General features: G+C 41.5%; 1 protein-coding gene across 4 annotated transcripts; it reads right to left on the minus strand.

Annotated features, from left to right (window-relative positions):
- Positions 1-46,693: 46,693 nt before the first annotated feature.
- LOC140477191 (uncharacterized) lies at positions 46,694-98,223 on the minus strand. 4 transcript variants are annotated; one of them, XM_072570646.1, is made up of 9 exons: positions 97,691-97,976; positions 93,721-93,768; positions 81,659-81,773; positions 78,665-78,809; positions 70,307-70,411; positions 59,881-60,025; positions 57,273-57,378; positions 55,428-55,567; positions 46,694-49,251 (listed from the first exon to the last, which is right to left on the minus strand). In XM_072570646.1, the coding sequence occupies exons 2-8, from the start codon at positions 93,742-93,744 to the stop codon at positions 55,476-55,478; spliced, it is 732 nt and encodes a 243-aa protein (XP_072426747.1). In that variant the 5' UTR covers positions 93,745-93,768; positions 97,691-97,976; the 3' UTR covers positions 46,694-49,251; positions 55,428-55,475. The 4 variants fall into 4 exon arrangements, with proteins under 4 accessions (XP_072426747.1, XP_072426746.1, XP_072426744.1 ...); XM_072570643.1 differs by having other exon boundaries at positions 46,696-49,251; positions 57,230-57,378; positions 97,691-97,968; XM_072570645.1 differs by lacking the exons at positions 93,721-93,768; positions 97,691-97,976 and adding an exon at positions 98,143-98,223 and having other exon boundaries at positions 46,695-49,251; positions 57,230-57,378.
- Positions 98,224-144,179: the final 45,956 nt, after the last annotated feature.

Raw genomic sequence — 144,179 nt, forward strand, 5'->3', positions numbered from 1 at the left:
TCGCAAGTAGGCGGCCTGTCTCCCCAACATCGAGGAGGCCACATCGGGTGCAGCGGATGCAGTAAATGATGTGTGTGGAGGTGCAGGTGAATTTGTGGCAGATATGGAAGGATCCCTTGGGGTCTTGGAGGGAAGTGGTGTGGGGGGGGTGCAGGGAGAAAGGTGTGGGCGCAAGTTTTGCATTCCTGAAGAAGGGCTCATGCCCGAAACGTCAATTCTCCTGCTCCTTGGATGCTGCCTGACCTGTGCTTTTCCAGCAACACATTTTCAGCTCTGGTCTCCAGCATCTGCAGTCCTCACTTTCTCCTAAGCCACTATAATTAGTCTCCTTGTTTTTTTTAGTATTTTAATGATTTGCCTATAGACGGCTGGGTTTTATACAGTCTAAGGAGAAAGAGGCTATTTTATAGTAGTGGGGATTGGTCCATTTGGAACAGAATTCAATCAGAAGATTGGGTATTTTATTTTAAACAGTGGGCAATACAGACTTGAGCTGAATGTCCTACTGCTCCTATCTCTCTCATATTTTGCATGATCCAAAAGGGACTAAACGATGGAGAGATGCAACATGCAGCAGATGTTAATGACAAGTTTAAATCTTTGTCAGATCAAGATGATGGCCAAGAAGACTAATCCAGTAACTGGCAGGATAGGCAGACAGAAAAGGTGGAAAACAAGTGCAATACCTGTAGAGAGAATGAATTTGGAAGTGACTTTCATGTCATGAATGATCACTAACTACAAAAGAAACCTCGGATCATGCAACAATGAAATATCACAGCAATTTCTATGCAGTGGGGAAGCAGAAGCTATAGCTGGAATAGATTAGCAATGAAATGAGCACCACAGAGCAGTCAGATGATAGAACTAGAAGTAGAACAGTTTGTGATTGTAATGTTTTAGTAGATGTTGATTAAACTGACATGAGATGAAAGCAGTTTGACAGATAAAACACAAGGAATGAGGTAGTTAGACAGAACTTTTTCTGAAATACTAGAGAAAGGAACAACTTCCTTTTTGCATAGCTTGATTTGCATTCAAAGGGCAGTTACAAATGCAACTCCTAATCTCATTTTAGCCTTAACAGCTTTTTCAAGATAAACTGATGCAAATGTAGAGTCTTTAGAAAAGCCATTTTTTTTTACACTTAAGTACACTCTGGTTGGAGCGTAGATCACTTGGTATAAAAGCCATGTTGCTGTCGATAATACTTTTCAGCGATGGGTTTCTGAAACTGGCTAAAGAGGAGGCAAATAGTCAAGGAAAACTATGGAAGCTAAACAAACATATTATGTCCTGCTGCTTCCAGAGTGTGGGATTTTTTTGGTGCGGTCTGATCAATTGAAAAGTCTCTGTTCAACCAAAAGCAGCTGCTGCACTGTTTTCTGAATATCTGAAAGGAAACATTCAGATATTGTCATGATGCATGTTGATGATGTCTGCAAGGAATGCTGCTGCAGAATTTGAGAAACTATTTATGACTAAAGATTAGATAAAAATTGGATTCTGGCTTGTGGTAATTTTGAATGTATTGGGTTTGATTATAGGTCTGGAATTATAGAATTAAACTAATCTTATTTTGAGAGCATTACCTCCATTGGAACTAACTGTACTAGGTATCCACAAAAGTGGTCTCAGATAAAGAAGGGACAAAGACAAGCAAATGCAAAACTTGAATGGTTACTTGAGCTGGTCTGCACTAAGATGGACAGGTGCCAGTTTAAATAAATTTGAATAAAGTATGTTTTTAATTATATATTTATTCAAAAATTTTTATTCTTAATTTTTGCATTGTTTTTGTACTTTTACAAAAAGAAAGTAGAAACAATACACTATTGAATTACAGTAATGTTAACAATAAACTATCTACTACTCTTTGAGATATAATAGTCTCATGTACTTAACCCAAGTTAAAATAACCTCATGAAAATGAAAAATTAAATTATAATCCAATAAAATTAAATTGCATTACATTACATTACTCCACTTACCACACCTACACCGAAGCTCCCGTCCATGGGAGCAACAGTTTATTATATCCATATTTACTAGGTTCTCCTCTTCCTCTGCCCAAAAAAAAGGGATACCAGATCTGCCTTAACTTCAATACCCAGGATCTTCTCCAGCTCATTCACTATGGCACCCCAGTATCCACGAATCTTGTAGCAGGACTAAAAGCAATGTGTGAAGGTGCCTATGCTAATTTTACATTTGGGACATTTCAGAGAAATGTCCTTTCTTAAACTTTGCTAACCTCTCTGGTGCCATATGAGCCCTGTGGAGGATCTTGAATTGCAATCTTCTGCTTTATTGCATTTTTTTTTTCATTTCCCCCATATATCCTCCCACTTCCTTACGATGAAACTTCTTCCCCTAACTCCTGATTCCAGATCCCATGGAACCTCTCCATATCCCCCAAGGCACTTCCTCTCTGCAGGTGGTATACAGTACTAACTGAAAGAGTGGCCCTACATCAGAACACTCTTCTCTCTTTCTCTGACTTGTAGGACTGAGCCAAAATTGTGGTGGTCTTCTGTATATAATTCCTAACCTGCAAGTATCAGAAAAGGTCCCTATTAGGAACCCCATATTTCTGACTTAATTGGTTGAAAGACATCGAGACCTCTCTCTCGAATAAATCTCCCAAACAGGAGATTCCCTTGCCCTCCCATGCTCTAAAGCTGAAGTACATTGACCCCCGACCTAAATCCTGGGCCTCCCGCTCATCTGAAGCGGGAAATCTTAAGCAAATTGCCCTCACCCTGCCACATTATCCTTCATGCTTTCGCGATATTTAAGATAATTGGGCTTTCACAATGCTCAGCCACGGATCTCATCTTGTCCATAAACAGTAAGTTGATGAGGGGACCTCTCACCTGCGAGGCCTCGACATTAAGCCATATTGACCTCAAATCCTTACGCACCCAGTCACCCACAAATTACAGCAGGGCGCCTATTTGGCATCTCTTCAGTTCTTGGAGATCCACCCCCCCCCCCCCTCCCATATCCTGTGGAAGTTGCAGTTGGTAAATTTAATTAGGGGGCACCTACGGCAACAAATAAAGGATCCAAGCCAACCAGCAAATCACCTCAGCACCTGTCTGGGTAACAGCAATGGGAGCATCCTCATAGGATATAACCGAGGAAGAACATTCATTTTATTCAAGGCTATATGGCCTAACCATGATATTGGTAGCCCCTCCCACCACTGCAAGTCCTGCTTTATTCTCTCCAACAATTGTACAAAGTTAGCTCTGTACAGCTGATGGAAGGTAGGGGGTAATAAAAATTCCCAGGTAGAGAAAACCCTTCTGTGACTACTGAAAAGGAAACTGTGTTGCGTCTTCCATCTCCAGCACTTCTACCAATCCTCCCACGGCATGACTTCAGACTTTGCAAAATTTATCCCTTATCCCGAAGAACTGCTGAATAATTTAAGTTTTTGTATTAGTTGGGGTATGGACATTTCTGAGTTATCCAGAAACAGCAGGACATCATCTGCATGAAGAGTAACTTTGTGTTCCCCAATTCCCACCTTTGGTGCCACTATTTCAGGGTCCTTGCGGATGGCCTCCACCATGGCTCAATTGCCAAGGTAAATACAGCAGTGAGAGAGGACACTCCTGTAGGCTGCCTCTCCCCACATTAAAATTATTTGATTTGACACCATTCATGATAACCACCGCTTTGTGGTCTCTATATAACACTAACATCCACCTGTTGAAGGCCCCCCACTAGACCAAAGCAATCTCGAACATCAAAGAGATATGACCATTTTACACCCAATCAAAAGCGTTTTCTGCAGCCAGGGAGACCACCACGTACTTGCACTATGTTCAATACTCTTCTGATATTGGCTGCAGCCCTTGATAAGACCTGTTTGGTTCTCTTTTATAATAACGGGCAACACCTTTTCCAACCTCAGAGCCAGTACCTTTGATAAACGTTTGAAGTCTACATTCAACAACGAGATAGGTCTGTACGATACGCTATCCTTGGGGTCTTTCTCTTTCTTTAAAATAAGGGAGATATTGGCCTCCCTAAGGGAGGGCAGAAAGCATTCCTGGCCATACCTCCCAAAGTGGTTCAGCTAATATGTATATAAACCCCTTGTAAAACTCACTCGAGAACCTGCCTGGACCAGGTACCTTGCCAACTTGGAGCTGCCTTGCTGCCTCTTGTATCATCAGGGTGCATTTAAAAGGGAGGCCTGATCTGCGTTTATACCAGATAGGTCCAGGTTTTCAAAAAAGGATTCCATTCCCAGGACTCAATCCTCACAGTCCTCCGACTGGTATAACTCTGCATAGGATTCCTGAAATCTGGCATTAATCTTTTTCAACTCGCAAGTGGTGTTGCCAGTTCTCTCTCTAATAGACACAATGGACTGTGGAGCACTTTTCTTCCTAACCAAATAAGCTAGGTACCTACCTGGCTTATCCTCTTTTTGAACAGCCTTTGCTTTGCAAATAGACCCCTCCCTTCACCGCTTGTGTGAGCGCTGAGTCCAGGGCAGCCCGGAGAGCCGTGACCTGTTGCAATTTGACCACGGATGTTCTGTTATAAAATGCTGACGTGCTGCCTGCAGCCGGGCCTCAAGCATCTGCTGCTGCTCTCCTCTCTGCCTGTTTCTAGTTGTTGAATATGAAATAATCAGACCCCTTAAATATGCCTGGGTGGTCTCCCAAAGCACCGATGGATTACTAACCATACTCCAATTGATGTCCCAGAAGGCTCTGAACTCCCTTGTGATCTACTGTACAAAGTTGCCATCCTTCAGCAGAAATGGATCCATGTGCCAGTGCCATGTGTCTGTTCCACCACCCTTGGTCTTAACATTCAAGTACACTGCCGCATGGTCCGAAATAGTTATGTTCCCAATCCTGCAGGCCAACACTGAGTCCAAACAAATCAACAGAACAAAAAACATATCAATTCTTGTGTGGCACTTGTGCGGGTTGGAGTAAAAGTTAAAATCCCTCCCATTAAGGTGGAGATACCTCCACACATCCACTAGCCCCAACTCCCTACACAAGTCCACTCGCTGTCTAGATTGCAGGGATGTACCCTACAGATACCTTGGCATCTTGTCTACCCAGGGTCCATGAGGCGATTAAAGTCTCCTTCCATAAGACCTTTAAGCGGCAATTGGATAGGTACATGGGAGGGTGCTTAAACTAGGACAAATGTTCGGCACAATATCGTGGGCCTAAGGGCCTGTTCTGTGCTGTATTGTTCTATGTTCTATGTTCTATGTTCTATGTTCTAATCCTACGGCACACCTCAACAGCCATTAATTTAGAGACTGCATCAACTAAAAATTTGAGAGGATGCACTGGGGGACAATAAACGTTCAAGATGCCATACTCCTGTCCATATACCAAAGCCTTGAGAATGAAGAACTGTCCATACTCATCCCTGATTTGATCTATCACTTGAAATGGGTGGTTCCTTTGTACCAGTATGGCCACTCCTTTGCTTTTGGATTTGAAGGAGGGAAAGAACACCCTATCGTATTCCCCCTGCTGTAACTTCAGATGTTCGCTATTGGTTAACTGTGTTTCTTGCAATAGAGCGATGTCAACCCTTTCCTCCTTAAGATTTGAGAGCACCTTTTTCCTTTTAATGGGGGAATAGCTCCCTTTTATATTCCAAGTGCACCACCTGAACAGATCGCTATCCATGACCACCCACTTCAGCCCACGGTCCCCCGAGAGGAAGATGTGTGGCGAGTGGAAAAATCACAGGCTTTGTTAAATCTGAAAACTATTCCTACAAGCACTACTAAAACTACTAAAACTAAGAAACCACTACTCCTAACTTGAACAAATAAACACTAAATTTCCATAGATCTCCCCCCTCATCCGTAGGGGGCATTCACTCCCAACCGTATAGCCGTCCTGGCACCTTCCAGTTTAGGCCTCACCCCAAGTCCACACAATGGAAAAATACCATGTTATTTATACTCATGCAAGTTAACAATAGATGCCCTCCCCTCCCCTCCATATCTCAACCCCACACATTGTTACACCAAAGAAGTAACACCCCTCACCCAGAAAAACAGAATGGTAAAATAACAGATAACTACCAAACAGATACAGTATGAAACAAACCAGATTTTACACCAGAGCAAACCAAGCTTATTTAGAAAAAAATAAATCATTACTTGTAAATCAGTTGGGTTTACCCAGCAACAGCAACTTGCCAACCACATGTATCCCACAGACCTTGGGATCTGATACATACCAGCCCCACTGCATCATTTGCCCTATTTCTGATCCATTTACAATATTGTTCTGCAATTCAGTGCTGCATTTCGGAATACACCAGCATCCCTTATTGCAATGCAGCTCCAAAACAACTAGTGCACAGTACAGGCATCCATCTCATAGATTAGATCAGCAGAAAATCCTGGCCTTATTACAGGCTCTAAACATACCGTCCAAGTGAAGCAGAGCTTTACCTGCACTTCACTCAATCTAGTTTACTGTATTTGTGCTCACAATGTGGTCTCCTCTACATTGGAGAGATAAAGTGCAGATTGGGCATCTACTTTGCAGAATACCTACATTCTGTCCACAGAAATTACCCTGAACTTCTGGTTGCTTGCCATTTTAACACATCACCATGTTTCCGGGCCAAGGTCTCTGTTTTGGGCTTGCTGCGGTTCTCTAGTGAAGCTCAGCACACGCTGGAAGAATAGCACCTCATTTTCTGCTTGAAAAACCTGCAGCCTTCTGCACTTAATATCGAGTTCAACAATTTTAGGGCTTGAAGCACCTTCTCCCGTATCCTTACTCCAATCCCACATAGGGATTGTCAACCTTGTCAGCGAACAAGCTGTTAGAACAGACAACTCATTGTCAACCACAAATGGTGCCCCTTTAGCAGTTACTCTCTGTCCTAGGCTGACCTTTAATCCATTCCTTTGTCTGCCCAGCTGTTTTGCTCTGTCTCTAGGCTCCATCTCCACCTATTGTTTATTCCTTTCCCCTCCCCTCCACACCATCATTAGTGTATATGTTAATCTCTTCCCAGCTACAATCAGTTTCAAAGATGAGTCACCTGACCTGAAGTGCTAACTCTGCTTTCCCCCCACCGATGCTGTCAGACCTGCTGAGTTTTTCAAAAAATTCCAGTTTTTGTTCCTATTTTCCAATACTCACAATTCTCTCGTTTATCTTTTTTCACTGTTCTTTTGTCTTGCCTTGCCTTTTAGGGCATATACAAAGCCAACCACCTTGTCATGCTCGTCAGCATGATCAGACAGATGGTTGGACAGATTGCTAAACAGGATCTTGCTATGTTCATTTCACACCTGCACCATGTGCCAAACACACTGCACATGCAATGGTGAAATGGCCATGTCTTAAAATCTAAGGGGAGTAGTCCACAGTCAAAGGAGACATTCCTGATGCTGTATTCCTGATGAAAGGCTTTTGCCCAAAACGTTGATTTTACTGCTCCTCGGATGCTGCCTGAACTGCTGTGCTTTTCCAGCACCACTAATCCAGAACAAAGGAGACATTCTTCAGGCAGGGTCCCAGGCGCATTTAGTCAAAGGCAGCATCTGTCCTTGGATTTGAGCAGTCAGTTGGCTTTTTGGGTGGTCATGGCTAGGACCCTCTCTTCATGGGCACTGAGGAACTGAATGCCTAGCAACACCCTGTGCACCTGTCTTGGCTCTTTGTGTCCTATAATGGACGTTCTTTTCTTGGAATAAGACAAAGGAAGGAATCAAATGAGACGAAAGTAGCTTGCAGAGCTGTGGTGTTCTTATAGGTGGGGGAAAAGTGGTGAGGTATCTTGAGTGAGTGAGCATGTAAGAGACACAGAGGTCATGAAGGGTGATTAGTCAGGGAGGGGTTGGGTGAAAAGAGCTAATGATTGAAGATGTTGCAGGCAATAGTGAGACTGATAGAGCATGAATCTCAGTGGAGGGTGGATGCAGTAGTAAAGGATACAGTGAATGCCTGGTACAGACAAGATGGAGGCACACATACTGGTAGGGTAGAGAACGGCATTGAACCACTTTGTACATTGGTGGGTGTTCCTCCAGATTGGTGCTGCCACTCTGACCCTAGTGGCAACCTCAGACCTGGCTAGCAGGGTCTGGTGATGTGGCCTCCTCTGCTGGTCCTGAGCATGAGTCTTTAGTACAATTGCTGGAATGTTGCCATGGTCCGTAGTATTTGCAGTATCCAGTGTCTCCAACTGTTTCTTGATATCACATGGAGTGAATCAAAGTGACTGAAGACTGGTGTCTAAAATGCTGGGGGCCACAGGAGGATGCTCATGAGGCCTTGGTGAAGGCTAATTGAAAAGCCCTTGAAAAATGACTCAGCCAATTTCTGGAAAGATTCAGCTTACCAGAACAGACTGGAAAAATGTCATTGGTGATGTCCAATATGTGATGTATCTTTTTAAGTGTAAAACAAAATAGCGACAGTTTTATCTTATGTTGTCTTTGATTTATAATATTTCAACAATGCCATTAACATGGCAAGGCTTCCCAAAGGAGATTAATTTCCCATTGATCATAATTCAGCAATTTGAGGATAAAATGTAGGAGTAGAAATACAGGTCGTTCTATTATAACGTGTGTTTCGTTAGTGCAAATTCGCTATAACGCAGTTGCTAAATTGGGGACACTCTTTCTAAAATGTGAACTTTTAAAACGTTTGTGGGCTGTAATACAATTACATTGTCAACACTAAGCGCTGTTTCTAAAGCTTACTTTTTCTGTAATGTGGGGTTACACAAGAACATTATAGAAGAAGTACCTGTAGACCATTTGGTCAGTCCTACATGTGGTCAGCACTGGAGAGGTTTCTTTTTCCTTTGAACAATTTATTGAAGAGGAGTCATTTTTAAATTCAGTTAATCTGATAAGTGGTTGATTTTATTTAAGTTTTAGATGTTTGATATATATTTTTGTTTTTTTCCATTTTAATATAATTTTCTATCGGTAATGAAAGGTAGTTTATTTTATATATAAGGAGTTATTGAAACTTGTTTTTTAGGCTTAATGTTATTAAAGCCATATATAAGTTACAGGGTGAAAAGGCTAGTAGATTTAGAAAACGTATTATCCAACAGTATCAGTTAGATAGGTGGCTGACTGTCAGGAAAGGTAAGAAAGACATTCAAAAGGCTCTAATGGCTATTCCTCGATCAAATAGATATTCAGTTTTTGGAACTGTTGAAGGAGATAGTCTCTCCAAGGAAAATGGAAGGACCAGTTAGTTATTGGACACTTGGAATGATTCTTAGTCAGCATTTGACAATATTTAATAGAACTATTGTTATGGGGGACTCTCCTGTCAGGGGTATAGACAGGAGATTCTGTAGAAGTGAGCGTAAATTTAGGATGTTTCGTTGCTTTCCTGGTGTTAAGATTAAGGATGTCTCTAAATATTTCAAGCATATTGTTAATTAGAAGCCAGAAATTATTGTACACATTGGTAAAAATGCTAAAAGGATGTCTGAGAAGTAGAATTGAATTGAATTTATTGTCATGTGTACCAAGGCAAAGTGAAAAGCTTTGACTTGCGAGCAATACAGGCAGGGAAAAGATTAAAGCAGCACAGAGTGAATTTAAAACGTTAAGTACAGAGTAAAAAAATAAATCCTTAAAAGTGGTAATTTCTGGTTTACTCCCAATGAGGGAAAGAACAAAAGGTTAAAGGAGATAAATCAATGGCTGAAGAGCTGGTGTATTGTTCAGGTTTTTGGACAACTGGAATGTATTTTGGGATAGAAAAGCCCTGTTCAAAAAGGATGGGTCTAACCAAAACTGGGAAAGGAACCAATATTTTAGCAAGAAGATTTACTTTTTCTATTAAGGGAGACTTTATACTGATACAGGGGTGAAGGAATTCTAAGTAGCAGTGTAAATGGAAGGATTAATGGGGATGGTTCTGAATGTGAGGAGAGCACGTCAATTAGAAAAGAAAGACAAGAGACAGAGTATGAACCAATTCTGGTGAACTAAATTGCATTTATTTCAATTCAAGGGGTCTTACAGGTAAGATTGATGAACTCAGGGCATATTTAAGAATATGGGATTGGCATGTTATAGCTATTACCGAAATGTAGCTGAGAGGTGGACAAGACTGGCAGTAAAATGTTCCGGGTTTTAGATGATATAGGAACAATAGACAAGGAGGCAAGAAAGGAGGGGTGTGATGTTTTTGATTAAGGAATATATTACTGCTGTAGATAGCAAAGCTATTTCTGAAAAGTTGTCCAGTGAAGATATATGGGCAGAAACTACAAATAAGAAAGGATTGATGACTGACATGGGATCATACTCTAGGTTTCCAAATAGTAACAGAGAAATTGAGAAAAGAATATGTAGAGAGATCTCATATATATGTAAGCATAATAAAGCTGTAATAATGGGGGATTTTAATTTCCAAATATTGATTGGGGTTACCATAGTGTTAAAGGTTTGGATAGTGAAGAATGTGTCAAAAGTGTTCAAGAAAACTTTCTTTACCAATAGGTGGATGCTCCTACTAAAGAAGGAGCAAAACTAGACCATCTTTTGGGCTTTAAAGCAGGGCAGGTGAGTGAAGTAAAAGTGTGGGAACACTTTGGGTCTAGCGATCATAATTACATAAATTCCAAAATAGTTATGGAAAAGGATGAGCCTTCATTAAAAGGTAAAGTGGGGGTAAGGCAAAGTTTAATGGTATGAGACAAGAACGTTCAAAAATTGATTGGAATAGACTTTTAAGTAAAAGAATGTCTGAGAAGTGGAATTGAATTGAATTGAATTGAATTGAATTTATTGTCACGTGTACCGAGGCACAGTGAAAAGCTTTGTCTTGTGAGCAATACAGGCAGGTCACAGACTTAAGTAGCATAGATAAGTAAATAATAGGTAAACAGTAGCAAAAACAAAAATACAGGTACAGGCGAATGTCAAGGGTTTGTGAGTCCATTCAGTATTCTAACAATAGTAGGGTAGAAACTGTTATGAAACCAGCTGGGGTGTGTGTTCAGGCGTCTGTTCCTTCTTCCTGATGGTAGGGGTTGTAGAAAAACATTGCCAGGGTGTGATTGATCTTTGAGGATGCTGCCAGCCTTTCCTTGACAACGGGCCTGGTGGATGGATTCTATAGGTGGGAGGTTGGCCTTCGTGATTGTCCGGGCTGAGTTCATCACTCTGTAACTGTCTCCGATCTTGAATGGTACAGATGCCATACCAGGTAGTGATACATCCAGACTTGGGCCTTTGCAACCAGTGCATCCATATGAAGAGTCCAAGAAAGCTTGTTGTGGATAACCACTCCCAGAAGCTCGACACTCTCCACTCGTTCCACCTCTGTGCTGTTAATGTATAGGGGGGGCATGAGTAACTTCCTGCTGAAAATTAATAATGAGTTCCTTGGTTTTGCCGGCATTGAAAGCTAGGTTGTTCTCAGTGTACCATTTTTCCAGGTCTTCCACCTCCCGTCTGTAGTCTGTTTCGTTGCCATCTGAGATTCGACTGACTATGGTGGTGTCACCAGTGAACTTGTAAATGGCATTAGTCTGGTATTTGGCAAGCAGTCATGGATATAGAGTGAGTACAGTAAGGGGCTGAGTGTGCACCCCTGTGGCTCCAGTGTTGAGTGTTTGTGATGATGAAATATTGTCCCCAATCTTCACTGATTGTGGCCTGTGGGTCAGGAAACTGAGGATCCAGTTGTAGAGAGTGGGGCTTAGTCCGAGATCATTAAATTTAGTAATCAGTCTCAAGGGGATAATAGTGTTGAAGGCTGAACTGTAGTCAATGAGTAGGATTCTTACATAGCTGTTCTTGGTGTCAAGATGTTCTAGGGAGGAGTGAAGGGCAAGTGATATGGCATCTGACATGGGTCTGTTGGTCCGATAGGCAAATTGTAGTGAGTCAAGAGTAGTGGGGAGGCTGGACTTGATTAATGCCATGACCACCCTTTTAAAGCAGTTTGTGACCACCAAAGTTAGGGCCACTGAGTGATAGTCATTGAGACACACTGCATGAGCCTTCTTAGGCACAGGGATGATGCTGGCCGTCAGTGACGTTGCCCCTCTCACTTCTGCAATCTCATTGCGCCCTCTAAGATTTCGAGATATCATACTCATCTCGTTCTGATCGGTATGCTTTCAGCCTCTGGAATTCCTCTGCAATCTCTCCACCACTTTCCTACAAGGTCCTTCTTAAAACCTACCCCTTTGATCAAGAATTGTCTGCTCTATTGGCCTGGAATTTGTAATCAGAAGATGGAAGAGATACTAAATGAATATTTTGTATCAGCTTTTACTGTGGAGAAAGAAATGGAATCTAGAGAATGCAGAGAAATAAATTCTGATGTTTTAAAAACAGTTTACATTATACAAGAGGAAGGTTGGGAGGTCTTAGGAAACATAAAGGTGGATAAATTCCAAGACTTGATCCAATGCATCCCAGGGTATTTGGGATGTAAGGGAGGAAATTACAAAAACACTTGTAGAATTATCATCCTGATGACTGGAGGAGGCTGATGTTGTACCTTTGTTTAAGAAAGGCTGTCAGGAGCAACTGGGGGACTACAGAACTGTGAATCTGACCTTGGATAGAGGTAAATTGTTTGAGGTGATTAGAAAAGATAGGATTTATGGACATTTAGAAAGGCAAAAATTGATTAGAGATAGTCAGCATGGTTTTGTGCAAGGAAAATTATATTTCACAAGCTTGATTGAGTTTTTTGAGCAAGTTACCTAAATGATGGTAGAGCAATGGTAACAGAGTCAAAGAGATCTACAGCACGGAAACAGGTCCTTCAGTCCAACTCGTCCAATGCGACCAGATATCCTACCCTAATTTGGTCCCACTTGCCAGCACCCTTTTACATGTTGCAATTGTGCTAACCTCCACCACTTCCTTTGGCAGTTCATTCCATACACATACCACCCACTACATGAAAAAAATGCCCCTTAAGTCTCTTTTATATCTTTCCCCTCTAACCCTAAACCTAGCCCTCAAGTTATGGACGTCCCCACCCTGCCTATTTATCCTATCCATGCCCCTCATGATTTTGTAAACATCTATAAGGTCACCCCTCAGCCTCCGATGCTCCAGGGAAAACAGCCCCAGCTTATTCAACCTCTCCTTATAGTACAAATCCTCCAACCCTGGTAACATCCTCGTAAATCTTTTCTGAACTCTTTCAAGTTTCATAACACCTTTCCGATAGGAAGGAGACCAGAATTGCACACAATATTCCAACAGTAGCCTAACTAATTTCCTGTACAGCCACAACATGACCTCCCAACTCCTGTACTCAATACTCTGACCAATAAAGGAAAGCATACCAAATGCCTTCTTTACTATCCTATCCAGTGATGACTCTACTTTCAAGGAGCTATGAACCTGCAATTTGTTCAGCAACACTCCCTAGGATATTACCATTAAGTGTATAAGTCCTGCTAAGATTTGCTTTCCCAAAATGCAGCACCCCGTATTTATCCAAATTAACCTCCATTTACCACTCCTCAGCCCATTGGCCCATCTGGTCAAGATCCCATTGTAATCCAAGGTAATCTTCTTCACTGTCCACTACACCTCCAATTTTGGTGTCATCTGCAAACTTACTAACTATAGCTCTTTTGCTCACATCCAAATCATTTATATAAATGACGAAAAGTCTTGGATCCAGCACCTATCCTTGTGGCATTGCACTGGTCACAGGCCTCCAGTCTGAATAGCAATCCTCCACCATCACCCTCTGTCTTCTACTTTCGAGCCAGTTCTGTATCCAAATGGCTAATTCTCCCTGTATTCTATGAGACCAATGTTGCTAACCAGTCTCCCGGGGAACCTTGCCAAATACCTTACTGAAGTCCATATCGATGACATCTACCGCTCTGACCTCATCAATCCTCTTTGTTACTTCTTCAAAAAGCTCAGTCAGGAGATTATTTATTTGAATTTTAGTAATGCCTTTGACAAGGTTCCACATGGTAGACTAATTAGTAAAGTTAGGTCACATGGGATTCAGAGTGAGCTTGCCAATTGGATACATAATTGGCTTAATGGCAGGAGACAGAGAGTAATAGCGGATGGTTTCTTTTTGGACTGGATGCCTGAGACTAGCATAATTCCACAGGGAATTAGTTCTGGCTCCTCTTTTGTTTGCCATTTATATAAATGATTTGGATGAAAATGTAGAAGGCATGGTTAGTAAGTTTGAAGATTACACCAAAATTGGTGGCATAGTAGACAATGAAGAAAGTTTTCTAAGATTACAAAGGGATCTTGATCAAATTGGGGTGAAAAATGACAGATGGAGTTCTGTCTCGATAAATGTGAAGTATTGCATTTTAGTACAATAAACAAGGGTAAGGCTTATACAATTAATTGGAGGGCCTTGGGTAGTGTTGTAGAACAGAGGGACATAGGGGTGCAGGTACATAATTCTTTGATGTTTGTGTCACATATGGACATGGTGGTTAAAAGGCTTTTGACATGCTTGCCTTCATTGCTCAGTCCTTTAAGTAAAAGAATTGTGACATTATGTTGAGGTAGTACAGGACATTGGTGCGGCCACTTCTCGAATTCTGTGTCCATTTCTGGTCACCCACTTATATTAAGCTGGAGAGGGTTTAGAAGAGATTTACCAAGATGTTGCTGGGTGCAAAAAGGTTTGAGTTTTAAAGAAAGACTGTCATGATTTGGAGATGCTGGTGTCGGACTGGGGTGTACAAAGTTAAAAATCACACAACACCCGGTTATAGTCCAACAGGTTTAATTGGGTTAAGCTAGTGCTTCCAATTAAACCCATTGGACTATAACCTGATGTTGTGTGACCTTTAAAGAAAGACTGGATAGGCTGGGACTTTTTTCCACTGGAGTGTAGGAGGTTGGGAACTGACCTGATAGAAGTTTATAAAATAATGAGAGGTATAGATAAAGTTGATGATAGATGTCTTTTCCCTAAAATGGGGAATTTCAAGACTAGGGGGCATATTTTTAAGGTGAGATGAGAAAGATTTAAAAGAGGCAATGTTTTTACACAGAGAGTGGTTTCTGTGTGGAATGAACTTCCTGAAGAAGTGGTGAATGTGGGTATAATACAATGTTTGAAAGACATTTAGATGGATACATGAATAGGAAAGGTTTGGAGGGATATGGACCAGGAGCAAGTAGGTGGGACTAGTTCAGTTTGGGATTATGTTTGGCATGGACTAGTTGGACTGAAGAGTCTATTTCCGTGCTGCATGTCTTTAAGTCTGCTATGCCATTCAATGAAATTAGAGTTGATGTAATGGTCCTCAGTGCTACTTGCCTGCCTTTACCCTGCCTTCATTCCCTTACTGATTAAAAAACAGTCTCTCTCAGTCTTGAACATACTTAATGACCCAGTCTCAACAGCCCTCTGCATTAAAGAATCTCCACAGATTCACTACCCTCTGGGAGAAGAAATTCCTCTTCATCCAGTTCCTAACTGGGCAGGCCCTTATTCTGAGATTATTCCCTCTTGTCCTCGATTCTTCCACAGGAGAAACAGCCTTTCCACAATTTCCATGTCAAGTTACATATTTAAATAAGGTCACCTCTCATTTTTCTAAACTCCCATGTGTCCAAACCCAATCTGCTAAACCACTCCTCAGAATTATATTATTCCATAACTGGGATCAAGTTAGTGAAACTTCTCTGGGCTGTCTCAATTATTAATATATATTTCCTAAGATAAGGGGATGAAAACTGTTCACAGATCACAGAAAGTGGTCAATTTGCACTGGTTAAAAGCCTGTTCTTTTCTCCACACACACATATTATGTAGACAGGTTATATTTCAATGCTGTATTCCTGACAATTAGTAGTGGTAAAGACAACAATTTTTTGTTTAAAAAATGGAATTGAATACAACATGTATTTACAATAGCTTGCATGTGCCTTGAAAAGAGGGGAGAGTATCATTTTGTTTTGCTGTCCTTATCACTAAATGTATGAATTAATAAGCTGAATTGCAAATTCTATGCACGGATTGTACAAGAACAAAAAGTTCTCTGATCAGTGTGAATTGGCTGTTTATCCCACTGTTGTTGAAAAGACCTTGAGTTAGTGTGATCACAAAGATATTATTTAAGCATGTATGCTATATTTAAGAGGAATTTAGATGTATATTTGTGATGCCAAGTCTCTGGGTCAATTTGTAGAAAATGGGATTAGAACAGATAGGTGGTTGTTTTTGACTGACACAGAGGTGGTTGCCCGAAGGACCTTATTCTATGCTGTAAACCTCTACGACTCTATGCAAGGGGCCAAATCCATCCTGTCTCAGAGTCTTAATTAACTCTGCAAAATGTGCAGCACATATTTATAGTACTCAAGTTCCTATTCTGTCAGACAGCTTTGAAAATCCAAGACTCATTAGATACCTGGTATGTTGTTTGCGTACAGTACACATATACAACCTGACATTATCTTTGCCTCAAGTCCCTCCTTTGAGGCCTCTGATCAGACCAGCCTGATGCATACAGGACATTTCATGGGACCCCACACCCACATGACGTCCATAGATCCTGCTACAGATCTTTTGCAAAATTAGAGTTCATTTATGGCCTCTCCATGGTTCAATGACATAGGCAAAGTCTAGAAACCTTTCTCATCCAAATCTGAGAAGATTGTGTACATGGGCATGTTTCCCTGTTTCCTTCTCTGTGAATACAATACTTCAGACATCATCAGCCTCTGGTTTGTGATTGCCTCTATTCCCCATCATTAATTAGGTTAGTCATAGTGTGAGAGATTTAGAGGGAGTGGAATTCTTAAAATGTATCTAGGAGAAGTTTTTAAGTCAATATAAGGTCCTACAAGTGTGTGGTCCTGGAATTAATAAGGTAATGAAGCTGAGCAAATGGTTGAAATATCAGTCGGAGAACTTTTTGCAGGCAACAATCAAACTCCATTAGATTCAAGTTTGTTGTGGAAAAGGTCAAGAATGGGCCTAAACTCAAAGTTCTAAACTGGGGAAAGGCCGATTTTAATAAGATCGGATATGATTTTGCTACAGTGGAATGGGAGTCGATACTTTTAAGGAAATCTGTGTCAGAGCAGTGGGATGCATTTAAGAAGGAAATATGGAGAGTACAGGACCCAACATGCTCTAACAAAGGTAAAGGGTAGCACCAACAAATCCAGCAAACCCTGGATATTGAGAGATGTACAGGCTTAGATAAAAAGAAAAATGAAAGGCTTATGACAGATGCTGATGGCTCAAAATAACAGAAGTCCCAGAGTGGTGTAAAATGTGCAAGGGAATTTGAAAAGGAAATTAGGAGATCAGAATAGAGCATGAAAGGATAATGGAAGGTCACATAAAGAAAAATCCTGTGTTATTTTCCAAGTATTTAAGGGTAAAAAGATAACTGGGAAAAATAGGCTGATTAAGTATCACTGTGGTAATTTGTGCATGGAGGTGGAGGACATAGGGTTCTAAGTAAATACATTGTGTCACTGTTCACCAAAGGGATTGGTGATGAAAATATAGAAATCAGGGAGAAGAATCATATTATATTTAAAGAAATTAACATAGACAGGGCAGTTCTGAGTGGACTGACAGGTTTAAAAGTGAATAATTGTCTAGGGCCGAATTAAATGCATCCCAAGGTATAGTGTGAGGCAAGGGAATAAATAGCAGGAGTGCTGGCAATAATTGTCAATATCCCTCCAGCCAATGCGGTACCATTATTCAAGAAGACAGCAAGGGAGTAACCAAGAAACTACAGGCCATTCAATCCAACCTCAGTGATTGAAAAATTATTGGATATAATTCTGAGAGACAGAGCAAGAACATTTTCAAAAGCTGATTGGGGGCAGATGTTCACCAGTAAAGGGATGGCTGGAAAATGGGAAGCCTTCAGAAATGAGATAACGAGAGTCCAGGGACAGTATATTCCTGTTGGGGTGAAAGGGAAGGCTGGGAGGTGTAGGGAATGCTGGATAATTAAAGAAATTGAGGGTTTAGTTAAGAAAAAGAAGGAAGCATATGTCAGGTATAGACAGGATAGATCAAGTGAATACTTATAAGAGTATAAGGGCAGTAGGAGTATACTTAAGAGGGAAATCAGGAGGGCAAAAAGGGAACATGAGATAGCATTGGCGAAAAGAGTTAAGGAGAATCCAAAGGGTTTTTACGAATACATTAAGGATAAAAGGGTAACTATGGAGAGAATAAGGCCCCTCAAAGATCAGCACGGCGGCTGTGTGTGGAGCTGCATGAGATGGGGAAGATATTAAGTGAGTATTTTGCATCAGTATTTACTGTAGAAAAAGATGTAGAATTTAGGGAAATAGATGGTGACATCTTGAAAAATGTTCATATTACAGAGGAGGAAATGCTGGATCTCTTGAAATGCATAAAAGTGGATAAATCCCCAGGACTGATCAGCGATATCCCAGAACTCTTTGGGAAGCTAGGGAAGTAATTGCTGGGTCCCTTGCAGAGATATTTATATCATCGATAGTCACAGATGAGGTGGCAGAAAACTGGAGGTTGGCTAACATGGTGCCACTGTTTAAGAAAGATGGTAAGGACAAGCCAGGGAACTATAGACCAGTGAGCCTGATGTTGGTGGTGGGCAAGTTGTTGGAGGGAATTCTGAAGGACAGGATGTACATATATTTGGAAAGGCAAGGACTAATGAGGGATAGTCAACATGGCTTTGTGCATGGGAAATCATGTCTCACAAACTTGATTGAATTTTCTGAAGAAGTAACAAAGGGGATTGATGAGGGCAGAGTGGTAGACGTGATCTATATGGATTTCAGTAAGGCGTTTGACAAAGTTTCCCATGGGAGACCAATTAGCAAAGTTAGATCTCATGGAATACAGGGAGAACCAACCATTTGGATACAGAACTGGCTCAAAGTTGAAAACAGACATTGGTGGTGGAGTGTTGTTTTTCAGACTAGAGGCCTGTGACCAATGGAGTACCACAAGGATCGGTGATGGGTCCAAGACTTTTTGTCATTTACATAAATGATTTGGATGTGAGAATAAGAGGTATAGTTAGTAAGTTTGCAGATGACATGAAAATTGGAGGTGTAGTGACCAGCGAAAAAGGTTACCTTAGATTACAATGGGATGGGCCAATGGGCTGAGGAGTGGCAGATGGAGTTTAATTTTGATAACTGCGAGGTGCTGCATTTTGGGAAAGCAAATCAGAGCAGGACTTCTATACTTAATGGTAAGGTCCTAGGGAGTGTTGCTGAACAAAAAGACCTTGGAGTGCAGGTTCATTGCTCCTTGAAAGTAGAGTCGCAGGTAAATATGATAGTGTAGAAGGCGTTTGGTATGCTTTCCATTATTGGTCAGAGTATTGAGTACAGGAATTGGGAGGTCATGTTGCGGCTGTACAGGACATTGGTTAGACCACTTTTGGAATATTGCATACAATTCTAGTCTCCTTCCTATCGGAACGATGTTGCAAAACTTGAAAGGGTTCAGAAAAGATTTACAAGGATGTTGCCAGAGTTGGAGAATTTGAGCTATAGGGAGAGGTTGAATAGGCTTGGTCTGTTTTCCCTGGAGCATTGGAGGCTGAGGGGTGACCTTATAGAGGTTTATAAAATCATGAGGTACATGGATAGGATAAATAGACAAAGTCTTCTTTCTGTGGTGGAGGAGTCCAAAATTTGAGGGCATAAGTTTAGGGGAAGAGGGGAAAGATATGAGACCTAAGGAACAACTTTTTCCTGCAGAGGGTGGTACGTGTATGGAATGGGCTGCCAGAGGAAGTGGTGGAGGCTGGTCCAATTGCAACATTTAAAAGGCATTTGGATGGGTATTTGAATAGGAAGGGTTTGGAGGGATATGGGCCGGGTGCTGACAGGTGGGGCTAGATTGGGTTGAATATCTGGTCCGCTTGGACGAGTTGGACCTAAGGGTCTGCTTCTGTTCTGTACATCTTTATGACTCTTATTAATCTGCATTAGTAGAGGCAGGGATAATGAAGATCAGTCAGCAAGGTTTTCTTAAGGGGATGTCATGTCTGATCAATTTGATTGACTTTTTTTGAAGAGGTGACCAGGTACATAGATGAAGCAATGCAGTTGAAGTAATCCACTTGGACTTCAGCAAAGCTTTTATAAGGTCCTGTACGGGAGGCTGATAGTGAAAGTAAGACCCTATGGGATTTAAGGAAATATTGCTAATTGGATCCAGAACTAGTTGAGTGGCTGGAAACAGGGGGTAATGGATGAGAGTGCTTTTGTGACTGCAAGCTTCTATCTATTGGGGTTCTGTGAAGATCAGTGTTGGGGTCCTTCCTATTTGTGGTATGCACATAAATGATTTAAACTTCTTTGTCGGAGGATTGAGTAGTTTGCAGATGATACAAAATTGGTGGGGTAGTAGATAATGAGGAGAATAGTCTTACATTACTGGAGGATACAGGTGGGCTGGTCAAATGGGCTGTTCAATGCCAAATATTATTCAGTCTGGATAAATGTGAGGAGGTGCACTTGGCCAGAAAAAACATGGCAAGGTAGTACATTATGAAGAATTGGTCTTGGGAAGCACTGAGGACGAGAGGGACCTTTTGCATGCATGTCCACCAGTCTATGAAGGTAACAGGACAAGTGAGTAAAAAGGTTAAGATGGCATAGGGATTACTTGGAGAAAGTGAGGACTGCAGGTGCTGGAGATCAGAGCTGAAAATGTGTTGCTGGAAAAGCGCAGCAGGTCAGGCAGCATCCAAGGAGCAAGAGAATCGATGTTTCAGACATGAGCCCTTCTTCAGGAAAGGGATTACTTGCCCTTATTAGCCGAAAATAGGTTTAAGCGCAGAGAGGTCATACTGGGGTTGTATAAAATATTAGGCCACAGAGTAATGTGTGTAGTTCTGGAATCTATATAAGAGGGATGTAATTGTACTGGAGTGGTTACTGGGGAGATTTACCAGGATGTTACCTGGACTAGAGAGTTTTAATTACGAAGAGATTGGATAGATTGGGCTTGTTTTCCCTAAAGCAGAGAAAACTGAAAGGGAACATTGAATTGTTTAAAATTATGAAGGGCATAAATAGGGTAAACGGGAGGAACATTCCCCTTTGGTGAGGGATCAATGACCTTTGGCACAGTTTGAAGGTGAGCAGCAGAAGGTTTCAAGGATAGGAGAATGAAAATGTTTTGACCCAAATGGAAATCTGGAACTCACTGCCTGCGAAGGCATCCTAGGCGACAGGCCAAGTGCTGGGATTATAATAATTATGTGCTTGTTTTTGACTGGCACAGACTCAATGTGTTGAAGGATCTTTTTCTGTACTCAGGGACTTTATAGTGTACTCAATGTACTCATTCTGTACTTGATAACTTTTGATCTCAACGACTTTATAACATAGACATAGGATTATAACTCTCCCTTCTTTGCCTCCTATCTTCTTCTCCCACAATTCTCTATGTCTATCCAGGGAACAAGGAGGAACCCAGGCATCCTTTATCATTTCTCCCAAAGCCATCATGTTCTTGTTGAAAAATGTAATGACTGACCCTTTAAGTTTCCATACTGGCTCTTGGTACATCATGGTTTAATATTCTATCCTGCCCACTCTTAGGCATCTGTTGGAAATGTTTTAGTTTACAGTCATTATTTAATTTGCCTGTTTCACCCTGGGAACAATGTTACTCCTTGTTTACTCAAGGATTCCTGTTCCATGCTCTGCTCCAACTTTAACTTTGCTCACAGACCGAATCTTTCATTTGGATCCCTGAATTAGTCCATTGGTGTCCTCTAAATGTTATGCACCCTAACCAATGATGGTGAAGTAAACATACTCACCTGTTGATCATAATTTTTAATCCAGTACAGATTATCAAATCAGGAGATCCTGTGGATTTATAGCAATTGTTACAGTGAGAAGGCCACTCAAATTGAGAGTTCAAAGCAAAGCTCTTATTTAAGCATATATGCAAATGAGAAGGTATTTCCTGTCTGAAGGCTTTACTCAACTCCACAAAATAAAGAGCTGACATTAATGATGTGCAAATTCCTATTCCCCAAGACATTGTTTTGCTATTTTAAGACTCATTAAACACTCAGTATCCTCTTCCTGCAGCATTCTTTTCTGCAAACATGTGCAATCTAATAACACCCTCCCCTGGTGACCCCTATGTTCGCAACACAAATTAGGATCCAAAGGAAAATAATATTTACTTTCTTAAAATTCTCATCTAGAATTAAAAAACATTTTTTTACTAATTTTGAAACTATAGAATATTAGTAACTACCATCACTATTAACACTAACATAATAACATTGCTGTATTATTCCCTTGACATGTATTTTTGAATTTTTAAACAGTGGATGTCAGCCATGTTTAAAAAAAAAAGCTTGACTCTTGGCTGGGAGAAATACAAACACATTCCAGTGCTGCTTTTAAGTTTATGTGTCTTCATGCAATGATTATTGTTGTATAACTTGTTGGACTCTGAAAGCATTAATGCTGAGGACTGCATTAGTGTACATCCAATATGATCTCAGTGGTTAGCACTGCTGCCACAGTACCAGGGACCCGGGTTTGATTCCAGCCTTGGGGAACTGTCTGTGTGGAGTTTGTACTTTCTCCCTGGGTCTACATGGGTTTCCTCCAGGTGCTTTGGTTTCCAGCCACAGTCCAAAGATGTGTAGGTTAGGTGGATTGCTGTGCTATATGGCCCATTGTATCCAAGGAAGCCATTCAGTTCATTGAGTCCACACCAATATTCCAAAAAGCATCCTGCCCAGACCAAGTCTCTTAGTATTTTGTAATCCCATATTTACCATGGCTAACCCACCTAGCCTACACATCCCTGAAGACTATGGACAATTTCATCATGGACAATTCACCTGACCTGTGCATCTTTGGACTGTGGGTGGAAACCAGAGCACCTGAGGAAACCCACACAGATCCAGGAAGAAAGTGCAAGCTCCACATAGACAGTTCCCCATGGCTGAAATCAAACCTGGGTCCCTGGTGCTGTGAGGCAGCAGTGCTAACCACTGAGATCATATTGGTTGCACCCTCATGCAGTCCTCAGCATTAATGCTTTCAGAGTCTAACAAGTTATACAACAGTAATCATTGCATGAAGACACATAAACTTAAAAGCCACACTGGAATGTGTTTGTATTTCTCCCAGCCAATAGTCAAGCTCTTTTTTTTAAACATGGCTGACATCTACTGTTAAAAATTCAAAAATACATGGCAAGGGAATAATACAACAACGTTATTCTGTTAGTGCTCATAGTGATGAAGTTACTAATATTCTACAGTTTCAAAATTAGTAAAAATAAGTTTTTTAATTCTAGATGAGAATTTTAAGAAACTATATATTATTTTCCTTTGGATCCTAATTTGTGTTGCGAACATAGGGGTCACCAGGGGAGGGTGTTATTAGACATTCTAAAGTTTATATCATATGGCCTTGGGTGGAAGGTACATCTCAAAGGAAACATACCTATTGTCTAGATATCCCTAACAATCTCTGTGACAATGTCTATCACGCCAACGTAACTTGTACCTGATTGCTATCATGGAATCAGCTACAGCTTTAGATAAGTAACTCTTCTCATGAGATTACCAATAAGTTTTTCTTTATGATGCTAAGTAAAAGGCAATTCCTGTAGGTCCCTGTCTAAAAGGACAATGATGTTGAGGTATTGGTTTTGTACTGGGGTGTACAGAAGTCACATGACATGAGGTTACATTCGAACGGGCTATTTGACTTCACAAGTTTTTGAAGCACTGCTCCTTCATCAGGTGGACGATGGCAGCAAATCTACCTTGTGATGACACATGGCAAAGAGCTCATACAACATGGTGAGTAGTGCAGAGAATTCACTCTGCAATAATTAACCTATTTGCTTGACATACACAATGTTCACAAATGGCCAATGCACTTGTGTGAGTTGAATAATAGCAGATGCTTAAGCAAATTGTTTATGGCTCAAACATATATCTGAGTGAGAAAGAAGGATTCTAGGAAACGAATAAACCAGTCATGTTTAACCAGGGAGGCTAAGAATAGCATCAAATTAAAAGAAAAAAAACCCTAAAATGTGGCAAAGAATAGTGATAAGCTGAAGGATTGAGATAGTTTTAGAAAGCAACAAAAGGTGACAAGAAAGGGACAAGATTAAAATTTGAGGGTAAATTTGCAAGTAATATGAAGATGGATAGCAAGAGCTTCCTTATATATAAAGCAAAAGAAGAGAGAAGCCAAAGTGAATACAGGTTTCTTAAAGAACGAGGCAGGAGAAGTAATATTGAGGAACAGGGAAATGGCAGAGAAATTGAATAAATATTTTGCATCAATTTTCAGTATAGAAGACACTAATAACATTCAAAAAATACGACATAATCAATGGTAACAAGGAGGAGAGGAAATAAATGCAATAACCATCACCTGAGAAAGAAATACCGCAGAAAATAATGGGACTAATGACTAATAAATCCCCTGCACCTGATGCTATGCCTCTTAGGATATTAAAAGAAGTAGCTACAGATTTAATGAATGTGCTGGTAGAAACTGTCCAAAACACCAGTCAGGATAGATAAAGGGGAAGCAGGTGATGTAATATATTTGGATTTTCAGAAGGCATTTGATAATGTAACATATGTAAAATTACCAAAATGAGCCTGCAGTGTCAGAGATGGTATATCAGTAGGGATGAGAATCAATTAACCAATAGAAAAAAAGAGAGTTGGGATAAGGGGAAGCATTTTCAAGATGGCAACCTATGGCATTCCACAGGAATCATTGTTGGTGTGACAATTATTTCCAAGAGATGTTAATTACTTGGATGAATGTACTATCCTGAAGAAGGGTTCATGCCCGAAATGTCGATTCTCCTGCTCCTTGGATGCTGCCTGACCTGTTCACTTTTCCAGAAACACATTTTCAGCTCTGATCTCCAGCATCTGCAGTCCTTACTTTCTCCCTGAATGTTCTATAGCCAGGTTGTGTTGACTCAAAATAGGTAGGAAGGCATGCAGTAAGGATGAGAAAACAGTCTGCAGAAGGATATAGACAGTTTAAGTGAGTGGGCAAAACAGTGACAGATGGACCATAATCTAGGAAAATTTTAGGTTATGTATTAGGAGTCAGTCAGGGCTGCCCTCTCTCTCCTGCCTTGTTTGTGTGCTGCATAGAGCCATTTGCCAAGTCCATCAGGAAGGACGCGAGCCTGGGAGGGGTGACTATTCCTGGCAGCGGGGGCCTGCTGCTTAAGGCTCTCAGTACCTGGATGATGTCGCCGTTTTCTGCTCGGATCCACTGTCCGTGCACAGACGCATGTGCATATGTGACCAGTTCGAATGGGCCTCGGGGGCCAAGGTAAACTGAGGCAAGAGCGAGGCCATACTCTTCGGGAACTGGGCCGACCAATCCTCCATCCACTTCACTGTCAGGACGGACCACCTGAAGGTGCTGGGTATTTGGTTCGGGGGGGCTGGGGCGTGCGCCAAGTCTTGGGAGGAGCGTATCAGCAAAGTGAGGCAGAAACTGGGCAGATAGAAGCTACGGTCGCTCTCCATCACGGGAAAAAAATCTGGTCATCAGGTGTGAGGCACTGTCATTGCTGTTATACATGGCACAGGTCTGGCCTATTCCCAGAACCTGTGCCGCTGCAGTCACCCGGGCCATCTTCCAATTTATATGGAGGTCAAAGATGGGCCTGGTCTGAAGGGACTCACTGTACAAAGATCTGGGCAATGGGGAAAAAAGATACACCCAATGCCACCCTCACCCTGATGGCCACCTTTGTGTGTGGCTGCATCAAGCTGTGCGTGGATCCCCGGTACGCAAACACCAAGTGTCACTACGTACTAAGGTTCTACCTGTCCCCGGTGTTGCGAAGGATGGGCCTGGCCTCGCTGCCGCGGAACGCTCCGAGTAGTTGGACCACCTGTCCTTCGTGGAGACGTTTATGGAGAAAAATACCTTTGACCACAAGTCCATCGAGAAGTGGCCAGCATGTAGTGTCCTTGAGACCGTTCGGGAAAAGGAGAGGGCGGATCCTATCGAGCGGTTCCCTGAGCAGACTGTCAAAGCTATTTGGCAGAATGCCTCATCGCCAGAACTTTCCAACAAGCACCAAGACATGGCTTGGCTGGTGGTGAGAAGGGCTCTGCCTGTGAGATCCTTTATGCACGCCCGGACTCTCAGCCGCACCACATGCTGCCCTCGAAGCGGCTGCGGGGGGGACAAGACTATAACACACCTCCTTCTGGAATGTGCCTACGCAGAAGAAGTCTGGAGAGGAATGCAGTGGTGTTTGTCGAGTTTCGTCCCGAGCAGCACCGTGACGTGGGGCTCCGTGCTCTACGGCCTGTTCCCCGGGATGCACACCGAGACGAACATCAACTGCGCCTGGAGGATCATCAACTCAGTGAAGGACGCTCTCTGGGCGGTCCGAAACCTGTTGATCTTCCAGCTGAAGGAGTTGACCCCGACTAAGATTGCAGACTGGCACATTCCAAGGTCCAGGATTACGTGTTGAGGGGTGAGCTGAAGTTTGGGGCAGCTGCCACCAAGGCACGGTGGGGAAAGACCACCGTGTAACATCTGCCTGTCTGAGAAGAACAGGGGGCCCATGCAGTCATTTGGGCTTTGCAGACGCCTCAGCTAAATATATGGACATTGATTGACAAACTTACAGACCTGTATATAAAAATGATAAATTCTGATCTCTGTATGTAAATGTTTATGTATGTATGGCATGACCAACTGTACAGACCATCAAATTATTTTATGAATAATGTTTATTTTTGAAATTAAAAAAATGTATTTTGGTGGGAAGAATACAAGCTTTGAATATTATTTAAACTGAGAAAGACTGCAGAACAAAGGAATTTTTAAAATTCATCCACAGGATGTGGGCATTACTGGCTAAGGCCAGCACTTATTACCCAGAGAGTAGTTAAGAGTCAACCACACATAGGCCAGACCAGACAATAGCAATAGTCTTCTTTAAGGCACATTAGTGAACAAGACGGGCTTTTCCTTGACAATTGCTTCATTGTTATCAGTAGACTCTTGCAGATTTAAAAAGAAATGAATTCAAATTCCATCTGAGATTTAAACCTGTGTTTCTAGAACATTACGTGCATCCCTGGATTAATAGTATTGCTATTCTTGATAACCACTAGGTTATCACGTCCCATTACTTCTGTATCTGCAAGTCCTGAGCAAAAGTCACAAAAAAGCCAGCATCTAAGTTCAGTGGGTAATAGGGAAGGCAAATGGAATGCTGGCCTTTATCTCAAATAGTGTTTAGAAATAGGGAAGTATTGCTAAACCTTTACTAGTCCTAGCAAGTCCACAGCTGGAAGACTGAATGGTTAGGCTGTCTTCTCTAAGGGACAATATAGTGGCATTGGAGTCAGTTCAGAGAAGATTCACCAGGGTAGAGAGGGATCTTCTTATGAGGAGAAGTTGAGTAAACTGGTCTTGTATTCATTGGAGTACTCTAGGATGCAGACTATAGACCCTGGGGATTTGGCAGCCATCATGCCCATTAATTTCTTAAAGACCTTCTTTTCACAAATACTGATATTCTTCAATTCTTCCCCCCTCTCACCAGATTCTTGCTTCCTTAACATATCTGGAAAATTATTTTGTTGAAAACAGGACCAAAGTATGTGTTTGATTCTTCTGCCATTTTTGTTTTTGTTATATTTTCTCCATTTCTGACAATAAGCAATTTACATTTGTCTTCACTAATTTTTTCCTCTTCATATATTTATGTTTTTACAGACTGAGTCGTGATTCATGCATACATTCTTTAAATATTAGCCATTGCACGGTGGCACAGTGGTTAGCACTGCTGCCTCACAGCGCCAGAGACCTGGGTTCAATTCCTGCCTCAGGCGACTGACTGTGTGGAGTTTGCACATTCTCCCCGTGTCTGCGTGGGTTTCCTCCGGGTGCTCCGGTTTTCTCCCACAGTCCAAAGATGTGCAGGTTAGGTGAATTGGCCATGCTAAATTGCCCGTAGTGTTAGGTAAGGGGTAGATGTAGGGGTATGGGTGGGTTGCGCTTCGGCGGGGCGGTGTGGACTTGTTGGGCCGAAGGGCCTGTTTCCACACTGTAAGTAATCTAATCTAATCTAATCTAATCTATCCATTGCCAAGTTTGAGAGACAAAATTTTACTTAGTAAGGAAATCAAGGCTTATAGGGAAAAGGCAGAAACATGGAGTTGAGGATTATCAGATAGAAAGGGCTGAATGAGCCATTTCTGTTCCTATTTCTTATGGTCTTATGGTTGTAACCTAATATATATTTCTATATGTTTTAAACTCCCTACCGTGGTCTTAAAGTGAATCTTGGTATTAGCATTTATAGTTATCACTGTTATTTATACTCAATTGTAGTTGGCAATTGACAGTCCTGTATCACCAGATAGATAGAAAGGTAGGTACAGAAAAGGAGGGAGCAATGAATGAAGACTTTGACTGGAAAGGGTTAAAAATAAATGAGATTTTCAGCCGAAGGACAAGGTCATCCATCTGCACGTTGCAATCAAGGAACTCAATGTTTCAGCTTGACAGGATAAAAGCTGAGATCAGAGTCAAGATTAGAGTGGTGCTGGAAAAGCACAGCAGGTCAGGCAGCAGCCGAGGAGCAAGAAAATTGATGTTACGGGCAAAAGCCCAGAGCGCTTGATGGAACCTCCCTGGGACACCTGCACCAATCAACCCCACTGTCCCGTGGCTGAACATTTCAACTCTCCCTCCCACTCTGCCAAAGACATGCAGGTCCTGGGGCCTCCTCCACCACTACTCCCTCACTACCCGATGCCTGGAGGAAGAATGCCTCACCTTCTGCCTCGGAACACTTCAACCCCAGAGCATCAATGTGGACTTCACTAGTTTCCTCATTTCCCCTCCCTCCACCTTACCCCAGTTCCAACCTTCCAGCTCAGCACCATCCTCATGACCTGTCCTACCTGCCAATCTTCCTTCCCACCTATCTACTCCACTCTCCTCTCAGACCGATCACCTTCATCCCCACCTCGATCCACCTATTGCACTCATTGCTACCTTCTCCGTAGCCCCACCCCCTCCCATTTATTTCTCCAACCCGGAGGCTCCTTGCCTCATTTCTGATGAAACGTTTTGTCCGAAACGTCGATTGTCCTGCTCTGCGGATACAGCCTGACCTGCTGTGCTTTTCCAGCACCACTCTAATCTTGACTCTGATCTCCAGCATCTGCAATTCTCACTTTTGCCTAGAATAAAAGCTGACACTGTTTAGTTTAAGAAAGTTTTGGGGGATAAAAACTTGCGTTGTTCTTCCCACTTGAAGGTTGAAGTTTTGAAAGTCTTGCAAAAGCAGATTAGAGGTGACAGAATTACTTGGCAATAATCCAGTTGAGACGGTCATGGACAAGTAAATGTATGGTCATTGCTTGTCATCCTGAACAAGATATACCAAACACCATAAGTATCAGGAGCTTGAGAGGATCAGGTTGATTGGTTGTCAGGAAAGAGTGGTCTGGTTAACCACTGACGTTGCAAAGAGATCATGTTTTGTTTTTATTCACTCATGAGATGTGGGGGTCACTGGCTGTTCCAGCATTTATTGCCCATCCCTAGTTACCCCTTGGGAAGCTGTTAGTGACCTGCCTTCTTGAACTGCTGTAATCCATGTGTTGCAGATAGATCCATATTGCTATTAGGGAGGCAGTTCCAGAATACAGACCCAGCCACACTGAAGGAACGGTGGCATATTTCCGGTGAGGATAGTGAGTGGCTTGGTTAGGAACTTGAAAGTGATGGTGCTCCTCGTGATCTTTATCACTTAGAAGGAAAAGGGCTGCAGATACAGAAACATTTCTATCCAAATCATTCACCATCCTGAGGTGGAACTATATTGCTGTTCTTTTATTGTTGCTGGGCAAGAATTCTGGAACACCTTTCCTAACAACACTGTAATGTCCTAACAGCTCAATAACCATAGAAATTCATAAAGGCAGCTCACTGCTATCTTCTCAAGGGCACTTAGGGAAGGGCAAGAATGCTGGCCTCATCAGTGATACACCAAGAACAAATTAAAATAAAGTTACCCAGCCTTCAGGGCTGCTAAACACTCCCCTAGGCAACTGTAGCTGGCACCTATCCCCCCTTTTCTACCTCTGCCTTAGCTATCTTGTGTTGAGTGGTTAGGGGGTTGAATGGGGCTCAAACAGGTTAATGGTTGTTTTTGTGGATCTGCTACTGGACCTGGCCAAGGTGACCATTAATAGAACAGGCAGTGGGCCATTCAAGGTGTCATTAGATCAGATCATTTATCTTTTTCCCATACTTAAATCTGCAGCTGAGTCCAGACCTTCCCCAAACAGTGGTCTCCCTTAAGACACAGGAACAAATGTAGGCCATTCGGCCCATCAAGGTTACTCTGCCTTTCAATGTGGCCATGGATGATACAATAATCTTCAACTCCACTTTCTTGTCTTTCCCTTGTGACCCTTGATCCCCTTCCTGATTAAAATTCTTCCTCTCAGCCTTACATATACTTAATGACTAACTTTCAACACCCCTCTGTGGCAAAAGCTTCCACTGATTCAAAACTCTCAGAAAGGAAAGTTCTCATTATCTCTGTCTTAAAAGTGTAACCCCTTTTTCTGAGATTATGCCTTCTCGACCGAGACTTTCCCATAATTAGAAACACTTTTCTGCATTTACACTGTCAAGTCTTCCTTAAGTCCCACTGGGAACTATATATCATCTTTATAAGTAAATTTAATAATCTTCCTTTGAAAGTTTTTTTTTGTTGCAGTTTTGGGCTGGGCATTATTTAATTAACTTATTTATTCTTGTGTTTGCAAGAGAGTACATCACCCAGTCTTTCTGTTCCAGCGCTCTATTTATAGGTGTACCCTCTAGTTTATATTCTTTCTCTCTTCTCCAGACCAAAGTGTATTTTTCTGCATTAAAGTCTTTCTGCCATGGTCTTTTGTACTTGCTGTCCTTGATATTGTGAAAGTATTGCTGGTGGCATGTTTAATACTCTGAGTGAGCCTTAATGTCATAGATCCTATCAGCAGTCAAGGCCCTTGATGTCTCCATAAAACAGAGCCCAATTTGACAGTTTCAAATTATTTCTGATCTTCATTGGATCAGAAACATACTGATTTCTCTGCTCGTTGGATGCTGCCTGAACTGCTGTGCTCTTCCAGCACCACTAATCCAGAATTTGGTTTCCAGTATCTGCAGTTATTGTTTTTACCTCAGAAACATACTGACACTATTCATGACAAAGCAACCATCTTGACTGGCACCCAATCCACCATCTTCTGAGGTCAGTTTGCTTTCTATTTAACCTGGCATTGCTTATGTTATCACTCATAACTTAAGAAATGGGGATGTGGGTAAGGTGGTATTGAAAGATCTGAAAGGCATTCATTTTCATTCACCAATATAAATTTCACAAACGCTTCAGTGTCTGGGCTAACATTAAACTATTTAGTTATAAAGAGTAGCATGACTTCATCCAGTGTATCATGCTTCAAGTGCCCTGAATCGAGACAGAGTCTGTGGCCTTTGAACCCTCAGGTCAGGTCACATGTTATGATATAGTGTAGATACATGAACATGTTTCTTAAAGGTACACTGACATACTGACTATGAAATAATAAGACAACACCTTCAATGTTTACTTCCATGCCTGGTGGGTCTAACCTCCATAGTTATGAAGTGCTTCGAGAGGCTAGACATAGCTCCAAAATAATTCTAACCTCCTAGTCTCAACCATTTGCAATTTGCCTACCAGTCAACAGGTCCACAACAGAACACAACCGGTCCATATCACTAGCCCTTTACTCATCCCTGGAACATTTGGATAAGAAGGATACCTATATCTGTAGCAGGCTTTTAATTATCGACCATAGCTCCGCCTTCAAAACTATAATCCCAAGCAAACTAATCTCCAACGTTTGAGACTGAGGTCTCGGCTCTGCCCTTGCAACTGTATCTTCAGTTTACTGGCCCATAGGCTGCAATCAGGTGAAGATAGACACGGCACCTCCTCCACGATAATCCTCAACACCAAATCCCAGCACAGCTGCATACACAGCCCCCTACTGTACACTCGTGACTGTGTAGCCAAATTTTGTCCAAATGCCATCTACAAATTTGCTGATGACACCACTGTTGTAGGCTGGATATTAAACATTGAAGAGACTGAATACAGGAAGGAGACAGAATGCTTGATGTCATGGTGCAAAGATAACAATCTCCCTCAATGTATGCAAAACTAAAGAACTGACCATCGATTGCAGGAAGAAAGGAGGATGACATGCCTCTATCTACATTAATGGAACAGAGGTGGAGAAGGTTGAGAGCTTCAAGTTCCTGAGAGTGATGATAACCAATAATCTGTCCTGGACCACTCACATATATGGGATAGTCAAGAAGGGACAGCCCGCCTCTTCTTCCTCAGTAGGCTATGTAAATTCAGCATGTGCATAAGGACCCTCACCAAATTTTACAGTTGCACCAGAGAAAGCATTCTATCCAGATGCATCATAGCTTGGTATAGCAACTGCTCTGCCCAGAAACTGTAGAAATTTGTGAGCAAAGAACAGATCATCACACAAGCCAACTTCCTATCCATTGACTCCACCTACACTTCTCTCTGCTGCAGAAAAGCAGGCAACATCATAAAAGACCCCTCTCCCCTCGGTTATAATCTCTTCTTAACTCTTTCGCAAGCAGGTGATAGAAAAGCTTAAATACACACACCAACAGGTTCAAGGGCAGTTTCTTTGCTGCTGTTATCAGATTTCTGAATAGACCTCTCAAATTTCATATCTAATGTTCATCTTGCTTTTGTTCACCTCCCATCCAGTCGTAACTCTGTACGCCTTGCTTTATTCAATCACTCTATGATCCATGTCTTTTTCCCTTATGATCTGCATGTACTGCACACAAAACAAAACTTTTCACCGTACGTAGGTACATGTGACAACAATAAATCAAATCAAATCACCAACACTTAGTAGCTGCAATGTGTACCATCCACAAAATGCATTGCTGAAATTTACAAAGGTTTCATTGACAGCACCTTTCAAAACCACAACCAGCAGATACATGGGAACACTACCAGCTGCTGGTTCCTCTCCTAATACACATAATTTTGAGTTGGAAACATATTGTTTTTTCCTTTGTGTCACTAGGTTGAAGTCCTGGAATTCCCTCCCTAGCAACATTGTGTGTCAGCACACAGACTGCAATGGACCAAGAAGGCAGCTCACCTCAAGCTACTGAAGGGCTACAAGGAATGGGGAATAAATGCTGGCCAGCTGGCAACACCCGTATCCCATGAACAATTAGAAACGAAATGGGGTGGTCAGGGCTGAATTCCATTTTCTGACTGTTCTGTCCTGTTTACATCCAGTTGTTGTCATCAATGAGCTGAACTTTGAGAAAAAGTCAAGTACCATTGATATAGGAACATCCCCACAGAGGATGGTAAGAAATGAACTACAGCAAACTTTGTTTTAACCAGCACCTCATCAATCAGCATTTCTGATGAACTGGCAAAAATTAAATACCTCAAATACCACAATGTCCGAGTAGTTATGCTGTAAAGGAAGTATAACAGTGATGTGTATATTTCCTGCATTGCATTTCCATTACTTACTATGTGATATTAAATTGATTTTAGGAGGTGTATTGATGGTTTTAAACAGATTTTTGAGGGATGTTGATGTCTCGGATGTTGGTCAAGGTTAACTGGGGTTATAGGTACCTCTTGATAATCCAGAATATTTGATCAAGTGGCACATTCTTGGTCCTATAGGTTGTGACTAATAAAAACTTTGTTGCATAATCTTTCTGAAAAATCTTTCTGAAAAGAAATCTCTGCTTAGGAGGGAAAACCTTGAAATGGCAAAGCCGCTTGTGAATGTTTTTGATTTCTTGGTTATATTTGTAAAATGTTTCAAACATTTCAATCAGTAAGTCCAACAAAATTTTAAATCGGAGATCAAAAAGCCAAATTTCCACTTACAGTCAAATGAACGGGTCCATTCAAGCAGTCTATAGACCTTTATGTTAAAGGAAAAGACACAAAATAACACGGAATGCATATTTTCATTGGTTTTCCATCTCCAGATTAACAACATATTATTCATTGATTAATAATCAAAGCTTACATTGCAATGCCAGCTGGTTGAAGTACTGATGGAAAAATAAATGAAGGAAGAACACGTTTTCATTTGTTCACTTGAACTTTAAAGAGCTGGGTAGATAGCAGAATTCAGCAAATGTTCAGATGACCAGAGAGACAGAGTTCACTTCCTGACCCTACCTGTAGATGGCAGTCTCAACAAGTTCACTGACCCTCAGTAAAGGCTGAGATTGATTTCAAACCTCAAGTTGTATTCCTTTGTTTTCCTCCTCACCTCAAATGTTAAACTTTCCTGAAAGACATAGCTCATAATAGTTGATTGATTCTTCTTTAGTCATCCAGCATTCCCTATACCTCCCAGCCTTTCCTTTCACCCTAACAGGAATATACTTTCCTTAGGTACAGCCAAAATATGATAAAGGAATGGGTTCCAGGATTTTGACCCAATAATACTGAAGCAAGAGTAATATCCTCTCCAGTCCATGTAATAAGTTTTGATGAAATTTTGATGACCTGAGATATTTTCCACCCTCCCCCTCCACCCTGCAACCCGGGTGGACTTTCTCATTTATTTCCACATGAGTTAGGATAAAGTTTTGCATATCAAAATGGAGAATGATTGCAAACTGAGTGCAATAACAGCAAATAAATCAAATTAATTCTTTAAAGAAATTTTGAAACTCTGTGGAGTTCTCTGGGTCTTGATGCCAGAACTCTGGAAATCCCAGAAAAACAGAGAACTGCTGAAAATGATAGCTTATTTTGTCGGTCTCCTACAGTTACAGCGGGAGCCCTATTAAATTTCATTGCCATAAATGTTTACATTTCCTTTCTTATGTTTTGTTTCATCTGAGTAGATAGAGTTTCAGAGTTGAAAAATGTGGTGATGGCTAAACACAGCAGGCCAGGCAGCATCCGAGGAGCAGGAGAATCGAAGTTTCGGGCATAACCCCTTCTTCAGGGTTTCCTGGGTACTCCAGCATCTGCAGTCCTCACTTTCTCCTAGATAGAGTTTCATTCTGACTTGGAAATATATTACTCTTGCTTCAGTATTATTGGGTAAAAATCCTGGAACCCATTCCATCATCATATTTTGGCTGTACCTAAGGAAAGTATATTCCTGTTAGAATGAAAGGAAAGGCTGAGAGGTATAGGGAATGCTGGATGACTAAAGAAATTGAGAGTTTAGTTAAGAAAAAGAAGGAAGCAAATGTCAGGAATAGACAGGATAGATTGAGTGAATCCTTAGAAGAATATAAAGGCAATAGGAGTATACGTAAGTGAGAAATCAGGAGGGCAAAAAGGGGACATGAGATAGCTTTGGCAAATAAAGTTAAAGAGAATCCAAAGGGTTTTTACAAATACATTAAGAACAAAAGGGTAACTAGGGAGAGAATAGGGCCCTTCAAAGATTAGCAAGGCAGCCTTTGTGTGGAGCCGGAGGAGATGGGGCAGATACTAAATGAATATTTTGCATCAGTATTTACAGTGGAAAAGGATATGGAAGATATAGAATGCAGGGAAATAGATGGTGACATCTTAAAAAATGTCCATATTACAGAGGAGGAGGAAGTGCTAGATGTCTTGAAAAGTATAAAAGTGGATAAATCCCCAGGACCTGATCAGGTGTATGCTAGAACTCTGTGGGAAGCTAGAGAAGTGATTGCTGGGCCTCTTGCTGAGATATTTGTATCATCGATAGTCACAGGTGAGGTGACGGAAGACTGGAGGTTGGCAAACATGGTGCCACTGTTTAAGAAGGTGGTAAGGACAAACCGTGGAGCTTGATGCCAGTGGTGGGCGAACTGTTGGAGGGAATCATGAGGGACAGGATGTGCATGTATTTGGAAAGGTAAGGACTGATTAATCAACATGGCTTTGTGCATGGGAAATCATGTCTCACAAACTTGATTGAGTTTTTTGAAAAAGTAACAAAGAGGATCGATAAGGTCAGAGCAGTAGATGTGATCTATATGGACTTCAGTAAGGCGTTCGACAAGGTTCCCCATGGGAGACTGGAGAGCAAGGTTAGATCTCATGGAATACAGGGAGAACTCACCATTTGGATACAGAACTGGCTCAAAGGTGGTGGTGGAGGGTTGTTTTTCAGACTGGAGGCCTGTGACTAGTGGAGTGCCACAAAGATTGATGCTGGGTCCACTACTTTTTGTCATTTATATAAATGACTTGGACGTACAGTTAGTAAGTTTGCTGATGACACCAAACTTGGAGGTGTAGTAGACAGCGAAGCAAGTTACCTCAGATTACAATGGGATCTTGATCAGATGGGCCAATCAGCTGAGAAATGGTAGATGGAGTTTAATTTAGATAAATATGAGGTGCTGCATTTTGGGAAAGCAAATCTTAGCAGGACTTATACACTTAATGGTAAGGTCCTTGAGAGTGTTGCTGAACAAAGAGACCTTGGAGTGCAGGTTCATAGCTCCTTGAAAGTGGAGTCGCAGGTAGATAGGATAGCGAAGAAGGTGTTTGGTATGCTTTCATTTATTGGTCAGAGTACTGAGTACAGGAGTTGGGAGGTCATGTTTTGGCTGTTCAGGACATTGGTTAGGCCACTGTTGGAATATTGCGTGCAATTCTATTGGAAAGATGTTGTGGCTAGGGCTGTTTTCCCTGGAGCGTCAGTGGCTGAGAGGTGACCTTATAGAGGTCTATAACATCATGAGGGCCATGGTTGGATAAATAGACAAAATCTTTTCCCTGGGGTGGGGGAGTCCAGAACTAGAGGGCATAGATTTAGGGTGAGAGGGGAAGGACATAAAAGAGACTGAAGAGGTAACGTTTTCACTCAGAGGGTGGTACATGTATGGAATGAGCTGCCAGAGGAAGTGGTGGAAGCTAGTGCAATGCACCATTTAAAAGGCATCTGGATGGGTATATGAATAGGAAGGGTTTGGAGGGATATGGTCCAGATGCTGGCAGGTGGGACTAGATTGGGTTGGGATATCTGGTCAGCATGGACAAGTTGAACCGAAGGGTCTGTTTTCGTGCTGCACATCTCTATGACTCCAAAACTCCTAAAATATAATAATTAATTTGAGTTAAAGCAATGTGAACTGGGAAATATCATTATATTGTTTCATGGAAAGTATTTAATTGCTTGATTGATGGCACAAGATAAATATTGATTCCATTGATGTTGGCGTTTTGTTCATACACATGAAAGTAACTTTCCTGTTACTTGCATATCTTTAACATATGGACAATATGGACTATTGTTAAAGAAACGAGGTCTGAAGAGCATTTTAGGCAGTAAGCTCAACTTTTCCTGAAAACGATGAAGCAAATTATTTACTGTGGCAAGTGATTCATATGTGAAGAAAATGCATTTGCTCTCACACCAAAATATTTATGCACTATTGTTAGATTGTGCAGACAGAGAATGTTGGAATGTTCAGGATTGTTACAGCGTGTCTCTTCAAGTCATCTCACTGAATGGTTACAGGTATCTGTGGTTTCAATATCTTTTTCCCTACCAGTGACAATTACTCTGGCAGACAGCAAATATCAGAAAAAGACTATCAAATCCTGTTTTTATAAATATGTAAAATCAAAGGTCAACTTTGTACATGCAACTTGTTCTTGTATGTTTTTCAAATGATCCAGCAAGACAAAGTCCAGTCTGAACAGGCACAACTCTGGCTAACATAAAAATATGGACCAGGCTAGTAATTCAGAATCTTTATGAATCTAATAATGTTTTGTGTGAAACTGTTCCGAGGATCTTCCTTTTGTGCTGCAGGCCACTATCAAGTTTTCCATTAGGAATAATTTATTTCAGTCTTTTGGGAGGAACAAGTTGTCCAACAAAAAGATATCAAGCAGCCCAGGCTGCACTCGGGGAGGTCTGGCTATACCTGCCAGACTCCACATGTTTGTAACTGCTTGATAGTTGGGCTTGACAGATGGTCCCAGCATACAGTTTATCCCACTCTCAAGGGAATCCAAGATAAACACATTCAAGGGCATGGATATGAATTAAGGTCTGATTAACTCCAAAGTTGATAAAATTATTGGGAAGAATCTCAACTGGGTCAGGCTTTCAGAGAAAGCACATTGTCAGAGCTATGCCAGAGTGATTAATCACCCACTTAACTTTTCCAAATGAATGATTTAATGCAAAAGCACCAAAAGATTAAGAGTACAAATATTCAAATTTCATTACATTTCATGTTCTGTTACAGGATAGACAATTTCGCAAAACGTATCAAGATGCTACGCTGCTAGAGCAGTGAAGGCACTTAGATATAAGGCAAGCTAATATTTGAATTGGAGGGACAAACATGAAATGTTGAGAACAGGAGAAAGGTACAGCAAAAAGGAGATCTGTGGGTGTCTGAGGTTGAAACAGGCAATGTTAGTAGCAAATCCTTAAAGTTCAGTAAGATCACAGAGGAAATGAATTCTGAGGGCACGATTCATTGGATGCTGAAAGGATGTTTCCCCATGTTGGGGTTTACAATGGCCGAGTACTGCTATTGCTAGACCAATAATCCAGAAACCCAAGTATAGTTCTGGGGATCTGGGTTCAAATCTTCCCTAGCAGATGGTGGCATCTGAATTCCATAGTAATCTGGAAATAAGAGTTTAATGATGAACATGCAACTGTCAGGAAAAACCCATCTAGTCCTTTAGATAAGGAAACTGCCATCCTTCCATGTTTTAGCTTACATGTGACTTCATATCTACAGCAATGTGGTTGACTCTTAACTGCCCTCTGGGCAATTATGGATGGGTAATAAATAGTGACACTCACATTCCATGAATGTATAAAGAAGAGACTAAAACTATAGGCTATTGTTTAAAAATAAGGGGCCTCCCATTTAAGACACAGGCAAGGACCCTTTATTTTCTCCCAGAGTGTCGGAATTCTGTCCAAACAGCAGGGTCCCTGTATTTTTTTTAAGGCAGAATAGATTGACAAATCAAGGGGGTTAAAGATTATCGAGCAAGCAAATGGAATTGATGCCACAATCAAATCAATCCTATTGAATGTTGGAGCAGGAAGACATGAATGGCCAAGTCTTATTCCTACTTCATATGTTCTTATTTCCATCATCCTCTGCATGAAGTTCAGAGTTTCTTAGTTCCTCATTCTATTAGGCCAGTATTTGTTCAATTGTCAGGAACCTGGTTGTTATGGAGGTGGCTGGCGAAATGTAACTTTTGATCATTCCAGCCATATTCATAACCTGGCAATGAATTTTATTTTTCCATAGTCTCAAAACCACAGAAATATCACTGCTGCACAATGTCACCTTCAAAGATATTGAAAACAGAATGAGCTGTCAATGCTCAGCAGCATCAGTGGAGGGAGAAGTGAGCTAATGTTTCAGCCCAAGAATGCTAACATTGTTAACACTTCCTGTTTCTACTTCAGAATTCCAGTATCCATGGTGAAAGAACTCCACAAAGGCTGGTATCCGTCACCAAGTCACCTTTTATTATCATGTGCATAGTACATGACACTGACCCAACTAGTTCAGCACTGGCTCTCCTAATTGGACCAGGATAACACCCCAATCAGGGAAGTCATAGTCGATGAGACCACTGGCTGACCTTGTTCCAATCACTATATTCCTCCCTCTAAGTCCTGGGACGGAGGCCTATTCTTTCTCCTGCAGTTTTCCTGGGGCATGAAATTCGTCATCCTCAGGCAATAACAGTGTTAGGGCTGTGACATCTGTTGTGTCCATCTTAGCCTCAGCGGTTTCTTCGTCACTAAATGGAGAGGCAGAACCAATGTGGTTCTCTCAGCACAATACGAATACCATAGCCATGGATTCTGGATGCTCTGATTGGCTGGGTATGGTTTGCTCCTGCGCTGTTTGTGAGATTGCAGCTTTCATGTGGTCCATGTGCTTGTTCAGGACTGTGTTCCCTTCAAACTGCACCTGACCTTGTGTTGACCATGCCTGTTGCCCATGCAGGGTCATTCCAATGGTTTCAACACCAAAATTTGTAGACCAACTCTCTCACCTCCAGGCGTCTTGCATCCAGCATTTCTATTCCTGGTGCTATTTAACCCTCCCCCTTCAAACTTTGGGAAGATCAGGTTTAATTTGTTCAGTGTCTTCTCTTCATTAGCACCTCTGTCAGAGCCGTCCTTGTTCTTGCATCAAGAACTGTCCTATAATCAAATAGGAACCAAGCAGTTTGGTATTGAATGAACCAATAGGCTGTTTCTTTAAGGTTCCAGATTAGAGTGGGCTGGAAAAGCACAGCAGGTCAGGCAGCATCTGAGGAACAGGAAAATCAATGTTTCAGGCAAAAGTCTGTTTCTTTAAGGTTGCCTATAAAGTTTGGACTGTTTTTTCCACCAGAACATTGGAAGACAAATAGTATGGAGCTGTCCTTGTATGCTGAATACAATTTGACTTTAGGAAATACTTGAAATCACTGCTGGTAAATGATGGCCTATTGTCTGTGATCAGGAGTCCGTGCATCGCAAATAATGCTCACAACGTTTTGATCAATGTCCCCTTGTTTGATGAATGAACTCTATGCGCATCCAACCATTTTGAACACGTGTCCACAATGACTAAAACATTGAGTCCATGAAAAGACTGCCATAGCTGTCATGTAAAGGAGTCCAGGGTTTTTCCTCACCATTCTCACAAAAATGGAGGAGCTACTGGTGGTAAATTTTGTTCTTATAGAGTCATAGAGATGTACAGCATGGAAACAGACCCTTCAGTCCAACCCATTCATGCCGACCAGATATCCTAACCCAGTCTCGTCCCACCTGCCAGCACCCGGCCCATATCCCTCCAAACCCTTCCTATTCATATACCCATCCAAATGCCTTTTAAATGTTGCAATTGTACCAGCCTCCACGACTTCCTCTGGCAGCTCATTCCATACACGTACCACCCTCTGTGTGAAAAAGTTGCCCTTTAGGTCACTTATATCTTTCCCCTCTCACCCTAAATCTATGCCCTCTAGTTTCCCCGACCCCAAGGAAAAGACTTTGCCTATTACACTATCCATGCCCCTCATAATTTTGTAAACCTCTATAAGGTCACCTCTCAGCCTATGTCTCTCCAAGGAAAACAACTCCAGTCTGTTCAGCCTCTCCCTATTGGTCAAATCCTCCAACCCTGGCAACATTCCTTGTAAGTCTTTTCTGAACCCTTTCAAGTTTCACAACATCTTTCCCATAGGAAGGAGACCAGAATTGCACGCAATATTCCAACAGTGGCCTAACCAATGTCCTGTACATGACCTTCCCAACTCCTGTACTCAATACTCTGACCAATAAAGGAAAGCATACCAAACGCCTTCTTCACTATCCTATCTACTTGCGACTACACTTTCAAGGAGCTATGAACCTGAACTCCAAGGTCTCTTGGTTCAGCAACAGTCCCTTGGACCTTACCATTAAGTGTAGAAGTCCTGCTCTGATTTGCTTTCCCAAAATGCAGCACCTCGCATTTATCTGAATTAAACTCCATCTGCTACTTCTCAGCCCATTTGTCCATCTGGTCCAGATCCTGTTGTAATCTGAGGTAACTCTCTTTGCTGTTCACTACACCTCCAATTTTGGTGTCATCTGCAAACTTACTAACTGTACCTCTTATGCTCGCATCCAAATCATTTATGTAAATGACAAAAAGTAGAGGGTCCAGCACTGATCCTTGTGGTACTCCACTGGTCACAGGCCTCTAGTCTGAAAAACAACCCTCCACCACCACCCTCTGTCTTCTACCTTTGAGCCAGTTCTGTATCCAAATGGCTAGTTCTCCCTGTATTCAATGAGATCTAACCTTGCTAATCAGTCTCCCATGGGGAACCTTGTTGAACGCCTTACTGAAGTCCATATATATCACATCTATTGCTCTGCCCTCATCAATCTTCTTTGTTACTTCTTCAAAATGCTCAATCAAGTTTTTGAGACATGATTTCCCATGTACAAAGCCATGTTGACTATCCCTAATCAGTCCTTGTCTTTCCAAATATATGTACATCCTGTCCCTCAGGATTCCCTCCAACAACTTGCCCACCACTGAGGTCAGGCTCACCGGTCTATTATTCCCTGGCTTGTCTTTACCGCCCTTCTTAAACAGTGACACCACGTTAGCCAACCTCCAGTCTTCCGGCACCTCTCCAGTGACTATCAATGATATAAATATCTCAGCAAGAGGCCCATCAATCACATCTCTAGCTTCCCACAGAGTTCTCCGGCACACCTGATCAGGTCCTGGGGATTTATCCACTTTTACCCGTTTCAAGACATCCAGCATTTCCTCCTCTGTAATATGGACATTCTGCAAGATGTCACCATCTATTTCCCTACAGTCTATATCTTCCATATCCTTTTCCACAGTAAATACTGATGCAAAATATTCATTTAGTATCTCCCCCATTTTCTGTGGCTCCACACAAAGGCCACCTTGCTGATCTTTGAGGGGCCCTATTCTCTTCCTAATTACCCTTTTGTCCTTAATGTATTTGTAAAAACCCTTTGGATTCTCCTTAATTCTATTTGCCAAAGCTATCTCATGTCCCCATTTTGCTCTCCTGATTTCCCTCTTAAGTATACTCCTACTTTCTTTATACTCTTCTAAGGATTCACTCAATCTATTCTGTCTGTACCTTGCATATGCTTCCTTCTTTTTCTTAACCAAACCCACAATTTCTTTAGTCATCCAGCATTCCCTATACCAACCAGCCTTTCCTTTCACCCTAACAGGAACATACTTTCTCTGGATTCTTGTTATCTCATTTCTGAAGGCTTCCCATTTTCCAGCTGTCCCTTTACCTGCAAACATCTGCCCCCAATCAGCTTTCAAAAGTTCTTGTCTAATACTGTCAAAATTGGCTATTCTCTAATTTAGGACTTCAACTTTTAGATCTGGTCTATCCTTTTCCATCAGTATTTTAAAATTAATAGAATTATAGTCGCTGGCCCCAAAGTGCTCCCCCACTGACACCTTATTTCCCAAGCGTAGGTCAAGTTTTGCACCTTCTCTTGTAGGTACATCCACATACTGAATCAGAAAATTGTCTTGTACGCCCTTAACAAATTCCTCTCCATCTAAACCCTTAACACTATGGCAGTCCCAGTCTATGTTTGGAAAGTTAAAATCCCCTACCATAACCACCCTATTATTCTTACAGATAGCTGAGATCTCCTTACAAGTTTGTTTCTCAATTTCCCGCTGGATATTAGGGGGTCTATAATAGAACCCCAATAAAGCTATCACCCCTTTCTTATTTCTCAGTTCCAATCAAATTCCCAGAAATACGTCCAGGAAAGTTATTTGGGTGGAACTGAGAATCCCCTAACACAATTGATCTCTTGGACCCTGATGTACTCCTCGTTGCATTAGAGCCAGTCTCATTACCAGAAACCTGGCTGTTCGTGCTATGTTCCCCTGAGAATCCATCACCCCCTACATTTTCCAAAACAGCAAAACCCTGTTTGAAATGGGTATATCCACAAAACACTCCTGCACTAGCTGCCTATCTCTCTTACCTTTCCTGGAGTTAACCCATCTGTGTGACTGTATCTGAGACTTTCCCCCCTTCCTATAACTGCCATCCATCATATACTGTTGCTGTTGCAAATTCCTCATTGCTTCTAATTGTCTCTCCAACTGATCCATTCGATCTGATTCGCAGCCAACAGCATTTATGGCAGGTATAATCCACAGTAACCCTTAAACTCTCTTTAAGCTCCCACATTTGATAAGAAGTACATATCACTCTATTAGTGGTAATTTTTCCTCCTTCATAATCTGCAGACCCAGAAAATAACACCATCTTATTCCTCTACAAACACTGCCCCAGGTTAAAATAATAGTTATGGCTTATATTTTAACATATAATCAAGAAAGAACCCACTCTACTCACAACTGCACATTCTCTGTGGGCCATACTTAAAACAACGATTAACTTATCTGATTCTGTGCTGTGAACTTCGCCCAACACTTCCTCAAAGATCAGTTGTGAATTTCACTGTTTGTTAATTTTCCCAGATGCACTCCGATGTCCAGCGATAATTGAATTCAAAACAGCAAAGGCAGTAACCGTGCAAGTTCTCTCTCTCTCTCTCCTGCAATAACCTCACCATGTGCTTCCTTTGTCTGCTCTTCTCCCTTTTAAAACTGCTGTTGCTTTGACTTTTTTTTCACAAATTGCAAGACAATGCAACAGCATATAAAACAGGAATTGCTGATCCTGCAATTTGAGGAAATCACCTCCAGCACCTAAAATACCTCAAAAAAGGAGCAGCTGTTACAGCCAGAAAATGTTCCCATCCTCCATCTTGGATTACACTGCCCCACCAATGCAGCTACATCGGTATCCAGTCCTGGCCACCAGATGTGACCTCTTATCAACATCTTCATTTTGAAAATCCCTGGATGACCCTGGTGGAGTTCAGCTAATATTTGGTGGTGACCTGTGTTCACTCTTGCTCCCCATCATAATATGCAGAAAGGTTTCAATTCTAGTTGTGATGGCCCTTTGGTTTCCCCCATCACAACCAGCTGTTTTAGTTTTGCCAGAATGGGATCTTTTCGTGTCCACCGTCTGATACTGTCAGTGGTGGCTGGAAGGGTGTTCCAGAAAGTTTAAAACCAGAAAAATGTCTTCTAGTAGTGGCACTGCCATTAGTGTATCCGACAGTGAGAGGTGGCTTAAGGCATCTGCATTGGCCACTTGGCTTCACGGACAGTGTTCCAACTTATAATTAAATGTACTCAGGATAATAGCCGACCACTGAATTTGACCTGTCCTCTTTTAGTAGCTCTATGAGGGATTTGTGGTCTGTTAATATTACAAATTCACGTTCATAGAGGTACTGATAGAACTTTCTCACACCAAAGATAACCGCCAAATCTTCCTTCTCCATCTGGGCATGTCTTCAATTGGCATCAGCCAAAGTCTGAGAAGCATATACTATTGCGTGTTCCTCTCCACTGGGTCACCAGTGAGCCAACACTACTCCAATACTGTAAGGGGAGGCATTGCATGTCAGTACCACATCTCACTTTGGATCATAGTCTGCCAACACCTTAGATGACAGTAGATGCTTCTTCACTTCCCAAAAGGCTACATCTTGACTGCAAGACCATTTCCAAGGCTAACCCTTTTTCAATAAAAAATGTAAGGGTGCCAAATGGAGAACAAGCTACATATGAATTTTCCGTAATACAGGTAATTAATTCACCAACTCAAGGAAAGACCTAAGCTCTGGTACAGATGTGGGCAACTTTGATCACCTTCACTTTATCTTCCCATGTGTGTAACCTGATCTTGTCAACTCTAGCCCAAGGTCTCTCAGGGTGCCTGGAACACACATTTATCCCTCCTAAAGCTTACACCTGTCTTGGAGAAACATTTAAGCACTGTGTCCAAGTTCTCTAAATGCCCTTTGTTTGTCTTCCCAGTTATTAATGAGTCGAGTAGGTAAATGGCAATCTGGAGTACACCTTGTAGTATGTTCTCCATCATCAACTAGAAAATGGCATAGGCTGATTATATGCCAAAAGACAGTCTCATATATTGGTACAAACCCTTATGGATATTAATTGTAGCATACCTCTGGGAATCCTCATCTAATCGCCCTTGCAGGTATGTAAGGCTCATGTCCAGCTTTGTGAAGGACAGCCCCCCCTGCCAGTTTTGTATATTTCTGTATGAGGGACTGGGTATTTATCCAGCTGCGAAAAGTGGTTTACTGTTTTTTGAAATTCCCACAAAGGCGAACTGACCCATTGGGCTTCACAAATTGATATGACTGGTGCTGGCCATTATGCAAACTTACTGGTTTAAAGATCCCTTTGCTTTCTAGCCTCCTGATTTCTGCCTCTAACTTTTGCATATAAGGCAAATGGCACTGTGTGAGCTGTACAGAATCACAGAATTGCTTCTTGGTCAACATATAAAATGGCCTTGGCCCCTAGACCTTCCTGAAAAACATCTGGGTATTTAATCAGGCAGCCATTTTCTAATCAAAAAATGTTAAGCCAATCTAGTTGAATTTTTCTCAACTAATTTCATCCCATCAAGCCTTTCACTGCAATGAGTGGTAACTGCATCAGTTGCTTCTCATAAGAGACTGGAAATGAAGTTGTACCCTTAATCTCCAGGGGCTCCCTGGTTCAGGTTCTGAGCCTGGCTGAGGTCTTAGGCAAACTTAAGGCTTAGAGTTCAGAGTAAAGACTGGTTCAGCAGTCACTGATACAACCACACAACTATCGACTCTCAATATGGAGAATATTGTGCAGCTCAAACAAATATTAGCCATATGGCTAACTGGGTTGGTGACGTTTCGCCACGGCAGATTCACCGCCAATGATTAGCCACTGCCAGTTCTCCACCAGCATTTCTCCACAGGGGTCGTTTGACCTCTGGAGACTATTCGCCACCGGAAATATATATATGTACTGATTGTTTTCCCTCCCGCCTGTTCTTTCATACTTCTCAGTCCCCTTTATTTATACAACTATACACTACATATTGATAAAAAAAAGAGGTAATATAAATATTATTTTATCGGTTTATATATAAAAATGGGTTACAAACTTTAACCAGAAAAAGGAAATATATTTTTAAAATCTTTACAATGGCAGTAAAATCTCACATTAATATTAAACAATGAAATTTCAGTTCATTTGATATTTATATGCTATTCCCCTAAGATATTCCAAACAATCTCTTTCACCGTATTCAAGAACAACGCAACGCAAATACCACCTTAACCAATATAATGACAATTTTATATAGTTTTGATATATTTGTTCTCTAACATTTTAAATGTTGTTAAATTTTTAAAAATCTATTAACAAAAATAAGTGGTTATTAAAATAAGTAAACGCTACCACCAACATTCAAAACATACGACTTATTTGCGGTGGTGAATCGACTTCAGTGGCCAATGGCCGGTGGCTAAGCATCCTCGGCAGACAAAGGGCAGTTGCTAATTGTCGGCGGCGAATCTGCTGTGACAAATGGTCCCATCCTTGGCTAACCATTTAACCAGATGTTTAATATGATTGGTTCTGATTTGAATGCACATGGAAATAAAAGGTTCCAAACCAGCTGGAGGCAGACTTTCCATGGTGTATGCCCTCCTGGTTACTGATTTACAAGTTCTCTTACTCAAGGTGGGACTCTTTTGCTATCTCATGTCCACATACCAGCAGCATGTACAATGGCTCGCCAGCCCAGATCATGAAGAAAGTTTTAACGGTTTGGTAGAGGCTCAGCTTTGTTTTGCTGTGTGCTGACCTAGAGTCCCTCTGTTCAGGATTTGTCTGGTGTGGGCTGGTATAGCCCAGAGAGGGACTCTGGTGGCTGCATGGTGTTGGTTGGTGAAGCCTGAAGCAGGACTCTTGCTTCCACATAGTGTGGGCTGGTGTAGCCCACAGTGGGCCTCTGGTTCCGGTACAGCATAGGCTGGGAAGCCCAGAGCAGATCATGGGCTGATGAAGCCCATGTGGGCCAGTAGCAGCAGAGAAGGAAACATTGGACTCTCTTTGTCACATTTCTTTATGTTTTTATTTTAAGTTAATATAAATGCCACCTATGCATGGTAATGGTACACACTTTTCATTGTATTTTATATTGAATACACATGACAATAAATGATTATTCAATTCGAGTGAGGGTATGCAATTCTCTTCACTCAAGTGGTGTTCCCCAAGCTCAGTCAGCCTGGCGAGGGTGTACACTTCTGTCAGAATACCCTGCAACTCATAAGCTCGACACGCTGCATTTTCTATTGATAAAGCCAGTTGTACTGCCTATTTGAAATTCGTTTGGATTTCAGCTAGTAGGCAGTTTTGCATGGCTACATCATTGATCCCACATACCAAATGGTCTCTCAGCAGCCTCCACCAGTCACCTTAATTTTGTCAAAAATCCTGATACAGGTTCCCTTAGTTCATGAACTGCTAATTAAAACGCATAATGTCTCACAATTAGAGGAGGCTTGGGGTCGTAATATTCCACAGCTTTGGGCCCCTTACCTAAGGAAAGATATGCCAGCATTGGAGGCAACCCAAAGAGATTTTCTAGACTGATCCTGGGTATGGAGGAGCTGTTTTATGAGAAGAGGTTGAGTGGGTTAGGCCTCAATGGAGCTCAGAAGAACAAGAGGAGACCTTATTGAAACAAATACGCTTCTTAGAGGGCTTCACAGGGGAGAAGCTGAGAAGTTGTCTCCCCTTTGCAACAGTCTAGAACTGCAGGGCATAATCTCAGAGTAAGGGGTTACACATTCAAGAAGAGAGGAGGAGAAATTTCTTCTGAGGGTAGTGAATTTGTGAATTTCTTTACCAGTGGGTTATCACATATATTTAATGGTGAAATTATCAGGTTTTTAGTTAGGAAGGGAATCAAGGGATATGGGAAAAGTAAGACAGTGGAGTTGATTATTATCAGATCAGTCATGATCTCATTGAATGGCAGAACAGATTTGATGGACTGAATAGCCTACATCTGCTCCTGTGTCTTGTGGTCTTACAGTCATTGGCTGCTATCAGCCACTGTAATTGGCAACAAATAAACATTTTACTATACTCATTGAGTATATGTGACAATAAAGGCTATTTTCTAAAGGCTATTCGAAATGTTCAGCTGAGATAAATTTACTGCTGCCTATAACAATCCATCATCAACCATCCACAGCAGAAATTCTACCAAAATGCACAAATGTTCTCAAACATCAATTTATCCAATTGCCAGGATTGAGTTACTCCCTTTTTATTGATGAATCATTTCACTGGACCAAGTGGGAACAAGCTATAATGGATGAAGTGAGGAGCCTGTCTGGGTATGAATGTATATCATCACAACAGCAATACAATGGACAGCAGGGTGAGTAGCACAAATCTTACATTCGAATTTCAATAAACAATGATTTTTCTGTTGGCTGAAGTATTCTTTAAAATTTGTTTATCGGCTACAGCTTAGATTTCCTGCAGCACTTTGTTTTTGGCAGTGAATCCCTTTTATTGTTTCACTTGAATCGCTTTTCCACAGAAACCTCAATGCTCCATGTTCTGATGCAGAGGATGTCTGAAATGTTTCCAAGTCACAATGATAATGCGTGCTGCAAAGGCAGTGCAGGCAACGGCTAGCAGTGTAGCTGGGAATGAAAGAAGACTAGTGTTAGTGTGTCACATTTCCATTATACTATGAATGGCATGCAGAGTGAGGAGAACATGATCACAGTACATAAGCAGTATTGTTTTAAATAGATCATTATTCTTGTGACCTCTGGAGACATGCTGAGGAGATAATCACATGGTAGCTTAATCACTGGATCAGTAATCTAGAGGCCCAGCTGAATGCTTTGGTTAGAATCCTGCCACTCCAAGCAGCTAGAACAAAATAAATCTGGAACAAAAGTTAATACGAACAAGGAACAGAGTAGTCCACTCAGCACTTCATGCTTGCTCCATCATTCAATAAGATCGTGGCTGATTTAAATTCAATTTCAACTCTACATTGCTGCTTATCTCCCATAATCTTTCATCCAGTAAGCTCAGTGATGGTGACCACAAAATACCATCAATTGTCATAAAAACATATCTGGTTTCCTGATGTCTTTCAGGGAAGAAAATCCTTGGCTGACACGTGAATCTGGATCCACAGAAACGTGGTTAACTCTTAACTGTACCCTGGAATGTCTGAACAAGACAATCAAATCAAGGGTAATGTACGATGGGTGATAAATTTTGGCCTTGCCAGTGATTCCCTTGAAATAATTTTTAAAACTTTTTGGGTAGAAACTTCCTCTCCCAAGAACATGGTGGATTGTGTGGCCACTAGTGTCATGGAAATTCCTGCTGCCTTCTTCCACTTTTAACTATCAACGGAGACTCTTAAGTGATCTGTGGCATAAATGGTAGTGCAGGGATAGAGGGTGCTGGTTGTTGAAGCACACCTCCTGACGTTGCTTCTGAACCACCATCTCCACAAGCCACTCTTTCCACATGCACATCTTCCCCCCCCGACCAGAAAAAGACCTACTTCTGCCCCTGGACCTCTACCTTACTATGCTGTGCTGACTGTTGGGAAGTGCATTGGAAGAGGCGAACAGTAATGTAAAGCACGGTTGGCTGGATAGAAGGCCACCATGATGGTCTTGAGAAACAGAAAGCTAACTTACTGCTCTCTTTCTCTCCCCCTCAACCTAATTTAAATCCTTTTCAAACCTTTTAACAAGGAATTACAATATTGCAATCCCATTTGGCTTAAAACACAGACTTTATCCGTAGCTGGGATGAGAAGTACCAAAATTACAGATAGTTTTAAGCAATCTCTTCAGAGCTGATTGCATAACCTCTAGAGCTAGTGGGACTTGAACCCAGGCCTCCTGGCTCAGAGATGTGGACATTACCACTGTAATATGGACCAAAATACTTGAAGTGACAATAGAACTGATCAATATTTGGCTACGTATCATGGCCATTTTTACATCTAACTTACTGTCAGTTGGCACATAAGACATGGTAGATGAAGTTTAATTGGCCACGGATATAGTTGCTAGCTTAACCTTTGAGAAAACACATGGATTCAGGGGTTCAAAAATAGTTATAGTCAGTTTATCAGTGCCAACCAGTAGTTAAACTGACAGGGGTAGAAGATTTAAATAAATACAGAGAATGCTAGAGAAACTCAGCAGGCCTGACAGATGCGCGGTAAGAGGAATAGAATTAACAATTTCAGTCCAATATAACTCTTCCTCAGAAGTTCAGAAGAAGTCCTTCTGCATTTAAAACATTAACTGGGCTTCTCTCTCCACAGATGTTGCCAGCCCTGTTGAGTTTATTCAGCATTTTCTATATTCATTTCAGATTTCCAGCATCCGCAGTGTTTTGCGTTTTTATAGGTCGAAGATTGGCTGGCTAACAGGAAGCAGAGAGTAGGTATAAGTGAGTCTTTTTTTCTGTTGGCAGGATGTAATGAGTGGTGTGCTACAGGCAACTGTGTTGGGATCTAAACGTTTCACAATTTATACAATTGCTCAGATAAAAGGACAGAAGATACAGTCACGAATTTTGCTGATGACACAAAAATGGATAAGAAAGTAAGTCGTGAAGACGACAGAAGGAGGTTACAAAAAGTTAAGTGAGTGGGCGATATGGAAAATGGAGTATAATATGCAGGAAAACATGGAAGTTTTTTAGGCAGGAAGAATAAAGAAGAAGCATGTCATCTAACATTTGAGAGATTGCAAGACTCTAAGGTGCAGAGGAATCTGAGTGCACTCTGCATGTATCACAAATAGCTGCTCAAGAGGTACAGCAAACTCATTAGGCAAACTCATAGAATGGTGTCATGAAGAAAACTGAATTCAAAAGTAAGGAGGTTAAGCAGTTCACTTCACCTAACAAAGGAGCAGCGCTCTGAAAACTTGTGATTTCAAATAAACATTTTGGATGATAACCTGGTGTTGTGTGACTTCTGACTTTGTCCATCCCAGTCCAAGACCAGTATCTCCACATCATCAGTTATACAGGGCACTAATGAAACTGCATCTGGAGTACAATGCACAGTACTGGTCACCTTATTTAAGGAGGGAGTTAAATGCATTAGAGACAGTTCAGAGAAGGTTTACTACGTTAATATCTGGAATGAGTGGGTTGTCTTATGAGACAGATTGGACAAGATAAGCTTGTTTTTGTTATAGTTTAAAAGAGTGAGAGATAACTTTACTGAAACATATATGAACCAGAGGGGTCTTAACAGGATGGATGCGGAGAGGACATTTCTTCCTCTGGGAGAATCTAAAACTTGGGGTCACTGTTTAAAAGTCAGGTGTCACCATTACAGATGATGTGTTTTTTTCCTCTCAGACGATCATGAACCTCTGGAATGTTCTTCCTAAAAAGGTCTTGAAAACAGAGTCTTTGAACACTTTTAAGCAGAGATAAAAAGGTGAGGTAGACTGGTCACGCTAAATTGACCCATAGTGATCAACAATATACAGGCTAGGTGGGTTAACTATGGTAAATGTGAGGTTTCAGGGATAGGGTGGGATGCTGGTTGGAGGGTCAATGCAGACTTGAAGCCGAATACCCTCTATCTACACTGTTGGGATTCTATGATTACATGATGAATACATTTTTGTTGAAGGGGTAAAAAGTTATCACATAGGCAGGAATGTGAATCTAAGGTTACACTCAAATCATCCATGATTTTATTAAATGGTGGAACTGGTTTGAGTGGCTGAATGGCCTATTCTTATTCCTGATTTGTGTGTTCATATGTTAAAGAGAGTTCATTATGAAATACCTTGTGTCCACTATCGTAGAAATGTTATAGCAGAGAAAGAGACCATTCAGCCTATTGTGTCTGCACTGGCATTGTGGTTCTATTCTTAAGACAGGATATGGGCACTAAAAAGACAGATGGCCTGTAATTACAGCGGGTCATAAAGCATGCCAATCATGCAAACAGCTTTATCAAGACACTTGGCCACGTCAAGGAAACCTTTTCAGATTTCATGGAGTTATTATAAGGTCAGGGGGAGCAAGAATCCCTGAAACAATGTGAGGTATACTTGGGTGATGCTCTCAGCTCAACTTGTGGAATGTGGACCTCCCCAAAAGTCCTGTAACAGTTGCAAAAGCCTATTTTAGGGATATAAGGATTAACCTATCCCTTTATCATCATAGGGTCTGAACATGTATACACAGGTATCATGAGGAAAGCTAAGGTTTCTTTGGTCCCTCGCTGCAGAATACGATAGAAGTTCTATCTTGCTTCTGGATACCTGATCAGTGTTCCAGCTGTGAACAGAGACTGGATATGACTAGCAGGACTGAGTGTTGTGAGCATCATTCAGGGACATATAATCCTTTGTTCTCTTTTTCCTTATCCTTTATTCTCCTTTTCCTTATTCTTGTACAGGATGTTGACATCACTGGCAAGTCTGATATTTGTCACCCATTTCTATTGCCCTTGAACTGAGTGCCTTCCCAGGCCATTTTAAAGGACAGTTAACAGTCAACTCCACCACTGTGGATATGGAATCACATGTAGGTCAAACCTAGTAAGGATGACAGATTTCCTGTCCTAAAGATCATTAAATGAAAACTTTTTTTTTAAACACCAATTAACAGTGGTTATATGGTTACTATTAAACCAGCTTTTAGTTCAGATCCTAGCTGAATTAGAGCTGACAGCTGGATGCAAGTGATAATATTTTCTGTGGTTACATTTGTGACAGAATGCTTGGATGAAAGTGATCAGTTGTTTTTACAGTGGGTTTAAATAAAGAGATCAGAGATAAGTGGGGACTGTGTAGATTGACTCAGCTTTGAGTGTATAAATGTAGATATGTGGATGTGTAAAACTTTGAATTCAGTTTAAAGTAAGCTGGATAAAAAGAGCCAGTTGATCTTTGGCTTCAAAAGTAAACACAAAGTGGACTCATACAATTTAGCTTCTGTGGCATATTTATAAAATGATAACAAAACTGAATGGAAAGAGATTTTGTTTTGAAAGAGATTTGGAAAGAGATAGCAAATTTTGTTTGTTGTTAATGGATCCTGAATGTTTATCGGTGTACTCTTCATACCCTCGTGACTCTTAGTTAAATTAGTTCAAGAATTTTAGAATCCTTTTAAATCTGCAGTGGAAGCATCACTTTAAAGACAATGCAATTTGGCTTCAAAGGAAATGCAGTCTTGGAGGCAGAAATATAGAATAATTGCTTTTAGAATAGGGGTGGCACGGTGGCTCAGTGGTTAGCACCGTTGCCTCACAGCGCCTGGGTTCAATTCTACCCTCAGGTTACTGTCTGTTTGCACATTCTCTCCGTGTCTGTGCAGGTCAGGTGAATTGGCCATGCTAAATTGCCTGTAGTGTTTGGTGCATTAGTCAGAGGTAAAATGGGTCTATGTAGGTTACTCTTCAGAGGGTCAGTGGGGACTTGTTGGGCCAAAGGGCCTGTTTCCATACTGTAGGGAATCTAATCGAATCCTCTCCATTTGCTAGTGTTACTATTTATTCTCCTTAAGCCTAGGCTCTCAAAACAGTTCATGTATTAGAACACTGCTGCCCTCACAATACAATGTGAACAGGTAAGACATAAACATTTCCTCAGAGCCTGCCACTTGGCAAGGTGATGCAAAATCTGCAGTGGGAGCTTCACTTTAAAGACAATGCAACTTGGCTTCAAAGGAAATACCGTCTTGGAGGCAGAAATATGAAGAATAATTGCTTACAATGGTACAGAGAAGATAGTTGGACATTTGTACTAATTGCTAAAGAGCTGACAAGACCATATACTGAAGGGCACGCAAGATATTTGGGGTTAAAGCTGACACTCTGGTTATCAATTCTGTGGATATTGATAAACCAGGTAACATATACTGTTTCTCTTTCTCCTTCTCATCTCCTCTAAAGGAGGAAGAAATAGCCCAGTTGACAGTACCTCTCAATTTTGCTCACATTTCTTCTGTCACAACCTCACCTGGGGATTCCTGCACCATCCAAATGTACCATTTCAAAACTGTATACAATCCTTCATTGGTAAGTTAGCCTGCCTCACACAAACAAAAGAAATCAAAACCCAACATTGGCTTTGCATTTAGAAGCCACGTCCTGTTGATGATAGGTCAGTGCTGTGAAGTAATGGTTCGAAGAAGGTCACCAAATATTTCTGTCTGTTGTAGTAGAGATAAAGACAGCTTGAAACTTGTCTTATGCCCAATAATAGGATTTACAATTTTTTGAGAGAAGTATTTCCACCAAGTCATTAATTACTGAATAACTTGCTCAATAACTTTGGACAATATCTCACACGTCATTCTGGGCAAGAATATTGGGCAGTTGTTGCACTTCAGCTACTGTCATTGAGAAATGACTCACAGACGTTGTTGGCAAGAAAATATCTGACTTGTTCTGCACATTCTTTTCCTGGACCTTTAGATATTGTAGCCAGGATAAACTTCCATCAGCATAAATATTTACCTTTTAATCGACAAGTCAATGCCATGGAACTGAAGACATCAATTTCTGCATAATAAATTTAACTAGTTCTCTGAGAATAGTAACAAAAATTGAAGTTGTCGAAAAGCTCAGCAGACCTGGCAGCACCTTGTGAGGAAGGGTCACTGGATCCAAAATGTTAACTCTGATTTCTCTTTACAAATGCTGCCAGACCTGCTGAGCTTTTCCAGCAACTTCTGTATTTGTTTCTGATTTAAAGCATGCACAGTTCTTTTGTTTTTTCTCTGAAAATAGTGTTCAGAAGGAAATGAAAGTTAATGCGATATTACCAAGAATTATTTTGTCTGTGACACTTACCAATATAGATGTTGTTTCTGGTGGGAGATATGGCATTGTAATTTTTGTCTAAAGATCCTGATAATGCCACAATAACAACTGGATAGACAGTAAGTGTGTAACGCACATATTGATCAAACACAACATTTTCCAAATAGAACCTGTGGGCAAAAGTAAAAATAGATCATTTATCTGCCTATGCAGTATTGTGGCACACTGCTGGTGGCTGGTGAGTCTTATTACACAAATCTGGGATTGCAGGACATAATGCCAGACTTGGAGATATGTCAGGATGGTGACAATGGCTACTGAAAGAGTAGTGCCAGTATCCTCTTTGCAAAGGTGCAAGTGCTTGGAGCTCATGGATTGTGCCCTGCTGTGCAGTTTGGCTGTGGGCAAGTTGGAGGTCATTGAGAGAAGGTGGTGGATAGAATCCATCAAGAACCCACTTTCGTTTCCATGTGGGGTTTTCCTGGTGGCAAGTTTGTTGGATGAGTTTTGTAAAATTGCAGCTGGAGTATTAATGAGGAGAGTTGGGCAATCAACAAGGACCTTAACAAGTATTAATCATCAGGATAATTTTGAAAAGTGTAAGAGACAGGGGCAAGATGATCCCAATATTGAGATGGACCTTGACAGGCTTCTCTGCCAATCCTACCACATATCTCACCATAGCCCACATAGTTCCCACTCACAAATAAGTTAAAAGAATAGAAAAGATTTGGATTACAACTTGGGAAATTCACCATTTTCACAGGAAGATTAAAATACAAACCTATTTTCTAAATGACACGAGATTGCAGAGCTCTGAGATGCAGTAAGATTTGAGTGTCCTAGTGCACGAGTGTACTTGAAACACAGGTACAGCAACTAATTAAAACGTTTATAGAAAATTATCATTCATCATGAAAAGAATTAAATACAAAAGTTGAGGTTATACTTCAATTATACAGGAACTGATGAGACACCACATCTGAAATATTGAGCACAGTAATGTTTTCCTATTTATGAAAAGATGTAAATGCATTGGAAGAAGTTCAAAAAAGGTTGACCTGGAATGGTGGTAGGTTATCTTATGAGTAAATTTTGGACAGACTAGGCTTGTATTCACTGAAATTTCAAAGACTAATGGTGATGTATCTAAACTAACAAATGATATGGACAAAGTTAACTCTGCAATCTTACTTTAAATCAAACAAAGGGGTTTTTAGCTGAAGATTCAAAACCCGTAAAGGATAATGTTAGCACAAGTATCAGGTGGATCTTCAGAATTCAGTGAGTGACCAGCAACGTGGAATGAACCTCTGAACAGAGCATGGGAGCAAAATGCCTGGTATCTTTTAAGAAGTGGTTAAATGCAGCAATGGAGAAGGTGAAAAGAACATAGGCTTCTTCTGTGCTGAATGCATCTTGACATTAGGAAGTCCTCTGAAGTATTCTGAATCAGCAAAGGTTGTGAAATTTTAATTTCAGAATTATACTAAAAACTATTCATAGCTTTGACCCAAGAACCTGATATAAATGTAGTTGGGCTGTCAGAAAAGCTCTGTGCTTGCCCAATTAGTTAAAAGCCCAGTGTTTGAAACTTCTTCAACCTCAACATTAAATTTATAAATGGAATCCCTACTTGTTCCTCTTCTTCCCAATGCTGAAGTTAATTGTGGCATAACAGAGAGCAGGTTGAAAAGCAATCTTAGGTCTTCCTGCTTTGTAAAGACCAGTGTCAGTAGCATGGTACATCGACCTACAATAACAGAGATTTCCAGCAATGACAATTTTAACACCAGATGGTGAAAACTGATTAAAATTGTAACTGTGCATACCATAAAATGACCTCAAAGGCCAGGATAGAGAGTGAAACTGTACCAGAGGTCACATTTGAAATACATCCACTATAAGTTAATACGACAGCAAAGTTGATCAGTGTTGCTATGGTTGTCCATGTCGCATAAACAGCCAGTCCATTCTGTATCTACAAATTAGGTAATAGACATTCATTGAAAGGAGTCAGTCTCAGTAAAACAATTAAATCTTTTCCATAAGACCAGCTGAACTGGAAAACAAAACGCTCTTCTCTGTGATATTAAAATGCTTAAGGTAAAATTGAAACTTGTATCCTGAATGCAACCACTTTTAATGTCTGTCAAACATACACTGTTGTATATATACTTTGCTTTTCACCTTTAAGGATTCCATGTGCACTATGTATACAATGTTGAGACTTTGCTTGATAGTTGACCTGCACTGAGTTGCAAGTTGCACACACAGAGAAATCTGTCAGTTTGTGACGGTGTCTGCTTCATAACTCAATATATGTTTTATTGTTTAAAACAAACTAACCCATGATATGAGCACTGCTGCCTCAAAGCATCAGGGTCCTAGGTTCGATTCCAGCCTTGGGTGACTGTCTGTGTGGAGTTTGCACATCCTCCCCATGTCTGTGTGGGTTTCCTCTGGGTGCTCCGGATTCCTCCCACAGTCCAAATATGTGCAGGCCAGGTGAACTGGCCATGTTAAATTACCCATAGTGTTAGATGCATTAGTCAGAGGGGAATGGGACTGGGTGGATTATTCTTTGGAGGGTCGGTGTGGATTTGTTGGGCCGAATGGCCTGTTTCTGCACTGCAGGTAATCTAACCTAATCTAAAAAAGTTAAGGTATCCCTGATGACCAACTGATTATTAGACCATTATAAATAATATCACAAACAACAGCCATGAAATTAATTGCCAGTAATGCCATGGCAGATAAACTCATCACATGGGGTTTTTGCGCAATCCCTTTGTTCTTTGTATGGACATTAATCATTTAAAAGAAACAGATTAATGACTATGTTAAAGTAATGAATGGCAGAATTTCACATAAATATGGTAAGCATTTGCTATTGATGGCAGTAATTTGCAGGTTGAAAGAATCCCATCAAAGCACTTTCTCCCTTCAATGAAGTCAGGCTGTTGGCGGGCCCCTTATGAAAGGAATTCAAAGCTGCCTTGCAATTAAATCTGATCACATATACTGGGAATGAGTTATATAGCCTCATACAGCACGGAAACAGACGCTTCAGTTCAACTCATCCACGCCGACAGGATATCCCAATCTGACCTAGTCCCATTAGCCAGCATTTGACCCATATCCTTCTCATCCCTTCCTATTCATAGACCTATCCACACACCTTTTAAATGTTGTGATTGGATTTTTGAGATTTCTGGATTCACAACAGTGTTTCCAAGCCCCTTAGCCACCTTCAGGCTAAAATCCCAGTCGAAGTGTCTGCCAAGCCTAACATATGCTATCATATCTACTGCTTTGAGTTTCTTTTCACATCCTGAATATTGACGTATGAACATTTTTCAATTCAATACCTCTCTAGGTCATTTTTTAAGAAAATAACCATGAATTTCCACTGCAGTGCCCTAATTACCCTAAGGCATGTCACACCAGCTCCCAGCTTGATATTTTAACAGCTGAGATAGTAATGCTTCATTTATTTTTCTCAGCATCTCTCCAATATTGAATAACATATATCTTATCGATTCTAACACTTATCCAATCACTGCCTCAAACTCTCTCTTACCCTGCTGTAATCCCTCCATTGCTGTTGGCTGTACTTCCAGATGCCTACGTCCTCCCAAGCTTGGGAATTCAAGCCTATTCATTCCCTCATCAGTATTAAGGGCCCAAACACACCTTCCAGTCAATCTAGTCTACGTCATTCACTACTCACAATGTGGTGTCCTTTACATTGAGGAGACAAAGCTTAGACTGGATGACCGCTTTGTAGAACACTTATGATCTGTCCACAAAAAAGACCCTGAACGTCCTGTTACCTGCCACTTCAACACAACTTTGTTCCCTGGCCAACATCCCTGTCTCAGGATTGTTGCAGTGCTCTAGTGAAACTCAGCACAAGCTGGAAGAACAGCGCCTCATTTTCTGCTTTGGAACTCTACACCCTAATGGACTCAATATTGAGTTCAACAATTTTAGGGCTTGAGCCACTTTCTCCCATGTCTTTAACCCAACCCCCCACATCCCAGGCTTTGTTATCACATATAATGCTATTACATGTAAATCATTGTTAGCCACTAGGAGTCCCCTGCCATTCTTCTAGGCTGACCGTTATCTACTCCTTTATCTGCCTAACTGTTTTGGTCTCTCTTTGGGTTCTATCTCCACCCATTATTTACTCCTTACCCTTGTATCTTCTTCATAAAAACCAACTTTTTTCCTAGCTACCATTAGTTCTGAGAAAGGGTCACCGGACCCGAAATGTTAACCATGATTTCTCTCCACAGATGCTGCCTGAGTTTGTGAAGAGAGAAATACTTTATATTTCAAGTACAGCATGACTCTTTTTCCGAACTCAGCTGATCCGGTTATTTCTCGCACAGATATATTGAACCAATAATAAGCATTTTTCCATTCCATCTTAATAAACTTTGTCTTTTCAAATTGATGTGCCATAAACACATACCAGTATTCTGACAAGCCACATATCAATCTTTCGATACTTTTGCATCCATGGGAGCTGAGTATGTAGGGCACGATAAGTAAAGAATAAAGCCACGTAATTGGTGAAAGCAATCAAAGCAAGGAAAGCGAGTGCAGGAATAATGTACCTGAAATAAAGGGAAAAAAATCAGATCAAACACTGATATGGAAAGCTGCTGAGGAAAATGAAACTCAACGGGAGAATTAACATTTACATAGTCGGTGCAACTTTTTTTTTAGAAGCAGGTCGACATTCACCCTGTTTGTTTATAATAGCGACACTGCTATACTTAATATTGGGTCTGTTCCATACACAAATGGGTTCCAATTCTCCTGCTTCACTTTTTATGAAAAGGAAGAAGGAAGGAGTCTGCCTCCTCTACATATTTAAACTTGAATCTTCTGCTCTGAAGACCATATTGCTTAAAGTTCAAATTCATAGTTGTGGATTGGGATATAAGTTAAACTTGTACATGAAAAAGACCTACAGCAATCTTCCTTTTTGAAAAATTGAACCTCATACAAGAAATTAAGTTAGTAGTTTACTCTTAGCTGATGATTCAACTGTTTTACATTACTTTCTAAAAACTCTGTCCTTCCTGGCATATGGTCCCACAAGATCTAGTTTCCCATTATCGCTGTCAAAGTTAGACTCCAAATACTGAGTCCAGTTTTGGGCAGCATGCTTTATGAAAAATGCCTCAATTTTCAAAGTCTGTGGAAGAGACAAATTGGAATATCATTAGCGATGAGTAGCTTCAGTCATGTGGGAAGACTAAAGTTGTGATTAACCTTCCCTGCACTAAGACAGACAAACACTGATTTCAAAAGGTGCTCAAAGTTTTCAGGGGGTCAATAAATAGTATATAGGACAAAACTGTTTCTATTGGCAAGTGGGTTGGTAACCAGAAAAGACAGATGTAAAGAAACTGGCAGACGGAACTAAGAGAGGTATTTATTTTTCCCTTTCAGAATTGTTACCAAAGGTGTGCTATGGATCCTCCATTCCTTCAAGGTCTGGCTCATTTTATGCAGTCACTTTTTTGTCTGTTTCAATATACCAATAATAAATTAAAAGCAGTGTTGGAAATACTCAGCGGTCTGGTGGCACCATCAAAGAGGAAAACAAAGTTAACATTTTAAATTGACTCTGACGTAGAATGTTTTCTTTATTTATTTGTGGGATGTGGGCGTTGCTGGCTAGCCAGCATTTATTACCCGTCCCAAGTTTCCCATGAGCGGGTGGTAGTGAACTGCCTTCTTGAACTGCTGCAGTCCACCTGTTGTGGTTTCATACATAATGTCGCTTGGGAGGGAGTTCCAGGATTTTGACCCAGCGACAATGAAGGTACGGCGATATATTTCTAAGGCTGATGAGTGGCTTGGAGGGGAACTTTCAGTTGGCAGTGTTCCCATATATCAGCTGCCTTGCCCTTTTAGATAGTGTCATGTGTTTGGAAGGTGTTGTCTGAGGATCTCTGGTGATTTTCTGTCGTGCTTCTTGTAAATAGTAACATACTGCTGTTACTGAGCATCGGTGGTGAAGGGAGTGAATGTTTGAGGAAGTGGTGTCAATGAAGCGGGTTGATTTGTCCTGCTTGGTGTCCAGCTTTTTGAGTGTTGTTGGAGCTGTGCTCATACTGGCAAAGGGGTAGGATACCATCACACTCCTGATTCTGCCTTGTAGATGATGGATACGCTTTGGGAGATCAGGAGGTACGTCACTCGCCTCAGCTTCCGAACTGCTCTTGTAGCCACTGTGGCAGGTTTATGTGGCAGGTCCAGTTGAGTTTCTTGTCAATGGTAACACCAAGGATCTTGGTAGTGGGGATTTCAGTGATGGTAGCACCATTGAATGTCATGGACTGATGGTTAGATTGTTTCTTATTGCTGATGGTCATAGCCTGGCATTTGTGTGGCATGTATGTTATTTGCTACTTTTCAGTCCAAGTCTGGATATTATCCAGACCTTGTTGCTTTTGAACATTGTTATGACACGGGGTAAACTCTCCTGCTTAAGGTAAACCAGCAACACAGAAAAGATTTATCCTGTGCAGCAATCTGTGAAAATTCGAGAGGCCAAGATCTATTTAAAGTAAAAATTAACAAATTTATTTCTTAAAGTAGAACAGAGAATAATTAACTAACAACTATTTACAACTCCTTCCTCTAACCTATCTTTTACCTTCCCTTCTCTAATACTAGTCCAATAAAATCCCCGATTACGAGTTACAAAACAAAACTTCTTATCTCAAAACTAGGCAGCTTTCGGTTCTTCTCTGTATTTTGGTCTTCTTTTCTTCTTGGGGATTCTGCTTCATAGGTTACTGATTGATAACGGTACCTTTAAGACAGCTATTTTTCTGGACAGTGTACAGATATCATTGGCTTGGCAGTTCTCCTCTCAACTGTTCAAATTTCCCAAGTCTTATACTCCCAGAACATGGGATTGTGTCATTGGCTTTTAAGATTGTCAATATACTAAATTCAAACTTGATTGGAATTTGGGTTTTTTGGGGTATAATTTAAACTGACTGGCTGAATTTGAATTTGTATTTTATTGTCTCATAGCAACTCAGCAAGTGCTATCAGTTCTGAACCAAATGTTACATTGTATTTTATTGAGAACACTTGGTGCTATCACTGCTAGCTTTTAACTCTTTAAAGGTACAGTACGCCCACATCTTCATAACAACATGGACTGACTGCCTTGGTATCTGAGGAATCACAAATGGCGCTGAACATTGCGCAATAATCAGCAAACATTCCCACTTTTGACCTTATGATGGCGGGAAGGTCATTGATGAGTAGCTGGGGACACTGCCCTAGGCCATAAGATCATAAGACATAGGAACAGAAATTAGACCATTCAGCCCATCAAGTCTGCTCTGCCATTCAATCATGGCTGATAAGTTTCTCAATCACATTCTCCTGCTTAGAACATAGAACATTACAGTGCAGTGCAGGCCCTTTGGCCCTTGATGTTGCACTGACCTGTGAAACCAATCTGAAGCCCATTTAACTTACACTATTCCATTATCATCCATATATTTATCCAATGACCATTTAAATGCTCTTTAAGCTGGCAAGTCTACTACTGCTGCAAGCAGGGCATACCATGTCCTTACTACTCTCTGAGTAAAGAAACTACATATGACATCTATCCTATATCTATCACCCCTCAACTTAAAGCTATGTCCCCTCATGCTAGCCATCACCATCTGAGGAAAAAGGCTCTCACTGTCCACCCTATCTAATCCTCTGATCATCTTGTATGTCTCTATTAAGTCACCTCTTAACATTCTTCTCTCTAATGAAAACAGCCTCAAGTCCCTCAGCCTTTCCTCATAAGGCCTTCCCTCCATACCAGGCAATTTCCTGGTAAAGCTCCTCTGAACCCTTTCCAATTCTTCCACATTCTCCCTATAATTTGGCAACCACAACCGTATGCAATACTCCAAGTGTGGCTGCACCAGCGTTTTGTACAGCTGCAACATGACCTCATGGCTCCGAAACTCAATCCCTCTACCAAAGAAACATGACATACCATACACCTTCCTAACAACCCTATCAACTGGGTGGCAACTTTCATGGATCTATGCACATGGACACTGAGATCTCTTTTGCCCAGTACTCTGTATTTCTTCCAAAAATGAATCACATCACACATTTCAGCATTAAACTCCATTTGCCACCTCTCAGCCCAGCTTTTCTATGGCCCTCTGTAACCTGCAACATTTTTCCACTTTACTGAAGTCCACATACACTACATCAATTGCTTTACCCTCATCCACCTGCTTGGTCACTTTCTCAAAGAACTCAATAAGGTTTATGAGGCATGACTTACCCATCACAAAACCATGTTAACTATCCCTAATCAAATTATTCCTTTCTAGATTATTATAAATCCTATCTCTTGTAACCTTTTCCAATACTTTACCCACAAGTGAAGTAAGGCTCACTGGTCTATAATTACCTGGATCATCTCTACTGCCCTTCTTGAACAAGGGGACAACATTTGCAATCCTCCAGTCTTCTGGCACTATTCCTGTAGACAATGATGACATAAGGATCAAAGCCGAAGGCTGTGCAATATCCTTCCTAGACTACCACAGAATCCTAGGATAAATCCTATCCAGCCCAGGGGACTTATTTTTTTCACACTTTCCAAAATTGCTAACACCTCTTTTTGCGAACGTCAATCCGGTCTAGTCAAATAGCCTGTATCTCAGTATTCTCCTCAACAATGCTGTCTTTTTCCTGTGTGAATATTGGCAAAAAATATTCACATAGTGCCTCTTTTATCTTCTCGGACTCAACGCACAACTTCCCACTACTGTCCATTACTGGCTCTAATCTTACTCCAGTCATTCTTTTATTCCTGACATACCAATAGAAAGCTTTAGGGTTTTCCTTGATCCTATCTACCAAAGATTCTCATGTCCCCTCCTGGCTCTTCTTCTGGCTCTTCTTCCTCCGCATAACTCTTGATCTGCTTGACACTCAAGAACTTATCTATCTCAGTCTTAAATATACTCAATGATCTGGCCTCCACAGCCTTCTGTGGCAATGAATTTCATAGATTCACCACTCTCTGGGTGATAATGTTTCTCTTTATCTCCGTTCTAAAAGGTCTTCCCTTTACTCTAAGGCTGTACCCTCGAGTCCTATTCTCTCCTAACAATGGACACATCTTCCTAACATCTACTCTGTCCAGGCCATTCAGGATTCTGTATGTTTCAATTAGATCTCTCCTTATCCATCAAGTATACACCTAAGTCCTCAAATATCATTCGCATGTTAAGCTTTTCATTCCTGGGACCATCTCGTGAACCTCCTCTGAACATGCTCCAGGGCCAGTACATCCTTCCTGAGATATGCGTACAATACACCAAATGTGGTTTGATCAGAGCCTCAGAAGTACATCCCTGCTTTTATATTCTAGTCCTCTCAAAGTAAATGCCATAATTACATTTGCCTTCCTAAGTACTGACTCAGCCTGCAAGTTTACCTTGAGAGAATCCTGGACTAGAACTCCCAAGTCTCGTTGCACTTCAGACTACTGAATTTTCTTCCCAGTTAGAAAATAGTCCATGTCTCTACTCTTCCTACCAAAGTGCATGACCTCATACTTTCCCACATTGTACTCCATCTGCCACTTCTTTGCACACTCTCCTAAACTGTCCAATTCCTTCTGCAGCCTCCTCACCTATATGTCCCTCTACCTATCTTTGTATTGTCTGCAAACTTAGCCAAAATGCCCTCAGTTCCTTCATCTAGATCATTAATGTATGGAGTGAAAAATTGTGGTCCCAACACTGAGCCTTGTGGAACACCACTTGTCACCAGCTGCCATCCTGAAAAGGGCCCTTTAATCCCCACTCTCTGCTTTCTGCCAGTCAAGCCTCTATCCATGCTAGCACCTTGCCTCTGATACCATAGGCTCTTACCTTACTCAGTAGCCTCCTGTGTGGCACCTTGTCAAAGGCCTTCTTGAAGTCCATGTCGGTAACATCCATCAGCTCTCCTTGATCTAACCTGCTTGTTCCTGCCTCAAAGAATTCTCAAAGATTTGTCAGGCATGACCTCTCCTTGATGAAACCATGTTAACTTTGCTCTATTCTACCATACATTTCCAAGTATTCAGAAATCTCAACCTTCACAATAGATTCTAGGATCTTATCTACAACCGAGGTTAGGCTAATCGGTCTGTAATTTTCCCTCTTTTGCCATACTCCCTTTTTAAACAGAGGTGTCACATTAGTGATTTTACAGATCTCTGGGACCCTTTCTGATTCTACTGATTCCTGAAAGATCATCACTAATGCGTCCAATATCTCTTCAGCTATTTCCCTTCGAACTCTGGGTGTAGTCCATCTGGTCCAGATGACTTATCCATCTTCAGGCCATTCAGTTTTTCTAGCATCATCTCCTTGGTGATGGCCACCATACTCAGCTCTGCCCCCTCACGTTCTTGAATTTTTGGGATATTACTCATGTCTTCTACCGTGAAGACTGATGCAAAGTAATTGTTCAGTTCCTTAGTCATTTTCTTGTTCCTCACTACTATATCTCCAGCATCATTTTCCAGTGGCCCAAAGTCCACTTTTGCCTCACTTCTGCTCTTTATATGTCTAAACAAACTCTTCCTTTATATTACTGGTTAGCTTACTCTCATATTTAATCTTCTCCCTCCTTACTTATTTTTTTGATGCCCTCTGATGGTCTTTGTCAGCTTCCCAATCCTCTGGTTTCCCACTGCCCTTCACCACATTATATGCTTTCTCAATCACTTTTATGCTTTCCCTGACTTCCCTAGTCAGTCTTGGTTGCCTCATCCTCCCTGTTCCATGCTTCTTTTTCTGAGGGATGAATCTCTGCTGTGTCTCCTGAATTGCTCCCAGAAACTCCTGTCATTGCTGTTCCACTGTCTCTCCGGCTGGCTCCTCTCCCAATCAGTTCTATCCATCTCCTCCCTCATGCCTCTGTAGTTGCCTTTATTCAGCTGCAACGCCATTACCTCTGATTTTATCTTCTCCCTCTCAAATTGCAGAGTAAATTCAATCACATTATAATCACTGCCTCAAAGGGTTCCTTCTCCTTAAGCTCCTTTATCAAGTCTAACTCATTGCACAACACTAAATCCAGTATTGCCTGTTCCCTAGTGGGCTCCACCACAAGCTGTTCCAAAAAGCCATCTCGCAGTCATTCCACAAATTCCTTTCCTTGCAATCCACTACCAACCTGATTTTTCCAGTCCACCTGCATATTGAAAGCCCCTATGATCACTGTAACTTTGCCTTTCCCAATCATCATTTCTGTCTTCTGGTGTACCTTATGCCCCAGCTCCTGACTACTGTTTGGAGACCCGTACGTAACCCCAACTATGTTTTTTTTTTTCACTTTTGCAGTTCCTAAATTCTCCCCACACAGATTCTACACCATCTGACTGTACTTTATTTCTTATTATTGATTTAATATCATTTCTTACTAACAGGGCAACCCCATCTCCACTGCCCACCTACCTATCTTCTCAATAGGATGCATATCCTTGTATATACAGCTCCCAATCCTGATACCCTTGCAGTCACGTCTCCATGATGCCCATCCCATGTTACACCTGCCAATTTTGATCTGTGCCAACAAGCTCATTTACTTTATTCCTTAAACTGCGTGCATTCAGATCTAAAACCTTCAGTCATATATTAATCATCACTCTTCTCATTGTTATTCGTTTGTCCAGTGTACTTGAAGTTTGATTGCTAACCATTTCCATACACTTTGTCCTATTTGTGTCAGTGCTGAAGATTTTAATAACTTCTCCTGACTTCAAGCTTTCTAATTTCTTCTGTAAATGAGCACTCCACTCCCCCTTACCCATTTAGTTTAAATCCCTGTCTACAGCCCAAGTGATACTGTTCGCTAGGATTCTGGTCCCAACATGGTTCACATGAAGACCGTTCCATCAGAACATGTCCCTTCTTCCCCAGCACTGGTGCTCTGAGGAACTCATGCAGAGATGTTCAAGAGATCAGACGACTGACCTCCAATAATCAGAACCATTTTGCTATGTGCCAGTATGACTGCAACCAGCTGAAAGTTTGACCCCTGATACCCATTGATTTGCTCGGGTTCCTTGATGCCAGACTTGGTGAAAAGTTGCCTTGCTGTCAATGGCTATCTCTCTCACCTCACTTCTGGAATTTAGCTCTTTTGTCCATGTTCGAATCAAGACTGTGATAAGATTAGGAGCTGAGTGGCCCTGGTGGAACCACTGTTGATTTCTTCCATCATTTTACTGATATAACTATTATGTCCATAACTTCCTGTGATATTATCAATTTGAATCACCACATTCCCCTGCAACACCTGCTTCCTGGGTGGTGTCCATTTACTGTCTCATCTGAAAGACATCGCTTCTCAGTGTACTGCACTGAAGTGTCAGCTTGCATTTGTACAAACCCTTGAACCCAGAGCCTTCTGACTCAAAGTCAAGGCAGCCACGATAAGAACATAATGAGAACTAAAGAAAATCAAGACACATCAATTCAGTAGCACAACAAAGGTACACATACTGTAATGTCCAGTCTGTAGGAATAAAATGGAGAAATTCAAACCGGTAATTGAAATATAAAGGTAAGAGTTTTAATAAAGAGCCATACCTGACTCAAAATGTCAACACTGTCTCTAATTTTCTGTACACACCGCCAGACCTTCTAGTACTTCCAGCACTTTCTGTTTTTAATTTATCACAGTGTTAACAGCTTTAACTACAACTGGAAAACCTGACTGCAAAAACTCAGCTCGACCTTGCTGTAGGGGACTTCCGCATATCAAAAGCTCCTTCCACTGTTGTTATGCTCTTTTCCACCCTCATCCATTGGGCAGAAAATACAAAAGTTTGAAAATATGTAACAACAGATTCAAGAACAGCTTCTTCCTTGCTGTTATCAGACTTTTGAATGGACCTCTTATATACTAGAATTGACCTTTCTCTGCACATTTTCTGCAGCAGTAACACTACATTCTGCATTGTTTTCTATTACCCTGGTGTACTTACATAAGCTACAATTTGCTTGGATACCACTCAGAAAAATACTTTTCTCTGTATCTCAGTACATGTGACAATAGTAAATCAAATCAAATATCTTACTGGTACCCCTCATGTGCTAAACTTTTGCCAGGGCCTTTCAGATTGTATGATGTTTCAGTGTTGTGACAGCAATGAAGAATTAGGATCTCATAAATGAGAGTGAATGAGGAAGGAATAAAGGCTGAATTTAAATCTCATACAGGAAGAAAGTTAAAGAGAAGACTAAATTTGAGAGAGAGGGGAAGAGGGCAAGGAAAATTAAATTTGAAATTTGAAATATTAAATTCTATTAAATCTCCAGCAATTGACTATACACACCAATAGGACTGAACAATATCAATTGTTCCCAGTTTGAGCTAAAGAATTTGAACAAAATTGCATTAAGTATCGTGTCATTCACAAAGCATCTTACATGATAAACAGTAACATTTTGCAGTGAGTTCAATGGCAAATAAATGGGCAAATTCGGAGTAAGAAGTCAGTTGTATGGTGTAAGAGAAACTGCACACCATTCAACTGACCAGGAAGTTCACGAGGTTTTGAAATTGTGATTAGCTCTTAATCTCCTGAACTTGTTGATCAAATTGTAATTAATAAGAGTGTGCTATTACTAAATCAATATTCAGAGGAGAAGCAGAATCAGCCAGAAATGCTCTATTGATGGAAGCACTATATTTTCAATAGAGTGGTGTAAAAATAATACAGGTTCATTTGAGTCAAATAGGTGGAGATCAAAGATAAGAAAGGATTGATTCATTTGTTGGACCTTTAAGGATTAGAAAAGACATCCTTGCAGCAGGTTTGATTGTATCTGAAATATTACTTACAGTTTTGGACACAACCTCTCAGGAATCTGATCCCTATTGTGATTCCATTTATACACGTTAATCCAAAATTCATTATTAGTCAACAATAAAATGATAATTGTCCAACTTGTATTACCAAATTATCTGAGCACCTTCAACATATTTTGGACAGAGAACTCCAGGTCCCCATATACAGATTTATTTTTAGCAGATGTGTTGATCTGGCACTTTTAGTTTTCTATCTACTCTGCAAGGTAATACATATTAGCATTGGCCTTACTCCTGATTGTAATACTGCTGACCCTCTAAAATTGGTGACTATGATCAAGCGTTGGAAAAGAAGATTGAACAGAAATCAAACTGCAGATTGCCATTAAATAAATTTACGGCCATTTTTGATTTGGGTGGGGAATGGAGTAACTAAAACCTTGGGTATAGTTGACATTTTGGAGTAACACAACAGGTTGGTCCCAATAAAAACTGAATTTTCCATGGATTTATCCTGCTTTCCCCAGTGGTGGTAGATAGCAGAGAAAAAGGCATCAGTTTTACAGGGAACACATATACCTCGCAATGGCCCTGTTCAAAGCACAAAGGAACAACTTCTTATTGTTTTACAGAAAACAGAGTAAATTAATTCATTTTACTATCAAGCTTTCTACATTCATAACTTGAGAGAAATAGCATTGCATTACCTGTCATTGTTACATGACACAATCTTTTAACAATCACTTAGCCTTGTTCAACTTTCCATGTTAGATTACTCTTCCCTCCCAACTGGAAACCTTTTAACAAATGGCAAAATTTTGCTGTACAAACAGCTTCACTAAAAGTGGGAACTGTTAATTCCTGAGAGATCTCCTAAAGCTGAGGAAGAAGGTAACCATGCAAATTCCAGCATCTTGGTAGAATATTAACACACTCTGCCATATTCAAAACGACAGCATTTACTACAAGAATAATCATGGCAATCTTATTGAATATGATTGAAGTAGCTTTCTGTCACTTACTCTCTATCCCAAAGAAAAAGCCAACCTATGTTCAAAAGATTGTTTGTAATCCAAATGATGTAAAAAGGGCACGATAGTATGGAAGGCATCCATGTAAGGGCACTCCTGTGTGAATACATATTAAGAAGAAACAAATTAATAACAATGGTGCATTTGTTTGTAAGACTGGAAAAAATCAAAATATAATAAGTTGCCATTAGATAGCACCTTATACACCCTCCAGGAGACTACCCCACCTTCCTTGCTTTTCTACTTGACACTCTTATTAATAAAGCCCAGGATTCCATGTTTTGTTAAAGACGGTCCACCTACCCTGCCACTTTCACTGATTTTTAATATTTACCCCTGACCGTGCAGATAAAGACCATTCTTGATTGAGTTTTTTGAAGAAGTAACAAAGAAGACTGATGAGGGCAGAGCAGTAGATGTGATCTATACGGACTTCAGTAAGGTGTTCGACAAGGTTCCCCATGGGACACTGATTAGCAAGATCAAATCTCATGGAATAAAGGCAGAACCAGCCATTTGGATACAGAACTGGCTCAAAGGTAGAAGACAGAGGGTGGTGGTGGAGGGTTGTTTTTCAGACTGGAGGCCTGTGACCAGTGGAGTGCCACAAGGATCGGTGCTGGGTCCTCTACATTTTGTCATTTACATAAATGATTTGGATGCGAGCATAAGAGGTATAGTTCGTAAGTTTGCAGATGACACCAAAATTGGAAGTGTAGTGGACAGCGAAGAGAGTTACCTCAGATTACAACAGGATCTGGACAGATAGGCCAATGGGCTGAGAAGTGGCAGATGGAGTTTAATTCAGATAAGTGCGAGATGCTGCCTTTTGGGAAAGCAAATCTTAGCAGGACTTATACACTTAATGGTAAGGTCCTAGGGAGTGTTGCTGAACAAAGAGACCTTGGAGCGCAAGTTCATAGCTTCTGGAAAGTGGAGTCACAGGTCAATAGGATAGTGAAGAAGGCATTTGGTATGCTTTCCTTCACTGGTCAGAGTATTGAGTACAGGTGTTGGGAGGTCATGTTGCGGCTGTACAGGACATTGGTTAGGCTACTGTTGGAATATTGCATGCAATTCTGGTCTCCTTCCTATCGGAAAGATGTTGTGAAACTTGAAAGGGTTCAGAAAAGATTTCCAAGGATGTTGCCAGGGTTGGAGGATTTGAGCTACAGGGAGAGGCTGAACAGGCTGGGGCTGTTTTCCCAGGAGTGACAGAGGCTGAGGGGTGACCTTATATAGGATAACAAAATTATGAGGGGCATGGATAGGATAAATAGACAAAGTCTTTTCCCTGGGGTCGGGGAGTCCTGAACTAGAGGGCATAGTTTAGGGTGAGAGGGTAAAGATACAAAAGAGACCTAAGGGGCAACATTTTCACGCAGTGGGTGATACGTGTATGGAATGAGCTGCCAGAGGATGTGGTGGAGGCTGGTACAATTGCAACCTTTAAGAGGCATTTGGATGGGTATATGAATAGGAAGGGTTTGGAGGGATATGGGCCGGGTGCTGACAGGTAGGACTAGATTGGGTTGGGATATCTGGTCGGCATGGACAGATTGGACCAAAGGATCTGTTTCTATGCTGTACATCTCTATGACTCTGTGACTCTATTCAGCCCATCAAGCCTGCACCCTGAAGTCTCTCCGAAGTGCATCCCACCCAAATTCAGACCCCCCACCCTATCTCCATAACCTCACATTTACCTTGGTTAATCCATTTAGTGTGCACATCCCTGTGGCTATGAGACAATTTAGCATGGCCAATCCACCTAACTCACATAGCTTTGGACTGTGGGAGGACACTGGAATACTCAGCAGAAACCCACTCAGAGAAAAGATGCACTCTTCATATACAGAATCACCCAAGGCTGGGATCAAACTCAGGTCCCAGGTACTGTGAGGCAGCAGTGCCAACCACTGTGTCATCATGCCACCTTTATTTGTAGCCTTTATTTCAATTACATCTTCCTATTCTTTCAACAAACTGAGTCCTTCACATTTATTTGTAATAAACTTTATCTGTCAATTGTCTGCCCATTCCTCCACCTGTGTGATGACCTTTTGAAGTCTATCAATATTCTCCCTACGGTTTACTATACTTCCAGGTTTTGGGTCCATCCACATTAGCACACAAACTATTATCTAACAACAACAGAATGCACGACTTTAACATGGGAAGTGAATCATATTTGATTACCCTGGTGCCCTTATTCATTTACTTTTAATTCAACCTTTTTTAAAATTACAAAATAGGTAACTGGTGTCATTGGTTGATAAACATTTATCTTTGTTGCTCTTGATTTAGCTGCAGACTGCATATGGTCTTGACTTTCATTTAATATTTAATTGGTGATTATGTTAGTTGAAGGAAACTAAAATGTCCACAATCTGCAGCCAATCTACTATTCTACAATTACACTTTACATCTGCAGTAATTTTTATTCCATTATATTCTTAACAGCTAGTGGAATGACCTGACCAATTGCCTCACTCTGCAAGTGCTAATACGATTCACTGATTTTGGAATATGTGTCTCAGGAACAGGAGTAGGTAATTTAGACATTCAAGCCTGTTCCACCATGATTGGTCTAGTTGTGGTCTTAGTTCTACTTTCCCATCTACCCTGAACCCTGACCCTGATTCCATTAACCCTCATTCCTTGGTCTAACAGAAATCCAACTCAGCCCTGAATGAGTTCAACAGCCCAATCTACACTGCACTGAGGGAAGGAACCTTATTCTAGACTGCAACCCCAATTTCTGGACTCCCTCACAAGGAAAAACATCCTTTCAGGCTGTTAAGTTCCCTCAACATACTATAGATCTCAATAAAGATGACACCTTATTCCTCTGAACATACAATAGGTAAATGCCCAGCGTGTTCATGGTGAAATAACATTTTCATTACAGGAATAAATCACATGAGTAAGTGTTTAAAAAAAAGCTGTGGACTGAAATGAGTGGACTAGGTTGTTTTAAAATCAATGTTTGATTCTGTGATCACGCATTTGCAGGCACTGTGTGAAGTTTGCAGATAACACCAAAATTGGAGGCGTAGTGGACAGCAAAGAAGGTTACCTCCCATTACAGTGGGATCTTGATCAGATAGGCCAATGGGCTGAGGAGTGGCAGATGGAGTTTATTTTAGATAACCGCGAGATGCTTCATTTTGGGAAAGCAAATCTTAGCAGAACTTATACACTTAATGGTAAGGTCCTAGGGAGTGTTGGTGAACGAAGAGACCTTGGAGTGCAGGTTCATAGCTCCTTGTAATTAGAGTTTGGTAAGGTCTTAGGGAGTGTTGGTGAACGAAGAGACCTTGGAGTGCAGGGTCATAGCTCCTTGTAATTAGAGTTGCAGGTAGATAGGATAGTGAAGAACTCTTTGAACAAGAATTAGTTGGAGCTACGTTTGTAGATGACACCAAAATTGGAAATGTAGCGGAGAGTGAAGGTTACCTCAGATTACAATGGGATCTTGATCAGATGGGCCCATTGACTCATGGAAGAAGGTGTTTGGTATGCTTTCCTTTATTGGTCAGAGTATTGAGTACAGAACATTGGTTAGGCCACTTTTGGAATATTGCGTGCAATTCTGGTCTCCTTCCTTTTGGAAGGATGTTGTAAAACTTGAAAGAGTTCAGAAAAGATTTACAAGGATGTTACCAGGGTTGAAGGATTTGAGCTATAGGGAGAGGCTGAATAGGCTGGGGCTGTTTTCCTTGGAGTGTCAGAGGCTGAGGGGTGACCTTATAGAAGTTTATAAAATCATGAGGTACATGGATAGGATAAATAGACAAAGTCTTTTCCTGGGGTGGAGGAGTCCAGAACTAGAGGGCATAGGTTTAGGATTAGAGGGGAAAGATAAAAAAGAAACCTAAGGGGCAACTTTTTTACGCAGAGGGTGGTATGTGTATCAGAGAAAGTGGTGGAGGCTAGTACAATTGCAACATTTAAAAGGCATCTGGATGGGTATATGAATAGGAAGGATCTGGAGGGATATGGGCTGGGTGCTGGCAAATGGGACTAGATTGGGTTGGAATATCTGGTTGGCATGGATGAGTTGGACCGAAGGGTCTGTTTCCGTGCTATACATCTCTATGACTCTGTGATGATGATTTAGAGCCCAGGGGTACACAATGCAAACCTTTGTTGACTTCACAAAGTTGACTGGTGTATGGACTAGTTAGCAGTCATCAATGATAGAGATCTTTTTACCAGCCAACAATTGTGATTGGTTCTCAAGACACTCAACAGCTTGGAGTTGGGAACACTTCATACAGAGAGGGCGAGACAGATAGAGAAAGAGAAACATTTTCAATTCTTACCCAGCTCAGGAGTGGCCTCTCCACTCTCTATAATCAAAACACATTGTCCACCTGAAGGAACCAGCTTATCTTTCATGTAATTGTTATAGGTTATAGTGGCACAGTGGTTAGCACTGCTGTCTCATAATGCCAGGGATCCAGATTCAATTGTGTGAAGTTTGTATGTGTCTCCTGTGTCTGCATGAGTCCCCACTGGGTGCTCTGGTTTCCTTCCACAGTCCAAAGATGTGCATGTTAGGTGGATGTGCCATGCTAAATTGCCCCATAGTGTGTAGGTTAGGTGGGTTAGCAATGGTAAATGAGGGGTTACAGGGCGTTTGGGTAGGATACTCTTTGGACGGTCTGTGTAGACTTGATGGGCTGAATGGCCTATTTCCACACTGTAGGCATTCTATGGTGTTTCAATTAATAAATGAGAGATCTTATATAAGGGAACAAGCCGCTTTTGTCTCTTATCAACTAGTGGAAGCATCTGAGGAGAAAACTGAAGCAATGTGCTGGCCAGCAGGAGAGTGATAAAGATTATCTCAATAACAGAACCTGGGAACAAAGACCACTGAACTGTATTTCCAGTTTTGATCCCCTCTGCCCTTAACCTATCTAACTCTGTCTGTTTGTCTGTGTTGTAATTAGTAGTATTAAATGCTGATGGTTCATAAGTACTTATCTGTAGCTCGTGTCTAATTACAAGCAATAAATAATCATTCTTGTTTGTGTATAAACCTTTATGTCAACTTGGGTTTACCCGAAAATCAGGTATTTTGGTGAACTTTGCATAATTTTAAAATCTTTAACTTTTGTGATGACATTGGGAATAGTGGGACTTGAATTCCAGCATGTTATCTAGTTGAGTTGTAACACGAACCTTCTTTAAACTGCTTCCAATATAATTATCTCTCATTTTCAAAAACAAGGACACCAAAGCTGTACATAATACTCTGGGATTTGAGTTGCAGTCTCTCATAACCATGTCCTGTTATAGATATAATTGTTTGCCAGTCTTTTAAATCATTGAACAAATCACAAGGTCATGGTATTTTGTTGATGTTTGGTCCTTGCTCCAGCTTTGTTGCTTAGAGACAACTAAATAAATCCTCAAAACAGTTAAAGGGATTTATAGTGGAATCTAATTGATGGGTATTAAATCCTTGGTACCTCAATTGGCCAGACCCCAAAAGCAGGCTTGAGGATTGATGCTTAACTAATCCATCACTGATACAGACAGCACAGTAACTTGACACTAACTCATACAATTGATCTCTGGGCTAGAGTTGAATAACTTACTGAGTGGTTTTGTTGAGGCAAGGCTTAGTGAACCAATCAAAGCCAGCTTTGTTTCTGTTCAGGAGAAGCAGCTACTTGTGGAAGGCAGTCTGAACAGGAAGCAAGGCAAATTATATTGCGCTGGGGAAGAGATCATGTTCAAAAATTTTCTGACACTGCACTGAACAACTTGTGGAGATTGAAGAGAAAACATCTTTCCAAATAGGACCACTTTCAGACAAACTTTCCAATGGCAATGACAGCAGACATTGTTGGTTGATGTCAGAATTCTCATTCAAAGGACCTGGTCACAATGCTACACAAGAGCTCAGACCAGTCATAAAAATTATTTAGTGCACTGTCAAAGACAACTGCACCTGTCACCTCACATTCGACTCAATGTACCAAACACTGATTCCTCACTAGCCCAATTTTCATAAATCAAACTAGCATTCATACCTTCAGTTTGAGTGACATACACTTAGCACCGCTGCAACTCTCATAACCACATTTCATACGCTGCCAGGTCACTCATTGTACTAAACTCGTTAACCTCCCTGGGAAGGTTTAAATCTGATGATCTTCAACTCCATTTTCCTGCTTTTCACCATAATCCTAAATTCCTTTGCTAATTAAACATCTATCTCAGCCTTGGATATGTTAACAACCCAGCTCAACACCTTTCTGTAATCAAAAATTTCTACATACTCACTACTGACTGAGAGAAGAAATTCCTCCTCAGCTCTGGGTGAACCTGTACTCTAATACAATCTGGAGATAACTGGCAGAGAACAAGCATGACGGTTTTGGAGAAGACTTTGCGACTCAATTTTGGAGCAGACATCACTGTTGCTGTGGCCAGAGGGAGAACTGAAATAATCAAAAGATGATGGAATCATCACACCTAAATTCTTATCCACTTATCTCTCATTCTATAATTACTTCTGATTTACAATCTTCAGATGGGTAACTCTGGCTTACCTCCCCATATCCTTTAACCTTCTCTTTGAGATACTCCAAGAACTGCCACCTAACCAGTGGTGGGATAAAAGGATAATGAAGGAATGGCACCACAGTCACACCAGCTCAGATACATTGAGTGTAAGTTAAAAGATAGCTTAGAGATGGGATTTCCATGTGGTGAAGATGGTCACAAAGGGCTTGCCACCTGTGCAAGAGTGCTGGGGGTGTCACTTGCTGGAGGCTGAGGGCATATATGAATTCTGCTGCAGAAGACTTTCATAGGATGGCATACAGAAAAAATTGCGCATGGTAGTGATTCATTATCAGACACTAACTTGGCACAGTTGTCTGTACAGAGCTTGCAACTATCCCTAACTGTTGGAAGTGGTGACTAACCTCAGCAGCAGCATCATAGATCTAACTATGATGTACAGTAAGATAGTGAAGGTTTCCACGTCCATTGTGGAATTAATAGAAGCCTCACAAAGTCCAGGGAAGCTCAGATTCCAGTCATACATGGAGATCTTGTTGTAGTGAAAGCTCAAACTACCTTCAAACAAGATGATCATGTTCCAACACAGGCTCAGAATCCTGCTGTCAACCAGTTTCCGGGAAGACTCCCAGTGCCTTCAGAATCAGAACACAGTTTGGGACAATGAATTTAACAATTAGTTGCAGAGTACTTTGAAGTTTACACTCTAGAGTTTTCATTTATTTATTTCTCTTCAGAGTGGAGTGAGTGTTTTTATTAGGAAAGGATAGATTTAAATATTTGCATAATTCAAATTGTCAGTAATCTTTGCATCTGCTTTTGAGCAACTCTGTTTCAGTGATAATCCAGTTATAACTAGTTTGATTTAACTTTATTCTGATCAGTGAAGGAGTGGGACAAGGAGAGCAAACTCAAAGCTCCAACTTCAGTTGAATATTTTGCTCAATTTCAGTCATGTATCCCTCCTCTCTCCTACTTCTTTTCATTTCTTCTAAAGGTGGAGGTCACAGGTCAGGAGGCAGTGACTAAAGTTGACAACCTATGTTTATGTCGAAATAAAATAGCATTTATGGTTTTATTAACCTGATTTCATAGCTCCAGTTATTCCACATCTACCTATTTTTGCACTGCCCTTATGGGTGGAGATTGAACAATATTCAATGATATTCAACGAGCAATCTTAATATGGCACGCGGCTCAATGATTAGCACTGCTGCCTTATAGCACCAGGGACAGGGGTTCAATTCCAGCTTTGGACAACAGTTTGTGTGGAGTTTGCACATTCTCCCTATGTCTGCTTGGGTTTCCTCTGAGTTTTCCGGTTTCCTTCCACAATCCAAAGATGTGCAGTTTAGGTGGATTGGCTATGCTATTTGCCCATATTGTCCAGGGATGTGTGGGTTTGTTGGATTAACCGTGGGAAATGCAGAGTTACAGGGTAGGAGGAGTAAATGTGGGTGGGATGTTTTTGGAGTCAGTGTGGCCTTCTTGGGCCAAATTGCCTGTTTCTACACTGTAGGGATTCTATTCTATGAAAATGCATAGACTAGAGACAATACAGTAAATCCTTTCTATCCACAAAACCATGAATTCACCTAACACACCAAAAAAAAACAACAAAAATTAATATCAGCAGGCAAAAATTGCACATTCATGATATTTTAAACTATTTTAAACTTTTAAACAATTTTTTTATCAAGGTCAGCATTCTCAAATTTCATCATTCATGTGGGTTCTCAGGAACAGAACACATGCAGATACAGAGGAATGAATGTAGTTACATTAATTGGAGCACCATGTTACCTTCTGCATAATCCAATGCATGCATACAGAAGCCATACAGCTTGCCAGGTATAAATAACTCCCCAAATAGAGAAGGTCCATCCTGCAGGGGTCAACTCAGTATCATATTTCTTTGATATGTTTCCAACAGACTGATAAAAAGGTCCTAGCAAATTGACAAATGCTATTATTAGACAACTGAAAATTTGCACGGTCGCAAAATATGAAGGAAAATAACTCTAATTAAATCTAAACAAATACAAACACTGTACAGTGATAACAAATACTTGAGCTGGCTGGTGCAGAATCATGCTAAGGACTTTTTAACCAATTAGTGAAATTAGGTCATGCTCATTTTAGAAATTTCAAAAAGGCAGTGCCTGGAAGGTAGACAGCAATTAGGCTCCTGGGTCTGTCAGCTCCAGGTGGCCACTTTCTCCCTTCTTTTCTATCACTTTTGTCTTCTTTCTTTTCTTTTCTCTTCATCTTCTTCCTGTTGGCAGTGGCGGAAGAGGTGAAATCATGGAGGCGAGAGGCTGGAGCAGGACACTTGGTGACTGATGGTCTAGGCTTGTTGGAGCCAGGGGCTCCTGATTGTGGAATGAATGTAGGGAATCCAGGCATTGACAAGGAGGTGGCTGAAGCGGCAGCGGTATGGTATACCTGAAACAGGGACTCTAGGCATCAGTGAAGTGGTGACTTCAGAAGAACCAAGGACACCTGGTTGTGGTAGACCCTGAGCCAGGATCTCATGGGTGAGGCAGCAGAGAGCAGAGCCAGTGGCTCCTGGTTGTGGTGTGAGTGTGGGTCTGGCACGGGACCCGGCAATGGTGACCCATCCATGGGGCCAGATGCAGCTCACCATGACGGTATAGACAGGAATCACCACTGTACATCGAAAATTCCTCACACTAAGAATTTCTGCAATCATGCTTTAGCCACCAATACCATATTAAATACAAATGAGGACAGTTTGGATAACTAAAGACATATCCTTGAATGCTAAAAACCATCAGAAATAACAGAATTGCATTCTACCACAGTCAATTCCTTCACAATCTTATCATCTACCCATTCCCCACTCTACCAGCACCAACTTTCATTCAATGAAGAAGGCAGGAGGACACATCAGAAGCAGTCCCAAATACACTGAGAAATAAGGTGTCATCCTGAAGCTACAATGCAGGTCAATATATATTCATAATGGCAGAGACAGTGTGTGATATGCAGAGCTACATTAAGAAATGTGACAAATCAACAGATCAGATCTAAGCTCTGCAGTCCGACTACATCCAGTCATGCATGGTGGTAGACAATTATAAAACTCACTGGAAGAGGAACCTCCAGAAATAGCCCCATCCTCATTGAGGCGGGAGCCTAAGACATCAGTGAGAAAGACAATCTTCAGCCAGAAGTGCTAAGTGGATGATCGATCTTGGCCTCCTCCAGAAATCACCAGATAGATGCCAATCTTCAGCTAATTCAATTCACTCCACATGATTAGATTAGATTAGACTAGATTACTTACAGTGTGGAAACAGGCCCTTCGGCCCAACAAGTCCACACCGCCCCGCCGAAGCGCAACCCACCCGTACCCCTACATCTACCCCTTACCTAACACTACGGGCAATTTAGCATGGCCAATTCACCTGACCTGCACATCTTTGGACTGTGGGAGGAAACCGGAGCACCCGGAGGAAACCCACGCAGACACGGGGAGAATGTGCAAACTCCACACAGTCAGTCGCCTGAGGCGGGAATTGAACCCGGGTCTCTGGCGCTGTGAGGCAGCAGTGCTAACCACTGTGCCACCGTGCCGCCCACCGTTCCTTGATGTCAAGGAACTGATGAAGTAACTGGATACTGCAAAAGTTATCATCCCAGCTGTTGTACTGAAGACTGCTAGTCCATAACCAGTCTCAAGACTTGTTTCAGTTCAGCTACAACACTGACATCTACCTAACATCATGTAATATTGTTTGGATAAGACTGGATATGTTCAGTCTTCAAAAGGAAGGACAAATCCAATTATCCAATCAAATAATATAAGGGGTCATTGACAGTGCTATCACATGACATTTGTAAAAGAATATCTTGCTCACTGGCTCTCAGTTTCTTCAGGGCCATTCAGCTCCTGGACAATACAGCCTTGATCAAAACAAAAATAAAGCAGATGCTTTCTAAAGATGAGGTGAGATTGATTGCCCTTGACCTCAAGGCCATTTTGGAAAATATGGCATCAAAGCACTCTAATGAAACTAGATTCTTTAGGAATGAGGTGGGAGGGAACTCTCCATTGATTGGAGTCATATCCAGCCCAAAGGAAGGCAGTAAGGGTTTCTGAAAGTTAACCATCTCATCACAAAACAGAGCAGCAGGCCTTCCTCAGGATACTGTCCTGGGTCCAACTTGTTCAGATGCTTCATCACAGAGCTGAGAAAACTTAATTAACTCAGTCAATGTTGGGTTTACCACAATAAAAATGAATATTTTAGAATCAATGTCAATCTGTCATCTTGAGTAACCTGTTGGTGAAAAAGACTTACAAATATATACAAATCTATTTTTCACTTATATTATGGCATGTTACAAGTTTTAAATTTAAAGAAAATCATCAAAAACTTCTGAAAATTAGTCTTCTTGCATGTAAAAGTCTCAATGCAATCTAACTATAGAACTGCAAAATAGGCAAAATGTATCGACCCTCTCAATGGAAATGAACTCGACTTCGGTGGATATGGAGAACTTTGATGAGTTGTGCCTGCTTCCAACAAGATATTTTTAAAACCAGAGCAAATGAATGCAGCAGCTTATGTGGTGTTGAATGCAATTTTAGCCTGACTTGTTTGCAAACAGAAACTAATACAATCAAGCAGAAGATTGATCCAGACTAACACATTTTTTAATTCTGTTCATCATTGTGGGTTTTAAGTGACCTCAGATAGATCAATATCATGTGCTCAAGTGTTTTCTAGTTTTTAAGGTTGAACCATACTAGCTTTTGGTAAACCTTACCTGACTGTGATCCTCGTCCTGCAAGAGCATTCATAACCAGAGTAATGATGTAGACAACTAAAGCAAGGACCAGAAGACTAATCTTCCAGGGACTCATTTTGGTCGTTGGAGAATCCTAGATAAATATTTTCATTAAGTGATAAGCACGTCAAAAATGCAGAAGAGAAATAGCGTTTTCAGTTACTCTAATACCTTGTTTATCTGACTCTTTAATGCTCCTATAAAGCAACGGTCCTATAATTCATCTTAAGAATTTGAATACAAAAGTACATATGCCAATCCTCCATTACAGTTTAATAATTAGTGATAAATCATTCTTATAACTCACAACATTTTTTTGCTGTGCTGTTACAAAGGTAGACCCTAGCTTTATACTACAGGGCAGGAATACAGGTGCAGAATTGGGAGCCTACATGTACTCTTCATCATTTCTGCCAGTGAATAGCTTGTCGACTCATTATTCTTTATAAATTATCTGATTTCCATGTGAAAGCATTGACTCATGATTGTGCAATATTCTACATTTGGGGCTTCTTTCAAGTATTCAAATTTGTGTAAGTTTTGAAGATAGCCAGCACCACAGTAATCTTAGTTTTACTTTACCCAATGCTCACTTACATGCAGTTCCAACATGAGCTACTGTATAATGGTCAGCAGGGTAGATTTGCTCCTCTATAATTCAAAAAAATGAAGGAATCAATCTGGGGCTTCTTCTAGCTCAGATCTGGTTAAAGTCAGATTAATGTTGGTTCTTGGGGAATTCATAACTTTTGGGCACTAGTACTCATTCAATAAATTCATGAAGGCAGGAAGGACGCACAAGGATTCAATGAGAAAAATACATTAAAATGTATTGATTAGTGCCTACAACATTTTGTAACAAAATACATTGCAGTACTTAGACCACTGAGGATGTTGCTGGTGATCTTATCTGGATGGATTAAAATTAGTCTGTGTCCCAGGCACAATACATTATTGAAATTTCAGTTTAGTCCCCCACGCTTGATTACTATTCAATGGCAATATGATGTAAAGTAAATATATATATACATTTTAAAAAAATTGTTCATAGGATATAGCCATCACTGGCAGGACCAACATTTACTGCCCATCCCTTCCTGCCCTGGAACTGAATCGTTTAACTAGGCCATTTCAGAATCAACTGCATTGCTTTTGGTCTGGAGTCAAATGTATACCAGATTAGGTAAGAATTGGAGATAAACTCTTCTGAAGGAACTGAATCCGATCGATTTTTCCCTGACCATCAGCAGTAGTTAAATGGTCATCATTAGGCCAGCCATTAATCCCATTTGTTTTTAATTGAATCCAAATATCACCATCTACCATAGTGGGTGTACTGATATATGAGACTACCATTTGGGGCATTGTCACTATGTTCACTTTTTCAGCTGAAGATGGAGAACATTTTGCAAGGTCTACCTCAGGTTGCCATTTACCTTGATGACATCCTAATAATAATAATAATAATAATAATAATATGGAAAGCTAATGAAGAACAATAAGTATATAGTCTTAAGAATTTTTTCCAAGGCCAGTGAATACCTAAGAAGGTAACAATGTGTATTACAGGCCATTCAAGTGACATATTTGGGCTATAGAGTCAACAAGACCGGGTTACACCTGTTGGAAGATAAAGTGAGGACAATCAAAGGTGTCCCGGCTCCCATGTCTGTCCAGGAACTTTAGATCATTTCTTGGGCTGGTAACTTACTATGGACAGTTCATACATTACCTGGCATGCATCCTGACACCTTTGCATGAACATTTAAAAAGGGATCGACCTTAGAAATGGTACGTAGACAAGCCCCTAGTAATCATCCTCTAGGGTATTGGCACACTATGATCCAACTCTCATCATCTCTGAAAAAAATCCACAAAGACTGCTCTCCCATCACCAAGTCACTCTTTATTTACATATGAACAGTCCTTGACTTTGGTACTTGACCCTAAATGGGACAGTACTAAGGTCAAGGATTATTCATGTGTTAAAACAAAAGTTAGTTGATGACTAGTCCCTTTGGAGTTATTTGAATGGGACTTGAAACCATGGCCCCAGAAATTTAACCCAGAGCTCTGGATTACAGTCCATTAACATTACCACTATTGCACCTCAAAGTCAGGCAGCAGAATCAATACTGACTGTGATACACTGTTCGTTGAATGCAGCACCAGAAAGTGCTGGGGCAATAATACCAGAACCATTGTTTTCAGTAAAGGAAGGTAAGAGAAAGATACTCGTATGATTGAAATATATAGGGAATATTCTCACCTCTCGAACAACACTCAAGAACCTTGGTGCCATCTAGGACAAAGCAGCTCATTTGGTTGACATCACATCCACAAACATACACTCCCTCCACACACACTGTCAGTAGAGTGTACCATCCACATTACAAAAATTCACCAATGCTCCTTAAACATCCCCTTCCAAACCCACAACCACTAACATCTAGAAGGACAAGGGCAGCAGATACATGGGCACACCACCATCTTCAAGTTTTCCACTAAGCCACTCCCTGTCCTGACTTAGAAATATATTACCATTCCTTCATCGTTGCTGGGTCAAAATCTAAACTCACTTTCTAACAGCATTGACCACAATGAACTACAGTAGAGAAGGAAGGCAGCTCACCTTTTCCAGGGCAACTAGGAATGGACAATAAATGCTGACTCAGCCAGTGATGCTCATATCCCGTGAATGAAAAATATTCACTCCATGCAAAAATGAAAGATGAATGATTTGCTTTGTGCTTCTTTCTCTTTTTCTCTCTCTTTCTCTCTCTCAATTCAATCTTTGTTTCTGTATTGATTTAACATTGAGATCCTCCACGCAAATTCACTGTTTAGAGCTCAATCCTTAAAACTATCTGGTGAGCAAAGTAGAGAGCTCATCCTGTTATCCACCCAACTGCCAGTTGCCCCATTGCTTATGCTGTGTGATAGCTCACAATTCCAACAATGTTCTATGCAAAATGTTTTAAAACTTTAAATTGAGCAAAGAAGTCTGAGTAGTGGAGCATCAGTGAAATGAGCTGCTCCAGAAAAACCTTTAGTGATTTTATTGAAATAAACATCTACTCCAGTGCCATGATTAATTGACCATTTGGTTATTCCAGTAAACTATCCCTCCCACCATTGTTGTGAGCAAAAGTGTATGCACTATTCAAAACATAAATATAATTGCTCAATATTTGCATCGGGTATGAAGGAGTGTTCATGCATGTCACTAAGCTAACAGACTTGTGAGCTTTTGAGTTGTAACATTTGTTATTTAGAGACATCTAGAGGTAATGACATGGGAGAGCAGGACTAGCAACATGTCTCTTCAACCAGAGTTAAGAATGCTCACAGGTAGAAAGAGAATCTGGATCAGGAAATATGAATTACAACCATTAATTCCATGGAAAATTATACCTAGAAAATGAAAAACAGTAAAAGATAGGACGACAAGAGATTTTTAAAAAAATCAAACAAAGGCACTTAAAAAGATAATTAAATTTTCAGGGCCTAAGGATTTTTTTTATAATTCATTCACATGATGTGGGCATTGCTGGTTAGGCCAGCATTTATTGTCATCTCTAATTGCTCAGAAGGCAGTTAAGAGTCAACCACATGTGTGGAATCACATGTAAGCCAGGCCAGGTAAGGATGACATATTTCATTCCCTGAAGGACATTAGTGAAACAATTTGTTTTTTTCTGAAAATTGTTACTGGTTTCATGGTCATTATTAGACTCTTAATTCCAGATTTTTTAAATTGAATCTAAATTCCAACATAGTAGGACTTAAGCACAGCTCCCCATATTATTACTAGGGTCTCCATTCCTGATGAAGGGCTTATGCCTGAAACGTCGATTCTCCCGCTTCTTGGATGCTGCCTGACTTGCTGTACTTTTCCAGCACCATACTCTTGACTCTGATCTCCAGCATTTGCAATCCTCACTTTCACCTCTCTGGATTAATAGTCTAGCGATAATACCATAAGGCCATTGCCTCCTATACTACTTATTAAGTAGCAGTTAAGACTTAACATATCATTTAAATATTATAAAAACCAAAAGAACTGTAAATCACAAACAAAAACACCAGTTGCTGGAAAAGCTCAGTAGGTCTGCAAGCATCTGTGAACAGAAATCAGAGATAATGTTTCAGGTCCAGTGGAATTTTGAGGAAAGGTCACCGGAGCTAGAACATTAACTGATTTCTCTTCACAGAGGCTGCCAGACCTGCTGAGCATTTCCAGCAACTTCTGTTTTTGCTTCATTAAACATACTACAGTCGAATGCTCAATGTATAATGTGCTCTGGCATGTTTAGTGGGCAACTTCACACCTTTGACTTACGATTTAAATGATTTAATGATAAATCCATCAATGATATATTTCTGTGGCATGGCTAGTTGGAGAGTAATATCCTTCTGTATTTAATTGCTCATGTGTGAACCTCAGACCTGTTAGCCTCGCCATTAATTCCTTCAAAACATTATCTAATGGGTAAATACTCTTGGATTACTATTTCCAGGAACGTATAAACGTGGTATGAATTTAGGAAATTTTGATATTTTCAAAGTCACTAATACCTAATAACAAGAGGAAATCCACATGGCCTATATTTCTTCATTTCAGTAATTACATTAGTATTACTTTAAGTAGAAGTAACAATGCTTTAGGTAAAGAATAAAGCCCCCATACAACAATCTGACTTACAGGTACAATTCATATCTCTAAAGGTATGGAATTACTGAAGAAGTGAGAAAGGAATTGCATCAACCAAGTGTTTTAACACTTTGGCTGCAGTTGCCCAAGAGTTTGAGTTCCAAAGAGTCATACTGGACGCAAAACATTAATTTTGTTTCACTCTCCACTGTCATCAGAGCTGCTGAGTTTTTTCAGTACTTTCTGTTTGTATCCCAAGAGTTTTCTGTTCAATTCAACTTAGGGGAGGTTTAACAGAACAGTTAATTATTGTAAGACAAATGCTGTGATTGGATGACATGATCATAAAAGGAGTACAGATGATGAAGGTCAATCTGAACTGTCATTGTTAGCCAAAGTTAAAAATCACACAACACCAACTTATTGTCCAACTGGTTTATTTGGAAGTACCAGCTTTTGTAGTGCTACTCCTTCGTCATGCAGCTACCTAATGAAGGAGCAGCGCTTCGAAAGCTCGTACTTCCAATTAAACCTGTTGGACTATAACCCGGTGTTGTGTGATTTTTAACTTTGTCCACCCCAGTCCAAAACCAGCACCTCCTTATCACAGTTAGCCAAACAACAGGAAAGACATGAAAGTCTGTAAATAATTGTTGGCATGCCATTGAAAACTCCACTCAGTGACCTGGCATTCCTCCATCTGCATCTATAAAGATGTCAATCTGCTGAAGTAAACAGATGCAGAGTACAGAAAGAAAATCACCATATGAAATCTATATGAAACTGATAAAACACTCATTTGCTGATATTAGTAAGTATAAATGGTTACATATAACAGCTCAGCCCAACAGCTATCTGGAAGAAAGATTCTGGAGTTTAGATGCTACTAGAATGTGCACCGCAAGTGACAATTGTGTGAAGATATGGTCCTTGTTGCCCGTCTGAAGGTTATTTTCTGGTGGTTTGAGCCTATCCCTCATTTCTCTGAGACATCATCAGTATCATAATATTCACAATGCAGCCTGGTGGTATTTGATTAGTGACTCACGGATCACCTTTAACATAGCTCATGGGTATTCCAATAATATACTGGTTTAGAACAAGGGGAATATGTTATGCTTCAAATTCACAATGTTTGATTATCATTAAATGTACTCAGGTTAGGGTACTTAATTGTTATTTAGTCAGAGGACCTTTGCAACTTGCAAGTGAATCTGCCAGTTTCAATCTGCAATCTAGAACCAACCTTTGTATGTTCATATTTTCCATGTTGGTGAGATTTCCCTGCTTGCTGCATGACATTTGAATATTACTTGTTAGTATGTGATGGCATGATGTGAGAGATGTGCCAGGCATTCTGTTCTCGTTCGTTCAATGTTGGGAGGGTAGTTGAATGATTAGTCCAGAAAGAAAAAGATCAGCTTTCACACAGCTCCTTTCACAACATCCCAAACAGATTTCACAGCCAATTAAGTATTTTAAGCAGTGCTGTCATTTCTAATAAAGGAAACCTGGCAGCCATTTGGTGTGCAGAAATGTGATGATGCCCTCCATACTTCTTCAAAATACTGTCATGGGATCTTTTACAACCAACTACCACGGCAAATAAGGCCTCAGTTTAAGTTAGTTGAAAAATCATAATGGTGACAGGGGTGGCATTCTGAGGGGGCCAGCAGTAAGACAGAGGAGGCAGTAAGAGGACATATTGTTGTCCGGGAGTGGGTGCCCAGCACTTCAGCTTCAACACAGAAACTTTGGAAGAGGCAGCAAGATGATGTATATGGATTGGAAGCGGTTCAGAAAAAGTTTACTTCCCTAATATTAGGAATGAACAAATTGCTTTATGAGGAAAGGTTAGACAGGCTAAGCATATATCCCCTGGAGTTTGCAAGAGTCAGAGGTGACTTCATTGGAAGATTAAAGATCCTGAGGGGACTTGATTAGGTGAATGTTGAAAACATGTTCTCTTTTCTGGGAGGATCCATAACTAGAGGTTCATAGTTTAAAAATAAGGTGGCATTAACTTAAGACCGAGATAAGAAAACATTTTATCTCTCTGAGAATTCAGAGTCTTTGAAATTCTCTTCCTCAAAAGGCTGAGGATACAGAATCCTCAAATATTCTGAAGGCAGTGGTTGGTAGGTGTTTGATTATATGCAAGAATGCAGAGTTGATCAGCTATGATCTTCTTGAATGGCAGAGCAGAATTGAAGGTTGGAGTGGATTAGTGGTGCTGGAAGAGCACAGCAGTTCAGGCAGCATCCAAGTAGCTTCGAAATCGACGTTTCGGGCAAAAGCCCTTCATCAGGAATAAAAAAGGGCTTTTGCCCGAAACGTCGATTTCGAAGCTACTTGGATGCTGCCTGAACTGCTGTGCTCTTCCAGCACCACTAATCCAGAATCTGGTTTCCAACATCTGCAGTCATTGTTTTTACCTCATTGAAGGTTGGAGTGACCTACCTGTTTTCCTTCTTTGTATGTTCACATATTTGTATTGGTAGTGATTGAAACCAGGCGAATCTCACTCACTATAAGATCTTTGATTGAAGTTGTTAATCTCAGGGGGTCCTGACTGACAGATATAAACATAGTACTGGATTAGTGGTGCTGGAAGAGCACAGCAGTTCAGGCAGCATCCAATGAGCTGCCTGAACTGCTGTGCTCTTCCAGCACCACTAATCCAGTATTTGCTTTCCAGCATCTGCAGTCATTGTTTTTACCTCAGATATAAACATAGGACTGAGAGCGTCTCCTAATTTCAGGCACTGACTCCAAACTGGCTGGTTACAGCCAGCGTACTGTGCATATGTAAATGAAGGATGATTTGGTGACAGAATACCAGCTTGTGTACTTATTTCAGCAGCAAAGGGAGAAACAGGATGTGTCTAAAGAACACTGTTCACATGCAACAGTCGTCTTTGAGTTGGGTAAACATTTCTGGCATCATGTCTTTATTTGGGAAACTTAACTCGTTCGATTCTGCCATCAAAGATTGGGCTCAATATGTGGAAAGGATGCAATATCTTTTCCAGGCAAACGACATTGTGGCAGATGAAAAGTAACGAGTAATCCTTCTGACTGCTTGCAGACCCACGTCATTTACGGTAACTAGGGGCTGAACTTTCCCAGAGGCACCAGTCAGTAAAGTTGACAGATTTGATTAAGTAATATTATGATCCCAAACCTCCTCCAATTCTGAGAAGCTATCAGCTTTATTCAACAGTCTGAGAACCAGGGGAATCCAAAATGGGATTTTTGACAAGGTTATGTGATTTTGGGTTAACCCTGAATGGAACGCTGAGAGACCATCTGGTATTTGTGATTAATGATGTAACCACGCGAAAGCATCTACTAGCTGAAGCCCAACTGGACTTCAACAAGCACTACAACTGGCTTTATCATTAGAAAATGTGGCAAGTGGAGCATGGGAGTTACAGCGCATCCCAATGGAAGTGGACTCCCTCATCTGTCCGACTGAGGGAATACAACTTGAGTATAGGCAATTGCCAAGCCTCCCGCAGAACATATCCTGAGCAGAGGGACCCTAGGCCAGCCCATGGCAAAACCCTAGAACAAAGTCGAGCCTTGACCAAATGTCTAAAACGTTCTTCAGAATCTGGGCAGGCAGGTCATTGTAGTTGCTGCCAGTAAGCTGGCTTGAGACAGCAAGGAATGCTACAAGGGCTGACTTCAGTAAGAGAATGCATAGACCATTATCTGGGAAAATGCACACCCTGGAAATTCCACCCACGAGTAGGGTGGGATAGTTAAGTTGATTAGCAACATTCAAATTAGAACCAATTGAAATTAATGTCTGGTTAAATGGTCCCCGGTTCTCATGGAGACAGCAGTAGTTTGCAGAACATGTCTTTAACAAGGTTCGCTCTGGACTCCAACCCTTACGTTTGTGTAAGACTTTGGCCAGATTGATAACTTATACTGGGAACCATAAGATATTAAGGATACAACTACAGTTCTGGTCTCCTATGAGAAGTTGTTGGTGGAGTTATGACCGATTGTAGTAAGAGGCTCGAGCCCAAGCCTATTGGAGTGGAATTGGTTGAGAAAGATTCACCTAAATTGGTTCAATATTGTTTGATTAGAAAATGGCTGCCTGAGTGAAGTCCTAATTAAATACCCAGCAGTTTTTCAAGAAGGGCTAGGGACTATCAAAGGGGCCAAGGCCACTTTACGTGTTGACCAGGAAACAAATCTGTGATTTTGCAAGGCCTGCCCCGTGCTATTTACCTTACTGATAAAAGTAGAGGCAGAAATCAGGATTTTGGAAAGTATAGGAACCATCACATCAGTACAGCTTGTGGAATGGCAGCATCTGTCATGCTGATTGTGAAGCCTGCTGGCTTGGTCCATCTTTGTGGGGATTTTAAGCAAACGTTAAAGCGCTTCTCACAACTGCATTAATACCCAATCCCTTGATGGAAGACATACATGCAAAATTGCCAGGGAGAGGGGGCATCTTTACAAGCTGGACATGAGCTTTGCCTACCTGTAATTGCGACTAGATGAGGAGTTCCAGAAGTACTCCACAATTAATACCTATTAGGAGTTGTACCAATATACAAGGCTGCTATTTGGGGTATCATCAGCCTACACCCTTTTCCAGCAGATGGTGGAGAACATTTTCAACATTTATGCAGTTGAAATTTATCTGGGTGATGTTTTAATAACCGGGAAGACAAATAATGAGCACTTGGAAATCTTGGAAATAGTGTTTATACATTTCTCCCAGGCAGGTAGAAATATGTTTAAAAATGTGTTCCAGGCACCCTGTGATCTACTTGGGCTACAGACATGACAAAATCAGGTTACATCTATTGGAAGATAAAATGAGAGTGATCAATGGTGTCTGTACCAGAGCTTAGGTCTTCCCTTGTGTTGGTAAATCATTGCGTGAAATTTATACGTAACCGTCTTGGTAGCCTTACATTTGGAAATGTTCATAGAGTCATAAAGATGTACAGCATGGAAATAGACCCTTTGGTCAAACTCGTCCATGCCGACCAGCTATCCCAACCTAATCTAGTCCCATTTGCCAACATTTGGCCCATATCCCTTTAAACCCTTTCTATTCATGTACTCATTCAGATGCCTATAAAATGCTGTAATTGTACTAGTCTCCACCAGCTTCTTTTGGCAGTTCATTTCATACACGCACCACCCTCTCTGTGAAAAAGTTGCCTCTTAGGAGCCTTTTAAATTCTACCCCTCTCACCCTAAAACTATGCCTATGCCCTCTAGTTTTGTACTCCCCCACCCTAGAGAAGAGACTTTGTCTATTTATCCTATCCATGCCCCTTATGACTTTATATACCTCTATAAGTTCACCCCCCCCCCCCCCCCCCCCCACCTTGGATGCCCCAGGGAAAACAGCCCCAACGCATTCAGCCTCTCCCCATAGCTCAAATCCTCCAAATCTGGAAATTTCTTTGTCAATCTTTTCTGAATCCTTTCAAGTTTCACACCATCTTTCCAATAGGAGGGAGACTGGAATTGCTCACAATACTCCAAAAGTGGCCTTACTAATGTCCTGTACAACCGTAACATGACCTCCCACTTCAATACTCAATAGTCTGAACAATATGGAGCCAGAAGGAGCCTTGAGGGAATGGAAAAGCAGCTATCATTATTGAAGGTGTTAGTCCACTATGATCTGAAGTGAGAGGTGGTGCTGACATGAAATGCCTCTCTTTACGGTGTCAGGGTAGTGTTTGCTCATCAGTTGCTGAATGGAGAGGAATGCCCAATCTCCTGGACTTTGGCTGATGTTGAATGCAAATATGTCCACATATACCCCTGGTCATTGTGGATACCTATTTTAAGTGGTTGGATGCTCATAGAGTTCATTCGGCAAACTCGGGATCACAAATGAAAAACTGCATTTGTGATACTTGGATTCCTAGAAGTATTATCCACAGATGTCATTTACCAGCAGGGAATTCCAGTATTTCTTAAAGTCAAATGACATTCGCTCCATACCATCCATCATCAAACGAACATTGAAGGCAGGTTTAAAGAAATAGCCAAACTGTCCTGGTTGCTATTCAATTACAGAACCACCCCTCACACAACTACAGGGATAATTCCAGAAGGAGTTGCTAATGGGGAGAAGACTCCACACCAGATTAGACCTGATAGTCCTGGACCTGGGGAGTGAGGGTGAAGCGGCAGCAGGAAAGCCAGTGTTGACCATATGCTTCCTCTAAGCAAGTGAGGCAGCTTACTTCAGGGAATGAAGTTTGGTGCCAGGACCAAGGAAATGGCCCTGCATGAGTACAAGGTGAGGTTGATGTGAAGTCAGGTCCCATAACATACAACGTTCATGTCGGTGAGGTGGCCCTGAACAAGCACCTGGATCACCTGAAAGCTGCTACCTAACAAATGGGGCAAAAGCAAAACATACCAGGTTCCTGTGAACAGCCAAAAGGCCTGTCAGAAACCATGGGTTCTCCCCTTCCACCGAGCATTGAGGAAACCTCGGAGTCAGAGATGGATGTAGCCTTGATACTGTTACCACTGAGTATGAGGAGGCAAGTCTCCCGGGATGCTCCAGATGCAGGAGATGGGCTACGGTCCAGTAAATGCCACCCATGTCTGAGTCAAGTCAGAGGAACCAGACCTGGGGTGAAGCTACCAGAGAAAGACCAGACGTACATCCCTGGACTTGGGAGAGGGACAGAGGTACGGAGAAGAATGTAATGATTGGAACTAGGTGGATTTCATTGACTATGAGATCTTTGATTGGTGTTATTAACATCAGCCAATCAGGGAGCCCTGGCTGATAAATAATAAACAGGGGGTTCCCACTCCAATGCTGTTTTGATTCAGTCCTTACCCTCCCATCCCTTCACTTCATGTTTCACGAGCATTGCCTCTGCCATGGCTCTGCTTGTCATTGGTTCCCTGGCCACATGGGTGCTTTTCTTGGTGGTGGAATATTAATAAAGTTATTTATACCACTGGTGTTTTTCACTGTGTCCTGCACCTATACACACACAACACGGGTGCTGGAGAAAATAAGACGTTGTATGGCGGCAGTGTTGGGGTTTAAAAGAAAAAATAAATAAATAAATAGATTTGAGACTTCAGGCACTGACTCGGAGCTGTATTATGCATATATAAATAAAGGATGACTTGTTGATGAGATATTGGCCTCTGCGCAGTTACTTCAATGTTATTAATATTAAGGCCCAGGATGAACCTGTCACTTCAACTTCAACACAAAATTGGGAGTTGCAACTTTGGGAGAACACCCAATTTTAGAAATAAATTCAAACAGGAACATCACAGGAAAGTGTTGGGTTAATTGGTTAATAATTGAAAACTGTTTATTTCGGTGAAAAGGATTAACTGAGAAACAACAACTTACCCGAGAGTCACAGAGGCACACCATTCAGCTGCTGGGTACCAGCCCGCACTAGGTTTGAAAAAAGATGAGAGTGACAACACAGAAAATCTGTAAATGAATTGCTTGGTAAGAAACTGCTGTTAGGGAATGCTTTTCATATATTCATTGATGGGATAAGGGCATTGCTGGCTAGGCCTGCTTTTACTGCCTGTCCCTAAATGCCCAGAGGGCAGTTAAGAGTCAATCACATTGTTGTGGGTCTGAAGTCAATGTAGGCCAGACCAGGTCAGGAAGACAGTTTCTTTCCCTAAAGGACATTAGTGAACCAGGTAGGTTTTTCCGACAGGGTAAAAACAATGACTGCAGATGCTGAAAACCAAATACTGGATTAGTGGTGCTGGAAGAGCACAGCAGTTCAGGCAGCATCCAATGAGCAGAGAAATCGACGTTTCGGGCAAAAGCCCTTCATCAGGAATAAAGGTTTTTCCGACAGTCAACAATGATCATTAGACTCTTAAATCCGTATTCTAATTGAATTCAAATTCAAATGTCTGGATTAATAGTCTAGCGATAATACCACTAGGCCATTGCCTCCTCAGAGATTGCTATAAAATATTAATGATTTTGAAATGTTTTTGAACAGGTCTGTTTCTGGGGAAGATGGGACCTATACATGTACGATGGGTTATGTTAAAGCCAAAATGGGATTGACATTCATAGCGTGCTGTGCAGTGGTATGGTTGTGGTAGGGGAAAGGGGATAGTGCTAGAAACTGAGGGCGGGGGAGGGGGTCCAGACTGCCTCCCAATCATTTTCTGCCCACACCTGGGGTTGCCATTAATGTGGGTTAGTTCACCCACTCTCGACAGTCTTCTGACTACTGCACGGTGCTGGAGTGTGGGTGGGGAGTGAGAGCTCTGGGTCTGATTTCCAGCTGAGAAAGGTGTAGTCAGGTATGGAGAGGGCCTGGAGGGGCACAGCAATATTAGTGTGCTCATAAGTGGAGGAGTATCCCAGGATACAGAATCTTCAGATGAAACTGGAGTGGGTTGGTAGGTGGTGTAGATGAGGAGGAGTGTTGTTGTAATATTGATCATCGGAAGACATTTAAAAGGGGAGCAGAGAGAGTGCAGGACCAACATGTTCCTTTAAAAAGGTGAAGTGTGGGACCAACAACTCAAGAAACTCTGGATGTTAAGGAATGTACAAGATCAGATGAGGAAAAATAAAGGAAGCTTGTCATAGATACTGTGGGCTGAAAACAGTCGATACCCTAGAGGAGCCTAGAAATGCAGGGATTGCTTAATAAAAAACTGTGAGTAAAGGGGGGACATGATAGTAACATCACGAAAAAATACAAATAAATTTTATAAGTATATTAAGGATGAAAGAATAACCATGGAAAGAGTAAGGCCCATAAAGGATCAAAGTGGCAATGTGTGTGTGTGGAGCCAGAAGACATTGCTAAGGTTTGAAATGAATCTTTCCCACCTACATTCACTTTCAAGGAGGATGATGTAGGTATAGAAATCAGAGAGGTGCTCTGTGATGGACTTGAACAAATTAGCACTGGGGGTGGGGGTGGGGGGAAGCCATTAATGATTTTAACAGGCTTGAACATAGACAAATCCTGAGGCCCAAATGAGATGCACCCTAGGCTGCTATGAGAGGCAGTGGAATAGACTGCAAAGACTCTGATATTAATTTTCAATACCTATCTGGCTACAAGAGGGGTGCCGGAGGATTGGAAGTCAGCTAATGTGGTTTCATTATTCAAGAAAGGTGGCATAAAGTAGGAAACCACTGGATTTAATATTAAGTGAGTTTAATATCAGTGATAGAGAAATTATTGAAAAAGTTTTGGGGAACATAATTAAACAATGTCCACTTGGAGAGTCACAAATTGATCAAGGATAGTCAGTATGGCTTTATAAGGTGAGTTCACGTGTAACAAATTCAATTCAATTTTTTCAAGGAGGTGTTTAGGTAAGTAAATCTGGGTTGAGCAGTTGACATCATCTGAATGAACTTCTTAAATTCATACTTTTGACAAGGTTTCACATGGCAGACTGGTTAAAAAGCTAAAAGCCTATGGGCAATTTGGCAAATTGGATCAAAAGTTAGCTTAGTGGCAGGATGCAGAGGGTCATGGTAGAATGGTGGGTTTTTTTAAGTGGAAGCTTGTGTTCAGTAATGCACCACAATGTTTAATTATGGGTCCCCTGCTATTTGAAGTGGATGTCAATGATATATACACGAATGTAGGAGGTATGTTCAATAGATTCACGGAAGCCAAGAAAATTGTTGGTGTAAATAGTGTGGAGGAAAGCCTTGGGCTACAGGTCAATATGGACTGGCTGGTCAGATGGGCAACAGTGGCAAAAAGGTTTTTAATCCTGAAAAATGAGGTGATGCATTTTGTAAGGACTAACAAGGCCAAAGGGTACAAAGTGAATGGTAGAATCTTGGAAAGTAGAGGATTAGAAGGACAACAGTGTGTATGTTCATAGATCCTTGAAGGCACATAGGACAAATAAGTAAGGTGGGTAAGAAGGTATAATGCATTCTTGCCTTTATTACTCAAGACATTGAATACAAGAGCAAGGAGGGTATAATAAGAGTTGTTTATAACATTAGTTAAACCACACCTGGAAGGTACTCAATGCTATAGAATGTGTTTGCACAAGAGAAGATTCACCAAGATATTCCTTGGGTTGGAGTGATTCCACTATGAAGAGAGACTAGATTCACTGGGGTTGTTTTCCTCACAGCAAAGAAGGCTGGTGAGGGGTGGGGGGTGGGAGGAGAACACCTCATTGAGGTGACCAAAGTTCTGAGAGGTAATAATAAGGAGATAGTGTGAAGCTTTTTCCCCTTGGTGGAGACTAACAATAACCAGGAGGTGCATTTTAAGGGAAGTTGATTTCAGGAAAACATTTTATCACCAAGGGGGTTGGGGGTATCTGAACTCACTATCGAAAAGGATGACAGACGTGGGATCTCGCAAGACATATAAGAAGTATTTAGATGAAATGCCATAGAATTCAGGGTTACAGGCCAAGTACTAGAAAATAGGATGAGAATATGAGTGACTACTAGTGAGGGACTCCTTAAGATAATGCTAGCTGAATCTAATGTCAGTCAGACAGTTATCTGCATTGGGATCCCAGGAGTGAAAGTCCCATACAGTGAGAACTGTTGGCCAATCTAGAGAAGGCCATGGCTGCAACTGATAGATGAGCAGGAGGCCGGAAGCACACAGCAAGCCAGGCTGTAACTGGAACAGGGTATGAGGTGAGTAATTACTTTTGGGGTGGAGAGGAGGAGTTGTTTGTGGGGTTGAGGGTTGTTAGGGTAGGAGTTTCATTGCAAGGGTGGGGAACATGGGTTCTAACAGACAGCCACAACACCCCTAAACAATGTCCAGGCCCTCAATCACCCACTGATTGTCTTTGATTGAGAGAATCTCCATCCATTGGCAGCACAGAGATGCAAGAGGCCCTCAAGTGCTCTTTAAAAGACTGTACTAGGGCTTGAATTGGCAGTGGGGTGACCAGGAACGTCCCTACCCTGTAACACTACACTGTATAATTAAGTACCCTTCTTGCCTCTAAATTTCCTGCTCCCTGGAATATAGCAGATAGCTGATTTTGAGATATTGAAAGTCAGCTTGTTAAAGGCAAAAGGCTTGTTTTGGGGGGGGGGGGGGGGGGGCGGTAGGAGACATGTGGAAGGGAGAGGAGGAAAGTGCCCAAGATAGTGATCCCAAAGAAAAAAAAGTGGAATTTTAAAACGGGTAGCTTTAGTTTGGGATTACCTTGACATCATTTACTGGGCCTGCAACTGACCTATGAATATTATAAGAAACTTGTCTAAAAGTCAATGTTAATGAACTAAGAAGGATACATGTACAGCAGTGTAAGCGAAATTGGACACTTCCTTTTGGCAACGGAGGCATTTTTAGACGCTTTGAACGAAAAGTAATACTCACTGGAGCAGACACTGGTCAATGAAATATCCTTCACCAGGAGACTTTACACAAGCTGCGAACTGTTAATACACTTTGCAATGATTTCTGCGGGAGACTTAGATGTTAACAAAAAATAACTGCTGACGTTGCATATTTTTTTAACTACTCGCTTTTATAACAGGCTGGTCTCCGCCTCCAGCCACATACAGTTACACAACACTGAGTGGGACGGCTTCAACAGGCTGTAACATGATACTGGCTTTGCGGCAACTCAACTCGGTCAGCAGACTATAACTTGCTCTATGTGTGACTAAGCAGCGTGTAGCTACATCAAATCGTCGCCCAGAGAGAAATTCTGTAGACCACGCCACTGCAGCACAATCTACCGCACTTCCCCACTCTGAATACAGTATGCCAAAGAGAGCACTTTGCAAGATAATCTCCATACAAAACACTACTTCAATATTACATACCTTGTGGATTCCACAATGAAGGGCAAACAGCCCTGTCTTGGCGTTCAGTGAGAGGGACGGGTAAAACTGCTGAATGAAACGTTTTCCTATCGGCAAACAAAACATCTTTTTGAAGAATAGACATAAATAAATAACTTTTTTAAAATTAATGAGTTGTAAAATTAACAACCGGGCTAAAGTTCACATTCCCAACTGGGAAGTAAAGTGGCCGTTGGATAACAACTTCCTGGACATCCATATCTCTACCAAACGGACACCTGAAAGTGAAATATGAAGATGATAGTGACTCTTGTAACCGGGAGACTGCCGCTGATGGCTGTGACCTGTGGAGGCTGACTTTTAGAATGGATTAAAAGAGGCAAACAGAAACAAAAACTACTAAGATTGGAAGAGGACCTAGAGAAGAGATCATCTAAATATTGTATCTTCTCAGCCAGTCTTCCAGTATATCAAATATTGTAGAGAGCAGGAATCCTGAGATCCAGGCAACAATCAACACAAGAGTTCACCAATACAAGACCAACCATCCAAAAGGCTGCCACTACAATAATTGTGGGGAAAATTCATTATGATTAAAAGATGATTGTGCAATGCAGGAAACAATGATATTATCATTCATACCAACACAGATTTGTATCCTAATCTGTCAAATCCCTGCCAGCCTTTGCACTTGTATGATGTCCCTCAGGGTTAAATAATCAGTTTTGCTTGGCACTTGTACAGCATGAATGTGTACAATGATAACAAGAAGACTGACTAGTGGCAGTGAATCTACCAGAGCTTTCCCAGATGGTTCAGGTGGCTGTCTAAAGATTCATTTAGATGTACTATTATAACAGAGGCCTTGCTGCATTTGGCCACAGGCTGTTTCAGTTTCTGAGGAGTCAGAAATGGTGCTGAATATTGTGTAATCATTAACAAACCTCTCCACTTCTAACCTTTTGATGGAGGCAAGTTCACTACTGAAACAACTGAAGATAATTGGGTGTACTGTACTCTGGTGAAGGATACCTGTAGAGATGTCCTGGAGCTGAGCTGATTGACTGTTTATGTGTGCTGTTGTGGTTTTTGATGCCTAAGTGGATATCAGGTTATCCATTCAGTTTCATTCCTTTGTTGCAGTTTGATAGGACATTTCAGAGTGCGTAGAATCAGAGATTCATACAGCAAGGAAACAGACCCTTCAGTCCAATTTGGCCTGGCCAACCAGACATCCCAATCTGACCTACTCTCATTTGCCAGCATTTGGCCCATGTCCCTCTAAAACCTTCCTGTTCACATTCCTATCCAGATGCCTTTTAATTTTTGTAATTGAACCTGCCTCTACCACTTCCTGTGGCAACTTGCTCCATACACACACCACCCTCTGCATGGAAAAAGTTGCCCCTCAGGTATCTTTTAAATCTTTCCCCTCTCACCCATGCCCTCTAGGTTTGGACTTCCCCCATCCTAGGAAAAAAACCTTGGCAATTCACCCTATCCATGCCTCTCATGATTTTATAAGGTCACCCCTCAGCCTCCAACCCTCCAGGGAAGAAGCCCCAGTCAACTTAGCCTCTCCCTATAACTCATCTGCAGTCACAAGCAAAGACCAGTTGAAGATGGCATTAGGAAACCAGATGAGGTTTTATGACATTGAACAATAGTTATATGGTTACCACTGGACTAGCTTTAATTTCAAGATTTATTAGTTCAAATGAAATGTCATCATCTGTGGTGAAATTTGAACTAATGCCCACCAGTGCATGAGGAGAGATCTCTAGCTTAGTCCAGGCTCAGTATCAATACTACAAAATTGTTGAACTCAATATTATGTATAGAAGGTTACAGAGGGTGGATTCAAGGATGAAGCTTGAGTTGGAATCCAAGCGGAGTGAGACTGATCCAGAGGCAGTCACTGATTAATTTGGATGTGGCTGCGGAAGCATGTTTTGGCAAATATCTTATCAAACATCTGCAACTTTCTGGTCCTAACAATTTTAGGGCTTGAGGCACCTTCTCCCATGTCCTTATCCCTACCCCTGTACATCAAATGAGCTGCTACCACACACATCCATTGTCATCAACTAATAATCTCCGTTAACAGCTATTTATTCTCTTAGACTATCATTTACCCACTCCCTTGTCTGTGCAATTGTGTTTCTCTCTCATTGGACTCTATCTTCACTTATTGTTTACTCTCTTCCAGTCCCCACTCCATCTTTTACATAAATACCGACCTATTCCTAGCTACCATCAATTCTGAAGAAGGGTCACTGGACTCAAAATATTAACACTGATTTCTGTTCAAAGATGCTGCCAGACCTAGTGAGTTTTTTCCAGCAAATTCAGTTTTTGTGATCTATGTTTCCAGGCTCCTATATAATTACTTTGAAGCAACTTGTATATAGTACATCTCCAGGAAAGGTAAGGACACTGCCATTGCACCACAAAAGCTTCTTGAGCACAGATGTTTCTCCAATAAATATGTACCTCTTGGGTATAATTAGCTCCTAAGCCAATTAGCAACAGGCATCTCAAAATTTGGTTTCATCTGGATGACATCTACCCCTTGTTGTAGTAGGTTGGTTACAAGTTTAATGGGGGGACCTAATGTGGGTGTCATTATTAGAATTTTTAGTGCTTTTTTGCAATACTGTATAGCTCCCATTCTGCTCATACCAGAACAACTAAGATTTGTCCTTGGTTACCAGTTGTCCTTGTCTTACAGATAATACTTTAAATGTTCCTTTCTATTATTATTTTTCAGCCTGCTGTTAAATAGGACTTAGTCATCATCATTGTCTAATGTTTGTGATTCTGATTTACAGATTCTGCAATTCTTCCTGTCTTAGATCAGATTTATTCCTTTACCCCTGCCAGCCTAATGAGGCCTAATCACCAGTTTCCAAAATGCAAAAGCATCCTTCTTCTTTGATGATATTAGTGGGCAGATTATTTTCAGTCTTTGACAGTAGAATTTATGGAGATTACACCATATATGTGCCTATAATGTACATCCATTCCTGGATAAGGAGTGGAGTTAATATATAATGTAATCTTATGGATATTAGAAAATTGCTTAAAAATTAAAGAACAGTGGCCATGTCCAATTCAGTTGCATTGCTTGTCAGATATTTGTTGGAAAAAGGTTGTGGAAATGGATTTCTATACTTTCTACTACTCCTGAACCAATAATGCCTCCACATCAATGTTATTTTAATCAGTCTGTTGAGGGCATGATTCAACTAGGAATACTTATATATTCATTACAAATGTATTTGTTTTTACTTTCAGTACAGTAGATGATTTTCTTCATTGCTTTTCTTTTATTCATTTACTCATGGGATGTGGACATCACTGGATTGGCCAGCATTTATTGCCTGTCCTTATTTGGCATTGCGAAGGTGGTGGTGAGCTGCCTTCTTGAACCGCTGTAGATAAAAGCACAGTGTTGACAAAATGCTTTTGGGGAGTGAGTCCTGGGATTTTGATCCAACCTCATTAAAGAACAGTAATAATGTGGAATTCTCCTTTGGGGCCTTGGGTGGAGTTGAGAGGGGAGGTTTGGGCGCAGGTTTTACAATTCTGGTGGTGGGAGGGGAAGGTGCCAGGAGGGGAGGGTGGGTTGTTGGGGGGATGTGGACCTGACTAGGTAGTCACAGAGGGAACGGTCTTTGCGGAACATGGAAAAGGGTGGGGAGGAAAATATATCCCTGGTGGTGGGGTCCGTTTGGAGGTGGCGGAAATGTCGGCAGTAATTTGAGGGTGCATACATGAGGATGAATGGTCGCACAACATCGTGGGCTGAAGGGCCTGTTCTGTGCTGTACTGTTCTATGTTCCATGTTCTATGTTCTATGATGTGGTTTATGCGAAGGTTGGTAGGGTGGAAGGTGAGCACCAGGGGGGTTCTGTCCTTGTTACAGTTGGAGGGGTGGGGTTTGAGGGCAGAGGTGCGGGATGTGGATGAGATGCGTTTGAGGGCATCTTCTACCAAATGGGAAGGGAAATTGCTGTCTTTAAAGAAGGAGGCCATCTGGTGTGTTCTGTGGTGGAATTGGTCCTCCTGGGAGCAGATACAGTGGAGGCGGAGGAATTGGGAATACGGGATGGCATTTTTGCAGGAGATAAGTGGGAAGAGGTGTCATCCAGGTAGCTGTGGGAGTCCAATGCAATGGTGCACACAAACAGTCGGGTATACGTGAATGCCCAGCTGTCTGACTCTAATAAGGACATTAGAAAGAGTAAATGTTTATTTCGCGGACTTAACTGCACATATTGATACCTGGTTAAATTTGACAGCTTTGGCCTCTCTCCTTGACATCAAAGCCACTGCTCCTTAGACAAACTGCCTGCTCCCAACAGCAAGGCAGCAGCAGACCGCAACATGTTTGCTGCTAGGACAAGGCAGGCTGCTCCCATCTTTTTGAGGTGCTTACAACCTCTGATTGGATGCTGAGTATGCCTCCCGTTCAAGTAATGCATTTCAATTCAACAACATTGCAAGAATGACAGTTCAGGTATTGGGTGAGGACCCAGAATTCATCTGGGTGTCAGGATCATAACTGTTTTAACAATAATGTACATTAACTCTGTTTTTCTCTCTGCAAATGCTACCAGACTTGCTGAGTATTTCCAGAGTGCTTTGTTTTTATGTTGTGTGATATTATGTCTTCACTGTTCACTTTTTCTCCCTCTTCTGCTGAAAATAATCCCTCAGTTCAGATCTCTGTAGGAATTGGAAATTTAAATTTCTTTTTTTGTACAGCTGAAAGAATAATGTGAGGATTTCATGTAATAAACAATTAACGTATCAAATGACTAGTAATGCTATTGACTGAGCACTCTCTTTTGTAGCCAACATATACTTTAAATTATAGAAACAAATCATTGCTTTTTCTTACGACACTCTTGACTGAATTTCAGTACATATTGCAAACAGTTCCTAGGTATTCCCAGCCTCTTCCTTTTTACTTTCCAAGCTAGGTAACCTCCAATCCCAGAACTACCTCTCAATTTAAGTATTACATTGTCTGATTTTTTTCCTTTAGCTCCAAGCTACACAAGTCTTCCACTCTCTGTTCCTCACAATTCACCCTTTAACTTCCTATTCGCTGTCCTGATCCCCAAAAGCTGCTGCTCCAGTTTGGGCATTGCAACAGGAAGTGAAATCAGAGGCTTGTGAAATTTAAACTGAAGGATACAGCATCCCCACCCCACCCCCCCCCCCCCCCCCCCCACCAGAGTTGCAGAGGATCACTGTGGAGAAAAATCTGACATTTTGAATTAAAGTGGAAAGTCTGAAGAAGACTCAGGAGATTTGGTTCCGTTAATAGAAATTCCTGGATATTATCTCCCGGTTATTTTTACAGGAGTTAAAAGGGTGAGAATGGGGCAGGGGAGTGAGAAAAGAGAGAGAGCGTATCTATTCTGTCCCCCAACCAATACTCAATGAAACTGTATTCCAGGCCCTAAGATGGTTTCCCTGGCCTGGATGAGATAGCAACAAAACCAGAGACAGCAATTGAAGCAGCGATATTGTAGAGGAGGCATGAGCAGATTGAGGATGAACCAGCAGAGTGAGGAGTTGGAAGCTGACACAATGCAACTGATGAAGACAGCAGAGAATGAGGAGGCCAGGAGAGGTAGTGAAGGAGCCCCGAGAGGTCCCAGTGCAGGAGTAGGAGGAGGTTAAAATGGTGGAGGTCAGGAAGAGCAGGACTAGGTTGATGTGTTAGGGAAGCAGGAGGAGGTAGTGGAGGAGCAGCAGAAAGGAGGTGCAGCACAGGAGCAAGAGAAGAGTAGCAGGAAGATGTTGAGGTGGTAGCCCAGCAGAAGGAGGTTGATGCAGCACAGGATAGGGAGGAGGTAGAGACAATGAAGGAGTAAGAGAAGGTACAGGCTGCACTGGAGCTGGCAGAGATAGATGCAGTACAGGAGCAGGAGGAAGACCAGAACGCATAGGAACAGGAGGACATTGAAGTAGTTGAGGAACAGGGGGAGACAGATGTAGCACAAGAGCATGAGGAGATGCAGCCTGCACAAGAACAGGACAGAGATAGACATGGCACACATGCAGGAAGATGTGGAAGCAGCACAGGAGCAGGAAGAGGTCCAGCATATGCAATAGCAGGGAAAGGGAGAGGCAGGGGCAGCAGAGGAGGAGGAGATTGTCCAGTCTACACAGAAAGAGGAAGATGCAGCACAGGAGCAGGAAGAGGTAGGTGCAGCACAGGAGCACAAGCAGGTAAATGCAGCTGGGAGCATGAAGAGCAAGAAACAACACAGGAGGTAAATACAGCTCAGGAACAGGAGGTGACCTAGTCTGCCCAGGAGAAGTTAGATGCAGTGCAGGAGCAAGAGAAGAAAGATGCATTACAGGTACAGAAAGATCTCCAGACACACAGTAGCATGAGGTGGTAGTTGCTGCACAGGCACAAGAGAAGTTCGAGGCAGCAGAGGAGCAACAGCAGATCCAATCTGCGCAGATGCAACATAGGGCAGGAAAAGGTCTAGTCTGTGCAGGATCAAGAGGAAGTAGATGCTGTACAGGAGTTAGAGGATACAGAGACATCATAGGAGTAGGAGAAGGTCCAGTCTGTGCATAGACAAGAGCAGGACTAGACTGCATAGAAACAGGTGGGGATAGAGAGAGCACAGGAGGGGGAGAAGGAGGCAGGGGCATCACAAGAGCAGGTTGAGCTGATGAATCACAGGAGCAAGAGGAGGTAGATGCAGCAAAGAGCAGGCGGATGTCCAATCTGCACGAAACAACACCTGGTTTCATTTCACCTATGCCCCTTATCTATAACTGTCCCAGAAAAATCTTTGAACTAGTGGGATTTAAACAATGGGTAACAAAGGCCCTAAACAGTTTTTTGCTGTAAAACATGTGGATCATCAGTAAATATCATGATATTAAATTGAAAGAGCTAAGACCCTGACAGAGGTGAATTCCAATTTTCATGCTTATTTTAGTTTTCATTGCTTCAGTAGGAATCCTAAGTTGTGCTCTGATAGTGGACAGAGAACTTACTTTCTCAATGGTAAGTATGATATCTCAGAAATAATGTTCAAAAGTGCATCTTGCTTGTGGCATTCAGATAAGTAATGGGCAGTTTGCGCTACTCAGGTACCTGCATTTATATACTATTGCAACTACTAACATGACCCGGGTTCAATTCCCACCTCAGGCGACTGACTGTGTGGAGTTTGCATGTTCTCCCCGTGTCTGCGTGGGTTTCCTCCGGGTGCTCCGGTTTCCTCCCACAGTCCACAGTCAGGTGAATTGGCCATGCTAAATTGCCATAGTGTTAGGTAAGGGGTAAATGTAAGGGTATGGGTGGGTTGCACTTCGGTGTGGACTTGTTGGGCCGAGGGGCTTGTTTCCCCACTGTAAGTAATCTAATCTGATCTAATCTAATCTAATGATCATAGTGCTTTTTCTTATGACGGGGAAGGTAAATGCAATTTAGGAGAAGGAGGATGCCTTGACAGCACAGAAGCTGAAGAAATTAGAGGTAGTACAGCAGGTAGAGTAGACATACATTTTTTTAAAGTCAATGAAAAGATTGATAAACTTGCTAATTTTCATTTGCATTTTCATGCATAGTTTGTTTATTGTATTTGTTGGCAATTTGATATCTTTGAAAGCTTCAGTTTGATGCCTTTGAGAGCTTAGTTTTAATGGTTAGGTTGGCTTCCAGTACTTCAATATCTTTGAGTGCCACATTCGCTAATGACAAAAATTGTTGATTTCAAAAGAAAGCGGCGCACACTATCAGAAGGACATGATTTCATTGGTGACGGTGCAGATGAGATTCACAGATGTTGTCTGAGATGAAAAGTTTCAGTTATGAGAAGAGATTGGATAAGCTGGGTTTGATTTCCTTGAACCAGATGAGGTTGAGGGGATATCTGATCAAGGGATAAAAAAACTTATGAGAGTGGCAGATGTGTCTAAGACCAGAAAGCATAAGTTTACGGTCAGGAGTAAGAAGTTTAGAGGAGGTCCTGAAAAGTGGAGGCCGGTAGTTCTTAACATTTAGGAAGCATTTGGATGAACACATAAAATGCCAGGGCATATTAGGCTATGGACCAAGAGCAGGTAAATGATAAGTAGTTTGGTATTTGTTGGTCAGCATAGAATGGTGGGCTGAAGGGCCTGTTTCTATGCTGTATAACTCTATAACACCCTAAAGTCAAAGGGCCATAGTAGCACCTTAGAATCATACAGAAACAGAACCTCTGGTCCAACCAGACCATGCTTTCCATAATCCCAAACTAAACTAGTCTCACCTACGTGGGCTTGGTCTATATCTCTACAACTATTTCTTATTCATGCACTTATCCAAATGTCTTCCAAATGGCTGTATGAACATCCACCAGGTTCATTCAACATATGAACCATTCTCTACATTAAAAAAAGACCTTCATGTCTTTTTAAAATCATACTCCTCTCATTTTAAAATTCTACCCCCTAGTCTTGAAATCGCCAGGGAAAAAACACCTGCCATTCACCTTATCCACATCCTTTATCTATGGCTGACCCAGAAAAATCTTTGCAGTAGTGGGACTTAAATTATGATGGGGTAGCCGAGGCCTCAGTGAGTCTACTGTTGTAAAACAATGTGAGTCATCAATAAATATATCGAATTGAAAGGACAAATGGAATCGAATGGATGTGAGCATAAGTTTGCAGATGACACCAAAATTGGAGGTGTAGTGCACAGTGAAGAAGGTTACCTCCGATTCCAACGGGATCTTGATCAGATGGGCTAACGGGCTGAGAAGTGGCAGATGGAGTTTAATTTAGATAAATAAGAGGTGCTGCATTTTGAGAAAGCAAATCTTAGCAGGACTTATACACTTAATGGTAAGGTCCTAGAGAGTGTTGCTGAACAAAGAGACCTTGGAGTGCAGGTTCATAGCTCCTTGAAAGCGGAGTCGTCGGTTGATAGGATACTGAAGAAGGTGTTTGGTATGTTTTCCTTTATTGGTCAGAGTATTGAGTATAGGAGTTGGGAGGTCATGTTGCGGCTATACAGGACATTGATTAGGCCACTTTTGGAATATTACGTGCAATTTTGGTCTCCTTCCTATCGGAACAATATTGTGAAACTTGAAAGCATTCAGAAAGGATGTTGATGGGGTTTGAGGATTTGAACTAGAGGGAGAGGCTGAACAGGCTGGAGCTGTTTTTCCTGGAGCATCAGAGGCTGAGTGGTGACCTTATAGAGGTCTATGAAACCATGAGGGGCATGGATAGGATAAATAGACAATGTCTTCTCCCTGGGATGGGGGAGTCCAAAACTTGAGGGCATAGGTTTGGGGTGAGAGGGGTGAGATATAAAAGAGACTTAAGGGGCAACTTTTTCATGCAGAGGGTGGTGCATGTATGGAATTAGTGAAGAAGTCATGGAGGCTGGTACAATTGCAACATTTAAAAGGCATCTGGATGGGTATATGGATAGGAAGGATTTGGAGGGATATGGGCCGAATGCTGGCAGGTGGGATATCTGGTTGGCATGGACGAGTTGGACTGAAGAGTCTGTTTCCATGCTGTATATCTCAATGACTCTATGACTGAGACTCTGACAGTGCCTAAAGGTGAATTCCAATTTTCATACTTATTTTAACTTTCATTGCTTTAATAGGAATTCAATGTTGTGTTCTAACTGTGGACAGAGAACCTACTTTCTGAAGAGTAAGTATGATATCTCAGATATAATGTTAAAAAGCACATCTTGCTCATGGCATTCAGATAAGTAATGGACAGTTACTCACTGCTGGTGAAATATCCATCATTTATATACAATTGTAACTACTAATGGGTCAAGGCGCCTTTTCTGGTTGGAAAAGGCCCAGTACTATTATTTTTAATCAGGTGTAGTCACCCCAAGACTAGAACAAGTCTGTACCTGACAAAATACACACATATTTACATTCAGTCCATCAATGAAGAAAATGTAACTTACTAGTCATTTTCATCAATTTGTTCTCAGAGGAATGGGAATAATCTCTGATCAACTGGACATAAAGACAAATGGTAACAGAGACAAACAAATCATTCTTTTCAAAGGATTTATTTAAATCTGACTCCACTCCTTTCAAAATGAGAAAGCAAGTCACTAAGTTGCTTCAGCCCGCACTTTTCTGTAAATCTCAAATTACAGATAAAATCTCCTGAATGAGAGATTTTATTTTAAAGTAAACAGTGCTTGCATATTCATAATGACACTATTCTTAACCAAACTACAGCAAATTGTCTTGGTGAAAGTGGTGTAGGAGGAAACAAATTAAGCTTATTTCTTTATAACATGGAACAATTGCTTGGCTCCTCATAAGTGCGACTTAACACATTACAAATCTATGTGGGGACTCTCTGCAAAAACTCAAACAATTTCAAAGACAATCCCTAACTGTTATGCTTTTCTCTGTAAATTGGTGTTAAATCATTAGAAAAATGTGCCATAATTCAATAATGTATGTAAATATTAATTATATTCACACATTCAAAACATATATTGGGACAATTACATCATGTTACATTGTGTTAAATAACAAATACTTTATTACGTTACATAAATTATAGAAAGAATGTATTAATACACATTATTTGAAGGAATATTGGTGGTGAAATATATGGCACCTTTTTAAAATTAATTCATGGTATCTGTATATCTTTTGCGGCCAGCATTTATTGACCATCTCCGTATGGCTTTGGAGAATGTGGTGATGGATTGCCTTCTCAAAATACTGCAGTCCATTTGGACTGGATTTCATTGCAAAGTCAGGCAAAGGACTAGAACTGAGAGCTCCAAGCCTAGCCTAAAACTGGACCTGATGTCTTATCTAAACAATTAACATGGGTTGTTGGTGCCCATTAACTTCACAGTGTGCTGCCCATTCAACGTGAATGTATTTCAGGTCAACCACCCTGCTGGTAAATCCCATAAGTAGGAGTAAACCGGCCACAGTTAGGGTGGGGTTTGGGGTGAAACACCTTGAGTGCAGTTCAGTGGGAGAACACATGGTTCAATTTGCTGGGTAACGTCATTAAAAATAGAATTTGATTTGGTGGCAATCACTGCTTAGGTTAAAAGTGACCACCACTTTCACAGGTAAGCTCTTCATTTAGCTTCATAAGTAGCATTTTGCCTTGTTTAGGTGGCTGTCAGGAATGCCTGAAAAATAACCTGACTTAGTATCTAACATCTTTCAGGAATCGTTAGACATAAGACAATAGCTTATGAAATTGGATCTTATTGTACTTGTTTAATGCCTGTATAACAGCTGTCTGATGGGTCACCATTCTCAAATAGCCTGCATGCCCAAGCTATTGAAAGAGAAACACGCAAACTTCGTGCTACTGCCTCAGTTCAAGGATATTGGGGCATAATCCAATACTGAGTCCCCTACTGCACAGATTCAAGCAGCATGCACTGGCCAGCACGTGTTTCAGCACTTGCCCATACATTCTTAAAAGGGAGCAGCATTCATGACAGATTCTGCCAATGGTTGTCTCTGGTAGAACATTTTAAAAATTTATTTGTTAGACATTGGCCAACATTTCCTGCCCATCCCTGGGTGCTTTCAAAAAGGTGGTGGTGAGCTGTCTTCTTGAACTGTTATAGTCTATGTGCTGGCGGTAGACCCACAATGCCTAAGAGAAGGAAAAAGACCCTACCACCCCAGATGGCGTGGTGGTAATGTCAATAGATTAATAATCATGGGGAGGAAATGGCCTGCTGGTATTACCATGGGACTATCAATCCAGAAACTAGGAGAAAGTGAGGACTGGAGATGCTGGAGAGTCAGAGTTGAAAAGTGTGATGCTGGAAAAGCACAGTATGTCAGGCAGCATCCGAGGAGCAGGAGAGTCAACATTTTGAGAAAAAGCCCTTCATCAGGATTGTGGAAGGGGAAGGGGGTTGAGAGATAAATAGGGGTTGGGTTGGGGCTGGGGTGAAGGTAGCTGGGAAGGCAATAGGTGGATACAGCTGGAAAGGGTATTTGTGATAGGTCAGTGGGGAGGATGGAATGAATAGGTGTAAAGGAAGATGGACAGATCACGAGGGTTGTAGAGAGTTGAAGGGTTGGATCTGGGATGAGGTGACTTTTGGGGAGATTTGGAAACTAGTGAAGTCGATGTTGATGCCGTGTGATTGAAAGGTCCCAAGGTGGAAGATGAGACATTCTTCCTCCAGTTAGGCTTTGAGTTGGCGGTGGAGGAGTCCCAGAACTTGCATGTTCTTGTGGAAGGGGAAGTTTAAGTGGTTGGCCACAGGTTGGTGGGGTTGTTTGATGTGAGATGTTCCCTGAAATGTTCTGCAAGTTGGCGAGTAACACATCGAGAGCAACGGACACAGTAGATGGGGTGGGTGGATGTACAGGTAATTCTCTGCTGGATGTGGAAAGATCCTTTGGGGCCTTGGACAAGATGAAGGGGGGAGGTGTGGGCTCAAAATTCAAATAAATATATAAAGAAATGGATTAGGAGCAAGAGTCGATCATTCAGCCCCTACAGTCGGCTGCATCGTTCAATAAGATCATGGCTTATGTGACTGCAGCCTCAACTCTACTTCCCTGCCTACTCCTGAAACCCTTTGTATCTATCAATCTGTGTCTGAAAGATATTCACCGACTCTGCCTCCAGTACTCAGAGACACATAGTCTTCTGCACACAAAAAATTCTCCTTTTTGAAATTTTAAATGGCAGATCCCTTATTTTTTTAAATTTGTGTTTCTCCAGTTCTCTTCTCTCATAAGATGAAACATTCTTTGAGCATCCATCCTGTTACTGCTGCTCAGTATCTTAATGTTTTGATAAGATTACTTCTCATTCTTCTAAATTCTAATGGACTAGGCAAAAATGGGTACTGCAGATGCTGGAGATTAGTGTCAAAATTTAGTGCTGGAAATGCACAGCAGGTCAGGCAGCATCCGAGGAGCAGGAAAATCGACATTTCGGGCAAAAGCCCTTCATCAGGAATGAGGCTGGGAGCCTGGGGTGGGGAGATAAATGGGAGGGAGGGTTGGGCTAGAGGAAGGTAGCTGAGAGCGCAGTAGGTGGATGGAGGTGGGGTAAAGATGATAGGTTGGAGGGGAGAGTGGTGCAGATAGGTGAGATGGAAGGTGGACAGATGGGACAGGTCATAAGGACGGTGCTGAGCTGGAAGGTTGGAACTGGGATAAGGTGGGGGGGGAGGCGAAATGAGTAAACTGGTGAAATCCACATTGATGCCATGGGGTAGGAAGGTCCTGAGGCAGAAGATGAGACGTTCTTCCTTCAAGCATCAGATGGTAAGGGAGTGGTGATGGATACTCTAATGGATACATGTCCAACCTGGCTGTCATACGATAAGATTCTTATCCCAGTTATCAGTCAGGTAGACCCTTTCTGAACTGCTTATAATGTAATTATGTCTTTTCTTAAGTACAAAGACCTAAACTGCACACAGTACTCTAGAATATGAGGTGTTGCATTTTGGTAAGGCAAAGCAGGGCAGGATTTATACAGTTAATAGTATGGCGATGGGGAACATTGTCAAGCAAAGAGACTTAGGAATGCAGGTGAATAGTTCCCTGAAAGTGGAGTCACAGGTAGACAGGGTGGTGAAGAAGGCATTTGGTTTCATTGGTCAGTGAATTGAGTATAGGAGCTCGGATATCATGTTGCTCCTGCATTTGACGTTGATCAGTGCAGTTTTAGAATGCTGGGTTCAATTCTGGGTCTCCCTGCCATAGAAAATATGTTGTTATGCTTGATAGGGTTCAGAAAATATGTACAAGGATATTGCCATGATTGGAGGTTTTGAGCTATGGGAAAAAGCTGAATAGGCTGGGGCTTCTTTCGGAAGCTGAGAGGTGACCTTATAGATGTTGATAAAATCATGAGGGGCTTAGATAGAGTGAATAGTCAAGGTCTTTTTCCCAGGTCATGGGAGTCCAAAACTACAGGAGATAGGTTTAAAGTGAGAGGGGCAAGATTTAAAAGAGACCTAAGGGGCAACATTTTCATACAGAGGGTGGTACGTGTATGGAATGAGCCGCCAGAGGAAGTGGTGGAGGCTGGTACAATTACAACATATAAAAGGCATCAGGATAGGGAGGTGAATAGGAAGGGGTTCGAGGGTTATAGGCCCCAAATGCTGGCAAATGGGACTAGATCAATTTAGGACATCAGGTTGATTAGTTGGACCAGAGGGTCTGTTTCTGTGCTGTATAACTCTATGACTCTAAGTGGTTTCCACAGTCTGTAGCACTGTACCAAAACTGAATATAATACTCTTGATGTAGTCTCACCAATATCTTCCATAAGAAAACAATGATAGCCTTTAAATGAAATTAAATGCTTCTGTTAATACATTTTGAAATCTTGTTCCATTTGGCTATGGTTTCTCTGCATTGTTCATATATCTTGCTTATTATGTGCATAATAATTAGATTCTTCTCTCTCTCCATTGATTTCAGAACCATTCCCTGCAAATGCAAAATATATAACTTGCTGTTCCTCTCTACATGCTATATTTTTCTCACTTAAATATCATTCCCCTTGTCTGGCCTGAACTTTCATATATTTTTTTCAGGCAATTATTAATCTTCACTCCAGTCTTTAACAGTTGCATATATTTTTTGTATCAGCCTGTAAAATTGCTGATTGCAACCCAGCACCAGTGTCCAAGTTCTTCATAAAGTTGTGAATCTAGCCCTCGCATTGTATTAAATGGAAATTGAATTCTGACTAATATGACTTACCTTCGCTGACATGGCTAATGAATTAGAAAGTTGGAAAGGTAACTGGTTCCCTGCTTTGTTGTTATGGATAGAAAACTTTATTTGGCACTTGCTATAACATTATGTGACAGCACATGTCTGGGACTCTGTAATAGCCATCTCCTATTGAAGAAAATACATCACCATGGCATTTGCAGGGATTTTGTTTCAGTAGAATCTGGTTGAATATAAACTTTCAATTAAATGTATGGCCCAGAAAACGAACTTAATGGATTGCCATTTTGCATGTAAAATATGACTTTAGGAGACAGGACTGTGAAGAAACATTTTTCTCTTACTCAGCAACAGATTCAAATCTGGTCAAGAATCATGATCTCTTCCTGTTGACAGTAATCTGTAGAATGACTTTGTGTAGTTTCAAAGCAGTTTTAAGTGAATGTGTACAAAAAGAACCACATTCTTTTCTCAAGATCGAGATTCTGAGATTTTCATTTCCAACTTCCTCGCCTTTGCCCACACCCTACCAGGATGGAGAAATGCCATACAATGGTACCCTTTATTCACCAATATCAGAGATGCTTTTTTGCCATTGTCAACTTGCAATTCCAGTGCCCTTTGACACAAAACAATTGTAGCTGAAGGGTGAGGAATAAAAATCGCTGTAAACTGTGAGATGTCTGACTCCAGCAGGTGTTAGGCAAATATTTTCTTTGTGTAAAAATTATAATTGAAGTGCATTTTTGCAACACAGTTTGAACAATGGCTTTTTAATACATTTAATGATCCATCAAATGTGATTGATGGTTGTTCCATTGACTGGAGTCCAGAACTCGAAATGAACAAATGTCAAAGTCTTAAATGAGTCTATTCTGGGTAAGCTGTTGTTGACCAGTTTCTGCAAATTTTCTTTTGATTGCAAATTGTGTTTCTGTGTCTTGATGATGTGGCTCAGTGATTTTAATTGGTTTCTGTTTATTGGAAACAGCTTTGATAATTGAGATGTAATTTACCCTGGATGTTTCTCAATCAGTTGACTTCCATTATAATAAGCTTTGCAATTCTGCATGGCCGTTATGACTGTTATCTCATTAAATAATCTGCTTTCTCTTTCCACATCTGCCTTTTCCCTGTCCCCAGATACCAAATATTTAAAATTGTATTTCCTTCCAGCTTTGACTTGAATATACAAACCATTGAATTATGCACTGCACAACATTTCACTATATGAAAAGCTTTAAATGAAATGCATTAATTTTGAGAAATACTCTTTTCAAATGATGTTTGGCATTGTGTATTATCATTTCAGGCTGAGATAAGGAGGAATTTGAGAGAGTGTTGAATCTTTGGATTTCTCTGCCCCAAAGAATGGTGGAAACTCAATCATGAAGCATGTTAAAGTCTAATGATATCAAGGGATATGGCGATAGCATTGGAAAATGGCATTGACATGGATGACCAACCATGCTCTGGAATGCCAAAAAAGGCTTGAGAGGTTGAATGACTTGCTCCTATGTTACTATTTAAACTGGATACCATTTTGACAGCACCACCTGACCTGGACTGAATATGGAAAAGACAAAAAGAAGAAACTTGCATTTATATCGTGGGTCTTAAGGATATTCTGAAGAATACATTTGGTAAAATAGGGTGTAGTTAGGGGATATCAGAATTGCTAGAATTCCATGAGGAGGTAATGAGCAAGTTAGACAAAGGAGAGCCAGGAGATGTGATCTATTTGGATTTTCAGAAGGGTCTTTGAAAAGGTGTTGCACAGGAGGCTGCTAAATAAGACCCCATAGTATTAGGAACAAGGTACTAGCATGGATAGAGGATTGGCTGACTAGCAGAAAGCAGGGAGTGGAGATGAAGGGGTCTTTTTCAGGATAGCCAGTGACTAATGGAGTTTTTCAGGGGTCAGTATTGACATCATTACTAATCACATTATACATTAATGAAAGGAACCGAGGACATTGTTGCTAAGTTTGCAGATGACATACAGGTAGGTGGTGGAACGTGTGGTGTTGAGAAAACAGGAAGACTGCAGAAGGATTAGGACAGACCAGGACAGTGATCAAAGAGTTCGCAGATGGAATACAATGTGAGAAAATGTGAGGTTATGCTCTTAGGTGAGAGGATTAGAAGTGTAGATTACTTATTTAAATGGGGGAAGACTTCATAAATCTGAAGCATAAAGGAACTTGGGAATTCCTTGGCAGGATTTTGTAAAGGTTAACATGGAGGTTCAGTTGGCAGTTAGGAAGGCAAATGCAATGTTAGCATTCATTTCAGGAGGGTTAGAATACAAGGGTAGAGATTTCTGCTCAGGCTATACAAGGCCTGATCAATGTTTCTAGAAAAGCAACCAAATAGTCCACGTTTATGCCTGCGACACAATGCATCATGAAAGCCATTTAAGAAATCTATCCAGTTTCGTTATTTTCCTTTTTTTATTCCTTAACCATGTTTGGTTGAAATAAATATTTCTGGTTTAAAGCATTTACATTAATCAGATTACCTTGTTGTTTAATTTTTCTCTGCTAAAGCTGTTGTATATTGAATAGATTGTTCAGCCTATTTGTTTGAGATACAAAATCAGTGCCTGGAATTAATTATTCACAAAGTCTGGGATTGGTCTTTGATGATTAAATTTTACTGTGTTGCAAATACAGAGGTAGAAAGGCTGATACTGGTTCAGCTGACTGTCTCCATATTACATAGAACATAGAACATAGAAAAATACAGCGCAGTACAGGCCCTTTGGCCCTCGATATTGCGCCGATCCAAGCCCACCTAACCTACACTAGCCCACTATCCTCCATATGCCTATCCAATGCCCGTTTAAATGCCCATAAAGAGGGAGAGTCCACCACTGCTATTGGCAGGGCATTCCATGAACTCACGACTCGCTGAGTAAAGAATCTGTCCTATACCTACCACCCCTTAATTTAAAGCTATGCCCCCTCATAATAGCTGACTCCATATGCGGAAAAAGGTTCTCATGGTCAACCCTATCTAAACCCCTAATCATCTTGTACACCTCTATCAAGTCACCCCTAAACCTTCTTTTCTCAAATGAAAACAGCCCCAAGTGCCTCAGCCTTTCCTCATACGATCTTCCTACCATACCCGGCAACATCCTGGTAAACCTCTTCTGCACCCGTTCCAGTGCCTCCACATCCTTCCTATAGTATGGCGACCAAAACTGCACACAATACTCCAGATGCGGCCGCACCAGAGTCTTATACAACTGCAACATGACCTCAGGACTCCGGAACTCAATTCCTCTACCAATAAAAGCCAGTTCGCCATATGCCTTCTTCACCGCACTATTTACCTGGGTGGCAACTTTCAGAGATCTGTGTACATGGACACCAAGATCCCTCTGCTCATCCACACTACCAAGTATCCGACCATTAGCCCAGTACCCCATCTTTTTGTTATTCATACCAAAGTGAATCACCTCACACTTACCCACATTGAACTCCATTTGCCACCTTTCTGCCCAGCTCTGCAGCTTATCTATATCCCGCTGTAACCTGACACATCCTTCTTCACTGTCAACAACTCCATCAACTTTTGTATCATTCGCAAACTTGCTCACCCAGCCTTCTAGCCCCTCCTCCAGGTCATTTATAAAAATGACAAACAGCAATGGTCCCAAAACAGATCCTTGCAGAACACCGCTAGTAACTGCACTCCAAGATGAACCTTTACCATCAACTACTACCCTCTGTCTTCTTCCAGCCAGCCAATTCCTAATCCAAACCTCCAACTCACCCTCAATGCCATACCTCCTTATTTTTTGCAGTAGCCTACCATGGGGAACCTTATCAAACGCCTTACTAAAATCCATATGCACCACATCTACCGCTTTACCCTCGTCCACCTCCTTAGTCACCTTCTCAAAGAATTCAATAAGGTTTGTGAGGCACGATCTGCCCTCACAAAACCATGCTGACTATCCTTGATCACATTATTCCTATCCAGATGTTCATAAATCCTATCCCTTACAATTCTCTCTAAGACTTTGCCCACATCAGAAGTGAGGCTCACCGGCCTATAGTTACTAGGGTTATCCCTACTCCCCTTCTTGAACAAAGGAACCACATTTCTATCCTCCAGTCTTCTGGCACGATTCCTGTAGACAACGAGGACATAAAAATCAAGGCCAATGGCTCTGCAATCTCCTCCCTTGCTTCCCAGAGAATCCTAGGATAAATGCCATCGGGCCCAGGGGACTTATCTATTTTCACCCTTTCCAGAATTTTCAACACCTCTTCCCTACATACCTCAAAGCCGTCCATTCTAATTAATTGTGACTCAGTATTCTCATCGGCAACAATGTCCAGTTCCTGACTGAATACTGACTAAAAGTATTCATTCAGTGTCTCCCCAATCTCTTCAGCCTCCACACGCAACTTCCCACTACTATCCTTGACTGGACCTATTCCTACCCTCGTCATTCTTTTATTCCTGACATACCTGTAGAAAGCCTTTGGGTTTTCCCTAATCCTACCAACTAAAGACTTTTCATGTCCCCTCCTTGCTGCTCTTAGCTCTCTTTTCAGATCCTTTCTGGCTACCTTATAACTCTCAATCGCCCCAATTGAACCTTCACGCCTCATCTTTACATAGGCCGCCCTCTTCCCTTTAACAAGGGATTCCAATTCCTTATTAAACCACAGCTCCCTCACACGACCCTTTCCTCCCTGCCTGACAGGTACATACTTATTAAGGACACTCAATAGTTGCTCCTTGAACAAGCTCCACATATCAATTGCGCCCTTGCCTTGAAGCCTACTTTTCCAAGCCACTCATCCTAAGTCGTGCCTCACTGCATCATAATTTCCCTGCCCCCAACTATAACTCTTGCCCTGAAGTGCACATTTATCCCTCTCCATCACTAGAGTAAAAGTCACCAAATTGTGGTCACTGTCCCCAAAGTGCTCACCTACCTCTAATTCTAACACCTGGCCTGGGTCATTACCCAGAACCAAATCCAGTATGGCCTCACCTCTTGTTGTCCTGTCTACATATCGTGTCAGGAAACCCTCCTGCACACATTGGACAAACACGGACCCATCTAACGACTCGAGCTATAGCTTTCCCAGTCAATATCAGGAAAGTTAAAGACCCCCATAACAACCATCCTGTTACTTTCACTCTTCTCCTGAATCATCCTCGCAATCCTTTCTTCTACGTCTCTCGGACTATTAGGAGGCCTGTAGAAAACTCCTAACAGGGTGACCTCACCTTTCCTATCCATAACCTCAGCCCAAACTACCTCAGATGGCGAGTCTTCATCCATCGTCCTTTCCACCGCTGTAATATTATCTTTGACAAGCAATGCCACACCTCCCCCTCTTTTACCCCCACCTCTGACCCTACTAAAACATTTAAACCCTGGAACCTGCAACAGCCAATCCTGTCCCTGTTCTACCCATGTCTCCGTAATAGCCACAACATCGAAATCCCAGGTACCAACCCACGCTACAAGTTCACCTACCTTATTTCGTATACTTCTTGCACTAAAGTATATTATACATGTTTCTAACAAGTCAGTAATTGTTAGTAAGTATTGAACCTTGACTATGTGTAAGTGTGAGATTTCATCACAGTGTAAATAGTTAGTGTTGCTAATAAACATAAGGACATCTATTTCACCAAGAACCCAGCCTTTGTGGTATATGTGAAATGAGAGAACATATAGAAGACTCAGCGATGTAAACAAACAATAAACTGGCAATATAGAAGAGGAGGTATAGTTTTAAAATGATATCCAATGCAATGAAATAAATGGCTAATAAATGCTGAGCTATTCAGAACCACAAGACTACTAAATCCTTCCATCAAACGCATCCAATAGTGAACAGAAAATGTCACCCACTAGTTTATCAGCTTCATTTTCAAAATGCAATGAAAGAAGTTTGAGATGCAGCATAAAAATGTGAGACACTCTCCACAGAGTCATAGAGTCATAGAGATGTACAGTATGGAAACAGACCTTCGGTCCAACCCGTCCATGCCGACCAGATATCCCAACCCAATCTAGTCCCACCTGCCAGCACCCGGCCCATATCCCTCCAAACCCTTCCTATTCATACACCCTTCCAAAATCCTTTTAAATGTTGCAATTGTACCAGCCTCCACCACTTCCTCTGGCAGTTCATTCAATACACGGACCACCCTCTGTGTGAAAACGTTGCCGCTTAGGTCTCTTTTATATCTTTCCCTTCTCATCCTAAACCTTTGCCCTCTAGTCCTGGACTCCCCCACCCCAGGGAAAAGACTTTGTCTATTTATCCTATCGATGCTCCTCATAATTTTGTAAACCATTATAAGGTCACCCCTCAGCCTCCGATGCTCCAGGGAAAACAGCCCCAGCTTGTTAAGCCTCTCCCTATAGCTCAAATCCTCCAACCCTGGCAACATCCTTGTAAATCTTTTCTGAACCCTTTCAAGTTTCACAACATCTTTCCGGTAGGAAGGAGACCAGAATTGCACGCAATATTCCAACTGTGGCCTAACCAATGTCCTGTACAGCCACAACATAACGTCCCAGCTCCTGTACTCAATACTCTGACCAATAAAGGATAGCATACCAAACGCCTTCTTCACTATCCTATCTACCTGCGACTCCACTTTCAAGGAGCTATGAACCTGCACTCCAAGGTCTCTTTGTTCAGCAACACTCCCTAGGACCTTACCATTAAGTGTATAAATCCTGCTAAGATTTTCTTTCCCAAAATGCAGCACCTCACATTTATCTGAATTAAACTCCATCTGCCACTTCTCGGCCCATTGGCCCATCTGATCAAGATCCTGTTGTAACCTGAGTAACCTTTTTCACTGTACACTACACCTCCAATTTTGGTGTCATCTGCAAACTTACTAACTGTACCTCTTTTGCTCGCATCCAAATCATTTATGGGGAAAGTGAGGACTGCAGATGCTGGAGATCAGAGCTGAAAAATGTGTTGCTAGAAAAGCGCAGCAGGTCAGGCAGCATCCAAGGAGTAGGAGAATCGACATTTCGGGCATAAGCCCTTCTTCAGGAATTCAGCTCCAAATCATTTATGTAAATGACAAAAAGTAGAGGACTCAGCACCGATCCTTGTGGCACTCCACTGGTCACAGGCCTCCAGTCTGAAAAGCAACCCTCCACCATCACCCTCTGTCTTCTATCTTTTGGCCAGTTCTGTATCCAAATGGCTAGTTCTCACTGTATTCCGTGAGATCTAACCTTGTTAACCAGTCTCCCATGGGGAACCTTGTCGAACGCCTTACTGAAGTCCACATAGATCACATCTACCGCTCTGCCCTCATCAATCCTCTTTGTTACTTCTTCAAAAAACTCAATCAGTTTGTGAGATATGGTTTCCCACGCACAAGCCATGTTGACTATCCTAATCAGTCTTTGCCTTTCCAAATACATGTACATCCTGTCCCTCCAACAACGTGCCCACCACGGACATCAGGCTCACCAGTCTATAGTTCCCTGCCTTGTCCTTACTAAATAGTGGCATGATGTTAGCCAACCTCCAGTCTTCCAGCACCTCACCTGTGACTATATCACCTCTCTTGCTTCCCACAGAGTTATAGGGTACACCTGATCAGGTCTGGGGGATTTATCCACCTTTATGCATTTCAAAACATCCAGCACTTCCTCCCCTGTAATATGGACATTTTTCAAGATGTCACCATCTATTTCCCTACAGTCTATATCGTCCATATCCTTTTCCACAGTAAATACTGATGCAAAATATTCATGTAGTATCTCCCCCATATTCTGTTGCTCCACACAAAGGCCACCTTGCTGATCTTTGAAGGGTCCTATTCTCTCCCTAGTTACTCTTTTGTTCTTAACGTATTTGTAAATGTATTCTCCTTAATTCTATTTGCCAAAGCTACCTCATGTCCCCTTTTTGCCCTCCTGATATCCCTCTTAAGTATAGTCCTACTGCCTTTATACTTTTCTAAGGATTCACTTGATCTTTCCTGTCTATACCTTACATTAACAGTTCAAAAACACTCAGCATTCTGGTTTTTACGACAGCTTCCAGGAAAGCTGGAATCTGCCACATTAGGGACCCCTTGCTGAAATAGGTGCTAGTCTCTTTGTATGTACAAATACTGAATAAGTGCTTACTTGAGGGCTGGTGTGGAAGACCAAGGAGAGTGCTGGGAGCAGTGACTATTCAGCAAAGTCAGTTCTACATGCAGCCTGAGGCTGCCATGAGAAAGACATGTTTTCAACATAAATTACCTCAAAATGATATGAGGAGGAGGTGAAGAAATGATAGTTAGAGTCATCCTCCTGCTCTTCCAATGTCATCATCATCTCTCTTCTCAATCCCTCTCTATTCCTTGTCAGGCCTTTTCCTCTGCCCTTTGGCCTTCTGTGCTTCCTCTGGGTTCCTGTGCACATTCCTCTTCCCTCTACTTTTCCATTGGTTTCAAAACCCTGTGCCTGTTCAACTCTACTCTTGGAATTCCTTCCACAAACGTCTTCTGTTAGACAGTAAAAACAGAACTCCAAAGACTATTTTCTTCATTGTTTTTCCCTTCATCTTTCTTAAAGGTTCTGCTACATCTCAACATTATCTATTCCTGCTGATGTGAAATGTCTTGGAACATGAAAAGTGTCACATCCATGCAGGTAGTTAGTGCTGAATAGAAGATTTTCACAGCAGTGTCAACACACCAGAATTGCAAATCTTCATTATTTCCATCACAGTTTATTGATTTTGCATCTTAATTGGTGTGAATCAGCAGAATATGAGGGAGAGGTAGAGACTTGTTCTCTCCATTGTCTAAATCTTTGAATTGTGTGTATCAAATCAATTATATACAAATCAATTAATCCTGTACAAAGGAGCAAATGTTTGTAATGTGACTACTTCTCAGTCAGGAAGTTCATGTAACACACATAAAACTCTCTCTCTATCAGAACAACAGTATCTAACCTAATCTTTGAAGATTCATCTTGCATTCTCTGTGTAAGTCTGATCCAAACCACAGTGCTATGACATGGCTAGAGTAAGAGGGCAGGTCTCAACTCCACCCCAGCCATAATGGCTATCAAGCCCCATACTGTTGACACCAATCTGATTCACATGAGGCATCCACCCCATTTCCTCCACTGCTACTCGAAGAGTCCAAGTTGCTGTTGAAGAAAAGGTTCTTTTTATTAACCTATTTTTCTAATCAATCTGATCAGAAATGTTATTACACAAGCCTCCCAGTCTAAGGGTAGGGGCATTACCACTGCACCACAAGAGGGTCCCCAAGTTGCTATGGATGCATATATTTGAATACTGATGGTGGAGGCTCCTGAGTTCCTTCCATTACTCTGCTGACCAGGAATCTTTTCTGCTCTTACCATCTTCCATTGCTGGGTATCAGATAGATTTGCAACCAGTTTGGTCATAAGGATACCTTCCTTTGATATCAAGTCTTAGAGAGTGGGATTTGAACTCTGAACTTCTAAGGTGCTAGCCACTGTGCCATAAGACTTCCTTCTTAGAAGTTTAGGATTAATTTAGTGGACTAGTGCCATATTGATGCATCTCACACCTGCCATTGATGAAATCCCTCTCAGTAAATTGTTTTTCTCAAACCCTACCAATTTAATTGACACCATTCAAACATATTCCACCCTGTTTTGCTGAAGTGACAGAAAGAGGAGTATGTAAGAAGACAATTGGAATTGTTCAAGATTAATAAAATTAAGGGTTTGAATAAATGTCGAGAATCATATTTCCCATGTTTATCTGATGTATATGACTTTTGTAGACTTTCCATCTGTTTGACGGAAAGAATTAATTTAGTGTTTGCTGGAGAGTTTTATATATATTGCCATTTAGTGGTACAGTAACTGACAACTACTGAAAAAAAGACACATGCTCTTACAGCTTTTTGTCTTGCACCCATCAGGATGGATACAAGAATACCAAATGTAAGGCATAATTATTTCAGATATAGGATTAGTGGTGCTGGAAGAGCACAGCAGTTCAGGCAGCATCCAAGTAGCTTCGAAATCGACGTTTCGGGCAAAAGCCCTTCATCAGGAATAAAGGCAATGAGCCTGAAGCGTGGAGAAATAAGCTAGAGGAGGGTGAGGGTGGGGAGAAAGTAGCATAGAGTACAATGGGTGAGTGGGGGAGGAGATGAAGGTGACAGGTCAAGGAGGAGAGGGTGGAGTGGATAGGTGGAAAAGAAGATAGGCAGGTAGGACAAGTCCGGACAAGTTATGGGGACAGTTACTGAGCTGGAAGTTTAGAACTAGGGTGAGGTGGGCGAAGGGGAAATGAGGAAACTGTTGAAGTCCACATTGATGCCCTGGGGTTGAAGTGTTCCGAGGTGGAAGATGAGGCGTTCTTCCTCCAGGTGTCTGGTGGTGAGGGAGCGGCGGTGAAGGAGGCCCAGGACCTCCATGTCCTCGGCAGAGTGGGAGGGGGAGTTGAAATGTTGGGCCACGGGGCAGTGTGGTTGATTGGTGCGGGTGTCCCGGAGATGTTCCCTAAAGCGCTCTGCTAGGAGGCGCCCAGTCTCCCCAATGTAGAGGAGACCGTTTTTACCTCGTTATTTCAGATATAGTTAATTTTTGGCAGATTTCTCACATTTTATTTTGACAGCAGATTTAAGTTAATTGACATACAAACAGAAGAGATGTTATAAATTTTCATGCAGTTCGTGGTCCAGGTATTAGTCTCTGTACACTGCTTGAGGGTGTGATGGAAGTAGGTTTGATCGATGTTTTAGAACCATAGAAATTATACAGCTCAGAAAAGGGACATTTGGCTATGCCACCCCAAAGATTTGCAAGGGAATTGGATATTAAATTGAAAAGCAACAATGTGCAAGGTCACTGGAGAAGGTGAGAGAATGGCACAAGTTGAGATGCTCATTTAGAGAGCCTGTGCAGACTCAATGGGCTGAATGACCCTATTCTGCACTGTAACAATTCTGTGATTCTGTGAAAAATGCGATGTTGTACCAGTAGATGTCACTCATGTAACACTTTTCTTTCAAGTTTTCTACTTCCACTGAAATAATACTTAGTTGAGGCAGTAGAATGATCTGTTTTACTCAAAATACACAAATAAACATGCTTCTTGCCTATCAGCATACTGTGACAAGAATGAAATGTTTTGTTTCAGCTTCCTTGCCCAAATTTAAATAAGCCCCATTAAAACCTGATCTTCAGTTCTATAAAATTCTCTTTTAAAAACCAAAAGGAGCATAAATTGTTAATGACAGCTTTTATTTCTGTAACCCTTAAAAAAATGAAATATTCCAAAGTGTCCGACAAAGTATAAAATAAAATTCAATGAGAGGAGTTATTAGGATAGATATCTAAAACCTTGATCAAAGTGGCATTTTGTAAGGTGTGACTTTGAAGAGGGAAGCAAGGTAGAGAGGTGGAGAGGTGCTGGGAGCATATTCATAAACAATTAGGTTTCAAAAGGGTTAATTCTGAAGTGTGCATTAAGCACCACCCAAAATAATGACGGATTTGAATGAAAAGTAGTGCAGGTGCTCAAAGGCAATGGATCTACCATCTAGGACACTATCATTATGATTGAAACAATGTCTATCATACCAAAGTAACTTGTACCTAGTTGCTATTTTGTAACAAACATCTTGTACAAGACAAAAACCTCTTCTCAATAGACTGCCAAGTGCATTTCACTACCATACTAGACAGAGCCCTGTAGATCTCAGCTTAAACATAAAAACACAAAACACAGAAGCATGAGTAAGGCCATCTGGTCCTACAGGCATGTTTCACCATTCAATATGACCATGGCCATACTCTATCTCAGTGCCATCTTCATGGTTTCTCAACCATACCCTTTGATGCCTTTATTGATCAAACACTTTCTTGAATATTCTTACTTGATTAGCCTCCACAGCCTTCTGTGATAGTAAATTGCACAGATTGACCATCCTCTGATGAAGAAATGTTTCCTCAGCTCAGTCTAGTAGCAAGGTGACTCAGTGGTTAGCACTGCTATCTCACAGTGCCATGGACCTGGGTTTGATTCCAGCCTTGGGCGACTGTCTGTGTGGAGTTGCACATTCTCCCCGTGTTGCATGGGTTCCCTCTGGGTGCTCTGGTTTTCTTCCACAGTCCAAAGATGTGCAGGTTAGGTAAATTGGCCATGCTAAATCGCCCATAGTGTTCAGGGATATGTAGGCTAAGTGCATTCGTCAGGGTAGGGGAATGGGTCTGGGTAGGATATTCTTTCGAGGGTCGGTGTGGTCTTGTTCGGCCAAATTACCTGTTTCCATGCTATACGGATTCTATGATTCTTATCCTGAGACTGTGACTGCTGGTTCAAGATGGTCTCCAACCATGTAGTTTTTATTGTTCATTCACGTGATGAGGGCATGGCTGGTGGGCTAGCATTTATTGCCCATCCCTAATTACCCAGAAGGCAGTTAAAAGTCAATCATTTGGTTGTGTGTCTGGAGTCACATGTAGACCAGACTAGGTAAAAACATTAGTGAACCAGATGGGTTTTTCTGACAATCAACAACAGATTCATGTTCATCATTACACTCTTAATTCCATAACATTTTAAATTAAATTTCAAATTCCATTTTCAGCCATGGCTGGATTTGAACTTGATATCTATCCACTTCTATTAGAATTTTACATTTTCCAACCTGTCATTCCACCAAACTCTAGTGAATGCAGTCTCAGTTGAACCAATACTCAGGATAGTCCTGTCATCCTTGGTATACATCCCATTGAACTTTCACTGCACTCCCTTGGTGGCAAGTATATCCTCTCATAGGTAAGGGGACCAAAACTGCACACATTACTTTAGATGATGTCTTACCAAGGCACTGCAGTATGATATTCCTACTTCTGAATTCAAATCCTCTTGCAATGAAGGCTAACAGACATTTGCCTTCTTAATTATTTGCTGGATCTGCCTGTCTGATTTCATTGACTGGTGTTAACAGGACATACAGATCCCTTCAAATATTCACACTTCCCAATATATCATCATTTAGGTCTTACTCTGTCTTTCTGTTTCTCACACTGAAACATATAATTTCACATTTATCCATGTTATACTGCACCTGCCATATGTTTGCCCACACACTCAACCTGTCTAGATCACTCTGAAGACTCTGCAAACTTCTCACAACTCACATTTCCACTTAGTTTTGTGTCATCAGCAAACTTGGAAATTTGTACTTAGTTCCCTTACCCAAGTCATTTACAGTTGTGAATAGTTGGGGCCAGATCCTTAGAGTAACCCACTAGTCACCATCTGCCACTCAGAAAAAGATCCATTTATTCTTACCCTCTGAACATTTGTGATGAAAGGCTTATCTCCGAAACATTGATTCTCCTGCTCCTCGAATGCTGCCTGACTTGCTGTGCTTTGCCAGTGCCACATTTTTCAATTCTCAGTCTATGCCAGTATATTACCCTCCACTCCATGTGCTTCAATGTTTCCCACTAGCCTCCTGGTGGGATCTTATCAAAAGCCTTAAGGAAATCAAATACACCACATCCATTGTTTTTTTTTCCTTATCTATTCTACTTCAGAAGATTAGTGAAGCATGATTTCTCCTTCATAAACCCATCTTGGCTTTGTCTAATCCCATTAATGCATTAAAAGTGCTCTGTTATCACATCTTTTGTAATACTCTGTAGCTTTTTCCACGCTACTGTTATTAGGCTAACTGGTCAATAATTCTCTATTTTCTCCCTCACTCATTTTTAAAATAATTTTTAAATAATTCGCCACCCTCCAATCTGTAGGAACTGTTCAGTGTCTGTAACATTTAGGAAGATGGCCAGAAATGCCTCCATCCAGGGCCACTTCAGTTCTCTGAAATATATAAATTTGGCTGCATTTGCTGACACTGACACATGCACACTCTGTGCTACTTTGACTGAAAACAACAAATGCTGGAGATCACAATGGGTCAGGCAGCATCTATGGAGAGAGAGAGAGCAAACTAATGTTTGAGTTTAGATGACTCATCATCAGATTTAAAGTGACGTGTGGAGGGACAGCATTTGCGCTATAGTTTGTAAGGGTAGTGATGGGAGTAGTGGGCTTCGGGTGCTAATGGAGAAAAGATGTTAGTAGTTTACATTAAGTGATCAGATGTGAGAATGGCAGATCAATGGTGTCATCCAGCTTGCCTTAAAGTCATAAAGCATAGAAACAGGTTGTTCCATTTAGTCTGTCAATGCTGACGAAGAAACACCAAAGTATACTAATCAGATTTACTTGTACTTGGTCCATAGTCTAATAGAACTAGAATTAGATTTAGAATGAGACTTAGGTTTTATTGCCACAGGAATATAGTGAAAAGTGTACAATGTTGTCACACGGCACCATCTTGGGTACAAAATATTTACTTACAAATCTTAATACTAAAATAGATTAGGTACATAGAGAAATAAAGAAAAAAGCTAATAGTTCCACATTATAGTTCATCATAGTATAAATTAAGAAAATAAAGAAATAAAGTTAAATGATAGACATTTTTAGTCCTTCTATTGCCTGCCATTACTCCACACTGGGGGGCTTTCCGCACATGGTTTAGCTCACCGCTACCCTGAGCTGACCCCAAATGGGTTCACTGACTACCATCAGTGACAGGCTGACTGCCCTGCTGCAGGCCCCCAGCCCACTGGCCATCCCATCCCACTCCACTCCAACCTACTGACTGCACACTCTGCTCCAGGCCCCCAACTCACCAGCTGCATCGCTCTGGGCCCCCAGCTGGCCAGCTGGCCGATCCCACTTTGCTCTGGCCCGCTGACTGCCCACCCCACTCTAGGCTCCCAACCCCTGGCCGCTCCACTCTGCTGCAGCCTGCCAACCATTGGGGGTCTCGCTCTGTCCTGGCTTGCTGACTGCTGGCTTTCTGTCTCTTCCAGGCCTGCTGACCATCACATTCCAGACCCTCAGCTGCTGCAATGCTTCGATGATATCACGACTGCTCTCTCCACAATGTAAGTTTTAAAAAAATTAAAAATTTAAAAACAGAAGAACGGGTAAAGGCTAAAAATAGAAATAGATGGAAAGGGGGAGCTCTGGGCTGAGCCCAAACCCTGCCTATTCCACTGCTGCCATCTTGGAGGTGTTAGTTTCAATGCTATGCCCTGGCATTTTAAGTGCTCTTTGATATACTTCTTATATATAGTGAGAGTACATGCCACCATTACCGTCTCAGGTATTTTGTTCCATTTCTACCATCCCACAGGTAAAGAAGGTTTTCCTCAGATTTCCCCTAAATCACTGACTCCTTACCTTAAACATCTGCCCACTGGTCTGTGCCCCTCATAAATTCAATCACATCCCCATCCCTGCTTCCCCACCACTACCCTCCCCCATCCCCAAGGAGAAACAAACCCAGTTTATCCAGTCTCTCTTTATAGTGAGGTTTTCTATCCCAGGTAACATTCCGTTGAAAATAATTAAAGAGGTGACCATTCCTCAGAATTGTATTCTGCAAAATAAATGCTTTTAGACCAAGGAGAAAATACTGCAGTATTGAAAATGTTTGTCTGAAAATAAATAAATATTCACATGAGGAAGACATGGCAGCAGAAATAATAATGCTAGCAAGATCTAATTTCAAGATGGGCTAAATAGAACATGAATTGGGCATCTTGTAGAAAATTGTTCTTAAGATACAGAATTTCTTCCAATCTGGACACAAAGTTGAACAAGTCAATACACCTTTGTGGGGAATAATTTATAGATGATCAAAGCATAAAATAAAGTACACATAAATTTTATGAAGTTCTACTAGTTTTGGGGATTTTAAAATACTTACAGGATGAACAGCTTACCCTCAATGAAAAATGTTATCCAAGGAATCTATTTGCTACTTAGTAGACATTGTCAACAGTAAAGGAATAATGGCAGACCCACAGGAAACAAAGCCTCTTAACCAGTTTCCCATTCTGAAGTTGATCAAGCCTTACAAAGAATTTTAGGAATGTTAAACCATTTGATGATCTTTTTGCCCCTCAGTTGACAGTTACAACAGAACCTTGTGGTAACTGCTCCAGAAGTCTCAAGTGTGTTGCTGAGATTCACATGAAGAGAATGCTTTCCAAAAGATCAAGGGCAGGATGTCTATAGATGTCTAAACAATGCATACTTTCAAACTATTATAGCTACAGATGCTTCATTGACAGGCATTGGAGCAATACTCTTCCAGGAACAGCCTAATAGCTGTTGTAAGCCAATGTACATTGACAGGCATTGCAGTCATTGAAAAGGATGATCTCTTTGACCCACTGAGCTTGTGAGAGATTTTTGAACTATGTCCTTGGCCTGCAAATGCTCATTGAGATAGATCATAAACCACTGGTCCCCTACTAGATGGGAAGGAGTTGGGAAGGTTGCATCCATGGCTATAGATATTCTGACTCTGCCTTATGACATTTATCTGTGAGATGAAGTATGTGCAGGTTACATTATGGGCATTGGCAGATATACTTTTGAGTGTGACAGTAGATGGCATGAAATGGAACTTCCTTCTCAAATTGAGTTTTTCACAGGCTGCAGTGACACAGAGTAGCCATAGAAAGTTAAAATAGGTTCGTGCAAAAGCAACAAGAGATACAGTGAATGTCTTACTGTTCTTCAGTATTTTGCCAAAGATTGGCCAGACTAAAGGCTGTGCATAAAGATCTATTTTGATAATTAACATCATTTCACAATTGTAGTCTATTGTGGTTTGATGAAAGGCTGGTTATTCCAGCACACTGTTGGAAGGTATCTGAGACAAAGTGCACCAGGGATTCTTGGGTATCAATAAATGCAGAGCTAGGGAGGTGTTGGTGTGATTGTCTGGGATCTCATGGAAGATTACAGACCTCATGGCTAACTGTGAAATCAGTACTATTAATAGGCCTGAACAGTGTAAGCCACTACCACTTTCCACACTAGACATGAGACAAACAGGAACCAACCCATTTATGTTGGATGGAAGCTCTTAACTTATTGCAGTGGATTATTTGTCATATCTTATAATCATTTTGCTCTTCTAAACCTTAATTCTAAGTCTATCAGAATTACTAACTATGTTCTCTTAAATCTACTTTCAGGTTTAAAGATTCCCTTACCGAAAAGCCCAAACTACCGACACTGGAACTGCAAGCCTGAGGAATCAAGTGGCCACAGGTTTCACACAAGTCCAACCTCCTTGTGGAAACCTGGAACGGAGGCCTGGTTAGCATGGCAACAAGACCTGACCCCATGGTGACCCAACACTGAGGAGGCCCAGCGAGACTGTGTATAAGTCCACCTGGAGTGCTCGTGAAAGAGACCCAGGTCCCTGGACCCCGTGTAATGCACCCACTTACCTTGCCGATGCTAGAATTGCAAGCCCAGAGGGATCTGAAGTCTTCAGCCTCTCGCAGGCTTGACCTTGTGGAAACCTGTGTGAGAAACAAAGCTCACGTAACAATAAATTTCAGTCCATGTCAAATTCTGAAGCAGCGAATTTTATTGAAACGTACTTGCAAGACGGGTGTCTAAAGAGTAGGCACCCCTATCTGAGGGTTACATTCTGATTTATGCAGTTCAACTGTGTGTCTCAGTCCTCCCCTTTTACCCCATTGGTTACTTTTGCTGTAGCGCATAGCCTATCACAAGCTCTAGCTTCACTCCTCCTTTGTCTAGCTTCACTCTGCCTCTGTTTACTTCTCCCACTACTCTAAGCCTGTCGCCCCTTACTCTTATTTATCTCATTCCTTATATGTGACTATCCTGGCATAGTTTGCTGTCTTTGTGCAATCATCCTGCCAAACTAAATTTTGTCTGTTGGCCACATCCCTCCTGCGATTGGCACACTGTTCTCCTGTTACTGGTACATCGTGGTCTACGGTTGCTCTGCCCTATTAGTCATTGAAAATTCTACCTGTTTTCGCTTCTCACTGTTTAGTATTTGCATGCGCAGCCAAATTTTATCATGCAAGCTTTTGCAGAAGCAATACCTGTTCCCTTATTCTGCACAATTTTAACCCTATACCTTACACCTGGAACCTAGGCCCGAACAGCACAGGGGAACAAGACCTGACCCCATGTCGACCTAACATTGAGAAGCAAAACAGAAGTTGCTGGAAAGCTCAGCAGGTTTGGCAGCATCTGTGAAGAGAGATCAGAGTTAACATTTCAGGACTGGTAACCCTTCCTCAGAACGTTGAGGAAGGCCTGACCTAACAAACCACAGGACTCCCTGGAATGCTCAAGGCCACAACTGGTGCCCAGAAGCACTCACTTACCTTCTGGAGCAACAGAGTTCCCTCACCAAAACCCAGGATTGACTTGGAGCAGCCACCTACCCAGGAAATATGGGAGACGTCAGGTGAGACTGAAACTTTCCTCCTCCTTCACGTTCCTCCTCCTCAAAGTACTCCTGGCAAACATCCAAGCCATTCAAAACAAGTAGATGAACTTAAAGCTAGACTCACCTTTCAAAATGAATTGACAGACTGCTCTGTGTTCTGTTTTACAGAGACATGGCTCACTCCTGCTATACTTGACTGTGCCTTACAATCTGAGGGTTTCTCTGTTTATTGAACAGATTGCTCGGTGTTGTTGGGCAAGGCAAGAGATGGTGGTCTCTGCCTGCTAATCAATACATTCTGATGCTTTGACGTTTTGACCCTGGTGAGTTACTGCTCCTCGGACCTAGAACATCTTACAGTGAAGTGCTGTCCATACTATCTGCCATGTGAGTTCACCTCCGCTATCCTGACAGTGGTTTACATTCCCCTCTATGGGGAAGTGAAGAGTGCATTTGATAAAGTATACAACGCTACAAACAGTCTTGAGACTTAATACCCCGAGGCCTTCTTCATCATAGCGGGTAACTTCAACCAGAACAATCTCAAGAACCTGCTACCAAAATACCATCAACATTGCTTCTGTTCTACCAGAGATCTGAACATCCTTAAACACTGCTATACAACTGTGGCCAGACAGACCACTCAAAATGAGAAATTTATGGTGAATTTGATAATGTGGACAAGGACTGAAGTATGTTGGGAAATGAAGCCCGCCTTGACGAAAGTGACTGTGTCAATCAACATGCTGCAGAATCCAGAAAGGCTGCAACTGCCCACAGACAGTTTGCAAACAAATTTGGTAGCTGCAGACCCTACTATACATACCCAAATTTGGGTTTGAATGGGTCAGTGGAATGTTGCCCTCAGCACAATTGGAAACATTGAGGTGCATACCAGACATTGAGCTGCCTTGTACCCTTACTTAGAGGAGGCTACTTGCACCCAGCACCTCCAGTAATGGACATATAAGGACCACCCTATCATCAGCTTGCCAACACCTGATTGGGACCAATCGATCAGGGTGATTGAACCTGATTGATCCATTGGTAGATACTCAAGACATTCCCAAAAGGGGACAAAGACTTTGGAGTATAAGAATTGCTACAGCACCACCCTCAGGAGCAGCGACTCAAGTGGTAACTGGAGGGTGGTAACTCGATAATAACCACCGAAAGAGAAGACACCTCTAAGAACATCGGAAGAAAACATCAGCACATGGAGCCTGGCCACATTTTAGTGTGGTGGTATACGATCATGCAAAGTTAAGTAAAAGGTAAAGTACTACTGTGTATTGTTAGTTCATAGTTTATTTGTTGTTCTAGTATTAATTGTGTTCAATAAACAAATATTATTGCTTGAGAGTCAACACACAGTTCTTTTGCTGAATATAAGAATTTAAACACACTGTGTAGCAGGCACAACAGAACTATTAAAGGTTCTGGATTAGTGGTGCTGGAAGAGCACAGCAGTTCAAGCAGCATCCAAGTAGCTTCGAAATTGACGTTTCGGGCAAAAGCCCTTCATCAGGAGGCTGGAATCAAACACGGGACCCTGGGGCTTTGAGGTAGCAGTGCTCAACACTGAGCCACTGTGACACCCAGGTTTAGTTTAGCCACTGAGTTCTTGAATATGGACTAGTCCACCGGCTCTCAGCAGTCCCATATAAATCCTTCCATTGCCTCAGACCAACACTGCACCACTTTCTATACTGGGTCCTCCCACTTCAATCTCTGCTTGTAAGCCAATAGGAGGAGCACACCTTAGGTGAATTGGCCATGCTAAATTGTCCATAGTGTTCAGGGATGTGTAGGTTAGGTGCATTAGTCAGGGATAAATGTAGAGTAATAATAAGGCAGGGGAATGGATTTGGGTGGGTTACTTTTCGGAGGGTGAATGTGGATTTGTTGGGCCAAATGGCCTATTTCCACACTGTAGGGATTCTGTGAACTATCTGATATGAGTTTCCAAAATGCAGATGGGGATGGAATCATTGGCACCTTTACCAGAACTATTAAAGGTGCCTATGAGAGTCGGTGGACTAGTCCATATTCAAGAACTCAGTGGCTAAACTAAACCTGGGTGTCACAGTGGCTCAGTGTTGAGCACTGCTACCTCAAAGCACCAGGGTCCCTGGTTTGATTCCAGCCTTGGGCGACTGTCTGTGTGGAGTTTGCACATTCTGCCTCTGTCTCTGTGGGATTCCTCTGGATGCTCCGATTTCCTCCCACAATCACAAAGATGTGTAGGTTAGGTGAATTGGCATGCTAAATTGCCCACAGTGGTCAGACATGTATAGGTTAGGCAAATTAGTCAGGGGTAATTTATAGTATAGGGGAAAGGGTCTGGGTGGGTTACTCTTTGGATTATCGGTGTGGACTTGTTGGCCAAAGGGCCTGTTTCACACTGTAGGGATTCTAATTCTGAGAATGCCACTATTGTTTGTGACTTCATTAGTAAATGTATAGAAGCCCATGGGCCAAAGAAGTTAATCCGAATGTTCCCTATCAAGAACCATGGATGAACCAGGAGATCCACTCCTGGCTTAAATCTAGGTCTGAGGCATTCAATTTGGGACAACCTTAACCTACACAGGAAATCTAAGAATGACCTTTGTAAGGCCATCAGAGATGCCAAGAGCCAATATCAAACTAAGAATGAGACCCAGACCACTCACAGGGGCTCTCATTGTTTGTGGTAAGGTTTATATGACATAACGGGTTACAAAGCAAAGTTGAATAGAATTGCAAGCCACAGTACATCACTCCCCAATGAGCTCAATGCTTTCTACACTTTGAACAGATGGTCAGTAAAACAATATTGCCTATCCATGTTGGTAAAGGATGATATTCAGTCCCTTGCGCGGGGGGACCTAGAATTAGGGGATGTAGAGTCAGCATGGATAGAGCTGAGAAATTCTAAGGGTAAAAAGACCCTCTTGGGAGTTATCTACAGGCCCCCAAACAGTAGTCTGGATGTCGGATGTAAGTTGAATCAGGAGCTGAAATTGGCCTCTCACAAAGATGTTAATATAGTTGTTATGGGGGATTTCAACATGCAGGTAGACTGGGAGAATCAGGATGGTATTGGACCTCAAGAAAGAGACTTTGTGGAGTGCCTCCGAGATGGATTCTTAGAACAGCTGGTGCTGGAGCCTACCAGGGAGAAGGCAATTCTGGATCTAGTATTGTGCAACGAACCAGAATTGATCAGGGACCTCAAAGTGAAGGAGCCATTGGGAAGTAGTGACCATAATACAATAAGCTTCAATCTACAATTTGAGAGGGAGAGGGTACAATCGGAAGTGACAATATTTCTGTTGAATAAAGGGAACTATGGAGCTATGAGGGAGGAGCTGGCCAAAGATCAATGGTGCAATACCTTAGCAGGGATGACAGTGGAGGAACAATGGCAGATATTTCTGTGTATAATGCAGAAGATGCAGGATCATTTCATTCGAAAAAGGAAGAAAGATCCTAGGAGGAGGCATGGGTGGCAGTGGCTGACGAGGGAAGTTAAGAAACATATAAAGTTAAAAGAGAAAAAGTATAACATAACAAAGATAAGTGGGAAAACGGAGGACTGGGAAGCTTTTAAAGAACAACAGAGGATTACTAAGAAGGAAATACGCATAGAAAAAATGAGGTACGAAGGTAAACAGGCCAAAAATATAAAGGAGGATAGTAAAAGCTTTTTCGGTATGTGAAAGACAAAAAAATGGTTAAGACTAAAATTGGGTCCTTGAAGACAGAAACAGGGGAATATATTACAGGGAACAAAGAAATGGCAGAAGAATTGAATTGGTACTTCAGATCTGTGTTCACTGGGGAAGACACAAGCAATCTCCCTGAGGTAACAGTGGCTGAAGGAACCGAACTTAAGGGAATTTATATTTGCCAGGAATTGGTGTTGGAGAGACTGTTAGGTCTGAAGGTTGATAAGTCTCCGGGGCCTGATGGTCTACATCCCATGGTACTGAAGGAGGTGGCTCGAAAAATCGTGGATGCATTGGTGATTATTTTCCAGAGTTCGATAGATTCAGGATCAGTTCCTTCGGATTGGAGGGTGGCTAATGTTAGATTAGATTAGATTACTTACAGTGTGGAAACAGGCCCTTCGGCCCAACAAGTCCACACCGCCCCGCCGAAGCGTAACCCACCCATACCCCTACATCTACATTTACCCCTTACCTAACACTATGGGCAATTTAGCATGGCCAATTCACCTGACCTGCACATCTTTGTGACTGTGGGAGGAAACCGGAGCACCCGGAGGAAACCCACGCAGACACGGGGAGAACGTGCAAACTCCACACAGTCAGTCGCCTGAGGCGGGAATTTGTACCACTTTTTAAGAAAGGTGGGAGAGAGAAAGCAGGAAATTATAGACCAGTTAGTCTGACCTCAGTGGTGGGAAAGGTGCTGGAGTCTATTATAAAGGATGAAATTACGACATATCTGGATAGTAGTAACAGGATAGGTCAGTGTCAGCATGGATTTATGAAGGGGAAATCACGCTTGACTAATCTTCTGGAATTTTTTGAGGATTGTAACTCTGAAGATAAACGAGGAGATCCAGTGATGTAGTGTACCTGGACTTTCAGAAAGCTTTTGATAAAGTCCCACATAGGAGGTTAGTGAGCAAAATTAGGGCGCATGGTATTGGGGGCAAAGTACTAACTTAGATTGAAAGTTGGTTGGCTGACAGGAAACAAAGAGTAGTGATAAACGGCTCCATTTCGGAATGGCAGGCAGTGACCAGTGGGGTACCGCAGGGATCAGTGCTGGGATTGCAACTTTTAACAATATATATTAATGATATAGAAGATGGTATTAGTAATAACATTAGCAAATTTGATCCTAAGCTGGGTGGCAGGGTGAAATGTGAGGAGGATGTTCGGAGATTACAGGGAGTCCTGGACAGGCTAGGTGAGTGGTCAGATGCATGCCAGATGCACTTTAATGTGGATAAATGTATGGTTATCCACTTTGGTGGCAAGAACAGGAAGGCAGATTACTACCTAAATGGAATCAATTTAGGTAAAGGGACAGTACAAAGAGATCTGGGTGTTCTTGTCCACCAGTCAATGAAGGTAAGCATGCAGGTACAGCAGGTAGTGAAGAAGGCTAATAGCATGCTGGCCTTCATAACAAGAGGGATTGAGTATAGAAGCAAAGAGGTTCTTCTGCAGCTGTACAGGGCCCTGATGAGACCACACCTGGAGTACTGTGTACAGTTCTGGTCTCCAAATTTAAGGAAAGACATTCTAGCTATTGAGGGAGTGCAGCGTACGTTCACAAGGTCAATTCCTGGAATGGGACTACCTTACGCTGAAAGACTGGAACGACTGGGCTTGCATACCCTTGAGTTTAGAAGGCTGAGAGGGGATCTGATTGAGACATATAAGATTATTAAAGGATTGGACACTCTGGAGGCAGGAAACATGTTTCCACTGATGGGTGAGTCCCGAACCAGAGGACACAGCTTAAAAATAAGGGGTAGACCATTTAGGACAGAGATGAGGAGAAACTTCTTCACCCAGAGAGTGGTGGCTGTGTGGAATGCTCTGCCCCAGAGGGCAGTGGAGGCCCAATCTCTGGATTCATTTAAGAAAGAGTTGGATAGAGCTCTCAAGGATCGTGGAATCAAGGGTTATGGAGATAAGGCAGGAACAAGATACTGATTAAGGATGATCGGCCATGATCATATTGAATGGTGGTGCAGGCTCGAAGGGCAGAATGGCCTACTCCTGCACCTACTGTCTATTGTCTATTGTCTATTGTCTATTGTCTATTATCCCAACAGCCTTGGCTGCATCCGGATCCCAGTCACCACTGCAGATGTTAGATCGGCCTTTTTCAATGTGAGCCCACAGAAAGCAACTGATCTGGATGGAGTCCCCGGTTGTGCACTCAGATCCTGTGTGGACCAGCTAATGGGAACATTTGCAGACATCTTTAACCTGTTTATTATGATCTAAAATCCCCACTTGTTTCAAGAAGATCACCATCATACCAGTGCCAAAGAAAAATCATCCAACATGTCTCAATGATGACCATTTTTGTGACTCTGACCTTCATAATTATGAAGTACTTCGAGAGGTTAGTCATGGCTCACATCAACTCCAGCCTACCAAATTGCCTTGATCCTTTGCAATTTGCCTAAGGGTGTGACAGGTACATTACAGATACTATCTCCCTGGCCGTACACTCATCCCTGGAGCATCTAGATAACAAGGATACCTACAGCGGGCTCCTACTTATTGTCTATAACCCCGCCTTCAACACCATATTTTCACCTAGGTCTTGGCTCCCTCCTCTGTGACTGGATCCTTGAATGACTGATCCATAGACCATAATCATTAAGAATAGCCAACAACACCTCCTCTACCATAATCCTCAAATGAGTACCTTGCATGACTGCATACTCAGCCCCCTCTTATACTCCATATACACGCTCAACTGTGTGGCCAAATTCCGCCTCAAATACATTTACAAGTTTGCTGACAACACTACCAGCATAGATAGGATCTCAAACATAGGGATAGTATATGGGAAAGAGATTGAGTGTTTAGCAGTACGGTGTGAAGAAAAGAATCTCTCCATTAAGATCAGCAAAATTAAGGAGCTTGCCATTAACTTCAGGAAGCAGACTGGAGGGTACACCCCTGTCTGCATCAATTGTGCTGAGAGGATATGTTTGATAGCATCAAGTTCCTGGGAGTGATGATTACCAACAATCTGTCCACCCAAGTCGATGTTGCAGTCAAGAAAGCACAACAATATTTCTATTTCCCCAGCAGGCTAAGGAAATTCAGCATGTCCATAAGTACTCCTACCAATTTTTATAGATGTACCGTAGAATGCATCCTATCTGAATGCATCACAGTGAGAAATGGCAATGCTCTTCCCAAGATCCTAAGAAACTACAGAGAGTCATGAATATAGCCCTGTCCATCATGCAAACCAGCCTTCCATCCACTGGCTACATCTATATTTTCCGCTGCCTTAGGAAAGTAACCAACAAAAACAAAAACTCCTCCCGCGGAGGTTCTACTGTCTTCTACCCTCTTCTGTCGGGCAGAAGATATAAAAGTTTGAATATACGTACAAACAGATTCAAGAACAGCTTCTTCCTTGCTGTTACCAGACTTTTCAATAGATCTCTCAAGTGTTAATTCTGATGTCTTTCTCTGCGGCTGTAATCTGCACTCTATTCTGCGACCATGATGCACTTTGTATGATACGATCTGCCTGTATAACATGCAAGATGATGTTATGTGGACTCAAAGGAGTCACCACCTTTCACTGTATCTCAGTACATGTGACAACAATAAATCAAACTCCAACTTAAATGGCAGACAGAGATAAAAATGCTACGTACTACCACCTTAGATACAGATGCACAGTTTGAGACATGGTGCGGGAGGGAGGGGTTCAGATTTTTGGGACATTGAGACCGATTCTGGGGGAGGTGGGACTATTACAAATTGGACAGTTTACTTCTGGGCCGGACTGGAACTTGGCTTTTGCTAATGCTGTTGGGGAGGGTTTAAACTAATGTGGCAGGGTATTGGGAACCAAGTGGGGAGGTTAGTGGACAGTAAGGAGGTAGGAACTAAAGCCTGTAAGGAACTAGATAATGAAGTTAGCAGGACTAAGGGGAATAGTAGGTAGGGAGCAAATGAAGAACACTAAGGGACTGGTGGTCTGAGGTACATTTGTTTTAACACAAGAAGTGTAGTAGGTAAGGCAGATGAACTTAGGGTTTGGATTAGTAGCTGGGAGTATGATGTCATTGCTATTACTGAAAATTGGTTGAGGGAAGGGCATATTTGGCAGCTAAATATCCCAGAATATTGACGTTTCAGGAGGGATAGAGGGGGAGGTAAAACGGGTGGAGGAGTTGCATTACTAGTCAGAGAGATGTCACAGCTGTGCTGAAAGAGGGTACTATGGAAGACTTGAACAATGAAGCAATGTGGACAGAGTTCAGAAATAGTAAGGGTGTAGTAACAATATTGGGGCTGTACTACAGGCCTCCCAACAGCAAGCATGAGATAGAGGTACAAAATGTGAGTCGAGAGTGTGGTGCTGGAAAAGCACAGTAGCATCCGAGGAGCAGGAGAATCAATGTTTCAGGCATAAGCACTTCATCAGGAATGCTCCTCAGATGCTCCCCTGACCTGCTGTGCTTTTCCAGCATCACACTCTCGACTCTTTGATCTCCAGCACCTGCAGCCCTCACTTTCTCTGTACAAATTTGTAAACAGATTATGGAAAGGTGTGGGAGCAACAGGGTGGTGGTGATAGGAGATTTTAATTTTCCCAATATTGACTGGGATTCACTTAGTGTTAGAAGTCTAGATAGAGCAGAATTTGTAAGGACTATCCAAGAGGGTCTTCTAGAGCAGTATGTAAATGGTGCAATTCAGGAAGGGGCCATACTGAACCTGATGTTGAGGAATGAGCCCAGCCAGTTGGTTGTAGTTTCAGTAGGGGATTACTTTGGGAATAGTGATCACAATTCTGTAAGTTTTAGAATACTCATGGACAGATGTTTGGTTACTCTAGGTCAAGTCGGCATCAGGAAGGAGGAAGAGTTGGGAATTCTAAAAGGCATGGACAAATTCCCAGGTCTGGATGGGAAGCGAGAGAGGAAACAGCTGGGCCCTTACAGATATCTTTGCAACATCCTTGAACATGGGTGAGGTCCTGGAGGACTGGAGAATTGCTAATGTTGCCCCCTTGTTTTAGAAAGATAGCAGGGATACTTCAGGTAATTATAGACCAGAGAGCCTGACACCAGTGGTAGGGAAGCTGCTAGAGAAGATATCGAGGAATAGGATCTATCCCCAACTGGAGGAAAATGGGCTTATCAGTGATAGGCAACATGGTTTTGTGCAGGGAAGGTCATGTCTTACCAAATTAACAGAATTTTTTGAGGAAGTGACAACGTTGATTGAGGAGTGGAGGGCTGTAGATGTCATACACATGGACTTCAGTAAGGCATTTGATAAGGTCCCCCATGGCAGGCTGATGGAGAAAGAGAAGTCGCATGGGGTCAGAGTGTACTAGCTACATCGATAGAGAACTGGCTGGGCAACAGGACACAGAGAGTAGTTGTGGAAGTGAGTTTCTCAAAATGGAGACCTGTGACCTGTGATGTTCCACAGGGATCTGTGCTGGGACCACTGTTGTTTGTGATATACATAAATGATTTGGAGGAAGGTATAGGTGGTCTGATTAGCAAGTTTGTAGATGACACTAAGATTGGTGCAGTAGCAGATAGTGAAGGGGGCTGTCAACGAATACAGCAGAATATAGATGGATTGGAGAGTTGGGCAGAGAAATGGCAGATAGAGTTCAATCTGGGCAAATATGCGGTGATGCATTTTAGAAGTTCCAATGCAAGAGCAAGCTGTACAGTAAATGATGGAAAACTAAGAGATGTGGGTTTTCAGGTCCTTTGTTCACTGAAGGTGCCAACGCAGGTCAATGGAGTGGTCAAGAAGGCATACGGCATGCTTTCTTTTATCAGATGAGTCATTGAGTACAAGAGGTGGCAGGTCACGTACAGTTGTATAAGGCATGGGTTCAGCCACATTTGGAATACTATGTATGGTTCTGGTCTCTACATTATCAAAAGGATGTAGATGCTTTGGAGAGGATGCAGAGGAGGTTTGATAGGATGGTGCCTGGTATGGAGGGTGCTGGCTATGAAGAGAGTTTGAGTAGATTAGGATTACTTTCATTAGAAAGATGGAGGTTGAGGGAGAATTGATTGAGGTCTGCAAAATCATGAGAGGTGTAGACAGGGTGGATAGCAAGAAACTCTTTCCCAGAGTAGGGGCTGAATTATAGGCGACACAAGTTCAAAGTGAGAGGGGAAATGTTTAGGGGAGATACGCATGCAAAGTTCTTTATGCAGTGGGTGGTGGGTGCCTGGAACACATTGCCAGCAGAGGTGGTAGAGGTGGGCATGATAGTGTCATTTAAGATGTATCTAGGTACATGAATGAGCAGGGAGCAAAGGGATACAAACCCTTAGAAAATAGGCGACAGGTTTAGATAGAGGATCTGGATCGTTGCAGGCTTGGAGAGCTGAAGGGCCTGTTACTGTGCTGTAATTTTCTTTGTTCTTTGTCTTGCAAGAAATGTTCACTACTCATGATAACCCTGATGGAGTTGTGGTAGATCATGTACCAAAGTTGGCTAATAAGTGCTTTTTATGCTTTAATAAGGCACTTCTAGGTCTGAACATATCACTGGCTTGTGGAGGTATCCACAATTGAATGGAAAAGCCTAGTGTGGGGTCCAGACATTTAAGTCCTTTTTGAAGAAAAATGTTGACTTTTTTACAGCATTGTTAACGTGCTAGTCCAATCCAGGCCAGGTCAGCTAATCACCATCACAGTGTTGATAGGTAGAAAACTGAACACTTAATTCTCTATCTAACCAGAGGTGCACCCCACAGTTAGGTCCAGGGGGCAATGAAAATGAACATAAGAAGGAATAGAATTTCTGGTAAAACAAACAACCAAGTTAAATAAACGTCATGTGCATGCTGATTGATATACTTAGGCCAAAGGGATCAATTATATATTTGGGACTTTAATGGGAAAGACCACAGAAATCATATAGTGATCACAAAGGCAAACGAGTTGTGTGGAAGAAATGTAGAACCTTCATCTCATTGCAGATCAATCATTTATTAGTAACAAAAACAGAAATTGCTGGATAAACTCAGCAGGTCTGTCAGCATCTATGGAGAGAAGACAAAGTTAACATTTCAAGTCCAGTGACCCTTCTTCAGCATGCACATAATAATCATTTATCTTGGGATGTCTGAATGAAGGACAATGTGTTTAAGTCAAAGACCTAACAGTTTTCGAGGTCCAAAAATAATGTGTCTGTCAGAAGTTGTGAAACTACATTTGTGAAGTCAGAGACTTGACAGGAAATGGGGTAGTGGTAAATGTACATGAATATATAAATATTCATATATTCATGAAATCGCAGGTGTGTACACACACACGTGCACACACACACATATGAAAGTATAAATATTAATAATGTAAAATAGCTTGTGCAGGAGATGTTGTATAAGGTGTTAGGCTTTGTAAAAATTGATGCTGAGGTGTGCATTAAGTACCACCCAAAATGAAGTTATGTGGACTCAAACGAGTCACAATCTAAGTCTTCCTCACAGTTTTTATAATAACGTCATTCATACCAATAAAAAATGTACCTGATTGATATCCTGTAGATGACTACATATTGTTTAAGACAATAGCATTTCCTCATTAGACTAACTAATAGATTTCATTTACCATGTAAGACACATTAGGACAAGGAAGGAAGACTATGACATTTGATTCAGCATATGGTGGCTAACAGTCCAGATAGCTCATATAACATGGTGAGCAATGGTGAAGATTCGATGTGTAACTGCTGGGGAACTATTATTGGTTGGGAAATTAGAATTAGAGATGCTCAAGTTGCTGGAATTCAATGAGCAGAGTTAACTCATAGGATTATGTAGTCTAGAGGTGATTACAGATATAGGGGGAATGTGAGTTCACAGGAATTTGAAAACAGGATGAGAATTTTAAAATTGTAACAGTGTTTAACTGGGAGATAGCATGTTAGTTAGGATCTTGCTGATGAGTGAATGCAATTAAGTATGAGTAAGGACTGAAAAAGTAAGCAATTTGGATGTTCTCAAGTCAACAGCCTGACAGGCTAGAATAGTCATGTCTGAAAGTAACAAATGAATTGGGGTCTTAGAAGTAGTAGAAGAATGTTGGTGATATTAGGAAGGTGGAAAAGTATTGATATGTGGGTATCAGTTCACCTTGGTGTCAAGAATGGCACCAAGATTGTGAGCAGTCTGGTTCAGCGGTAAATACTTGCCGGGATGAGGAATGCCGGGATGAGGCCAGTACTAAAAGTTAAAAGAAAATAACTACTTAATATAAGCTGTTTAAGAAAGCCAACATACAAAAATTTCCAAATCTATGCTTTTTTTTGAGATTACAATGAGGCTGTGTTCACAAAACGTGCTGCCTATTTTAAACAAACAAACATAGAACCAGAGGTCACTGCTTAAAAATTAAAACACACATGCACACAGAATAGAAATAAGTGGTGTGTTTCATAAAGATAAAAGTTAAAAGAAGAGATACAGATCAGTCTAGGAATTGTTCATGAAGCACTTTTGATCAAACTTTGCAATGGAGGTTACATTGATATTGATAGTTGAATGATTGGTTTCACAATCCCTAATTTTGCAGATTGGTTGAGATTCCATAGTTCTGAGTCCTTTCAACACTCCGGTGTTCTGAGTGAAAGAGAATCTTTTTGTTCTCATATTTCATTGCTTTAATTGGCTTTCTGCATTTGGAATAAGAGAGAGTCTTTACCTGCTCCACCCAGCTCTACCTCTGCCTGCTGTCTTGGAGTCATTTCCTTGCCTGCTGCTTTAGTACAGCCTTCTCTCTTGTTTGTGCCACAATGCGCGGTTCTAAGGAACATTCTATCAATTCTTTATCTGTCTTTGTCTATCTGATTTTTCTATTTGATGTAGATTAAAATTCCCAATGATAATCGCCATACAAGCTCTCATTATTTCTGTGATATCACATTCTACTGTGCAGTCATCATTAGGGGGCTTATCCAGCACTCCCACTTCTCGCCCTTATCATTTCTAATCTCAACCCAAACAGTGGCTACACTTTAATGTGGCTGAGCTATTTAAACCTTCTAGAAATGATTATTAATGATAGAAATGGATGGATCATTAAAGACTTCACATGCTATTTTTTGCTGTATTGATTTCCTTTTGAAAAAAATGTGTGCAACAGAATAGCTAAAGACTGTTGTCATGCAAATGTGGCAAATGTTTGTTCATTTGTTTTGGCAGAGATTTTGAGACTTCTTATTCACCTTAGTTTTCTTCCGCCCTGT

The sequence above is a fragment of the Chiloscyllium punctatum genome, chromosome 5 (assembly GCF_047496795.1).
Source record: "Chiloscyllium punctatum isolate Juve2018m chromosome 5, sChiPun1.3, whole genome shotgun sequence".
Classification (NCBI taxonomy): domain Eukaryota; kingdom Metazoa; phylum Chordata; class Chondrichthyes; order Orectolobiformes; family Hemiscylliidae; genus Chiloscyllium; species Chiloscyllium punctatum.

What these genes read in the sequence shown, in the direction of transcription:
- LOC140477191 (XM_072570643.1), bottom strand. Translation starts at nt 93,744, where the DNA reads ATGGTGTGCCTCTGTGACTCTCGG. An exon ending in TGTGCCTCTGTGACTCTCGG is followed by an intron (nt 81,774 to 93,720) that starts GTAAGTTGTTGT and finishes ATATTTATCTAG; the next exon opens with GATTCTCCAACGACCAAAAT. An exon ending in AGGACGAGGATCACAGTCAG is followed by an intron (nt 78,810 to 81,658) that starts GTAAGGTTTACC and finishes TCAATTTGCTAG; the next exon opens with GACCTTTTTATCAGTCTGTT.